The following is a 123,505-nucleotide window of genomic DNA, read 5'->3' as shown; positions in this document are numbered from 1 at the left end:
TTCTCTCTGACTGTTTGGGGGCCTATAGGACACTCCCAGCAAGGTGATTGCTCCTTTTTTGTTTTTAAGTTCTACCCCTATGGCTTCATTTGTGGAGCCTTCTCAGATGTCATCCCTCCTTCCTGCTGTAATTGATTCCTTCATCAATATTGCGATACCCCCTCTTTAACCTCCTTCCCTGTCTCGCCTGAAGACCCTATATCCTGGAATATTGAGCTGCTAATCCTGCCTCTCTCTCAACCATGTCTCTGTGACAGCAATGACATCATACTTCCATGTGTTAATTTGTGCCCTCAACTCATCTGCCTTATTCGCCCGACTGCTTGTATTAAAATACCATCCAACCTTGCCAAACTCCTTTGTGCCTTAACTGGCCTATAATTTCTATGCCTTCCAGACTCACTTGCTCTCTCTTCTAATTTTGGCTGTGCATCTGCCCCTGCTGAATCTCCACTCAGGATCCCATCCACCTGCCAAGTTAGTTTAAACCTCCCCAACAGCACTAGCAAACCTTCCTGCAAAGATATTGGGCCCTTTACGGTTCAGGTGCAACTTGTCCGCCTTGTACAGGTCCCACAGCTCCCAGCAATGGTCCCAATGTCCCAGAAATCTAAAGCCCTCCCTCCTGCACCATCTCTCCAGCCACGTGCTCATCTGGACTAACCTCCTATTTCTACATTCACTAGCATGTGGCACCAGAAGTAATCCAGCGCTTACTACCTTTTGAGGTCCTGTTTTTAATCTGCTTCCTAGCTCCCTAAATTCTGCTAGCAGGACCTCATCCCTCTTTCTACCTACCAATATGTACCATGATCTATCTGTTTGCCCTCCCCCTTTAGAATGCCCTGCAGCCGGTCAGTGACACCCTTGACCCTGGCCCTAGGGAGGCAATACACTATCCTGGAGTCACATCTACAGCTGCAGAAATGCCTGTCTGTTCCCCTTACTATCGAGTCTCCGACCACTATTGCTCTTCTCCTCTTATTTTCCTCCCCTGCTGTGCGGCTGAGCTACTCACAGTGACATGAACGTGGCTGCACTCCCCAGAGGAATAGTCACTCTGACCGTTTTCCAACACAGAAAAACGGTTCTTGAGCAAGATGCACCCTGGGGGATTTCCAGACTACCTGCCTGACACCTTTCTTCTGATTGATGGTCACCCATTCCCTCTCTGTCTGCATTTCCGTAAGCTGTGGGGTGACCACGTCTAAAAACGTGCTATCCACGAAGCTCTCAGCCTTGCGGATGCACCTCAGTACCTCCAGCTGCCACTCTAGCTCTGAAACTCGGAGCTCAAGTAGCTGCAGCTGGTGACACTTCCTGCACACGTGGTCAGTCAGAGTGCAAAGAGTGTCTAGGACTTCCCACATGTTCCAGGTGGTACATAACACAGGACTGAGCTGCCCTACTATGCCTATGGTTGAAAAAACGTTAAATACAATTTTTTTAAAAAGTTGTTATTAGAACTCTTACCTTTCCTTAGCTTAATCTATTTTAAACTGGAGAAAACTCATCTTTGTGCTGATGTCACTGTTTGAAGCTTCCCTGCACTTGCGCTGGTTCTGATCTCTCTGCTGTTCTCTCTTGTGATGTTACTCATTTTCAACAAGAACTGACTGCAGGACACTCTTCCCAGACTGCTTCACCGCGATGCTGACTGCACAACGCTCTTCCCAGACTGCTTCACTGCGATGCTGACTGCAGCACACTCTCCCCAGACTGCTTCACTGCGATGCTGACTGCACGACACTCTTCCCAGACTGCTTCACTGCGATGCTGACTGCAGGACACACTTCCCAGACTGCTTCACTGCGATGCTGACTGCAGGACACTCTTCCCAGACTGCTTCACTGCTATGCTGACTGCAGGACACTCTTCCCAGACTGCTTCACTGCGATGCTGACTGCAGGCCACTCTTCCCAGACAGCTTCACCACAATGCTGATTGCAGGATGCTCTTCCCAGCATTTGACTATTGAGTCTTAAGCTTCTAATATCACAGAATTCGTTAGAACGTGTTAATAAATTATAATTCAGTTATATTAAACACGCAGCTAGAAACTGATATTTTTTGTTGGTTTTGGTTTCATGATTGCATTTATCACAAGAAACGACTGGGAGTTGCAAATGTGATTTTAAAGATTAGTGTGTGGCTCTGGAGACTGCTCTCCTTAGGGATTGTGGATTTGGGAGGAGGTGTAGTACATTCAGCAGTTGGTACATATTTCCTGCCACTTGTGATGTGAGTGTTATTTGCTGCTGATGAAACTTGGAAGTCCAGGGCAAAGGTGCAAGTCATGAAGAGCGATCCAAGGTGGCCAGTTGGCCTGGGGTGGGATGGAGATCTGGGCTGGTGGGTGGGAAAAGAGCCTGGGGGCAGGGGAGGATTACACATCCTCTGGGAGGGTCTCTATTCCTTCTGGCCTCATCTAAACTTATCTGGAAAGGTTTTGCAATCTTCACATCTGGCTATAGCTGTTGAGTCCTTAGCTAGGCTGAGATGTTGTCCAAATGCAGCAATAAGACCTTTGCATTAAAGTCAAGATTTCTACGTTGTTAGATATTTTGCGAGGAGATTTGATAGAGCTGTCCCAAACAGTGAAAAGCCTGGGCAGAGTAGAACGGGAGAAACTTTGTTCCCATTGGTGGAATGATTGAGAAAACCAGAGGGCACAGATTTAAGGTGATTGGCAAAAGAAGCGATGGTGACATGAGCTTTTTTATGTTACAGTGTTTAGGATCTGGAATGCACTGCCTGAGGTGGGTTCAGTCATGGCTTTCAAAAGAGAATTGGATACACACCTGAAGAAAAGTTTGTAGAGCTACAGGGAAAAGGCAGGGGAGTGGCACGAGGTGAATTAACCTTAGGACTAGCAGGGGTAAGATGGGCTGAATGGCCAGCTCCTGAGCCTGGCCAGCTCTGAAGAGTCATTGGGTCTTGAAATATTAGCCTCTGTGGAGAGAGAAACAGAGTTATCAGACTTGCTCCATTTTTTCCTGGCATTTTATGTTTTTATTTCAGATTTCTAGTACCTGCAGTATTTTGTTTTATCTTTGATCTCCTGTGTTGTAACCGTTCTAACTCTGGGCCCCTAATGGGGCCTGAAATATCAGGAATGTTAAAATCAAAAACCACTCCACTTTAACTGCCTTCCTGGAAAGGATGGGGGAAGCTTAGCTTCCCAGAATCTCTCTTGCCTTTTCTTGTAGTTCAACCCTTTTGACACTAGGGATCAGTCTTGTGATTTTTTTTTTCCCTTGCCTTTCTTTCACTATCGGATGTGACCTTTATTCTGCAGCCGAAATAACTTAAAACAAAATCAAGAAAGCAAATAAAAATAGATTGGAATCCAAGGGCTGCCACTGCCTCTACTGAGGAGAGAGAAAGGGTTCTTTGCAAATCAACCGCCTGGTAATGTAACCACTCTCACAACTTCTAACATTATTAGTTATAATTCACACAGGATGGAAGAGGGGTGTGAACTCAATGCACACAGGGCAGGCACTCATTACCTCATTCTTTGTTTCCCATTCAACTAGCACCATTATTCTCTGCTTTCCTCTCTCAGCCTCTACCGCCTTCTCCTCCTTGGTGACCTTAACCTCCATCTTGACTCATTACATGCTCCCCCGAGTCCACTGTCCTTCATCCTCTTCCTCCGTGTAAGCTCCCCAACCCCCATATTGCTGGCCTTAAATAAAAACAGAAAATGCTGGAAAAACTCAGCAGGTCCGGCAGCATCTGTGGAGAGAGAAAAACAATTAACATTCTGAGTCGATATGACTCTTCAGAGTTGAAGAGAGGTAGAAATGTGATGACTTTTACGCTGTTAATGAGAGGTGGAGCAATACAGGTCAGGGATAGGTTGGAGGTCAGGAGAGAGAAAATGACAAAGATCTCGGACTCAAGACAAAGGGAGTGGTAATGATAGTGTCAAAGACTAGAACCATGTTTATGGCCGCCTCCTTGATTTTACCATCTCACATGGCCTCACTACTCTCATAGCCTCATCTGACGTTGAGCCAATCTCTGGGCACTTCCTTACATCAATCTTCACCTGGTGGGGTGGGGGGGTGTGGAAATCGCCCAAATCAATCACTTAACTACAGTTTGGAAGTCCCAATTATCTAGGCCTTGGCATTCCATTTGCAACAACACTGATGGTTTAACCATTCACTGTTTGGATCTGGCTGTACCACATGAAGCATTATCGACTCCTCTTGTCTGCCATAATTGCTCACTATTCCGGGATTCTGCCTTTTCTGTCCTGCAACCTGTGTTCTTAAAAACCGTTTTTCTGTCTTCCACCAGTAATTGCGAGGAGTCATGGACTACTAATATTAAGATCACCTAATCAGCTGAAGCTGAACCAGTCCATTTTCAACCTTAGTGTCATAATTCACTCCAAGGTCAGCTTCCCAACCAATTACACCAATAGCAAGACTATCTTTTTCCACATGTGTAACATCTCTCAACTTTGTCCTTGCCTCAGCTCATCCACTGAAACCCTTGTTCATGTCTTTTGTTTCCTCTGACTTGACTATTCCAACTTGCTCCTGGCTGGTTTCCCACATTCTGTCTTCCATAAACTTGAGGTCATTCAATGCTCTGCTGCCCTTGTCCTAACTCGAACCAAGTACTGTTCACTCATCTCCCCTCTGCTTATTGACGTTCATTTCTGGAATGCTTCATTTTAGAATTCTTATTCTCCTTTTCGAGTCACTCCATGACCACGTCCTTTCCTATTTCTGTAATCTCCTTCAGCTCTACAACTGTCTGAGGTATCTCCTTATTTCATGTGTTTATGGCCCCTAGTTTGGATTACTCCACAAGTGGAACCTTTCTATCTAGCTAAGTACCTAATGGAAAATTGCACACGTATCTAGTGTTTGAGTGCTTGCTGCACCAACTGGGGTCCACTTCCAAACCACTTCTGGTGTGATTCCTGCTGAGTTGGTTAGGTTGGGGGTGCGCAGGTAAGGCCTGTCTGGTCAGCACCACCTGTGTTGCAGTGGAGGCTCAAACAGATGCCCCAAACTCTGCTCTGCTCCCCCCCCCCGCACCCCCCCCGCCAGGTGCAGCAGGCTCATCAAGGCAATGTTTTTCAAGGTGATTTTTCTACAGCCAGTTGCCCACAGTTGAGCTGGGGACTCCGGTATTTGGCTTCACCCCCCCCCTCCCCCACCCCCCCACCTCCTTCCTCCTCCTTCCTCTCCATTGATCCTGTCCTGATTCTCCATATGCACAAGCTTTCAATAACACCGGCTGTGTAAAGTCAGGCAGCAGTGTAGATCGCTGGCCAGGCGCTTTGCTAACCCCAATGCCATTCTTTAAGAAATCTGTATTAGTAAGGAAATGGGCAGACAGACTGACATCCTTCCTTAAATAAGGACGATGATTGCAGGCGGTTCAGAGGAGATTTCCTAGGTTGATACCTGGAATGAGTGGGTTGCCTTATGAGGATAGTCTGGGCTTGTTTCACTGGAGTTTAGAAGAGTTAGGGGTGACTTGATTGAAGTGTATAAGATCCTGAATAGCCTTGACAAGGTGGATGTGGAAAGGATGTTTCCTCTTGTGGGTGACTCCAGAACTAGGGGGCACTGTTTTAAAATTAGGGGTCACCCTTTACAGGACAGGAGGTGAGAATCTTTTTCTGAGGGTTGTGTGACTTTGGAAGGCAGTGGAAGTGGGGTCACTGAATATTTTTCAGACAGAGGTGGATATATTCTTGTTAGGCAAGGGAATCAAAGGTTATCGGGGGTAGATGGGAATGTAGAACTCAACACCAACAGATCAGCCACAATCTTATTGAATGGTGGAGCAGGCTTGAGGGGCCGAATGGCCTAATTTCCCTATTTCATATGTCCGTACGTATGTATGAGCTGGAAGGGAAGACTACAGCAAAACCAGGATTGGCAGCGCAGGCATACCGAGAGTGCACCAGTATTGGGGTTCCAGTCCCAGGCAGCCATGACCTCTGCCACATCCATCCCTATTGTGTACACATGGAGATTCTCTGTATGTTGTCAATGATGTTGTCTGTAATTTCCTACTGTGCAAGAAAAAGAATGGTTCAATGGGCATGCATGCACCCACCACGAATGGATTTTCATTTTGGAAATGGGCCTTTCTTCCAACCTGTGAAATGTGTACTTAGCACTAATGTTTAATCTGCAGCATTGGAAAGGTGTAAGCCGGCAGGCACCCCCTTCTGACAAAACGAACTGATGATCAATCAGGGCCCTGTAAGCAATGCCGAGCAACCACAACAACAACCCTCACGCAATGCTGAAAGTTGCAGCAGGCTTGGCTTCAGCCAGCCAGTCCCCAGTTCACAGGTTAATTGTTCCCAGTAAATTACAGCCGAAGCCAACTGATTTCTGGTTGGCTGTTCCAGTTTTATGTATATGTGTATATATATATATACATATATATAGTTGCAGTTTTCAACTGGTTTCAACTGGCTTTTCCCCATGGGATCCAAAACTCTGTTTCCTGTATCCTAACTCATGCCAAGTCCTGTTCACATATCAACCTGTGCCCACTGCCCTGTTTATGATTGTTAAATTGTCAAATTTAAAATTGGTTTCAGCCACTAGAAACAGTTTCTCTTTATTTACTCTGTCAAAGTTCTTCATAATTTTATTGACTTCTATTAAATCTCCTCTTAACAATATCTGCCCTGAGGAGAGCAGTCCCATCTGCTTCTGTCCCTCCCCTTCCCTCAAACTTTACTCTAAATTAATTCGAGCTAGAATTAAGAACGTGACAGTAGCAATGGTTTGTGCTGCCATTGTTCAGCTCTAGTGCTCGGTGAATGAGGGAGAGTTAATCAAACCCTTGCGCTCTCTCTCTCTCTCTCTCTCTCTCTCGGTCTCTCTATGACACATCATTGACTCGAATCATCAGCTCTTGAAATAATTTTGCAAACAGTGGAGTGATTGCAGGCAGCAACTTGCAGGAATGTTGGGGGCACTGAATGGTTATGTGCTGAGATGGAATCTCTGGGGGCAGCGAGCATGTCAGTACCAGAACAGTGAGACTGCACCACCATCAGCAAGTGACCCTAGGCGCAGCAGAGCGGCAAATACAATGGCAACTGGGGGAGGTGGTCAGTGTCCGGAGTGGCAGTAAGCTATTTTTTCTGGATGAAAAAAGTTCTCCCCCTCCACCCTATTAACTTCTTTAATCACGTTAGACACTTAAATTAAAGCACCCCTTAATCCTTTAAACCTGAGGGAACTCAAGCCCAGCCTATGAAACTGTCCTTGTAATTTAACTTTCAGACCCACTGACTGTTAATGTCTTTGAGTTGTCAGGTGGGAACTTGGGGGGGGAGAAAGTAATGAAGCAAGCTGAATTCGCGAGAATGGAAATACTTGGTGGGTTCTGAGAAAAATACAAGTGAGGCACTTCTGAGGTTTGAGAGTTATTGTGCTAGGATATCCCTCCTGCCCATTCCACTGTTTTGTGGGTCAGAGTGTCTTGGTTTTGAGGGGATGGTCCTGACACATGCAATCCCTCTGCAATGTAACCTCTATATTCTAATACATATGCATCTCTGTTATCAAACTGGCCATGTATCCTTATGTTTGGAAAGTGGGATTGATTCTTGGAATGTTCCAGGAATTACAAAACAGGCCATTTGGCCCAACCAGCCCATGCCAGCATTTTATGCTCCACTCTAGTCCCCTTCTATCTTTCCTCATCTAATTTATCAACATAGCCCTCAATCCCCTTCTCCCTCATATGCTTATCTAGCTTCCCCTTAAATAACCTATACTAATCACTTCAACCACTCCCTGTGGTAACGAGTTCCACATTCTCACCACTCTCTGGGTGAAGAAATTTCTTCTGTATTCCCAATTGGATTTCTTGGTGACTTGATGGCCTCTAGTTATTCTCATCCTACAAGTGGAAATATTCTCTCTGTATCAAAATCTTTCACCATTTTAAAGACCTCAATTTGGGTTGCCCTTCAGCCTTTTTTCTTTGAGAGAAAAGAGACCCAGCCTGTGTGCTTTCTTCTCACTGAGCAGCTGCAGAGCACTCTGAGGAGGGAGGGTGAACAGCCAGAGGTCATAGTCCATGTCAATACCAATGACACCGATGGAAAGAGGAATGAGGCCCTGTAGCCAGAGTTTTGGGAACTAGAAAATAAATTAATTAGCAGGGCCTCAAAAGATGGTATTCTCTGGATTATTTCCGTTGCCACACACCTGGTGATTAGGGAAATAGGAAGATAGTGTAGATGAATGTGTAGCAGTTGAGATAGTGCAGGAGGGAGGGCTTTAGATTCCTGGGCCTTTGGGACTGGTTCTGCGAGAGATGATACCTGTACAAGCCAGACGGGTTGCACCTGAACAGAGCCAAGACCAGTATCGCCAATGGGAAAGGCACAGATTATTCAAGGGCAGTCAGCATGATTCTTTTGAATGGAATTAAGGTTGACTAACTTGATTGAATTTTTTGAGGAGGTACCGAGGAAGGTCCATGAGGTTTGTGTGTTTGATATAGTCTACATGGATTTTAGCAAGGCTTTTGACCAGGTCTCACGTGACAGATTGATCAGAAAAGTAAAAGCCTATGGGATCCAAGGGACAATTGGATCCAACGTTGGCTCAAAGACAGGAATCAAAGAATATTGATTGGCGGGTGTTTTTTTTGACAGGAAGGCTGTTTCTAGTGGCGTTCTGCAGGGCTCAGTATTGACCCGTTTTGTGGTATGTATCAGTGTTTTAGATTGAAATGGAGGGCATGATGATATAAAAATTGGCCATGTGGTTGTTAATGGAGATATCAATAGACTGGTCAGGTGGGCAGGAAAATGGTAAATGGAATTGAATCCAGAGAAGTGTGAGGTGATGGATTTAGGGAGGCCAAACAAGATAATGGAAAAGACAACAAATGGTCAGATACTGAGAAGTGAAAAGGAACAGAGGGGTCTTGGAATGCATGTTCACAGATTCCTGAAGGTAGCAGCGCAGGTAAGTAAGGTGGCCAAGAAGGCACACAGGATAGCTTCCTTCATTGGCCAAGATCTGGAAAATAAGAGCAGGGAGATGATGCTAGAGTTGTAAAGAACATATGCCACAGTACTGAATATTGTTCTAGTCACCATATTACTGAAAGGATGTGATTGCAGTCGAGTGGCTACAGAGGAGATTTGCGAGGATGTTGCTAGGACTGGAAAATATAAGCCCTGAGGAAAGATTGAATAGGCTGAGGTTGTTTTCTTTGAAACAGAAGAGGCTGAGGGGAGGTTGATGAGGGGCTGAGATAGAGTGGCTGGAAGGACCTATTTCCCTGAGCAGAGAGGTCAATAACCAGGGGGCATAGATTTAAAATAATTGATAGAAAGATCAGAGAATTCAAGAGAATTTTTTTCATTGAGTGGGGGCTGGAACTCACTACCTAAAAGGGTGGTAGGGGCAGAAATCCTCATCACAGTAAAAAAGTGCCATAATCTACAGGGGTTCATACCAGGTGCTGGAAAGTGGGATTAGGCTGTATAGAGCACTTTCCTGGCCAACACAGGTACATTAGGTGAAATATCTTCCTCCTGTGCCATAAACTTCCGTGATTCTATCCTATGGTTCAATAAACTTTCAGTTCTGGCATCATCCTTGTGAAATATTTTCTTGGATTCTCTGAAGTGCCTCTCTACCCTTTTTATAATATGGCAACCAGAAGTGTTCATAGTCCTCCAAGTGTGGCCTAACCAAGGTTCTATATAAGTTTACCATAACTGCTCTGCTTTGCAATTTTCTCTCTGTCCGATCCCGACCCTGAGCGGTTTGCGCTCAGAGCAGTAGCTATGTGTTATTTTGGGTAAATTGTTTGAGAGCAATCAGCTCTCAGCCTGAAAGAGTTAAATTATTGCAACAAGTCGACAGGCAGTGAGCAGAGTGCGAGCTGAGCTCGAGCTGGTGACCCAGAGGATAGTTTCAGACTCCTGGGCTCAAAATCTTGTTCTCTCGATTGTTGCCCTCGGACAAGCAGCTTTTCCACCAGTAATGCTGGGCTGGGTTTTGGGAATCCTGGATAATGGGAGTCAATATAACAGGAAGATGTGTGACTATCTTCAGGGCCTCTGTGCAGTCCGCATTACAGCTCACCTTGGTGGGAGCCTCATTGCACAACCAGCTTCATCAGAAGCTGGTATCTAGACATAGGTACAGCTAACAGCAAGAAACACAAAAACAGCCCATAAAAACTTCAATCAAATGTAAAAAGGAAAAGATTAGCAAAGACAAATGTGGGCCCATTGCAGGCAGAGACAGGGGAATTTATGATGGAGAATAAAGAAATGGCAGAGAAACTAAACAAATACTTTGTCTGTCTTCATGGAGGAAGATACAAATAACCTCCCAGAAATGAAGCAAGGGGATAGCAAAAATGAGGAACTGAAATAAATTAGCATTAATAAAAAGTAGTACTGGAAAATTAATGGGACTGAAAGTTGATAAGTCCCCTGGACCTGATGATCTACGTCCCAGAGTGTTGAAAGTGATGGCTGAGGAGATAGTGGATGCAAGCTAGTCTCAGTAATGATGTCCATGAGATTATCATCGATTGTTGTAAAATCCCACCTGGTTCACCAATGCCATTCAGGGAAGGAAATCTGCCAACCTTATCTGATCTGGCCTACATGTGACTCCAGCTGCACAACAATGTGGTTGACTCTTAACTGCCCTCTGAAATGGCCCAGCAAGCCACTCAGTTCAAGGGCAATGAGGAATGAATAGCAAATGCTGGCCTTGCTAATGATGCTCATGTGCCATGAAAGAATAAAAAGAAACTGTGTGGTGGAGAATTGATGTTGTTAAGAGGTTGGAATGTGATGAGATGAGCGCTAAAGCTCTTCCCGTTTCGTCAGTCTTGTGTATTTGTTGCATTCAGTTCAGGAGAGTTTCTGATACTGATAAATGGATCATTTCCCATGAATGTATAAATGACTGCTAGCCTGAGAGTGGTGAAGGGAGATTTACTCTGTATCTAAGCCCGTGCGGTACCTGTCCTGGGAGTGTTTGATGGGGACAGTGTAGAGGGAGCTTTACTCTGTATCTAACCTCGTGCTGTACCTGTCCTGGGAGTGTTTGATGGGGACAGTGTAGAGGGAGCTTTACTCTGTATCTAACCCCGTGCTGTACCTGTCCTGGGAGTGTTTGATGGGGACAGTGTAGAGGGACCTTTACTCTGTATCTAACCCCGTGCTGTACCTGTCCTGGGAGTGTTTAATGGGGACAGTGTAGAGGGAGCTTTACTCTGTATCCAACCCTGTGCTGTATCTGCCCTGGGAGTGTTTGATGGGGACAGTGTGGGGGGAGATTTACTCTAAATCTAACCCCATGCTGTACCTGTCCTGGGAGTGTTTAATGGGGACAGTTTGAAGGGAGTTTTACTCTGTATCTAACCTGTGTCATACCTGCCCTGGGAGTGTTTGATGGGACAGTGTGGAGTTCCTATTGAAGCATTACTAATGTTAGTGGATAGATAGCTGTAGCACTGTGACTGACTTTGCGTCTTCACAGAGAGCAGGTCACTAGCTAGGATTAGAATGCATATGACATACATTACCTCCTGAAGCCCTCAGCCTCTCTGGAGGGGTATGTCATGTGGTAAACAGTGGGAGGGGGATTTGATGTAGTAGAACCCTTACCAGCTCCTGACGGGACTATGCATCATGGAGCACCTTGAGTTGATCAGACAGAGCTCAAACGTCAGACCCACCAACGTCATGCAGTGAAACATTCCTCTTCTCTGGGCATGTGGACTTCTGTAAGGAAAGGTGACTTCCATTTAACTTAGCACCTTTCACAACCTCAGGACATCCCAAAGCAGTTTACAGCCAGTGAATTACTTATGAAGAATGATCACTGTTATAATGTAGGAATCGCAGCAGTCAATTTGTATACAGCAAGTCCCCACAGTAATAAAATAACAACCAGCTAATCTGCTTTAATGAGGTTTTACAGAGAAATATTGTCCTGGACGCTGAGGAGAACTGCCTTGCTGTTCTTCAAATAGTGCTATGGGATCTGCTACCTGAGAGGGCATGTCTCATTCAAAAGGCAGCACCTGTGACAGTGCGGCAGTCCCTCAGTACTGCACTGCAGTTTCATCCTAGCTTATGCGCTCAAGGCTTTGGAGTGGGACTTGAACACACAACCTGAGGTGCCAGTGCTACCAATGAACCACAGCTGTTTCCATGTTAAGGGACTAGTTTCCTATTGTCCACCTACATGTAGGATCTTTCCGTTTCCGTTATTCCCTGCACTCAGGTCTCTTCAACTGAGATTAAATTCGGTGCAGCACTAGGAGAGCATTTGCATCATTTTGGGCATCTTCAGGAGCAAATGTCTTGAGTCTTGCCCAACCTCATTACCATGAGGAGTGTTGGCAGGTCACTGGAGAATGCAGAGCTCCAACAGGTTCTATCAGAAACTAACAGAATCAACGGTTGTGTGCCAGCTGGTTTTAAAGCATATATAAGCATTACATTGAGCACACAGCAAAATAAAGGATTGAGAATGATCACCTCAGAACAGCAAATTTGAGAGAGGGGTTGTATGGCACAGGGGTGGGGGGAATCCTTGGAGCCCATTCGAGTCAGCCGTACAGAAGAGGGAACTTGTTTAAAATTTGGCCTGCTTTTAATAAACACCTCAGCAACAATCCACATCTGTACTGTGGCTGAAACACAACTCGCAGTCTCTTCTGCCATAATAAGTGACTTAACATACCACCAAATATGTCACATTTTTCCAATGGAAATAGAAACCCAAAATGGAGAAGGTTGTAAACTCTTCTTTCTCAGGAATTTTCTGGTAATGAAAGTCATCTAAATATTTATGGCATGCAGCTAGCAATTCTTCAGCAATGACCAGGCAGAATTAAACAAAACCCGCTTTGGCTGGTACCGTAGGCTTATATAACATGAGCGAGACCTTCAGTTAGAAACACTGCTCTCAGTCTCTGTCCGAGAATGCTGAAAATTCACTCTCAACACATTTTCATTCAAAGGTCAATCCTTCTTTTACTGTAGAATGTAGCAGACCTCAGCACCGCTCTCAGGGTTAACTACGCTGCTGTATTTCACTACCATTGCAACATTGTAAATAGAAATGAATCCAGGCACGTCATAGGTAGGAAAGTAAGGAAGTAGAAAAATTGTAAACAGAAAGATAGGAATATTGTAAATACGTATATATAAGAGCTTAGAAATATTGTATTTGAGGAATGGTAGAGCACAGGAATATTGTAAATAGGAACGTAGGAGTACCATATATAAGAACATGCGGACATTGTGAGTATGAACATCGTAAATAGGAACATAGGAGTCTCTTAAGTAAGAACATAGGAGTATCGTGAATGGAACCATTGTAAATGGGAATATAATAATACTGAAACATCGTGCATAGGAACATTGGTTCTGAACTCGCTCCTCTGTTACAAAAGACTTAACAATATTGGGACTCCACTAAAAGGACCAAATGCCTTACTGGGATCTGCCAATCCTGTCCTTGTTCTGAAGCTTCCAATGGCCAGTTCAGGGTGCCAGTCCTCTACCTGTCCTAAACTAGGCTACTGCAGAGTGGCTGGGGTCATGAGTAGAGACATCTGTGGTTGAGAGATCCCCCTGCCTTGGTCTCAATGGGATGCAGAATGAGAGGGGAGGAACCAATCTCCAGCAGGGTACAGTGCACTTCACCGGCAAGGGGGCCCAGGCCTTGGTTAGGATATGGAGTCTTCAAAGTCACAGGTGACTATAAGGTGCACAAACTACTGGTTTATGGGGAGCGGAGGAACCTGACAGTTTTCCCCTTGCCCAGGCTGGACTTCTAGTGTGTCCAGAGTCTTCAATGGAGGATGACTCACTGCAGGTATAAAAGGCTGACTGTCCCAGACTATGCAGAATCCTGTTCAATCCAGAACTGAACTCCAAACCTGACATGCTATAAGTTCACTGCAGCACTTCCTTCAACTCCTGCACTGACATCAATCTGTAAACTACTGAAACTCCAATCTGTGCTCTTCTTCATCAGATTCGATTTCTTAATGCCTTCTTTTCCAGCCCCACCAGCCTCCACTCTCTGATAACTTACTGAAGCTCGGCTGCCCATATTGTGTCCCACACTGTGTCCGCTTGCCCATTGCCCCGTCCTTCCTGACCTGCATTTGCTTCCAGTTCCCCCAGTACATCAAGTTTAAGGAATGAAAGACTTGCATTTATATAGCGCCTCTCACAACCTCAAGCCATCCATAAGCGCTTTACAGCCAATGAAATACTTTTGAAGTGTAGTCACTGTTGTAATGTAGGAATCATGGTAGTCAGCACAATTGGTTTTGATGGGGCCATATCTGGAATGCCGTGCACAGTTTTGGTCTCCATATTGAAGAAAGGATAGACTTGCCTTGGTGGCTATGCAACAAATGTTCACTAGGTTGACCCCTGGGAGGAGGGGTTTGTCTTGTGATGAGAAGATGAGTAGTCTGGGAATCGAGAAGAATAAGAGGTGATCTCATTGAAACATACAGGATCCTGAAGGTGTTGGGCAGGGTAGATACTGAGAGGTTGTTTCCCCTGGCTGGGGAATCTAGAACACAGGGGGCTCAGTATAAGGGACAATCATTTAGAACGGAGATGAGGAAAAGCTTCTTCACTCAAGAGTTCTTACTACAGAGCGTTGTGGATGATCCATCATTGAATATATTTAAGGCTGGGATAGACAGATTTTTGATCTCTTCGGGAACCAAGGAATATGGGGAAAGTGGAATTGAGACAGAAGATCGGCCATGATCGTATTGAGTGGCGGAGCAGGTTTGAGGGGCCATGTGCTCTACTCCTGCTCCTATTTCTTATGTCATTAATCTCCCACAAGCAGCAATATGATCATGACCAGATAATCTAATGTTAGCAATGTTGGCTGTGGGATAAATATTGGTCAGGTCTCCGCTCTTGTTTGAAATAGAGCCATTGGGTGGAATTTTACGCTGTCACATTTTACTGCCCCACCCTCACCACGATGGGGCCATGAAGTTCCGCCCATGAGGTCTTTAATGTCCACAAGTGCCAGGGGATGACCATCTCTAACATGAGAGAATCTAATCATCCCCCCTTGATATTCAGTGGCATTACCATCGCGGAATCCCCCTCTATCAACATCCTGGGGGTTACCATTGACCAGAAACTGAACTGGACCAGAGCCATATAAATACTGTGGGTACAAGAGCAGGTCAGAGGCTTGGAATTCTGTGGAGAGCAACTCACCTCCTGACTCCCCAAAGCCTGTCCACCATCTACAAGGCACAGGTCAGGAGTGTAATGGAATACTCTCCACCTGCCTGGGTGACTGCAGCTTCAAAGGCACTCAAGAAGCTCAACATCACCCAGGGCAAAGCAGCCCACTTGATTGGCACCCCATCCATCACCTTCAACGTTCACTCCCTCCACCACTGACGCATGGAAGCAGCAGTGTGTACCATCTACAAGATGCACTGCAGCAACTCACCAAGGCTCCTTTGACAGCACCTTCCAAACCGGCAGCCTCTACCACCTAGAAGGACAAGGGCAGTGGACACATGGGAACAGAACAACCTGCAAGTTCCCCTCCAAGTCACTCACCATCCTGACTTGGAAATATATCGCCGTTCCTTCACTGTCGCTGGTTCAAAATCCTGGAACTCCCTCCCTAACAGCACAGTGGGTGTACCTACACCACATGGACTAAAGCGGTTCATCAAGATGCCTCACCACCACCTTCTCAAGGGCAATTAGGGATGGGCAATAAATGCTGGCCTAGCCAGCGACGCCCACATATCATGAAAGATTTTTAAAAAATCTGAGGGCAGACAGCACCTTGGTTTAGAATTTCATCCAAAAGGTGGCACCTGTGGCACTCCCTCAATGCTGTACTAGAATGTCAGTCTAGAAAATGAACTCAAGATTCATGGAGTGGGGTGTGAGTCCCATAAACTCCATGACATCAGAGGCAACAGTTTGACCCCCTGAGCTCTGACACCTTGACCTCCACCCATACATTCCCTTGTCATTTGCTGTCCTGATACTATCTCTGGTATCTTTCCCCCTCAGAGGGCACCAGCCAGCTCCGCCCTGCTTTCTGCCTCTCCACTTCCTTCTCCACCTTAGCAGAAGCTTTCTCAGATCTTGTTGGCCAAGATTTTCTTGCCCTGCCCAATCTACGACCCACTGCCAATCCACTTTAGTGCCTGTGCGCTACCTCGGAAGTCTCTCTTTTCGAAAAGTTCCTGCAAAGTCACTGCTGATTTGGTGTTGAAAGAGTTAACGTGCTGGGGAACCATCTGATCTATTTTTAATAAAATTGAGCAGCTTGCTAGTTTCCTTCAAGGTGGGAGGGGGAATCATCAAATTCCCTTGGGCGTGAGTTTTCGAAATAGTTAAAATAACTGCAACAGGGTAAATTCTGTCTCCTGGAGTGGCTGGAACAGCACAGGCAGTCAGCACTCTTAAACTGACTGAGCTTCCAGTAAAGATTGACATCTCGTGCAGCCCCCATCAGCTTGATGTCAGAATGTTCTGAACCAATAGTCGGAGGGGAGCCACCTCCTGGGACTGTGCCAGCCTTGCCTCCTCACTCACACAGGGGCTTGCGCTGTCTGTCTGGCTCTCTGTTCGACACAGAGTGCAGGGCGTTACAGAGGGCTGCAGCTTCAGCTTGCTCTCCTGGCAGTCTCCACTATCAGACAGGGCTCCTGAGGAAGTGATAAAGCACAGAAGGTAAATTGACTCTTTCAGTTTTCCATGACTGTAACTTTTCAAGTTGCTTTCCTTTACAACCTAAAAGAAAAGATTAACCCTGAGAAAGTTCAAATTTCCCGAGGAGTTGTCTTGAGTCCTGATGCTGAACTATGGAGCCGCTTTAAATCTCTGGACATAAAGAACCTTCCCCCGCAGTATTTTTTATTTTACAAAGGAAAAAGTTTTAATTATATTGCATCTTAGTTCCATTGCAGGTTTGACATTTTGCTTTAAAGTCGTGTGTTGAGTTTGCTATTCTTCCTGTCATCATTTGTCATTTACACTGCAAAATTCATTGTCCATTCATCCAGTTACTATTCACTGTCACGACTAGGATGCTAAATTCTGAAGCTAATTCTACCTAACTGATCATAGTAAGATGGGTGTTGGGACCCTCGGAGTGCCTGATTGTTATAAGTGACCTCCTCCTGGAAGGTGTGTGTGCCTGTGTGTGGGGCCTTTGGGGGAAGACAGGATGGGGCTCCGATAATGCACTTCATGGCTGAATATCTGGTCCACACACACTTGGACTTGAGGATTAACCACTTAGGCAAGCTAGAGAGCTACCAACATATGTGGAACCCATACCCCATTGAGAGTCAGTGTGTGTGAGACCCCTACCCCAGTGAGAATTGGTGTCTGAGGAACCCATTCCCCAGTGAGAGTCGGCTGTGTAGAACTCGTACCCCAGTGAGAAGCAGTGTGTGTGGAACCTGTACCCCAGTGAGAGTCAGTGTGTGTGGAACCTGTACCCCAGTGAGAGTCAGTGTGTGTAGAACTCGTACCCCAGTGAGAGTCAGTGTGTGTGGATGCTGTACCCCAGTGAGAGTCAGTGTGTGTAGAACTCGTACCCCAGTGAGAAGCAGTGTGTGTGGAACCCGTACCCCAGTGAGAGTCAGTGTGTGTGGAACCTGTACCCCAGAGAGAGTCAGTGTGTGTGGAACCTGTACCCCAGTGAGAGTCAGTGTGTGTGGAACCTGTACCCCAGTGAGAGTCAGTGAGTGTGGAACCTGTACCCCAGTGAGAATCAGTGTGTGTGGAACCTGTACCCCAGTGAGAGTCAGTGTGTGTGGAACCTGTACCCCAGTGAGAGTCAGTGTGTGTGGAACCTGTACCCCAGTGAGAGTCAGTGTGTGTGGAACCTGTACCCCAGTGAGAAGCAGTGCGTGTGGAACCTGTACCCCAGTGAGAGTCAGTGAGTGTGGAACCAGTACCCCAGTGAGAGTCAGTGTGTGTGGAACCCATACCCTCATGAGAGTCGGTTGTATAGAACTCATACCCCAGTGAGAGTCAGTGTGTGTGGATCCTGTACATCAATGAGAGTCAGTGTGTGTGGAACCCATACCCCAGTGAGAGTCATTGTGTGTGGAACCCATATCCCACTGAGAGTCAGTGAGTGTGGAACCCCTACCCCAGTGAGAGTCAGTGTGTTTGGAACCTGTACCCCAGTGAGAGTCAGTGAGCGTGGAACCTGTACCCCAGTGAGAGTCAGTGAGCTTGGAACCTGTACCTCAGTGAGAGTCAGTGAGCTTGGAACCTGTACCCCAGTGAGATTGAAAGGCTGTAGATCAGTGCAGAATGAAAAGCCATTGGTGGGGATTTCAAGCCCAACACACTTGTAGGAAAGGAGGGTTTATATTTATATCAATTAATCTCTATGTCTAATTTACTGATGCAGCAATTGGTGAAGCCTTGGGAGGAGGGAATCAGACTGGATGTCAGTATGAGTTACAAGACACCTGCGGTGCTGGTTGTGGGGTAGTGTAGACTCACCCATTGTGCGCTCTGTGATTTGATAGCTGAGTTATCATGTTTCCTTTGATTTGTGAAAAATGAAGATTGTGTGAAATATGGCATTAACATACCAAATAGAAAAAAAGTACCTAACCTACACATTATAAAACCAAAATAAAAACAGAAAATGCTGGAAATACTCAGCAGGTTGGGCAGCATCTTTAGAGGGAGAAACAGAGTTAACGTTTCAAGTTGATGACTTTTCATCAGAACGGGAAACATTTCAAGATGTTTGACATTTTAAGCAACTATGGACGTGGGAGTGAGGAGTAGGTAGAACAAACGGGAAGGTCCGTAGAGGCAGGAGAGGATCAATAACAAGAGAGATGACGGTGCAAGGCAAACAGGGATGGTAATGGGATAAGTGAAGAAAGAAATGTGTTTCTAGAAGAGGTGTAATTTGGAATAGCAGCATCATAGATAACAAGCAACCAATTCTGATAAAAGGTCATTGAACTGAAATATTAACTATTTTCTCTCTCCACAGATACTCTCAGGCATACTGAGTATTTCTGGCATTTTCAGTTTTTATCCAGACTTGTACACACACAGTCAGTGCCGGGGCACTCAGTCCTGCTAAACACACACAGTCAGTGCTGGTTCAGTCCTGTTATACACACGCAGTGAGAGTGGGGAAACTTAGTCCTGTTATACACACACAGTCAGTGCTGGGACACTGAGTCCTGTTATACGCACACAGTCAGTGCTGTGACGCTCCGTCCTGTTACACACACACATTCAGTGCTGGGACACTGAGTCCTGTTATATGCACACAGTCAGTGCTGGGACACTCAGTCCTGTTATACACACATTCAGTGCTGGGACACTGAGTCCTGTTATATGCACATAGTCAGGACTGGGACACTCTTCCTGTTACACACACACAGTCAGTGCTGGGACACTCAGCCCTTTTATCCACATACAGTCAATGCTGGTTAAGTCATTATACACACACAGTGAGTGTTGGCACGCTCAGTTCTGTTACACACACATAGTCAGTACTGGGACACTAAGTCCTGTTACACACACACATTCAGTGCTGGGACGCTCCGACCTGTTACACACACACAGTCAGTGCTGGGACACTCAGTCCTGTAAAACGCACACAGTCAGTGCTAGGACACTCAGTCCTGTTACAAACACACAGTCAGTGCTGGGACACTCAGTCCTGTTAGACACACACAGTCAGTGCTGGGATACTCAGTCCTGTAAAACGCATACAGTCAGTGCTGGGACACTCAGTCCTGTTACACACACACAGTCAGTGCTGGGACACTCAGTCCTGTTACACACACAGTCAGTGCTGGGACACTCAGTCCTGTTACACACATAATCAGTGGTGGGACACTCAGTCCTGTTACGCACACATGGTCAGTGCTGACACTCTCAGACCTGTTACACACATAATCAGTGGTGGGACACTCAGTCCTGTTACGCACACATGGTCGGTGCTGAGACTCTCAGTCCTGTTGCACACACACAGTCAGTCCAGGATCAGTCCTGTTATGCACATACAATCAGTGCTGGGACGCTCAGTCCTGTTATACACACACAGGCAGTGCTGGTGCAGTCCTGTTATACACACAATGAGCACTAGCACACTCAGTCCTGTTACACAAAGAGTTAGTATTGGGACATTCAGTCCAGTTACATATTTAGTGCTGAGACACTCAGTCCTTTTATACACACAGTCAGTGCTGGGACACTCAGTCCTGTTACACATACACAGTCAGTGCTGGGACACTCAGTCCTGTTACACACACACAGTTAGTGCTGGGGCACTCAGTCCTTTTACACACACACAGACAGTGCTGGGACACTCCTTCCTGTTACACACACATAGTCAGTGCTGGTACACTCAGTCCTGTTACACACACATAATCAGTGCTGGGACACTCCATCCTGTTATATGAACACAGTCAGTGCTGGGACACTTAGCGTTGTTACACACACAGTCAATACTGGGATGCTCAGTCCTTTTATACACATACAATCAGTGCTGGGACACCCAGTCGTGTTATACACATATTGTTAGTGCTGGGACACTCCGTCCTGTTACACACACACAGTCAATGCTGGGACACACAGTCCTGTTATACACACAGTCAGTGCTGGGATACTCAGCCCTTTTATCTATATACAGTCAGTGCTGGTTAAGTCGTTATACACACACACTGAGAGTTGGCACGCTCAGTCCAGTTGCACACACATAGTCAGTCCTGGATCAGTTCTGTTATGCACATACAGGCAGTCCTGGTTCAGTCCCGTCATACACACAATGAGCGCTAGCACACTCAGTCCTTATATACACACACAGTCAGTGCTGGGACACTCAGTCCTGTTATACACACACAGTCAGTGCTGGGACACTCAGTCCTTATATACACACACAGTCAGTGCTGGGACACTCAGTCCTTATATACACACACAGTCAGTGCTGGGACACTCAGTCCTTATATACACACACAGTCAGTGCTGGTTCAGTCCTGTTATACACACAATGAGTGCTATCACTCACTCCTGTTACACACACAGAGTTAGTGTTGAGACATTCAGTCCAGTTATATAGTCAGTGTTGGAGCACTCAGTCCTGTTACACACACACTCTCAGTGCTGGGACACTCAGTCCTGTTACACACACACGGTCAGTGCTGGGACACTCAGTCCTGTTAGACACACACAGTCAGTGCTGGGATACTCAGTCCTGCTACACACACTCAGTCTGTGCTGGGACACTTAGTCCTGATACACACACACAGTCAGTGCTGGGACACTCAGTCCTGTTACACACACAGTGAATGCTGGGACACTCAGTCCTGTTACACACACACACGGTCAGTACTGGAGCACTCAGTCCTATTACACACACACAGTCAGTGCTGGGACACTCAGTCCTGTTATACACACATAATCTGTGCTGGGACACTCAGTCCTGTGACACAGACAGGCTGTGCTGGGACACTCAGTCCTGTTATACAGGCAGGCTGTGCTGGGACACTCAGTCCTGTTACACAGACAGACTGTGCTGGGACACTCAGTCCTGTGACACAGACAGACTGTGCTGGGACACTCAGTCCTGTTATACAGGCAGGCTGTGCTGGGACACTCAGTCCTGTGACACAGACAGGTTGTGCTGGGACACTCAGTCCTGTGACACAGACAGGCTGTGCTGGGACACTCAGTCCTGTGACACAGACAGGCTGTGCTGGGACACTCAGTCCTGTGACACAGACAGGCTGTGCTGGGACACTCAGTCCTGTTACACAGACAGGCTGTGCTGGGACACTCAGTCCTGTTATACAGACAGGCTGTGCTGGGACACTCAGTCCTGTGACACAGACAGGCTGTGCTGGGACACTCAGTCCTGTTACACAGACAGGCTGTGCTGGGACACTCAGTCCTGTGACACAGACAGGCTGTGCTGGGACACTCAGTCCTGTGACACAGACAGGTTGTGCTGGGACACTCAGTCCTGTGACACAGACAGGTTGTGCTGGGACACTCAGTCCTGTGACACAGACAGGCTGTGCTGGGACACTCAGTCCTGTGACACAGACAGGCTGTGCTGGGACACTCAGTCCTGTTACACAGACAGGCTGTGCTGGGACACTCAGTCCTGTTATACAGGCAGACTGTGCTGGGACACTCAGTCCTGTGACACAGACAGGTTGTGCTGGGACACTCAGTCCTGTTATACAGGCAGACTGTGCTGGGACACTCAGTCCTGTGACACAGACAGGCTGTGCTGGGACACTCAGTCCTGTGACACAGACAGGCTGTGCTGGGACACTCAGTCCTGTTATACAGGCAGACTGTGCTGGGACACTCAGTCCTGTGACACAGACAGGTTGTGCTGGGACACTCAGTCCTGTTATACAGGCAGACTGTGCTGGGACACTCAGTCCTGTTACACAGACAGGCTGTGCTGGGACACTCAGTCCTGTGACACAGACAGGCTGTGCTGGGACACTCAGTCCTGTTACACAGACAGGCTGTGCTGGGACACTCAGTCCTGTTACACAGACAGGCTGTGCTGGGACACTCAGTCCTGTTACACAGACAGGCTGTGCTGGGACACTCAGTCCTGTTACACAGACAGGCTGTGCTGGGACACTCAGTCCTGTGACACAGACAGGCTGTGCTGGGACACTCAGTCCTGTGACACAGACAGGTTGTGCTGGGACACTCAGTCCTGTTATACAGGCAGGCTGTGCTGGGACACTCAGTCCTGTGACACAGACAGGCTGTGCTGGGACACTCAGTCCTGTTACACAGACAGGCTGTGCTGGGACACTCAGTCCTGTTACACAGACAGGCTGTGCTGGGACACTCAGTCCTGTTACACAGACAGGCTGTGCTGGGACACTCAGTCCTGTTACACAGACAGGCTGTGCTGGGACACTCAGTCCTGTTACACAGACAGGCTGTGCTGGGACACTCAGTCCTGTTACACAGACAGGCTGTGCTGGGACACTCAGTCCTGTTACACAGACAGGCTGTGCTGGGACACTCAGTCCTGTTACACAGACAGGCTGTGCTGGGACACTCAGTCCTGTGACACAGACAGGCTGTGCTGGGACACTCAGTCCTGTTACACAGACAGGCTGTGCTGGGACACTCAGTCCTGTTACACAGACAGGCTGTGCTGGGACACTCAGTCCTGTGACACAGACAGGCTGTGCTGGGACACTCAGTCCTGTGACACAGACAGGTTGTGCTGGGACACTCAGTCCTGTTATACAGGCAGGCTGTGCTGGGACACTCAGTCCTGTGACACAGACAGGCTGTGCTGGGACACTCAGTCCTGTGACACAGACAGGCTGTGCTGGGACACTCAGTCCTGTGACACAGACAGGCTGTGCTGGGACACTCAGTCCTGTGACACAGACAGGCTGTGCTGGGACACTCAGTCCTGTGACACAGACAGGCTGTGCTGGGACACTCAGTCCTGTTACACAGACAGGCTGTGCTGGGACACTCAGTCCTGTTATACAGGCAGACTGTGCTGGGACACTCAGTCCTGTGACACAGACAGGTTGTGCTGGGACACTCAGTCCTGTTATACAGGCAGACTGTGCTGGGACACTCAGTCCTGTGACACAGACAGGCTGTGCTGGGACACTCAGTCCTGTTACACAGACAGGCTGTGCTGGGACACTCAGTCCTGTGACACAGACAGGCTGTGCTGGGACACTCAGTCCTGTTACACAGACAGGCTGTGCTGGGACACTCAGTCCTGTTACACAGACAGGCTGTGCTGGGACACTCAGTCCTGTTACACAGACAGGCTGTGCTGGGACACTCAGTCCTGTGACACAGACAGGCTGTGCTGGGACACTCAGTCCTGTTACACAGACAGGCTGTGCTGGGACACTCAGTCCTGTTATACAGGCAGACTGTGCTGGGACACTCAGTCCTGTGACACAGACAGGTTGTGCTGGGACACTCAGTCCTGTTATACAGGCAGACTGTGCTGGGACACTCAGTCCTGTGACACAGACAGGCTGTGCTGGGACACTCAGTCCTGTTACACAGACAGGCTGTGCTGGGACACTCAGTCCTGTGACACAGACAGGCTGTGCTGGGACACTCAGTCCTGTTACACAGACAGGCTGTGCTGGGACACTCAGTCCTGTTACACAGACAGGCTGTGCTGGGACACTCAGTCCTGTTACACAGACAGGCTGTGCTGGGACACTCAGTCCTGTGACACAGACAGGCTGTGCTGGGACACTCAGTCCTGTGACACAGACAGGTTGTGCTGGGACACTCAGTCCTGTTATACAGGCAGGCTGTGCTGGGACACTCAGTCCTGTGACACAGACAGGCTGTGCTGGGACACTCAGTCCTGTTACACAGACAGGCTGTGCTGGGACACTCAGTCCTGTTACACAGACAGGCTGTGCTGGGACACTCAGTCCTGTTACACAGACAGGCTGTGCTGGGACACTCAGTCCTGTGACACAGACAGGCTGTGCTGGGACACTCAGTCCTGTTACACAGACAGGCTGTGCTGGGACACTCAGTCCTGTTACACAGACAGGCTGTGCTGGGACACTCAGTCCTGTTACGCACACACAGTCCGTCATTGGATGCATGACACAGACTGAATATTAATGCCTCATCAATCATCAGGCCCTCGATCTGGCCCTTTTGGCTGACCCCTGTCTTGAAGTCTGTTATGGCAGTGAGTGTGTGTCACGAGCTGTGCACAAACAATAGAGAGTAAGAATCCGGAGATATTTGGGAGAATTCCACAGCCCTCTGAGTAAGTGCTGCCTAAAAGAGAAGGCGCATTTAAATCTGGAATGTGGTTAGAAGCCAAGCATGCCTGATTGACTGTCAGGACTGATCCCATCCCTGGTGCAACCATCCTGTGTTCTTACAGAATGAGAGTCCCCTTGCTCTTTAATCCATCATTGCCAGTTTCCCAGTTGGATTTGCCCAGGCCCTGCCATAGTGAAGAATTCCCTAAAAATTACTGCCACTAATTCCCAAGCTTCCCTTTATAGTCTTGATTTTCTCCCTTCTTCAGGGGCACTGCCCGCATTTGGTCCCGTTGTTGCCTCTGGCTGGTCCCCCACCCGGGATGTCATTGGTCATGAATGACCCTGAACAGTGAGAAAGCTGTTCGACCATGGAAGAGTCACAACCACACCCAATCCTCTCTTCTCCCGTCTCCAGAACTTAGAGCCAGTAATTGTCACTAAAGCCCCAGGCTTACTGGCATCTTTCTGTGTTAAGGGAGGAGAGGGAGGTGGTGAGATGGTGCGAGCTGGAGAGGAAATTCTAGAGCATGGGTCCCAGGTCACAGATAGCATAGCCACCCAGAGTGGGACAAGGATAAAGGATATGCTTTGGTGAGAGGTTAGAGTGATGGAGAGTTCAGAGAACAATGTTAGAGTTAAGGAGGGTAAAGGACACAGGCAGTCTGGTGACATGGAGATGGAATTTTTGTTTTATTACTGGCATGTCTGTGCAATTGTTACCCATCCCTAATTGCCCTTGAACTGAGTGACTCGCTGGGCCATTCTCAGAAGGCAGTTAAGAGTCAACCACATTGCTGGGGGCCCGGAGTCACATGTAGGTCAGACGCAGATAAAGATGGCAGATTTCCCTCCTGAAAGGGGATTAGTGAACTGGGTGGGTTTTTATAACAATCAATAGTTTACCAGTCACTATTACTGAGACAATTCCAGATTTATTAATTGAATTTCACCAGCTGCTATGGTGGGATTTGAGCTTGTATCCCCAGAGCATTAGCCTGGGCTTCTAGATTATAAATCCTGTGACATTTCCACTACTCCAACATCACCCTCTATGCAACAAACTCTCCTTAAAGCAGAGGGGTGTGAAATAATACATTTTTTAAGAATCATTGAGGAACGGTAACATTAATCAACTTGTACAATTTTATAAGGGTGTGTATGCAGAGAGATCTTGGGGTGTACATACTGAAATCTTTGAAGGTGACCGGATGGGTTGATAAGGTGGTTTAAAAAACACTGGATCCTCAACTTTATAAACAGAGGCTTAGAGCAGAAAAGCAACAAAAGCTTTGCAATACCTTTATAAAACACTGGTTAGGCTTCAACTGAAGTATTGAGTCCAATTCTGGGCACCACACTTTAGGAAGGATGCCAAGGCTTTGGAGAGGGTGTGGAAGAGATTTAGGAACATAGGACTTAGAAGTAGGCCATTTGGCCTTTCGAGCCTACTCTGCCATTCAATATGATCATGGCTGATCTGACTGTAGTCTCAATTCCACTTTCCTTTCTGCCCCTCATAACCCTTGACTCCCTTGTCAATAAAAATCTAGCTAACTCTGCCTTGAATAAATTTAAAGACCCAGCCTCCACTGCTTTCTGGAAAAGAGAATTCCAGATACTAACAAACCTTTGAGAGAAAAAATTTCTCATCGTCTCTGTCTTCAGTGGTAGACCCCTTATTCTTAACCTGTGTTCCCTGGTTTTAGTCTCGCCCATAAGATAAAACATCCTCCAGGTAGCCACCCTGTCAAGTCTCCTCAAGATCTTATATGTCTCAATAAGATCACCTCTCATTTTTCTAAACTTCAATGAGTATAGGCCCAATCTGTACAACTTTTGTTCATAGGATAATCCCTTCATCTGAGGAATGAATGAAGTGAGCCTTCTCTGAACTGCTTCTCAAGCAGTTATATCTTTTTTCAAATAATGAGACCAAAAACTGTACACAATATTCCAGATGTGGTCTCACCAAGGCCCTGTACAGCTGCAGTAAATCTTCCCTACTTTTATATTCCATTCCTCTTGCAATAAGTGCCAATATTCCATTTGCCTTCCTAATCACTTGCTATACCTGCATACTAACTTTGTGATTCACGTACCAGGACACCCAGGTCCTTCTGTGCCACCGAGTTCTGCAATCTCTCTCCATTTAAATAATATGCTGCTTTTCTATTCTTCCTGCCAAAGTGAAGAAGTTCACATTTATCCACATTATACTCCATCTGCCAGTTTTTTTGCCCATCCACTTAACCCTATATCCCTTTGCAGACTCTCCACCTCAATTTGACAACTTACTTTTCTACCTACCTTGGTGTCAACAGCAAATTTGACTACCATACGTTCAGTCCCTTCATTTAGGTCATTGAGGACCCAGCACTGATCCCTGTGGCACTCTACTAATTAAAGCTTGCCAGTCTGAAAAAAACCCATTTGTCCCTACTCTCTGCGTCCTGTTAGCTGACCAATCTTTTATCCATGCTAATATGTTACGTCCTACACCATCTGCTCTTATCTTGTGTAGAAACCTTTGGTGTGGTGCCTTATCAAATGCCTTTTGGAAATCCAAGTGCACCACATCTACCGATTCCCCTTTATCCACCATGAATATTTACCAGAATGGTGCCAGGGATGAGGAACTTCAGTTACGTGGAGAGACTGGAGAAGCTGGGATTATTCTCCTTAGGTTAACGGGAGATTAAAAAGCAATGTGCAAAATCATGAATGTTTTTGATAGATATAGGGAAACTGTTTTCAGTGGCAGGAGGATCAGTAACCAGAGGACAAGAGACAAGATAATTGGCAAAAGAAACAGAGGGTTGTGGTTGGGGGCGTGGGTGAGGGTTTTTTCCTTTTACACAGTGAGTTATTGTGATCAGGAATGTGCTGCCTGAAAGGGTAGTGGAAGCAAAATCAATCCAGTAAACTTGTGTGACCTGGCACTGTTACCAACCGGAATTCTCTAGTCACTGGAATTTTTGACAGCGCAACTTTCTTTTTTAAAAGCTTTCATTGTTCAGATAACTCATCCTTTAAAAAAAAGCTAATAATAACGTCAGTATATTGTAAATCTGTGAAAAGTTGATCTTGGGTTTTACATTGAAATGATTAAATTATTGGGTCAGTTTTGGTTCTTGTGTCCACTCAGAGCAACTGTCAGCAAAACTAACAGTTCGATATTTTTTTCGAAAGCTGATCCAATGGTCCTGGTGTCAGTTGTGGTGTAAGTTTGATCTTCAGCTGTGGCACTTTTACTGTGATGCCCTGCTGCGTTGGGGCTCTTGACTGTCCGGCTTCTTCCCCTCTCCCCACAGCCTCTCAAAGACAGAGCAGCACCTTGTCTTGTGTCCAGAGTAGTGTAACTCCCGGATTGACCGGCACCACCCTATCCCGGAGCATGCCAGGTAATAAGGTTTTTACTGTAGTAATTTTCAAAATACAATTGGATGGATATGTAAAAAGGAGAAATTTGCAGGGCTTTGGTTTGCTCTTTGTTCACCTGGAGGAAGGGGAGATGGTGGCATAGTGGTCATGTCACTGGGCTAGCAATTCAGAGCCAAGGCTAATCCTTTGGGGACATGGGTTCAAATCCTGCCATGTCTGCTGGTGAAATTTCAATTCAATTAACAAAGTCTGGAATTGAAAGCTAATGTGTTGTTGTAAAAATCCATCTGGTTCACTAATCCCCTTTAGGGAAAGAAATCTGCTGTCCTTATATGGTCTGGCCTACATCTGACTCCAGACCCACAGCAATGTGGTTGACTTAACTGTCCTCTGAAATGGTTGAGTAAGCCATTCAGTTCAAGGGCAATAAATGCTGGCCTTTCCAGCGACCCCCACATCCCATGAAAGAATAACAGAAAGTTAATGTTTCTGAGGGACAAGATATAAAATAGGAAGAAGGTGGATTCTTGAAGGAGTTTTCATTATGTCTGTATGGGAGAAGAGGAGAAGCCATTAGTGGACATGTTCTACCTATGATCTAACAAGTAGAACCAGGCAAGGGCATCAAAGCACAACAAAGAGGAGACATTGGAAGAGGGTGGTGAGTGCGATCGTGTCAGATAGGAATGAGGATCGATCATTTACAATTTTCACAGTCAGAAAGAAATCTGTACTTGATTTTAAACAGGGCCAATGTGGAGCTGATTGGAAAGAGTCAAAGAATGAGTAACGTGGAGACAGGCGCAGGTCTGGAAGGAGAGACACATTCAGGGGCTTTGGAGGTTAAAAGGATTTTGGAGATGGGACAGTTGTAACTGAGGACAGAGCAGGAAGAAGATGATAGCCGTTTTGAAAGGGAGGGGGACAATATCTGAAGAGAGGGAGCCATTTATAACATCAACTCACACAGGGGAGGGTCAGGGATGGAAATCAGCTGGTCAGGATGTAGTGGTAATGGGGTCAAGGGAGGGGACAGTGGGTCTCATGGTCTAGATGAACTTGGAAAGGGTATAGTGGGGATGGAGGATAAAATAGAGGGACACAGAGAGTGAGCACTGAGTTAGCAGAGGTCAGATGGGTAGGATTAGCTTTTTGGCATGGAGAATTGGTTGAAGAGAACTAGAAGACCATTTCATTCTGCTCTAAGAGTCACGCTTCACATAAAAGATTGAGCACAGAAATAACCATTGAGCCCATCAAGTCTGTGCTAGCATCTTTCTCCACCTTAGCCATTTGGTGTAATCCTACTGTCTTGCTTGTTCCTCCTGCGTTGATATTCTTCATCAAACAACTCATACCCTTGTTAACAAAAGTTATGGACTCTGCCTAACAGTAGCTTGTGGCAGAGAAACCCACATTCTAACCGCCTGCTAGACAAGGAATCTTCTCTAACTTCCCCTATGATGCTGTCAAGTAATTATCATAAATTTGTGACCCCTCAGATTACCTTTTAATCTTTTCCGCTCTAGTGAAAACTGCTTAACTTTGCTTCCTAACTATAAGTCCTGATCTGTGATAAACATAGGGCACAAGCCATAGAGGGCTTGGCAAACAGTGAGAGGGCATGTAACAGGCTTTAGGAGCAGACAGTATTTGGAAATGAGCAGACAGGGGACAAATGCAGTTCGATATGGAGTAGTGTGAGGTAATACATTTAAGAAGAAAATGGAATGGAAACTCAAAGGGAAGATGCTGAAGGGTATGCGGATGAATAGAGAGACACAGATGTTGTGTCTTCATAATGAAATAAAGGCACAATCGCTCATAAGGGATTGTGCATGCTCATTGTGGGTTCATTTATTGTGACTAGCCACGTCAAAACATAGAAAATAGGAGCAGGAGTAGGTCATTCGGCCCTTTGAGCCTGCTCCACCAATCAATATAATCATGAATGATACTCTATCTCAATGCCATAGTCCCATGCTCTCCCCATACCCCTTTTATGTCTTTAGGTCCAGAAATCTATCTGGATCTTCGTAATGGGAACATTTATACAGAGGCATAAAACTTGAAGACATCAGAGCTGCAGAGCTGTGTGTGTATGCTCTGCTGAAAAGCAAAAGTGAAACTAAAACTGGATCGTTTGACATATTTTCTTTTTAGTGATGTCATGCTGCACTCCCTTAAAGACATATTGCAACATCCCCCTTTTTTAAAAGATATTTTCCCCCTTTTCCAAAGAAGTATAACTACTTACAATGCATGTTCATGTTTAGTTACCATTGCATAAGTGTATAGGACTAGCGAATCAATGAGTCTCTAAAGCTTAAAATTAACCTGCTGGTGCGCCAAGATCTTGTAATGGTATTCGTGTCTGGAGGTCTCTTCAATTGTTCACAGTGATCTGTGGAATTGTCATGCTTGGATGTTGCTCCTGATTGCATTGGTATCTTGTCCTAGATATAACAGGGCGGCAAGGTGGTTGAGCAGCTGGAATGGATCTGATTTGTCCTCAGTTATGCCTCTCCGTTGCGCCTTTATGTGTAGTAATTTCTTAGGATCTTGATTCCAGACAAATCCTTGTCACCTCAGCTGGTTGCGACTTACCTTCTGTAAGACCCTGGATGTGAACTTGCCCCAACTGTAAATGTGGCAATTCTGTCCCTGCATTTTTATCGTGTATGTTGGTCACCTTCTCTTGCAGTTTTCAAAGTTGCTGTCTAGTTTCTGAGAGAGTGGAATGGGTAAGCGTCAGTAAATTGGTATGCACCGATCTGCCAAACATAAGCTCTGCTGGTGATAGAATAGTTGCATTTAAAGATGTCACTCTCCGATGTAACATTGCAATGTGTAGATCTTGCTTGCTCTGTCTACATTTGAGAATAAGGGATTTCACAGTGTGAATCACTTGTTCAGCTAGGCTGTTAGCTCTAGGGTAATGAGGAGAAGTAGTGTGATTGATGTTCCACTTCTCACATATATCCTGAAATGGCTTAGCGATAAACTACAGATGGTTATCTCAAGACACACCAAATAAACTGACAATAGCACTTAGAGTGTGCCCGACAGTTGTGCTTGATGTATTGTGCAATTGTCGAATAATGGGGTACTTGATAAAGTAGTCGACGATGATGATAAAGTCAGTGCCATGACCATGAAAGAAGTCGGATGAGATTTTGGACCAAGGATGGGTAGGAACTGCATGCGAAATCAGTGGCTCTGTGTGCTGACTTGGCATATGCTCTTGACATGCCTCGCACTTTTTGACGACAACTTCAATGTCAATGTTGATACCCTGCCAATAGACTGTCTCTCTTATGAGGCTTCTCGTCCAATCTATGCCTATGTATGAGTGATGAAGTTGATGCAAAATATCAGGTCGCAAAGATTCCAGTTTGATGACCTGCCTGCCTTTAAAAATGACTCCCGGGAGATGCCTAGCTTGTCCCACTAAGGCTAAAATGGTATCACGTCTTCATGGACCATGCTGAATTGAATCAGTTCATACTTCAGTGATGGTTTTCCACAGTTTCTGTAGCATGGAATCTTTTGCCATTTCTTCATGTAGCTGCTGGTATTTATGTTGAGCAAAATGTACCAGATCAATTGACAACCTTGCATTCTCCTGCAGGTGTAATATTGCAGCTCCCTTGAAACGGCCAATTTTATCAAAACATACTGGATATTTCGATGTTAGGTTGTGAACTGAGGTGATAGGAGTAGCTCCTGAGGTTGATCAGCCATGTCAGGCCTGACTGATTCCATGGATTATCACTAGTGCAATGTCATGGCATGCTGGTAGACCAGCGATCAGTGGGCTTTTAGTCTCCACTATGTAGAACATCTTTGACACCCAGGAGGATGGATTGTATTTGCACTCCAGGTCCATGGAACCTGCACACGGAATTAGTGAACCATTGTATGCTGAAAGCTTCACAGCAGTAGATTTTGCCATGGCCTTCCATGTCTATGGATACACGTCTTTTAGAATTTGCAGGAGTAGTATGTTGGCACCTGCCCCTGTGTCAACCTTGGCCAATAATGAGTAGTTAACAACTTTCTTAGGGCAGGTAATTCAAATCTTAGCAAACACTTTGGACAGCGCGATGGCATCTATGTTTACCATGAGATTGATGGTGTGAAACATGTGTCCTTGCCTTGTCGTGCACAGCATTATCATTTTCTGGTTTGTCTATCACCCCTTGTACGTGTTTCTTACAGGATACCAGAGGGTAGCTCTTATTGCTTAAAGGCACCTGTTGTGTATGGTCTGTTTGGATCAGTGCACGGTTCTTTGTAGCTGCATCAACCTTTCCTCTAGTGCACTGTTGCTGCCAATGGCCCTTTCTATCACATACCTTGCAGAATTACTGGAAAGCTGGGCATTTCCTTAGTGCTTGCAAAAGGCCACACCTTCCTCATGGCTAGGTTTACGTGGTTTAATGAGTGCGTCAGCTATTGGGATTGGACATAGGACCTGTAAGCTTCGTCGACCTGTGAGGATCGCTTCGTACCTACGTCCATTCTTGAGTAGTTCTTTGATGCTATAGGATTTGGGCTTCTGTAGCAGATCTTTCTGGAATTCTTCCATGGGAATTGACGCGATCGCCAACTCAACAATTTCGAAAAAGTCACAATGCATACCCTTTTCTCTGCGTCTGCTGACAAAGTGGTCTATGGATTCTGTAGGCTGTTGTCAAAATGACATGAACTCTAGTCAATGAAAAGGGAAGTTTAACTGATTCTGAACCGGTCTTCAAATGTAGTCCATGTCACTTGGGGATCCTTTAGCTCTTCTGCTGTTAACCCTGACATGTTCACCTTCATTCCCAATTGCTAGGCAAATTCTTATGGCTTGCTTGTCTGGTTCAGCTACACCTGAATTAAGAAACCATAGCTCTGTTCGCTGTTTAAACATCCTGAATTCAGTTAGTAGGTCAACTGCTTCCCAATTCAGACTGTGAGTTTTGTGAACATTTTGACAAAATCCTATATGGCCTTCCTTCTCCTGTAGTACGCAGGATTAGTGTCGCTATAGCTGCTTTCATGCGCTTTTCCAAAACTCTGCCCATTATAATCGCTTCTCTGTCCTGATTTTTATGAGTTTTTAGAATTATTTTGTTTTATTTTTGACTCTTCCTCACTCACCAATGATCCCGCTCACATCCTAGTCACTTGCATTTCCCGACTGATCTAACCCGGCGATGGTCCCCTCAAGGCGCTGTTCCACTCACTGAACTGACAGACCATGCATTGCAATTTTACCGTGAAAGATCCATCTGCTTACCACTTCTCTATTTGACCACTATCCTGTGCAGTCACCACGCTGCATTCTCAACACTCTCCAACACTTGACTCTGTTGCAGTCTGACCAAAACATCGAGAGTCATCTCATGCCATGTAGTATGATCTAAGACTGTTCACTATGTTGTACTTGTACTGAATCTTGCTGCCAGCCTAAGCATCATGTTGTTTAGAAGGAAGCACACCATGTTGTGTTTTTATAATGATATAAAGGCACCAATCACTCAGAAGGGATTGTGTAATCACGTTGTGGGTTTATTTATTGAGACTAGCCACATGGGAATATTTATACAGAGGCATAAAGCTTGAAGACATCAGGGCTGCAGGGTTGTGTGCGTGTGCTCTGTTGAAAAGCAAAAAGCAAAACTAAAACTGGATTGCATGACACACTTCCTTTCTAGTGATGTCACACTGCAGTCTCTTAAAGGCAATATGCAACAAAAGGGGCACAAATACTAAATTCCTCCTAATTGTGAGTGCAGGTAGGTAAAGCCTGAAAAAGATCAATGGCATTTTTGGTTTTATAAATACCGGTAGGGACAGAGAGTGCGAGAGGAAAGAAGTTATGATAAATTTGTACAAGTCAGTGCGTAGACCACAGTTAGGATCTGGTGAAACTGCTTACTTTTTGCACCCCAAGTAGATTCCCTGTCCCTGTGCATTTTTCAATAATTAAAATCTCCCACAATTAGAACTCCAATAGATTTAAGCAGGTTCAATACTTAAACATGAGTCTATCTGGTATTTTCTGTTTAAGGAGGTGTTTCTGTCAAAGAGGGTCAGCAAGAAAGAACAGCAAAAAGCCAGGCAGCTGAAGAAATGCAGAACCAAAACTCAGTAACACTGACCTTTTATGTAACATCTTTAATGCAGCCTAATTTAAAGCATTTCACAGGAATGATTATCAAACAAAATTGAACACTGAGCCAGATCAGGAGATATTAGAGCAGATGGTCAAAAGCTTGGTTGGAGAAGAAGCCTTTAGGAGTGCCTTAAAGCAGGAGATGAGAGGTACAGGGAGGGAATTCTAGAGCCAATCTGAAAAATTGGAGTGATGGAAATTGGGGGTGTGCAGGAAACCAGAATTGGAGGAGTGCAGAGATCTCGGAGGATTGCGGGTCTGGAGGAGAATGCAGAGATCGGAGGCAGTGAGGCCATGGAGGTATTTGCAAACAAGGGTGAAAATTTTTAAATTGAGGACTTGCTTGAATGAGAGTCAATGTAGGATCAGTGAGCACAAGGGTGATAGGGGAACGGGATTTGGTGTGAGTTAGGACACAGCCAGCCTGTCCCCTGGGCATGGCACCATCCAATTTCAAATTCAGATAAATGAGATTCAGGCCATCTGGACAATCTGAAAACCGTGTGTACACACTGGGGCAGAGAATGCATGAGCCAATGACTAAATGAGTGAATGCATATATATTTTTTCTTTCATGGGATGTGTGCGTTGGTGGTGAAGGGATTGAATGTTGGACTTGGTGGTTGGGGCACCAGTCAAGCGGGCTGCCTTGTCCTGGATGGGATTGAGCTTCTTGAGTACTGTTGGAGCTGCACTGATCCAGGCAAGTGGGGAGTAGTCCATCACACTCCTGGCTTGTGCCTTATAGATAGTGGACAGGCTTTGAGGAGTCAGGAGGTAAGTTGCTCATTGCAGAATTCCCAGCCTCTGACCTGCTGTTATAGCCACAGTATTTATGTGGCTGGTCCAGTTCGGTTTCTGGTCAATGGTAACCCCCAGGATGTTGATATATTGAATTTGATATCTAAAGAGTGAATGATTTAGGGTATTGCATATGGAATCTAGAGACTGAGTCAGTCAGTGTGTACATATGTATTCACAGAATCTTAACAGCACAGAAGGGGGCTATTCAGCCCATCGTGTCTGCACCAGCTCTCCAAATGAGCATTATGGCCTAGTGCCATTGCTCTGCCTTTTCCCCATACTCCTGCACATTGTTTCTATTCAAATAATCATCTAATGCCCTCTTGAATGCCTCGATTGAACCTGCCTCCACCACACTTCCAGGCAGTGCATTCCAGACCCGAACCACTCATTGTGTGAAACAGTTTATTCTCACATCACATTTGCTTCTCGTTCTTGATCCTTTTACGAGCGGGAACAGCTTCCCCTTATCTACCCTACCCAGCCCCCTCTGATTTTGAACATCTCTATTAAATCTCCTCTTAGCCTTCTTCTCTCCAAGGAGAACAGTCCCTAACTCTCCAATCTATCCTCAAAGCTGAAGTTTCTCATCCCTGGAACCATTCTTGTAAGCCTCTTCTGCACTTCCTCCAATGTGTTCACATCCTTCCTATAATGGGGGACCCAGAACTGTACACAATACTCCAGCTGAGGTCTAAGGAGTGTCTTATATAAATTCGGCATAACCTCCCTGCTCATGTACTCTATTCCCCTATTAATAAAGCCCAGGATACCTATGCTTTATTAACTGCTCTCTCCACCTGTCCAACCACCTTCAATGATATATGCACATATACACCCAGGTCTTTCTGCTCCTGCACTCCCTTCAAAATTTCACCCTTTATTTTATATTGTCTGTCCATATTCTTCCTACCAAAATGCATCACCTCACACTTCTCCAGCATTGAACTTCATCTGCCACCTATCTGCCAACTTGTCTATGTCCTCTTGAAGTTCCACACCATCCTCCTTGCAGTTCACAACACTCCCAAGCATTGTATCATCCGCAAACTGTGAAATTGTCCCCTGCACACCAAGATCCAGATCATTAATATATATCAGGAAAAGCAAGTGTCCCAATACCGACCCCTGGGAAACTCCACTACAAACCTTCCTCCAGCCCGAAAAATATCCATTTACCAATACTCTCTTGTTTCTTATTTTTCAGCCAATTTTGTTCCCATGTTGCTACTGTCCCTTTTATTCCATAAGCAATAACTTTTCTCACAAATCTGTTGTGTGGCACTGTATCAAATACCTTCTGAAAGTCCATGTACACCACATCAACAGCATCACCCTCATCGACCTTCTCTGTTACCTCTTCAAAAAACTCCAGCAAGTTAGTTAAACATAATTTCCCCTTTAGAAATCCATGCTGGCTCTTCCTTATCAACCCATATTTTCCCCATGTGATTGCTAATTATATCCTGAATAGTTGTTTCTAGAATCTCGTCCACCACTGAAGTTAAACTGAGAGGTCTGTAATTGCTGGGCTTATCCTTACAACCTCTGGGCATGTAATCCATTTCTTCCAATTTGTTTTGTCCTATGATCACTGATTCTAGCTTCCTCTTCCTCTTTTTCCGCTTCCATTAGCCTCGGCCTGCAACGTCCCTGCTCCAGGCTCGAGTGGTTGTCTGTGTAAATTGGTGGAGTCCGGTTCCTGATTGTACAACAAAGAAGTTTTTTTTCCAATTAACAAGGACTAGGTTGACATTGAAGGATGAAAGGTTACAAGTGCCCTCATTTTATACAATGGACATAGAAGGAGAGAGTTCCCCGGGTTTTTGTCAGACCAGCGGTGCTAATGAAAGTATAACAATGACAAAGAGACAGAAACTTTACCGTGAGACAGTGGCTTCTTTGTAAGATCTTCTGAAGTAATTCTTACTCCTGGATTTGTCTCCTGATGGGCTTCAGTCTGTATTTAAGAACATGGTAACTGGGATCTAATTCACAAAGGGCCATGAGTGAGAAAAGGCAATGCAGACCACTTTGCAACTGGTGACATTTCACCGTGAGAAACTTGACATGAGCAATAAGGTCCCATTCCCTATCTTGGTGACTGTTGTTGGATATGTTGGATTTCAATATGTAGATCTGCCACATATTGTAAGGGAGGCAGCCATTAAAAGCTTGTATGTATTACTTCATATCCAATTACATCATGAAGGCTTTCCTATGGGTCATCAAGATAAGTAAGTGGAATACCTGAAAACCATCAAAAATCAGGTTAAATGAACTAATCAATCAGGCCCTCTTTCAAACATGCACTAATATTGATAATGTTTAATCAAAGTGAATAGCTACTGATTAGTTGGACACTCTACTCTTCACAACATTTAATGTGCCCCCATGATCTAGATTACCTAGCCAGGGGAAGGAGCCTTTTCTTTTTATTCCTCCACGGGATGTGGGCTTCATTGGCTGGGCTGGCGTTTATTGCCCATCCCTAACTGCCCCTTGAGAAGATGGTGTTGAGCTGCCTTCTTGAACCGCTGCAGCCCATGTGGTGTAGGTACACCCACAGTGCTGTTAGGGAGGGAGCACCAGGATTTTGACCAATGACATTGAAGGAACAGCGATATATTTCCTAGTCAGTATGGTGAGTGGCTTGGAAGGGATCTTGCAGGCAATGGTGTTCCCATGTGACTACTGCTCTTGCCCTTCTAGACAGCAGAGGTCAAGGGTTTGGAAGGTGCTGTCAAATGAGCCTTGGTGAGTTGCTGCAGTGCATCTTATAGATGGTGGACATTGCTGCCATTGCGTCAGTAGTGGAGGGACTGAACGTTGAAGGTGGCGGAAGGGGTGCCAATGAAGTGAGCTGCTTTGTCCTGGATAATGTCATATTTCTTAAGTGTTGTTGGAGCTGCACTCATCCAGGCAAATGGAGAATATTCCATCACACTGGGGAGTCAGGAAGTGAGTTACTCTCTGCAGAATTCCCAGCCTCTGACCTGCTCTTGTAGACATAGTGTTTATATAGTTGGCCCAGTTCAGTTTCTGGTCAATGGTAACCACCACAATGTTGGGATTCAGCGATGGTAATGCCATTAAAGTTGAAGGGGAGATGGTTGGAGTCTCTCTTGTTGTAGATGGTCATTGCCTGCCACTTGTGTGGCGTGAATGTTACTTGCCACTTGTCAGCCCAAACCCGAATGTTGTCCAGGTCTTGTCTCTCAATGTCTATCCTATCAAGCCCCTTCAGAGTCTTGTATTTTTCAGTGCGATCTCTTCTCACTGTTGGCAGGCACATTGATCATCTCTGCTGCCCCTCTGATCAGCATTGCGGGACAACTCACTCCTTTCCTTGTCACCATAAGCGAGAGCTGGAGAATCACAGCAGCTTGAAGGAGAATCATTCTCTCTTATGCTAAATTTGCTGTTTGATCGAAGCTTCTGTAAGCTTACCTTATCTTCAATAAGCTCCTCTTATTGCCTGGCGGTTGATTGTGAAAGATGCCACAAATGGAGTTAGAAGCTGTTGGCGGCACTGGTTATGGTAATTGTTGAGAAGTTTAAAACCCTTGCAGTGAACTCTCAATGGTTAAGGCAACGTCAATCAAACCCAAGATCCCAAATGAGCTGAAGGATGTTGACACAAACCCCATTCTTACTGAAGTGGCAATGGGGCCTCTCTCTGAAAATCAACAGGACAAAATGTGAGCTTCAGCTTCCACTGTGTTTGGGAGGCTGAGCAGATTTGGAAACGTGTACCTGAACCCTGGATTTATAGACCAGCAACAACTTGGATTTATATGTAGCGTACTTACTGCAGTAAACATCCCAGGGTATTTCACAGGAACGTTACAAAACAAAACATGACACTGGACCACGTAAGGAGGTATTAGGGCAGATGACCTAAAGCTTAAACAAAGAGATAGATTTTGAGGGAGCATCATAAAGGAGGAGGGAGAGGTAGTGAGATTTAGGGATATAATTCCTAGGCTTAGGCAACTGAAAGCACCTACACCAATGGTGAAGTGATGAAAATCAAGGAGGGGCAAATTGAAGGATTGTGAAGTTCCTGTAGGGTTGGAGGAGGTTACAGAGATGGGGTGGGTTGAGGCCGTGGAGGGATTTGAAAACAGGGAAGATAATTTTAAAATCAAAGCATTGCTGGACTGGGAGCCAATGTAGGTCAATGAACACAGGGCCGATGGGCAAAAGAGATGGTATGAATTAGGATAAGGCAGCTGGGTCTTTGGATGAGCTCAAATTTCTTTTGGGAGATTAGGTGGGAAACCAACCAGGAGATTTTGGAATAGTCAGGTTTAGAGGTGAAAGGACATGGGCGAGGTTTTCAGCAGCAGATGGGCTGAGGAGGGAGCAGAAATGGGCGATGTTGTGAACGTGGAGGCCGGGGTGATCTCTGCAAAATGGTAAGTGTATGTGAGTGTTACGGGTGACTGGCGGCTGTACGTGGAAAACTGGGGCATTTTCCCATGGGCTTTGGAACACCCCACTTTTCAGGACCAAATGGGGGTTCAAACTCTTACCTACCAGCAGCGAGAGCATCTGAATTGGACTTGCTGTCTGCTCAGGATGGTGGGCGAACCTCTGAGGCTGGAAGCCCAGACAGAGGGCCTGAAGCTCTGGAGACACCGAGAGAGGTGGTCATTGCTGAAGCAGATCAGGAACCACAACGGCCCCTCAACATGAAGGACTCCTCGCTCACAAACACAGTAGACCTGCACTGAAAACTCCCGAAGGTAGGGGCATCTTGATGGAGGAGAAACCTCTCCGCAGGATCTAGACGAAGGCACTATTGTTCTGTCAGTGGAGCGTGGGGAGCCTCTGGCATTGATGGCCACCTGGCTTTCCACGGGGAGGCTGCCTCCAATGAGCTGGCGGTCACTGGACTCGGCAGGGGGCAGCTCTGCCAGCGAGAAAGTCCTGGCAATGCTGCAAAATCGCTCCGAACTAGGGCCTTAACCAACCTTGGCGGAGCAGGCAGCCAATCCTTTTGCTGTACCGGCCCTGAGAAAGTTTCCTAATGGCGGGTTGGCATCGGGGAGCCTCTCAAAGTGGTTCCCCTTATTTCCTGCCTCCTCTCAACGCGCCCGCAACCCCATCTGCACGGGGAGGGGCAGATCCAGCCCACCCTGTGCAACCTCCCATACTCCCAACCGGGACAGTGATTCAGGGAGCATCAAGCTGCCGCTGAGTACAAAGAAGCGGATGTGTCATTTAATGCCTGACACCGGGCAGCACACACCTTTCCTGCTTACTGCTGTCCTCAGGAAGGAGGTGGATGGGGGAAAGAGGGTGCGGGGAAGGCACCTCCCTCTGAAAAAGATTTGGAGGCTGCGTCATTGACAGGAAGTAGCCCTGGGAATGGGAAAGTGGCTGCTAACCTCTTAGGAATCTCCTGTAATTTAATTTATCATTCACATCAGAGGAGTGAGCTATTCTTCTGAGCCTGATTCATGACGGGATTAATTCAATCAAAACTAGCTCTCAGACTCATAGAATTAAAATAAAGTCTTACGGCACCAAAGAGGGCTATTCAACCCATCATGCCTGTGCTAGCTCTTTGGAAGAGCTGTCCAATCAGTTCCACTCCCTTACTTATGCCCTATAAATCTGCTGATTTTCTCCTCTTCCAATATTTATCCAATTCCTTTTTGAAAATTCCTATTCAATCTGTTTCTACTGCTCTTCCAGGCAGCTCAGTCCCGATCATAACAACTTGCTGTGTAAAATAATTTCTCCCCATTTCCTGGTTGTTTATTAATTACCTTAAATCGAAGGTAAATGCAAAAGAAACATGGCGACATGAGGTAAAACCTTTTCAAACAGCGTGTGGTTAAGGCCTGGAATGCACTGCCTGAGGTTGCAGTGGAGGCAGGTTCAATTGAGGCATTGAAAATGGGATTAGACTGATACCTGAAAAGGAAGGATGTGCAGGCTTACGGGGAGAAGGTGGGGAATGGCACTCGGTGAATTATACCCATGAAGAACCGGTACAGACAAAACAGTCCAAATTGCCTCCTGTTCTGTAACAATCTGTATCCTGGTGAGAGACTGTGTCTGTAGAATCCATACCCCAGTGAGAGTCAGTGTGTGTGGAACCCATACCCCAGTGAGAGTCAGTGTGTGTGGGACCCGTACCCCAATGAGAATCAGTGTATGTAGAACCCATTCCCCAGTGAGAGTCAGTGTGTGTGGAACCTATACCCCAGTGAGAATTAATGTATGTGGAACTCGTACCCCAGTGAGAGTCAGTGTGTGTGGAACCTGTACCCCAGTGAGAGTCAGTGTGTGTGGGACCCGTACCCCAGTGAGAGTCCAGTGTGTGTGGAACCCGTACCCCAGTGAGAATCAGTGTGTGTGGAACCCATACCCTAGTGAGAGTCAGTGTGTGTGGAACCCATACCCTAGTGAGAGTCAGTGTGTGTGGAACCCGTACCCCAGTGAGAGTTAGTGTGAGTGCGATTCTATACCCTGGCGAGACTCAGTACCTTCAGGAGAGGAGGGAGCAAGACAGTTGTATAATTCTCACATTGCACTTGAATTGAGGCACAGGGCCTGGCTGAGAGTTAGGTTATTTAGTGGAGTAGCTGCACTATTTCTGCTGATCTATCTGACTAAGTAATATCAGCTCCTAGACTTGGCGCTTTGATGTTTAACTGACACAGGTCTTACAGTACTGAAGTGAATCACTCTCTTTTACCAGGTCTGCACTGTACGTGTATAGGAGTTGACATAGACAATACAGTACCAGTTGGAAGTTAATATCTCCTCCTTGGTTCCGGTGATCTTTGCTAGCAAATGTGTATTTGTGATTGTTGGGATCAGAACCCCCCCCAGCCCCCTCTGGTGTTAAACAATATTCATTCTCTGTGCTCACGCTCAAAAGCTGGTCCATCGAGTGAGTTTGCACCTCGAGGGGGAGACTTACTGTTGGGGAAAATAAACTGGGAATGGGATCAGTCCTCGGGAAAAGCTGGGAAGCAGGCATACAAATAGTGTCTGGAGTCTTGCAAAGATCATCAGGTAATTGGGACTTTCTAGGCATGACACAACTCTTGTCCATGTTGGATTGGCAGGCAGGAAACTAGCGCATGATTTCAGGAGGTTGGCCTAATTCCGCAAGCAAGGCTTTTCCATGGAATGCTATTCCCATGCTCTTGGGAATGCCCCCTCCCCCATCCCATGGAACTCCAGGATATAAACAGGAGCAGCGAGCGATAAATGGTGTGGTTCCACACTGATTGGATGCTCCAGAGGGTCAGAGAAAGGGTCACTGCAGAGGTCACAGGAGAGGTCGCTGGCATTTCCACAGCATTTGAAAGACAGATTCAGTGCAGTTATTATATGGGGCGAAGGTGGAGGTGGCACTAGGTGAATTTCTCCTTCAGAGAGCCAGCACAGGCCAGACTGAATGGCCTCCTTCTGTGCTGTAACCATTCTGTGAATCTGTGGATAGTGAAATATAACATCTTTGACCTGAATAATAGGGAAAGCTAAAATATGACAATCACTCTGGTCACAACTAACTATAAATCCAATGTTTGCTGGCAACTTTTACACTGGATCTTGGCATGGAATCCATTGAGGGATTGGCTCAGTGTTGCCATAGTGATCTCGCTGCTGTGCCTACCCAATTAGGGATTGGCTTGGTGTTGCCATATCGACCCTGCTGCTGTGCATGTCCAGTGAGAGATTGGCTCAGTGTTGCCATAGTGATCCCGCTGCTGTGCCTGTCCAATTAGGGATTGGTTTGGTGTTGCTGTAGTGATCAAATGTGCCTGTCCAGTGAGAGATTGGCTCAGTGTTGCCATAACGATCCCAGAGTGGGACTGAGGAGAGCTTGAGTAAGGAGAGGGAGTGCCAGTGATAGACAGATAGACATAATTATAGACAAATCATTGAAACTATAAAATGTTAAAAGAATTGCACAATTATGAACATTTCAGTATTCAAACATTTACAATATATTGTAAGATGCAGGTCTCTATTTTACAGAATGAAAAGGAAACATCGACTGTGTTCTACATTTTGTATTAGTCCATAGATCATTTGTTGTCAGATTGAGTTCATTAAATTATCAGTTATTTACACACTATTTATGAGTTTTATAAAGTAGGCGATTGGGATTGATCTGCCAGACAGACCATCAAACATGGAAACAAAATTTGTGAAGATCCAGCCAATTGTTGACCCTTTCCTTCTGCTTCCTGTCACAACTATGTCAAAAGGAGGAAGTGATATTAATGGCTGCTCAATGCAACCAAGAGTTTCTTAAAACTTTTCTTTTCATTGAATTTCAAGGGGCGATGGTTAGATTCTCTCTTGTTGGAGAAGACCATTGCCTGGCATTTGTGTGGAATGAGTGTAACTTGCCACTTGTCATCCCAAGCCTGAATGTTGCCCAGGTCTTGCTGCATTTGGACATGGACTGCTTCAGTATCTGAGGAGTCGCGAATGGTGCTGAATATTGTGCAATCATCAGCGAACATCCCCACTTCTGACCTTATAATGGAAGGAAGGTCATTGATAAAGCAGCTGAAGATGGTTGGGCTGACTACACTACCCTGAAGAACTCATGCAATGATGTCCTGGAGCCAAAATGATTGACTTCCAATAACCACAACAATCTTCCTTTGTGCCAGGTAGGACTTCAATTAGCGGAGAGTTTTCCCCCTGATTCCCATTGACTCCAGTTTTGCTAGGGCTCCTCGGTGTCACACTTGGTCAAATGCTGCCTTGATGTCAAGGGCAGTCACTCTCACCTCACCTTGGGGGTTCAACTCTTTTGTCCATGTTTGAACCAAGGCTGTAATGAGGTCAGGAGCTGAGTGGCCCTGGTGGGACGCAATTTGAGCATCACTGAGTAGGTTATTGCTAAACAAGTGCCGCTTGATAGCACTGTTGATGACCCCTTACATCACTTTACTGATGACCAGCGTAGACTGATGGGGCAGTAATTGGCCAATTTGAATTTGTCCTGCTTTTTGTGTACAGAATAAACCGGGGCAATTTTCCACATAGCTGGGTAGATGCCAGTGTTGTATCTGTACTGGAACAGCCTGGCTAGGGGCCAGGCAAGTTCTGGAGCACAGGTCTTCAGTACTATTGCTGGAATATTATCAGGCCCCACAGCCTTTGCACTATTCCGTGCCTTCAGTCGTTTCTTGATGTCACGTGGAGTGAATTGAATTGGCTGAAGACTGACATTTGTGATGCTAGGGACATCTGGAGGAGGCCGAGATGGATCATCCACTCGGCATTTAAGGCTGAAGATTGTAGCAATTGCTTCAGCCTTATCTTAGCACTGATGCGCAGGGCTCCTCCATCATTGAGGATGGGGATATTTGTGGAGCTTCCTCCTCCAGTGAGTTGTTTAATTGTCCATCACCATTCACAGCTGGATGTGGCAGGACTGCAGAGCTTAGATCTGATCCATTGGTTGTGGAATCACTTAGCTCTTATCACTTGCTGCTTACGTTATTTGGAATGCAAGTAGTCCTGTGTTGTAGCTTCACCAGGTTGACACCTCATTTTTAGGTATGCCTGGTGCTGTTCCTGACATGCCCTCCTGCACTCCTCACTGAACCAGGGTTGATCCCCTGGCTTGGTGATAATGGTAGAGTGGGGGATATGCCAGGCCATGAGATTAAAGATTGCAGTTGAGCACAATTCTGCTGCTGCTGATGGCCCACAGCGCCTCATAGTTGACCAGTCTTGAGTTGCTAGATCTGTTCAAAATCTAACCCATTTAGCCTGGTGGTAGTGCCACAAAACACGATGGAGGGTATCCTCAATGTGAAGATGGGAATTCGTCTCCACAATGACTGTGCGGTGGTCGCTCCTGCCGATACTGTCATGGACAGATGCATCTGCAGCAGGCAGGTTGATGAGGATGAGGTCAAGTATGTTTTTCCCTCTTGTTGGCTCCCTCACCACCTGCTGCAGACCCAGTCTAGCAGCTGTGTCATTTAGGATTTTGCGTGGTCGACAGGGCTGAGTTTGCAGTTGTCGTTTCCAGTGCCTGGATTGATGCTAGAAGATCTGTCCGGTTTCATTCCTTTGAGACTTCTCAGTGGTTTGATACAACTGAGAGGCTAACTGGGCCATTTCAGAGGGAGTTTAGGAGTCAACTGTGCCCAAGAAAGACCACAGCCTATCAAGCCCAGCTTCAAACTGCTGACCCCCCCACTGACCAATGTCAGGTGTGACTGTGGTCCAGATCTGTATCCATACTGCAGAATGCCACTGGAATAGAATCTGGAGGCCATTCAGCCCCTTGAACCTGTTCCACTACCATTCAGTTAGATCATGACTGATCTGGATCTTAAGTTCATTTACTCACCTTTGTTCCAAATTCTTCAATATCCTTGCCTAACAAAGCTCATTTTTGATATTTTCAGTTGACCTCCAACCTCAACAGCTTTTTGGAAGATTTCCCAATACCTAGTTCTGGTATGTTTCTAGTGAATCTTTTTTGCAACTTCTCCTGTGCAGAAGTAGAGTGTTTGAACCCTCGAGCCTGCTCCGCCATTTAACTAGATCATGGCTCATCAGTGCTGTTTCCCCGCTCTATCCCCGCATCCCTTAATGTCATTGGTATCTAAGAATCTATCAACCTCTGCTTTGAACATGCTCATTGACTGAGCATCCATAGCCCTCTGGGATAGAGAATTCTAAAGATTTACCACCCTCTGAATGAAGAAATTCATCCTCATCTCAATCCTAAATGGCCCAGCTCTTATTCTGACACTGATTGGTTCTAGCGCCCCCAATCAGGGAAAACATCCTTCCTGCATCCACCCTGTCGAGCCATGTAAGAACCTTATACTCTTCATTGAGATCATTTCTCATTCTTCCAAATTCTAGAGGATACAGGTCCAGTCTCCTCAATCTTTCCTCATAGGACAATCCCGTCACCCCAGGATTAGTCTTGTTGCATTCCCTCTATGGCAAGTACATTATTCCTTAGATAAGGAGGCCAAAACTGCACACAACACTGCAGGTGTGGTCTCACCAACTGCAGCAAGATTTCTTTATTCCTGTACTCAACTCCCCTTGCAGTAAAGGCTAACATAACATTTGCCTTCTTAATTACTTGTTGCACTTGCATGTTAGCTTTTAGTGACTTATGAACAAGGAGACCCAGGCCTCTTTGGACATCAACATTTACCAATCTCACTCCATTTAAGAAATACTCTGCATTTTTGTTTTTCCGACCACATTTTTCCTCCATCCCATTTCGACCCTCATTTTCAAAGGCGTATGTGACCTCCTGTTCTTCTGACCAAAATGTACCACCTCACATTTGTCTATTTTGAAGTTAATTTACCAATTACACCTATTATTTGTCCCTGTTCTCCTCAATATTAACTGTACCCCCACCCTCTAATTTAGGATGAATGGCAAATTTTGCATCTGGGACCCAAGTCCAAATCATTTCTGTGAACAGCAGTGGTCTCAGCACCAATCCTTGTGGAACACCTCTTTGCACCATTTGCTAATCTGAGCAACTACCCTTAATCCCTACTCTCTGGTTTCTGTTTAACAGTCAGGCTGCTATCCATTCTGTTACTTGTGTCCTGATTGCTCATATTCTGAGGTTTGATACAAGTCAGCTACAGTATTTGAGATAAAGGCAAAATACTGCGGATGCTGGAAATCTGAAACAAAAACAAAAAAATGCTGGAAAAGCTCAGCAGGTCTGACAGCGTCTGTGGAGGGAAAGACAGAGTTAACGTATGACTGTTCTTCAGAGCGGACTCTTCTACAGTATTTGAGACCTTACCAAATTTATCAAGGTCTTGGACTGACTTGTCACTAGTCATTAAAACAAATGCAGAATGCTGCAAAATTGGACCTTTACTGTTCTTTGCCTTCATATAAGCCCTTACTTTTTAGTTTTATTCTATCTCTCATTGTTGACCAAGATTATTTAATAACATAAGTGGAACACTTGCAAAAAAAATAGTTAGGTACAGGTTTTGTGTTCTACCAAAAACATTTTTGAACAGCTCCTACTAATTAACTGCTATTAACTGTACCCATACTCCAGGTGTGGCCATACCATACAAACTTGTGAACGTATGAATTGGGAGCAGGAGTAGGCCAATCGGCCCCTCGAGCCTGGTCTGTCATTCAATATGATCATGGTTGATTTGATTGTGGCCTCAACTTCACATTCCCACCTACCCCCTATACCCTTGACTCCCTTGTCAATCAATAATCTATCTAACTCAGCCTTAAAAATATTCAATGATCCTGCCTCCAACGCTCCACAGGGAAGAGAGTTCCAAACACTCTTGACGCTCTGAGAGAAAAAATTTTTCCTCACCTTCGTATTAAACGAGAGACCCCTTATTTTTAAACCATGTCCCTTAGTTCTAGCCTCTCCCTCAAGGGAAACATCCTTTCAGCATTCACCCTGTCATCTACCCAGGACCCAGAGCTGTACCGTCCTCCAGGTGTGGCTGAAACAGGAGCCAGATCTGTACCCATATTCCAGGTGTGGCAGTACCAGCACCCAGAGCTGTACCCGTACTTCAGGTGTGGCTGTACCAGGACCCAGACCCGTACCCGTACTCCAGGTGTGGCTGTACCAGGACCCAGATCCGTACCCACATTCCAGGTGTGGCTGCACTGCAGAGTAACTGTCCCGTTCTGGTATTTTCACTTTCAGAATTCTGTATGTGGAATTTCTGAGCCGGCTGCTGTGACACATTCCACAGATGGACAGGAATGTCAGCAGCAGTACTCACTCTTATTGTCCGAGAAAAATAAAGTCCAGAATAACAATGGTTGACCTTTACTGAGGAGGGAATGTGGGTTTCGAATGCTGGAGTGTGGGAAAGGAGTGAATAATTCACTCAGCACACAACCCTGGGAGTTGAATAAAGCCCCTTCTTTCAGCTGATTGGCACACTGAGTGGAATTAAATTCCTCATGTTTTTGAGTGGGAGAGTGCAGCTCAGCCAAAGTGGTCTGTAAATTCTTTAACTGTTTTAATTATAAACATTAAAGTGAACGGGGAGTGAACAGGAGAATGAGATAAACCCAGATGTTGGAGCTAAAGTAAAACATGGGCCTGTTGAATCCTAACACACGGCAGGTCCTGTTTACCCACCACTCCTATACTCGCTAACCTACATTGGCTCCTGGTCACGTCACATGATTACAAAATTCTCCTCCTTGTTTGCAAATCTCTTCATGGTCTCTCCCCCTCCCTCTTATCTCTGTAATCACCTCCAGCCCCACAACCCTCCGAGATATCTGTCCTTTAATTTTAACATCTTGAGCATCCCTGATATTAGCCACTGCATCATTGGCGGCCTGGGCCCTAAGCTCTGGAATCCCCTCGCTGAACCTCTCCACCTCGCTACCGCTCTCTCTTTTCCTTTAAGACGCTCCGCAATACTTACCTCGTTGACCAAGGTTTTGGTCATCTGCCCTGATATCAACTTATATGGCTCGGTGGTGTTTTTGCACTGGAACATTCCATGATTCACTGTGCGCTGTAAATGAGGAGACACCGCGTCTCAGAGAGATGCCATTTTGCCCAATTCAGTTTGTGAAACTTTTTGACTTTGACCCACTTTGGAAAGCTTCCTGCTGCCGTGATGTTGGAGGACGCTCAGCAGAAATCCAAGTGCCAACTTGATTGAAGGCGCTGTCGGTTGCTGGGGCACCGACCATCACTTTGTAGCCCACCCAATTGTCGATGTCTTTTGTGTAATGCATCATGGATGCAACTGTGTGACAATAAGGAGAGGGTAACTTCTCTGCTTTAAATTCCGACCCTCTAGAAACAAACCCCAGTTGGCTTTATTTAATGGCTTCGTTAACCTAGTGATTTAGTGATTGCGAGTGATCTATATATGTATAGACCCAGATTGCTTTGCTCCTCTGCCTCACTTGGACACACGGGCAGAATTTCCTCAACCCGGTAGAAGAGGATTCTATTACGTGTGGGAAAACCCCAGAAACTGATGTTGGGTCGGGACCTTGGCATCGTCCTGCCCTCTCCCGGCTTCCCCTGAGCTGAGTGAAGCGGGGAAACACCATTGGGCGGAATTTTATGGCCCTGACGCGGCGGGGATGGTGCTGTCAAATGTGGCGAGCCAATCAAGAGTCCACTGACTTCGGCGGGACGGTAAGATCCTGCCGGCGTAAAATGCCGCCCCATGTGTCACGGGGGAAAGCAACTGAAGTCGGAGCCTTTTGGAGTGTGGAACCTTTCTATACCAACAGCGCACGGGTTCCTCGCTGTATCTGCAACTCGCTAGGCTGGGAAAAGGCGAGTGCAAAGTGGGAACTCAGCACGGAGTGCAACTGGATCCAACCCGAGCAATATAAAGAGTGAAACCAGCAAGACTGTGGCCGTCCACCATGAAAGGCTGGTGCTGACAAGCTCCTTCACCCTGAAATCACTGATCTTACTGGAGTCAGCAACTTTGTGCATTGTCTGTCAATTCCTCTGATGGTGAGCTCACCTTATTGCCTGTGAGACTCCCCTGTGACGTGGGCCAGGATTTTATGGCCCCGCCATGGCGTGTCTCCCCCCAGCGATGCGGCGAGCCATTTAAATGCCCATTCAGTTCGGCAGGACCGTAATATCCCGCCGGGTGGGAGGGGGCTGTAAAATCCTGGCCGTAGGGTATACGTGTTCTGCAGTTAATTGGACTTCTGAGGAGAAAGTGCAGCGTCTTCCAGCTCAGCAGCCAAAGCGACAGAGGTAGCAATTCTGACAGCAGCAGCAGCCGTCTCCACGCTGTTGCACTTTGAAGGGGTCAATACCTCCATCACAGGCTCGACAGGCCAGGGGTCAGGTTCCTTAACTCCTGAACAGCAGTGCCTCCCAAGGCTCAAGCTCTTGTGGCAAGTGATCGGAGACATATGCAAGTTCTTAGAAGAAGACCTCCCCAGAAGAGGAGTAAGTAGCCACCCATTACCCATGGCTATCCAAGATGACCAAATTTCTTCATGTCAGGTTCCTTCCAAGGATGAACTGGGATATAAATAGGATCTCACCTTCAACATTCACTCCCTCCACCACCGACGCTCACTGGCAGCAGTGTGTACCATCTACAAGATGCACTGCAGGAACTTGCAAAGGCTCCTTAGACAGCACCTTCCATACTTGCGAACTTTACCACCTGGAAGGACAAAAGCAACAGACACATGGTAACCTCACCATGTGCAAGTTCCTCTCCAAGTCACTCACCATCCTGACTTGGAGTTGGGTCAAAATCCTGGAACTCGCTCCCTAACAGTGCTGTGGGTGTACCGACATCACATGGACTGCAGAAGCTTGCGAGGACTTCCAACTACATGAACTTTGAGGCCAATGCGAGTGCTTTTTTTATTAAAGATCTGCTTAACAATCGAGGTATCTCGCGAGAGACCACATCAGTACAGATGAACAGACTGATCCCAGCTATCTTGCAAGGGAGGACCACCCTTTGGGAAGTCGTTAGCGCGCTATCATCTCCAAACTTGAAGCAGGTGTAGCTTCCATATTCCTTAACCTTCTGCCGATGCTGCTTCATCAAGACACTCCTGGTAGCAGTCAAGCCAATACACCTCCACACTGGAAGTACAACCGCTATCTAAAACTGCACAGTTGAATGAATCAGCCATCAAAATACTTATCACCAGATTCAAACTCCCAGTGACCAGCACAATTCCTTCATGACAGTCACCATCATTTTCAGCATCGGAATTATCTGCTTCATGCATTATTTCAAAAAGCATGATTCTTTCGCTGTGGACAAATCATTGCATAATGATATTTAGAATCATTCCGATATCACTACTTAGCTATTCCCCATGCATTTCTCGGGTTCAAGCACCTATCGTTGCCGTCCCAGACCCGCTTTCTGTCTCAGCCCTCAGATTGGCTAAAAGTACGACCATCTTCAGACCACCCATCAGCAACCCTGTCTTTTTACTGGAATCTACATTTAATATTTTGTCAATCTCAAAATTTGGCCACCATGGAATCCTCCATCCATTGCTTTCCCGCTGAATAGCCTGTATTTGATGGGAAAGCAGCTGGAAATGACTGCTTTCCCAGAGTTTTTTTTTTAGGGCAGCAGACATTTGGTCCAGGAGAGGGTCTTTCCCATGGAATTGAACCCCCGTCAATGCCAAAAATCTATCAACATGAGAAATGCGTGCACAATCAAGTAACTTAAATGCCAACTCCGACTCTGGGATTTCCAGGTTAAACATTTTCAGTCTCTTATACCACTTATCAAAGTCCATCATATATTCCTCCAAGGACTGATCAGCTGTTTTCTTAACTCTATTAAAGGTTGACCATGCTTCATATGCTTCCAACAACTCATCCTTTTTGTAAAGCTTATCCAAAAAAACTGTAATAGAAGGGCCAATCCCTCTTCGGTGTCCAAGTCATCCACATTCAATTCTGAAAATACTTCACTCCTAATCTTGCTTTTTGTTGGTAATGACAAAGCCAAGGCCATACCTTGCTTCTTTCAGGGTAACGAAGTAACCCATGTCCACATCTCAACTTCATTTTCCCATTGCTGATATGGGTGTGCCTCCGAAAAAAATCGGTGGGTAGTCAAAGCCTGAGATTTTGCTTCGTCCTTCCACCATTTGGTAACTGAGTTTGTCAGCAGCAGTAAGCTTCTTTTCCTCCCAGAGGATAAACAAAAAACATCTTATTCAGCAACCAGTCACCAAAGCTTAATGTTCATCCCCTGCTACCACGTTAACTCCAATAATTGTATGTTGAGGTAGAGTCTTGAGCTGGCTTGTAACTTAAGACAGCAAATTTTAAGTCACAGTCTCTCCCAGTTCCTCCTAGACACCCAGAGTGAACTGGCTTCTATACTCCTGCAATGATTACCTAACCCATACCCAACTGGGGACTGTTATGCTTAATTACTATTTTAAAGCATGTATTCTATTGCAGCACAATTGCAACATTAACACAGACATGTGACAGAAATTAATGTCGAGAAATGTGAGGTGATGCATTTTGGAAGGAAGAATGATGAGATGCAATATATACTAAATGGTGCCATTTTAATGGGGGTGCAGGGACCAAGAGGCTTGAGGATTCACATACACCAAACATTGATGGCAGGACAAGTTGAGAAGGCTGTTTGAAAAGACTAGGATATCCTTGGCTTTAAAATAAAGGCATGGAGTACAAGAGCTGTGCTAAACCGTTGTAAATTACAATATAGATCTCAACTGAGGTTATGTGTTCAGTTCTGGTCATCTCTCTTTAGGAAAGATGTCAAGACCTTGGCGAGAGTGGAGAGGAGATTTACCAGAATTGTACCAGGGACGACGGTCATCTATATTTGGAGAGGTAATGAGAAGCTGGGGTTGTCCTGTTTATTGCAGAGAAGTTTAAGGAGCAGCTTAATAGAGGTGTTCAAATTTGAAGGATTTTGAATGAGTAAATATGGAGAAGTTGTTCCGATGCCTGGAGGGCCAATAAGCAGACGACACGGAATTAAGAAAGATCAAAGAAGGGATGAGGAGGATTTTGTTTATGAGCTAGTCATTCTGGAATTTGTTGAAACAGATTTAATAGTAACTTTCAAAAGGGAGATAGGAATATCGGAACAGGTGGATCCTAACCAGCCCCTCAAGCCTGTTCCAACATTCAATTAGATCACGGCTGTATCTTAACTCCATTTATCCACATTACTTACTTAATCCTAATCCCTTTAACCAACACAGGCCTGTTATCCTCAACTTTGAAATTTTCAATTGACCCCCCCAGCCTCAACAGTGTTTCTGAGGGCGAGGGTTCCAGATTTCCACCCCCTTTAGTGTGCAGAAGTGCTTCCTGACAGTAGCCCTGACTGGTCTGGCTCTATTTAAATGTTATGCCCCTGTTTGGACTCACCCTTGAGTCTCTCTCTATCTACCCTATTAAATCCTTTAATAACTTTAAGCACCTCACTTACTGTTTATATGCAAGGGAATATGTGCCTAGTCTGTGCATATTTTAACTCACTAAGCCTCGGTATAATTCTGGTAAATCTGTACTACACCCACTCTAAGGCCAATGTATCCATCCTGAGGTGTAATGTTCAGAACTGACCACAGTATTCTAAATAGTTATAATCAGAGCTTTGGATAGCTGTAACATAACTTTCACCTATTTGTATTCCAATCTCCTTATGATAAAGGCCACCATACCACCAGCTTTAGAAATTATTTTTGTACCTGCCCACCAGTTTTGAGTGATTTCTGCACATGGATTACTAAACCTCTCTGCTCCTTTACAGATCCCAACTTTACACCATTTGGAAAATCTGTCTCTCTTCAGGTCCAATGGGGATGACTACCCACTTTCCCACCCTGAACTCCACCTGCCACAGTTTCTTGCAATGCACTTCATCTATCAGTGTCTGGTTGCAATTTTCTGTTCCCATCCACATTACTGTGCCACCCAACTTAATCTTATCAGCAAACATGGATACACAGTGTTCTCTTCCTTTACTTTTACATAGAATGAGATAGATTCCTTCAGGCTAGAAACAAGCTGCTCAGCCAATGAGTCTGGGGGCAGCAGCAGCATCATGGTGATATTATTGGATTCCTAATCCAGAGGCCTGGAACAATGCTGCAGAGATATGGGTTCAAATCCCACCAGGAACAAAATACTAGTTACATTAATAATCATCACGAAACTACTAGATTGTCATTAAAAACCCATCTGGTTCACTGGGGAGGAAATCTGCTGTCCTTACCTACATTGGACTCTAGATCCACAACAGTGTGGTTAACTATTAACTATCCTCTGAAATGGTGTAGCAAGTGGGACTGCTACAGAAACAATGACAAGGGCAATTAGAGTGGGAGAAGAAATGCTGGCTTTGCCAGTGTTGCTCATAACCCAAGAATGAGTTAAAAAAAAGCAGTGAGGGTGTCCTTGTGAAGTAGTGAGGACATCTCTGTGTAACAGTGAGGACATCTCTGTGTAACAGTGAGGGTGTCTCTGTGTAACATTGAGGGTGTCTCTGTGTAACAGTGAGGACGTCTCTGTGTAACAGTGAGGGCGTCTCTGTGTAACAGTGAGGGCATCTCTGTGTAACATTAAGGGTGTCTCTGTGTAACATTGAGGGTGTCTGTCTAACAGTGAGGGCGTCTCAGTGTAACATTGAGGGTTTCTGTGTAACATTGAGGGTGTCTCTGTGTAACATTGAGGGTGCCTCTGTGTAACAGTGAGGGTGTCTTTGTGTAATAGTGAGGGTGTCTCTGTGTAACAGTGAGGGTGTAGCTGTGCAACAGTGAGGGTGTCTGTGTAACAGTGAGGGTGTCTCTGTGTAACATTGAGGGTGTCTCTGTGTAACAGTGAGGGTGTCTCTGTGTAACATTGAGGGTGTCTCTGTGTAACAGTGAGGGTGTCTCTGTGTAACATTGAGGGCGTCTCTGTGCAACAGTGAGGGTGTCTCTGTGTAACAGTGAGGGCGTCTCTGTGTAACAGTGAGGGTGTCTCTGTGTAACATTGAGGGCGTCTCTGTGTAACAGTGAGGGTGTCTCTGTGCAACAGTGAGGGTGTCTCTGTATAACATTGAGGGTGTCTGTGTAACAGTGAGGGCGTCTCTGTGCGACAGTGAGGGTGTCTCTGTTTAACATTGAGGGTGTCTGTGTAACAGTGAGGGCGTCTCTGTGTAACAGTGAGGGCGTCTCTGTGTAACAGTGAGGGCGTCTCTGTGTGACAGTAAGGGTGTCTCTGTGTAACAGTGAGGACGTCTCTGTAACAGTGAGGGCGTCTGTGTGTAACAGTGAGGACATCTCTGTGTAATAGTGAGGGTGTCTCTGTGTAACATTGAGGGTGTCTCTGTGTAACAGTGAGGACGTCTCTGTGTAACAGTGAGGGCGTCTCTGTGTAACAGTGAGGGCATCTCTGTGTAACATTAAGGGTGTCTCTGTGTAACATTGAGGGTGTCTGTCTAACAGTGAGGGCGTCTCAGTGTAACATTGAGGGTGTCTGTGTAACATTGAGGGTGTCTCTGTGTAACATTGAGGGTGTCTCTGTGTAACAGTGAGGGTGTCTTTGTGTAATAGTGAGGGTGTCTCTGTGTAACAGTGAGGGTGTAGCTGTGCAACAGTGAGGGTGTCTGTGTAACAGTGAGGGTGTCTCTGTGTAACATTGAGGGTGTCTCTGTGTAACAGTGAGGGTGTCTCTGTGTAACATTGAGGGTGTCTCTGTGTAACAGTGAGGGTGTCTCTGTGTAACATTGAGGGCGTCTCTGTGCAACAGTGAGGGTGTCTCTGTGTAACAGTGAGGGCGTCTCTGTGTAACAGTGAGGGTGTCTCTGTGTAACATTGAGGGCGTCTCTGTGTAACAGTGAGGGCGTCTCTGTGCAACAGTGAGGGTGTCTCTGTATAACATTGAGGGTGTCTGTGTAACAGTGAGGGCGTCTCTGTGCGACAGTGAGGGTGTCTCTGTTTAACATTGAGGGTGTCTGTGTAACAGTGAGGGCGTCTCTGTGTAACAGTGAGGGCGTCTCTGTGTAACAGTGAGGGCGTCTCTGTGTGACAGTGAGGGTGTCTCTGTGTAACAGTGAGGACGTCTCTGTAACAGTGAGGGCGTCTGTGTGTAACAGTGAGGACATCTCTGTGTAATAGTGAGGGTGTCTCTGTGTAACATTGAGGGTGTCTCTGTGTAACATTGAGGGCATCTCTGTGTAACAGTGAGGGCGTCTCAGTGTAACATTGAGGGTGTCTGTGTAACATTGAGGGTGTCTCTGTGTAACATTGAGGGTGCCTCTGTGTAACAGTGAGGGTGTCTTTGTGTAATAGTGAGGGTGTCTCTGTGTAACAGTGAGGGTGTAGCTGTGCAACAGTGAGGGTGTCTGTGTAACAGTGAGGGTGTCTCTGTGTAACATTGAGGGTGTCTCTGTGTAACAGTGAGGGTGTCTCTGTGTAACATTGAGGGTGTCTCTGTGTAACAGTGAGGGTGTCTCTGTGTAACATTGAGGGCGTCTCTGTGCAACAGTGAGGGTGTCTCTGTGTAACAGTGAGGGCGTCTCTGTGTAACAGTGAGGGTGTCTCTGTGTAACATTGAGGGCGTCTCTGTGTAACAGTGAGGGTGTCTCTGTGCAACAGTGAGGGTGTCTCTGTATAACATTGAGGGTGTCTGTGTAACAGTGAGGGCGTCTCTGTGCGACAGTGAGGGTGTCTCTGTTTAACATTGAGGGTGTCTGTGTAACAGTGAGGGCGTCTCTGTGTAACAGTGAGGGCGTCTCTGTGTAACAGTGAGGGCGTCTCTGTGTGACAGTGAGGGTGTCTCTGTGTAACAGTGAGGACGTCTCTGTAACAGTGAGGGCGTCTGTGTGTAACAGTGAGGACATCTCTGTGTAATAGTGAGGGTGTCTCTGTGTAACATTGAGGGTGTCTCTGTGTAACAGTGAGGACGTCTCTGTGTAACAGTGAGGGCGTCTCTGTGTAACAGTGAGGGCATCTCTGTGTAACATTAAGGGTGTCTCTGTGTAACATTGAGGGTGTCTGTCTAACAGTGAGGGCGTCTCAGTGTAACATTGAGGGTGTCTGTGTAACATTGAGGGTGTCTCTGTGTAACATTGAGGGTGTCTCTGTGTAACAGTGAGGGTGTCTTTGTGTAATAGTGAGGGTGTCTCTGTGTAACAGTGAGGGTGTAGCTGTGCAACAGTGAGGGTGTCTGCGTAACAGTGAGGGTGTCTCTGTGTAACATTGAGGGTGTCTCTGTGTAACAGTGTGGGTGTCTCTGTGTAACATTGAGGGTGTCTCTGTGTAACAGTGAGGGTGTCTCTGTGTAACATTGAGGGCGTCTCTGTGCAACAGTGAGGGTGTCTCTGTGTAACAGTGAGGGCGTCTCTGTGTAACAGTGAGGGTGTCTCTGTGTAACATTGAGGGCGTCTCTGTGTAACAGTGAGGGCGTCTCTGTGCAACAGTGAGGGTGTCTCTGTATAACATTGAGGGTGTCTGTGTAACAGTGAGGGCGTCTCTGTGCGACAGTGAGGGTGTCTCTGTTTAACATTGAGGGTGTCTGTGTAACAGTGAGGGCGTCTCTGTGTAACAGTGAGGGCGTCTCTGTGTAACAGTGAGGGCGTCTCTGTGTGACAGTGAGGGTGTCTCTGTGTAACAGTGAGGACGTCTCTGTAACAGTGAGGGCGTCTGTGTGTAACAGTGAGGACATCTCTGTGTAATAGTGAGGGTGTCTCTGTGTAACATTGAGGGTGTCTCTGTGTAACATTGAGGGCATCTCTGTGTAACAGTGAGGGCGTCTCTGTGTAACAGTGAGGGTGTCTCTGTGCAACATTGAGGGCGTCTCTGTGTAACAGTGAGGTTGTCTCTGTGTAACATTGAGGGCGTCTCTGTGTAACAGTGAGGGTGTCTCTGGGTAACATTGAGGGCGTCTCTGTGCAACAGTGAGGGTGTCTCTGTATAACATTGAGGGTGTCTGTGTAACAGTGAGGGCGTCTCTGTGCGACAGTGAGGGTGTCTGTGTTTAACATTGAGGGTGTCTGTGTAACAGTGAGGGCGTCTCTGTGTAACAGTGAGGGCGTCTCTGTGTGACAGTGAGGGTGTCTGAGTGTAACAGTGAGGGCGTCCCTGTGTAACAGTGAGGGTGTCTCTGTGTAACATTGAGGGTGTCTGTGTAACAGTGAAGGCGTCTCTGCGTAACATTGAGGGTGTCTGTGTAACAGTGAGGACATCTCTGTGTAACATTGAGGGTGTCTCTGCGTAACATTGAGGGTGTCTGTGTAACAGTGAGGACATCTCTGTGTAACATTGAGGGTGTCTCTGTGTAACATTGAGGGTGTCTGTGTAACAGTGAGGGCATCTCTGTGTATCAGTGAGGGCGTCTCTGTGTAACATTGAGGACATCTCTGTGTAACATTGAGGGTGTCTCTGTGTAACAGTGAGGGTGTCTCTGTGTAACAGTGTGGGTGTCTCTGTGTAACATTGAGTGTGTCTCTGTGTAACAGTGAGGGCGTCTCTGTGTAACATTGAGGGTGTCTGTGTAACAGTGAGGGTGTCTCTGTGTAACATTGAGGATGTCTGTGTAACAGTGAGGGTGTCTCTGTGTAACAGTGAGGACGTCGCTGTGCAACAGTAAGGGTGTCTGTGTAACAGTGAGGGTGTCTCTGTGTAACGTTGAGGGTGTCTCTGTGTAACAGTGAGGGTGTCTCTGTGTAACATTGAGGGCGTCTCTGTGCAACAGTGAGGGTGTCTCTGTGTAACAGTGAGGGCGTCTCTGTAACAGTGAGGGTGTCTCTGTGTAACATTGAGGGCGTCTCTGTGCAACAGTGAGGGTGTCTCTGTATAACATTGAGGGTGTCTGTGTAACAGTGAGGGCGTCTCTGTGTAACATTGAGGGCGTCTCTGTGCAACAGTGAGGGTGTCTGTGTAACAGTGAGGGTGTCTGTGTAACAGTGAGGGTGTCTCTGTGTAACAGTGAGGGCGTCTCTGTGTAACAGTGAGAGCGTCTCTGTGTAACAGTGAGTGCGTCTCTGTGTGACAGTGAGGGTGTCTCTGTGTGACAGTGAGGACGTCTCTGTGTAACAGTGAGGGCGTCTGTGTGTAACAGTGAGGGTGTCTCTTTGTAACAGTGAGGACGTCTCTGTGTAACAGTGAGGACGTCTCTGTGTAACAGCAAGGGTGTCTCTGTGTAACATTGAGGGCACCTCGGTGTAACAGTGAGGGCGTCTCTGTGTAAAAGTGAGGGCGTCTCTGTGTAACAGTGAAGGCGTCCCTGTGTAACAGTGAGGGTGTCTCTGTGTAACATTGAGGGTGTCTGTGTAACAGTGAAGGCGTCTCTGTGTAACAGTGAGGGTGTCTCTGTGTAACAGTGAGGGTGTCTCTGTGTAACAGTAAGGGTGTCTCTGTGTAACATTGAGGGTGTCTCTGTGTGACAGTGAGGACGTCTCTGTGTAACAGTGAGGGTGTCTCTGTGTGTAACAGTGAGGGTGTCTCTGTGTAACAGTGAGGACGTCTCTGTGTAACAGTGAGGGCGTCTCTGTGTAACAGTGAGGGCGTCTCTGTGTAACAGTGAAGGCGTCCCTGTGTAACAGTGAGGGTGTCTCTGTGTAACATTGAGGGTGTCTGTGTAACAGTGAAGGCGTCTCTGTGTAACAGTGAGGGCGTCTCTGTGTAACAGTAAGAGTGTCTCTGTGTAACATTGAGAGCGTCTCTGTGTAACAGTGAGGGTGTCTGTGTAACAGTGAGGGTGTCTCTGTGTAACATTGAGGGTGTCTCTTTGTAACATTGGGGGCGTCTCTGTGTAACAGTGAGAGCGTCTCTGTGTAACATTGGGGGTGTCTCTGTGTAACATTGAGGGTGTCTCTGTGTAACAGTGAGGGTGTCTGTGTAACATTGAGGGTGTCTCTTTGTAACATTGGGGGCGTCTCTGTGTAACAGTGAGAGTGTCTCTGTGTAATATTGGGGGTGTCTCTGTGTAACATTGAGGGTGTCTCTGTGTAACAGTGAGGGTGTCTGTGTAACATTGAGGGTGTCTCTGTGTAACATTGAGGGTGTCTCTGTGTAACATTGGGGGTGTCTCTGTGTAACATAGAGGGTGTCTGTGTAACAGTGAGGGTGTCTCTGTGTAACATTGATGGCGTCTCTGTGTAACAGTGAGAGTGTCTCTGTGTAACATTGAAGGGTGTCTCTGTGTAACAGTGCGAGTGTCTCTGTGTAACAGTGAGGGTGTCTCTGTGTAACAGTGAGGGTGTCTGTGTAACAGTGAGGGTGTCTCTGTGTAACAGTGAGAGTGTCTCTGTGTAACATTGAGGGTGTCTGTGTAACAGTGAGGGTGTCTCTGTGTAACAGTGAGGGTGTCTCTGTGTAACAGTGAGGGCGTCTCTGTGTAACAGTGAGAGTGTCACTGTGTAACAGTGATGGTGTCTCTGTGTAACATTGAGGGTGTCTCTGTGTAACATTGAGGGCGTCTCTGTGTAACAGTGAGGGCGTCTCTGTGTAACAGTGAGGGTGTCTCTGTGTAACAGTGAGGGCGTCTCTGTGTAACAGTGAGGGCTTCTCTGTGTAACATTGAGGGCGTCTCTGTGCAACAGTGAGGGTGTCTCTGTATAACATTGAGGGTGTCTGTGTAACAGTGAGGGTGTCTGTGTAACAGTGAGGGTGTCTCTGTGTAACAGCGAGGGCGCCTCTGTGTAACAGTGAGGGCGTCTCTGTGTGACAGTGAGGGTGTCTCTGTGTAACAGTGAGGACGTCTCTGTGTAACAGTGAGGGCTTCTGTGTGTAACAGTGAGGACGTCTCTGTGTAACAGTGAGGACGTCTCTGTGTAACAGTAAGGGTGTCTCTGTGTAACATTGAGGGCGTCTCTGTGTAACAGTGAGGGCGTCTCTGTGTAACAGTGAGGGTGTCTCTGTGTAACATTGAGGGCGTCTCTGTGTAACAGTGAGGGCGTCTCTGTGTAATATTGAGGGTGTCTGTGTAACAGTGAGGGCGTCCCTGTGTAACAGTGAGGGTGTCTCTGTGTAACAGTGAGGACGTCTCTGTGTAACAGTGAGGACGTCTCTGTGTAACAGTAAGGGCGTCTCTGTGTGACAGTGAGGACGTCTCTGTGTAACAGTGAGGGCGTCTGTGTGTAACAGTGAGGGTGTCTCTGTGTAACAGTGAGGACGTCTCTGTGTAACAGTCAGGACGTCTCTGTGTAACAGTAAGGGTGTCTGTGTAACATTGAGGGCGTCTCTGTGTAACAGTGAGGGCGTCTCTGTGTAACAGTGAGGGCGTCTCTGTGTAACAATGAAGGCGTCCCTGTGTAACAGTGAGGGCGTCTCTGTGTAACAGTGAGGGCGTCTTTGTGTAACAGTGAGAGCGTCTCTGTGTAACAGTGAGGGCGTCTCTGTGTGACAGTGAGGGTGTCTCTGTGTGACAGTGAGGACGTCTCTGTGTAACAGTGATGGCGTCTGTGTGTAACAGTGAGGGTGTCTCTGTGTAACAGTGAGGACGTCTCTGTGTAACAGTGAGGACGTCTCTGTGTAACAGTAAGGGTGTCTCTATGTAACATTGAGGGCGTCTCTGTGTAACAGTGAGGGCGTCTCTGTGTAACAGTGAAGGCGTCCCTGTGTAACAGTGAGGGTGTCTCTGTGTAACAGTGAGGGTGAGTCTGTGTAACAGTGAGGGTGTCTCTGTGTAACATTGAGGGTGTCTGTGTAACAGTGAGGGCGCCTTTGTGTAACATTGAGGGTGTCTGTGTAACAGTGAGGGCGTCTGTGTGTAACTGTGAGGGCATCTCTGTGTGACAGTGAGGACGTCTCTGTGTAACAGTGAGGGCGTCTGTGTGTAACAGTGAGGGTGTCTCTGCGTAACAGTGAGGGTGTCTCTGTGTAACAGTGAGGACGTCTCTGTGTAACAGTAAGGGTGTCTCTGTGTAACATTGAGGGCGTCTCTGTGTAACAGTGAGGGTGTCTCTGTGTAACAGTGAGGGTGTCTGTGTAACAGTGAGGGTGTCTCTGTGTAACATTGAGGGTGTCTCTTTGTAACATTGGGGCCGTCTCTGTGTAACAGTGAGGGCGTCTCTGTGTGACATTGAGGGCGTCTGTGTGTAACAGTGAGAGTGTCTCTGTAATATTGGGGGTGTCTCTGTGTAACATTGAGGGTGTCTCTGTGTAACAGTGAGGGTGTCTGTGTAATGTTGAGGGTGTCTCTGTGTAACATTGAGGATGTCTGTGTAACAGTGAGGGTGTCTCTGTGTAACAGTGAGGGTGTCTCTGTGTAACAGTGAGGGCGTCTCTGTGTAACAGTGAGAGTGTCACTGTGTAACAGTGAAGGTGTCTCTGTGTAACATTGAGGGTGTCTGTGTAACAGTGAAGGCGTCTCTGTGTAACAGTGAGGGCGTCTCTGTGTAACAGTAAGAGTGTCTCTGTGTAACATTGAGAGCGTCTCTGTGTAACAGTGAGGGTGTCTCTGTGTAACAGTGAGGGTGTCTGTGTAACAGTGAGGGTGTCTGTGTAACATTGAGGGTGTCTCTTTGTAACATTGGGGGCGTCTCTGTGTAACAGTGAGGGCGTCTCTGTGTAACATTGGGGCTGTCTCTGTGTAACATTCAGGGTGTCTCTGTGTAACAGTGAGGGTGTCTGTGTAACATTGAGGGTGTCTCTGTGTAACATTGAAGGTGTCTCTGTGTAACATTGAGGGTGTCTCTGTGTAACAGTGAGGGTGTCTGTGTAACAGTGAGGGTGTCTCTGTGTAACATTGAGGGTGTCTCTTTGTAACATTGGGGGCGTCTCTGTGTAACAGTGAGAGTGTCTCTGTGTAATATTGGGGGTGTCTCTGTGTAACATTGAGGGTGTCTCTGTGTAACAGTGAGGGTGTCTGTGTAACATTGAGGGTGTCTCTGTGTAACAGTGAGGACGTCTCTGTGTAACAGTGAGGGCTTCTGTGTGTAACAGTGAGGACGTCTCTGTGTAACAGTGAGGACGTCTCTGTGTAACAGTAAGGGTGTCTCTGTGTAACATTGAGGGCGTCTCTGTGTAACAGTGAGGGCGTCTCTGTGTAACAGTGAGGGTGTCTCTGTGTAACATTGAGGGCGTCTCTGTGTAACAGTGAGGGCGTCTCTGTGTAACATTGAGGGTGTCTGTGTAACAGTGAGGGCGTCCCTGTGTAACAGTGAGGGTGTCTCTGTGTAACAGTGAGGACGTCTCTGTGTAACAGTGAGGACGTCTCTGTGTAACAGTAAGGGCGTCTCTGTGTGACAGTGAGGACGTCTCTGTGTAACAGTGAGGGCGTCTGTGTGTAACAGTGAGGGTGTCTCTGTGTAACAGTGAGGACGTCTCTGTGTAACAGTGAGGACGTCTCTGTGTAACAGTAAGGGTGTCTGTGTAACATTGAGGGCGTCTCTGTGTAACAGTGAGGGCGTCTCTGTGTAACAGTGAGGGCGTCTCTGTGTAACAATGAAGGCGTCCCTGTGTAACAGTGAGGGCGTCTCTGTGTAACAGTGAGGGCGTCTTTGTGTAACAGTGAGAGCGTCTCTGTGTAACAGTGAGGGCGTCTCTGTGTGACAGTGAGGGTGTCTCTGTGTGACAGTGAGGACGTCTCTGTGTAACAGTGATGGCGTCTGTGTGTAACAGTGAGGGTGTCTCTGTGTAACAGTGAGGACGTCTCTGTGTAACAGTGAGGACGTCTCTGTGTAACAGTAAGGGTGTCTCTGTGTAACATTGAGGGCGTCTCTGTGTAACAGTGAGGGCGTCTCTGTGTAACAGTGAAGGCGTCCCTGTGTAACAGTGAGGGTGTCTCTGTGTAACAGTGAGGGTGAGTCTGTGTAACAGTGAGGGTGTCTCTGTGTAACATTGAGGGTGTCTCTGTGAAAGAGTGAGGGTGTCTGCGTAACAGTGAGGGTGTCTCTGTGTAACATTGAGGGTGTCTGTGTAACAGTGAGGGCGCCTTTGTGTAACATTGAGGGTGTCTGTGTAACAGTGAGGGCGTCTGTGTGTAACTGTGAGGGCATCTCTGTGTGACAGTGAGGACGTCTCTGTGTAACAGTGAGGGCGTCTGTGTGTAACAGTGAGGGTGTCTCTGCGTAACAGTGAGGGTGTCTCTGTGTAACAGTGAGGACGTCTCTGTGTAACAGTGAGGGTGTCTCTGTGTAACATTGAGGGCGTCTCTGTGTAACAGTGAGGGTGTCTCTGTGTAACAGTGAGGGTGTCTGTAACAGTGAGGGTGTCTCTGTGTAACATTGAGGGTGTCTCTTTGTAACATTGGGGGCGTCTCTGTGTAACAGTGAGGGCGTCTCTGTGTGACATTGAGGGCGTCTGTGTGTAACAGTGAGAGTGTCTCTGTGTAATATTGGGGGTGTCTCTGTGTAACATTGAGGGTGTCTCTGTGTAACAGTGAGGGTGTCTGTGTAATGTTGAGGGTGTCTCTGTGTAACATTGAGGATGTCTGTGTAACAGTGAGGGTGTCTCTGTGTAACAGTGAGGGCGTCTGTGTGTAACAGTGAGGGCGTCTCTGTGTAATATTGGGGTGTCTCTGTGTAACAGTGAAGGTGTCTCTGTGTAACATTGAGGGCGTCTCTGTGTAACATTGAGGGTGTCTCTGTGTAATATTGGGGGTGTCTCTGTGTAACAGTGAGGGTGTCTCTGTGTAACAGTGAGGGCGTCTCTGTGTAACATTGAGGGTGTCTGTGTAACGGTGAGAGTGTCTCTGTGTAACAGTGAGGGTGTCTCTGTGTAACATTGAGGGTGTCTGTGTAACAGTGAGGGTGTCTCTGTGTAACAGTGAGGGTGTCTCTGTGTAACAGTGAGGGCGTCTCTGTGTAACAGTGAGAGTGTCACTGTGTAACAGTGAGGGTGTCTCTGTGTAACTTTGAGGGTGTCTGTGTAACAGTGAGGGTGTCTCTGTGTAACAGTGAGGACGTCTCTGTGTAACAGTAAGGGCGTCTCTGTGTAACATTGAGGGCGTCTCTGTGTAACAATGAGGGCGTCTCTGTGTAACAGTGAAGGCGTCCCTGTGTAACAGTGAGGGTGTCTCTGTGTAACATTGAGGGTGTCTGTGTAACAGTGAAGGCGTCTCTGTGTAACAGTGAGGGCGTCTCTGTGTAACAGTAAGAGTGTCTCTGTGTAACATTGAGAGCGTCTCTGTGTAACAGTGAGGGTGTCTCTGTGTAACAGTGAGGGTGTCTGTGTAACAGTGAGGGTGTCTCTGTGTAACATTGAGGGTGTCTCTTTGTAACATTGGGGGCGTCTCTGTGTAACAGTGAGGGCGTCTCTGTGTAACATTGGGGCTGTCTCTGTGTAACATTGAGGGTGTCTCTGTGTAACAGTGAGGGTGTCTGTGTAACATTGAGGGTGTCTCTGTGTAACATTGGGGGCGTCTCTGTGTAACAGTGAGAGTGTCTCTGTGTAATATTGGGGGTGTCTCTGTGTAACATTGAGGGTGTCTCTGTGTAACAGTGAGGGTGTCTGTGTAACATTGAGGGTGTCTCTGTGTAACATTGAGGGTGTCTCTGTGTAACATTGATGGCGTCTCTGTGCAACAGTGAGAGTGTCTCTGTGTAACATTGAAGGGTGTCTCTGTGTAACAGTGCGAGTGTCTCTGTGTAACAGTGAGGGTGTCTCTGTGTAACAGTGAGGGTGTCTGTGTAACAGTGAGGGTGTCTCTGTGTAACAGTGAGAGTGTCTCTGTGTAACATTGAGGGTGTCTGTGTAACAGTGAGGGTGTCTCTGTGTAACAGTGAGGGTGTCTCTGTGTAACAGTGAGGGCGTCTCTGTGTAACAGTGAGAGTGTCACTGTGTAACAGTGATGGTGTCTCTGTGTAACATTGAGGGTGTCTCTGTGTAACATTGAGGGCGTCTCTGTGTAACAGTGAGGGCGTCTCTGTGTAACAGTGAGGGTGTCTCTGTGTAACAGTGAGGGCGTCTCTGTGTAACAGTGAGGGCTTCTCTGTGTAACATTGAGGGCGTCTCTGTGCAACAGTGAGGGTGTCTCTGTATAACATTGAGGGTGTCTGTGTAACAGCGAGGGCGTATCTGTGCGACAGTGAGGGTGTCTCTGTTTAACATTGAGGGTGTCTGTGTAACAGTGAGGGCGCCTCTGTGTAACAGTGAGGGCGTCTCTGTGTGACAGTGAGGGTGTCTCTGTGTAACAGTGAGGACGTCTCTGTGTAACAGTGAGGACGTCTGTGTGTAACAGTGAGGACGTCTCTGTGTAACAGTGAGGACGTCTCTGTGTAACAGTGAGGACGTCTCTGTGTAACATTGAGGGCGTCTCTGTGTAACAGTGAGGGCGTCTCTGTGTAACAGTGAGGGTGTCTCTGTGTAACATTGAGGGCGTCTCTGTGTAACAGTGAGGGCGTCTCTGTGTAATATTGAGGGTGTCTGTGTAACAGTGAGGGCGTCCCTGTGTAACAGTGAGGGTGTCTCTGTGTAACAGTGAGGACGTCTCTGTGTAACAGTGAGGACGTCTCTGTGTAACAGTGAGGGTGTCTCTGTGTAACATTGAGGGTGTCTGTGTAACAGTGAGGGCGTCTCTGTGTATCAGTGAGGGCGTCTCTGTGTAACATTGAGGACATCTCTGTGTAACATTGAGGGTGTCTCTGTGTAACAGTGAGGGTGTCTCTGTGTAACATTGAGGGTGTCTCTGTGTAACAGTGAGGGCGTCTCTGTGTAACATTGAGGGTGTCTGTGTAACAGTGAGGGTGTCTCTGTGTAACATTGAGGATGTCTCTGTGTAACAGTGAGGGCGTCGCTATGCAACAGTAAGGGTGTCTGTGTAACAGTGAGGGTGTTTCTGTGTAACGTTGAGGACATCTCTGTGTAACATTGAGGGTGTCTCTGTGTAACATTGAGGGTGTCTCTGTGTAACATTGAGGGTGTCTCTGTGTAACAGTGAGGGTGTCTCTGTGTAACATTGAGGACGTCTCTGTGCAACAATGAGGGTGTCTCTGTATAACAGTGAGGGCATCTCTGTAACAGTGAGGGTGTCTCTGTGTAACGTTGAGGGCGTCTCTGTGCAACAGTGAGGGTGTCTCTGTGTAACATTGAGGGTGTCTGTGTAACAGTGAGGGCGTCTCTGTGTAACAGTGAGGGCGTCTCTGTGCAACAGTGAGGGGGTCTCTGTGTAACAGTGAGGTCGTCTCTGTGTAACAGTGAGGACGTCTCTGTGTAACAGTAAGGGCGTCTCTGTGTGACAGTGAGGACGTCTCTGTGTAACAGTGAGGGCGTCTGTGTGTAACAGTGAGGGTGTCTCTGTGTAACAGTGAGGACGTCTCTGTGTAACAGTGAGGACGTCTCTGTGTAACAGTAAGGGTGTCTGTGTAACATTGAGGGCGTCTCTGTGTAACAGTGAGGGCGTCTCTGTGTAACAGTGAGGGCGTCTCTGTGTAACAATGAAGGCGTCCCTGTGTAACAGTGAGGGCGTCTCTGTGTAACAGTGAGGGCGTCTTTGTGTAACAGTGAGAGCGTCTCTGTGTAACAGTGATGGCATCTGTGTGTAACAGTGAGGGTGTCTCTGTGTAACAGTGAGGACGTCTCTGTGTAACAGTGAGGACGTCTCTGTGTAACAGTAAGGGTGTCTCTGTGTAACATTGAGGGCGTCTCTGTGTAACAGTGAGGGCGTCTCTGTGTAACAGTGAGGGCGTCTCTGTGTAACAGTGAAGGCGTCCCTGTGTAACAGTGAGGGTGTCTCTGTGTAACAGTGAGGGTGAGTCTGTGTAACAGTGAGGGTGTCTCTGTGTAACATTGAGGGTGTCTCTGTGAAAGAGTGAGGGTGTCTGCGTAACAGTGAGGGTGTCTCTGTGTAACATTGAGGGTGTCTGTGTAACAGTGAGGGCGCCTTTGTGTAACATTGAGGGTGTCTGTGTAACAGTGAGGGCGTCTCTGTGTAACTGTGAGGGCATCTCTGTGTGACTGTGAGGACGTCTCTGTGTAACAGTGAGGGCGTCTGTGTGTAACAGTGAGGGTGTCTCTGCGTAACAGTGAGGGTGTCTCTGTGTAACAGTGAGGACGTCTCTGTGTAACAGTAAGGGCGTCTCTGTGTAACAGTGAGGGTGTCTCTGTGTAACAGTGAGGGTGTCTGTGTAACAGTGAGGGTGTCTCTGTGTAACATTGAGGGTGTCTCTTTGTAACATTGGGGGCGTCTCTGTGTAACAGTGAGGGCGTCTCTGTGTGACATTGAGGGCGTCTGTGTGTAACAGTGAGAGTGTCTCTGTGTAATATTGGGGGTGTCTCTGTGTAACATTGAGGGTGTCTCTGTGTAACAGTGAGGGTGTCTGTGTAATGTTGAGGGTGTCTCTGTGTAACATTGAGGATGTCTGTGTAACAGTGAGGGTGTCTCTGTGTAACAGTGAGGGTGTCACTGTGTAACAGTGATGGTGTCTCTGTGTAACATTGAGGGTGTCTGTGTAACAGTGATGGTGTCTCTGTGTAACATTGAGGGTGTCACTGTGTAACAGTGAGGGCGTCTCTGTGTAATATTGGGGTGTCTCTGTGTAACAGTGAGGGTGTCTCTGTGTAACATTGAGGGCGTCCTGGTGTAACATTGAGGGTGTCTCTGTGTAATATTGGGGGTGTCTCTGTGTAACAGTGAGGGTGTCTCTGTGTAACAGTGAGGACGTCTCTGTGTAACATTGAGGGTGTCTGTGTAACAGTGAGAGTGTCTCTGTGTAACAGTGAGGGTGTCTCTGTGTAACATTGAGGGTGTCTGTGTAACAGTGAGGGTGTCTCTGTGTAACAGTGAGGGTGTCTCTGTGTAACAGTGAGGGCGTCTCTGTGTAACAGTGAGAGTGTCACTGTGTAACAGTGATGGTGTCTCTGTGTAACATTGAGGGTGTCTGTATAACATTGAGGGTGTCTGTGTAACATTGAGGGCGTCTCTGTGTAACTGTGAGGGCATCTCTGTGTGACAGTGAGGACGTCTCTGTGTAACAGTGAGGGCGTCTGTGTGTAACAGTGAGGGTGTCTCTGTGTAACAGTGAGGGTGTCTCTGTGTAACAGTGAGGGTGTCTGTGTAACAGTGACGGTGTCTCTGTGTAACATTGAGGGTGTCTCTGTGTAACAGTGAGGACGTCTCTGTGTAATATTGGGGGTGTCTCTGTGTAACAGTGAGGGTGTCTCTGTGTAACATTGAGGGTGGTCTCTGTGTAATATTGGGGGTGGCTCTGTGTAACAGTGAGGGTGTCTCTGTGTAACACAGGGGGTGTCTCTGTGTAACATTGGGGGTGTCTCTGTGTAACAGTGAGGGTGTCTCTGTGTAACAGTGAGGGCGTCTCTGTGTAACATTGAGGGTGTCTGTGTAACAGTGAGGGTGTCTCTGTGTAACAGTGAGAGTGTCTCTGTGTAACATTGAGGGTGTCTCTGTGTAACATTGAGGGTGTCTGTGTAACAGTGAGGGCGTCTCTGTGTAACAGTGAGAGTGTCACTGTGTAACAGTGAGGGTGTCTCTGTGTAACATTGAGGGCGTCTCTGTGTAACAGTGAGGGTGTCTCTGTGTAATATTGAGGGTGTCTCTGTGTAACAGTGAGGGTGTCTCTGTGTAACATTGAGGGCGTCTCTGTGTAACATTGAGGGTGTCTCTGTGTAATATTGGTGGTGTCTCTCTGTAACAGTGAGGGTGTCTCTGTGTAACATAGGGGGTGTCTCTGTGTAACATTGGGGGTGTCTGTGTAACAGTGAGGGTGTGTCTGTGAAACAGAGGTTGTCTCTGTGTAACATTGGGTTTCTCTCTGTGTAACATTGAGGGTGTCTCTGTGTATCATTGAGGGCGCCTCTGTGTAACAGTAGGGCGTCTCTGTGTAACATTGAGGGTGTCTCTGTGTAACAGTGACGGTGTCTCTGTAACATTGAGGGTGTCTCTGTGTAACAGTGAGGGTGTCTCTGTGTAATATTGGGGGTGTCTTTGTGTAAAAGTGAGGGTGTCTCTGTGTAACAGTGAGTGTGTCTCTGTGTAATATTGTGGGTGTCTCTGTGTAACAGTGAGGGTGTCTCTGTGTAACATTGAGGGTGTCTGTGTAACAGTGACGGTGTCTCTGTGTAACATTGAGGGTGTCTCTGTGTAACAGTGAGGGCGTCTCTGTGCAATATTGGGGGTGTCTCTGTGTAACAGTGAGGGTGTCTCTGTGTAACATTGAGGGCGTCTCTGTGTAACATTGGGGGTGTCTCTGTGTAACAGTGAGGGTGTCTCTGTGTAACATTGAGGGCGTCTCTGTGTAACATTGAGGGTGTCTGTGTAACAGTGAGGGTGTCTCTGTGTAACAGTGAGAGTGTCTCTGTGTAACAGTGAGGGTGTCACTGTGTAACATTGAGGGTGTCTGTGTAACAGTGAGGGTGTCTCTGTGTAACAGTGAGGGTGTCTCTGTGTAACAGTGTGTGCGTCTCTGTGTAACAGTGAGGGCGTCGCTGTGCAACAGTGAGGGTGTCTGTGTAACAGTGAGGGTGTCTCTGTGTAACGTTGAGGACATCTCTGTGTAACATTGAGGGTGTCTGTGTGTAACATTGAGGGTGTCTCTGTGTAACAGTGAGGGTGTCTCTGCGTAACATTGAGGGCGTCTCTGTGCAACAGTGAGGGTGTCTGTGTAACAGTGAGGGTGTCTCTGTGTAACATTGAGGATGTCTCTGTGTAACAGTGAGGGCGTCGCTGTGCAACAGCGTGTCTGTGTAACAGACCTGTGTAACACCCTGTGTAACAGGGTGTCTGTGTAACAGTGAGGGTGTCTCTGTGTAACGTTGAGGACATCTCTGTGTAACATTGAGGGTGTCTCTGTGTAACATTGAGGGTGTCTCTGTGTAACATTGAGGGTGTCTCTGTGTAACAGTGAGGGTGTCTCTGTGTAACATTGAGGGCGTCTGTGCAACAATGAGGGTGTCTCTGTATAACATTGAGGGTGTCTGTGTAACAGTGAGGGCGTCTCTGTGTAACAGTGAGGGCGTCTCTGTGCAACAGTGAGGGTGTCTCTGTGTAACAGTGAGGACGTCTCTGTGTAACAGTGAGGACGTCTCTGTGTAACAGTAAGGGCGTCTCTGTGTGACAGTGAGGACGTCTCTGTGTAACAGTGAGGGCGTCTGTGTGTAACAGTGAGGGTGTCTCTGTGTAACAGTGAGGACGTCTCTGTGTAACAGTGAGGACGTCTCTGTGTAACAGTAAGGGTGTCTGTGTAACATTGAGGGCGTCTCTGTGTAACAGTGAGGGCGTCTCTGTGTAACAGTGAGGGCGTCTCTGTGTAACAATGAAGGCGTCCCTGTGTAACAGTGAGGGCGTCTCTGTGTAACAGTGAGGGCGTCTTTGTGTAACAGTGAGAGCGTCTCTGTGTAACAGTGAGGGCGTCTCTGTGTGACAGTGAGGGTGTCTCTGTGTGACAGTGAGGACGTCTCTGTGTAACAGTGATGGCGTCTGTGTGTAACAGTGAGGGTGTCTCTGTGTAACAGTGAGGACGTCTCTGTGTAACAGTGAGGACGTCTCTGTGTAACAGTAAGGGTGTCTCTGTGTAACATTGAGGGCGTCTCTGTGTAACAGTGAGGGCGTCTCTGTGTAACAGTGAGGGCGTCTCTGTGTAACAGTGAGGACGTCTCTGTGTAACAGTGATGGCGTCCCTGTGTAACAGTGAGGGTGTCTCTGTGTAACATTGAGGGTGTCTGTGTAACAGTGAAGGCGTCTCTGTGTAACAGTGAGGGTGAGTCTGTGTAACAGTGAGGGTGTCTCTGTGTAACATTGAGGGTGTCTCTGTGAAAGAGTGAGGGTGTCTGCGTAACAGTGAGGGTGTCTCTGTGTAACATTGAGGGTGTCTGTGTAACAGTGAGGGCGTCTTTGTGTAACATTGAGGGTGTCTGTGTAACAGTGAGGACGTCTCTGTGTAACAGTGAGGGCGTCTGTGTGTAACAGTGAGGGTGTCTCTGCGTAACAGTGAGGGTGTCTCTGTGTAACAGTGAGGACGTCTCTGTGTAACAGTAAGGGTGTCTCTGTGTAACATTGAGGGCGTCTCTGTGTAACAGTGAGGGTGTCTCTGTGTAACAGTGAGGGTGTCTGTGTAACAGTGAGGGTGTCTCTGTGTAACATTGAGGGTGTCTCTTTGTAACATTGGGGGCGTCTCTGTGTAACAGTGAGGGCGTCTCTGTGTGACATTGAGGGCGTCTGTGTGTAACAGTGAGAGTGTCTCTGTGTAATATTGGGGGTGTCTCTGTGTAACATTGAGGGTGTCTCTGTGTAACAGTGAGGATGTCTGTGTAACAGTGAGGATGTCTCTGTGTAACAGTGAGGGTGTCTCTGTGTAACAGTGAGGGCGTCTCTGTGTAACAGTGAGAGTGTCACTGTGTAACAGTGATGGTGTCTCTGTGTAACATTGAGGGTGTCTGTGTAACAGTGATGGTGTCTCTGTGTAACATTGAGGGTGTCACTGTGTAACAGTGAGGGCGTCTCTGTGTAATAGTGGGGTGTCTCTGTGTAACAGTGAGGGTGTCTCTGTGTAACATTGAGGGCGTCTCTGTGTAACATTGAGGGTGTCTCTGTGTAATATTGGGGGTGTCTCTGTGTAACAGTGAGGGTGTCTCTGTGTAACAGTGAGGGTGTCTCTGTGTAACAGTGAGAGTGTCTCTGTGTAACAGTGAGGGTGTCTCTGTGTAACATTGAGGGTGTCTGTGTAACAGTGAGGGTGTCTCTGTGTAACAGTGAGGGTGTCTCTGTGTAACAGTGAGGGCGTCTCTGTGTAACAGTGAGAGTGTCACTGTGTAACAGTGAGGGTGTCTCTGTGTAACTTTGAGGGTGTCTGTGTAACATTGAGGGTGTCTGTGTAACAGTGAGGGCGTCTCTGTGTAACTGTGAGGGCATCTGTGTGTAACAGTGAGGGTGTCTCTGTGTAACAGTGAGGGTGTCTCTGTGTAACAGTGAGGGTGTCTGTGTAACAGTGACGGTGTCTCTGTGTAACATTGAGGGTGTCTCTGTGTAACAGTGAGGACGTCTCTGTGTAATATTGGGGGTGTCTCTGTGTAACAGTGAGGGTGTCTCTGTGTAACATTGAGGGCGTCTCTGTGTAACATTGAGGGTGGTCTCTGTGTAATATTGGGGGTGTCTCTGTGTAACAGTGAGGGTGTCTCTGTGTAACATTGGGGGCGTCTCTGTGTAACAGTGAGAGTGTCTCTGTGTAACAGTGAGGGCGTCTCTGTGTAACATTGAGTGTGTCTGTGTAACAGTGAGGGTGTCTCTGTGTAACAGTGAGAGTGTCTCTGTGTAACATTGAGGGTGTCTCTGTGTAACATTGAGGGTGTCTCTGTAACAGTGAGGGTGTCTCTGTGTAACAGTGAGGGCGTCTCTGTGTAACAGTGAGAGTGTCACTGTGGAACAGTGAGGGTGTCTCTGTGTAACATTGAGGGCGTCTCTGTGTAACAGTGAGGGTGTCTCTGTGTAACATTGAGGGCGTCTCTGTGTAACATTGAGGGTGTCTCTGTGTAATATTGGCGGTGTCTCTCTGTAACAGTGAGGGTGTCTCTGTGTAACATAGGGGGTGTCTCTGTGTAACATTGGGGGTGTCACTGTGTAACAGTGAGGGTGTGTCTGTGAAACAGAGGTTGTCTCTGTGTAACATTGGGTTTCTCTCTGTGTAACATTGAGGGTGTCTCTGTGTATCATTGAGGGCCCCTCTGTGTAACAGTAGGGCGTCTCTGTGTAACATTGAGGGTGTCTCTGTGTAACAGTGACGGTGTCTCTGTAACATTGAGGGTGTCTCTGTGTAACAGTGAGGGTGTCTCTGTGTAATATTGGGGGTGTCTTTGTGTAAAAGTGAGGGTGTCTCTGTGTAACAGTGAGTGTGTCTCTGTGTAATATTGTGGGTGTCTCTGTGTAACAGTGAGGGTGTCTCTGTGTAACATTGAGGGTGTCTGTGTAACAGTGACGGTGTCTCTGTGTAACATTGAGGGTGTCTCTGTGTAACAGTGAGGGCGTCTCTGTGCAATATTGGGGGTGTCTCTGTGTAACAGTGAGGGTGTCTCTGTGTAACATTGAGGGCGTCTCTGTGTAACAGTGAGGGTGTCTCTGTGTAACAGTGAGGGTGTCTCTGTGTAACATTGAGGGCGTCTCTGTGTAACATTGAGGGTGTCTCTGTGTAACATTGAGGGCATCTGTGTAACATTGAGGGTGTCTCTGTGTAACATTGAGGGCATCTCTGTGTAACAGTGAGGGTGTCTCTGTGTAACATTGAGGGTGTCTGTGTAACAGCGAGGGTGTCTCTGTGTAACACTGAGGTTGTCTCTGTGTAACATTGAGGGCACCTCTGTGTAACAGTGAGGGTGTCTCTGTGTAACATTGAGGGCGTCTGTGTAACATTGAGCGTCTCTCTGTGTAACATTGAGGGCATCTCTGTGTAACAGTGAGGGTGTCTCTGTGTAACATTGAGGGCATCTCTGTGTAACAGTGAGCGTGTCTCTATGTAACAGTGAGGGCGTCTCTGTCACATTGAGGGCATCTTTATCCATTCACGGGATGTGGGGCTTTGCTGGCTGGGCCAGCATTTATTCCCCATCCCTAACTGCCCTTGAGAAGGTGGTGGTGAGCTGCCTGCCTGAATTGTTGCAGTCCATGTGGTATAGGTGCACCCACTGTGCTGTTAGGAAGAGAGTTCCAGGATTTTGACTCTGCAACAGTGAAGGAATGGTGATATATTACCAAGTCAGGATGGTGAGTGGTTTGAAGGGGAACTTCCAGGTGGTGGCGTAATCATGCATCTGCTGCCCTTGTCCTTCTGGATGGTTGTGGTCTTGGGTTTTGAAGGTGCTGTCTAAGGCCCCTTGGTAAGTTTCTGTAGTGCATCTTGTAGATGGTGCAAACTGCTGCCACTGTGCGTCGGTGGTGGAGGAGTGACTGTTTATGGATGGGGTGCTAATCAAGCGGGCTGCTTTGTCCTGGATTGTGTCCAGCTTCTTGAGTTTTGTTGCAGCCTGCACTCATTTAATTATACAATTAGCCCCAATACCCTCCTCTTCCCCCATAACCTTTCAAATTTTTCCACTTTAAATTTTTATCCATTTCATTTTTGAAAGCTACAATTGAATCTGCTTCAGCAACTTGCTGCATAAATCTTTATTTCCCCATGATGCCGGCGGTAAGCTCTGTTTACCAACTCTTCTGCTAGCGGAAACAGTTAAACAATGAGAAAACACACGGCAAAGAAGGAAGCCATTCAGGCCACAGCGTCTGTGCTGCCAAAAGGAGAGTTATCTAGCCTAGTCCTACTTTCTAGCTCTTGGACTGTGGATGTATAGGTTACAGCTCCTCAATTGTACTTTATAAGTAGTTTTTAAATGCATTGAGGGGTTTTGCCTCAACCACCCTTTCAGGCAATGAGTTCCTGAGCCTTGACCTCTCATTGAAAAACATGCTCCTCAACTCCTGCCTAATCCCTGTACCAATTACTTTAACTCTCTGCCCCCTGGTTATTGACCTCTCTGCTAAAAGGCTAGGCCTCTTATAATTTTAAACACCTCAATTTAATCTCCCCCAAGTCTCCTTGTTCCAAAGGGCAGCAGACACATGGGAACACCACCACCTGGAAGTTCTCCTCCAAGTCACGCACCACCCTGACTTGGAAATATGTCGCCATTTCTTCATTGTTGCTGGGTCAAAATCCTGGAACTCCCTGTCTAACAGTAGTGTGAAGACACCACATGGCTTGCAGTGGTTCAAGAAGATAGCTCACCACCATCTTCTCAAGAGGTAATCAGGGATGGGCAACAAATGATGGCCTTGTCAGAGATGCCCACATCCCATGGAAGAATAAACAAAAGACAATAACCCCAGTCTGTCCAATGTTTCCTTATTAATTTCACAGCTGCTCTTTCTATACTCTAGGCTGTCTGCAGCATTGAGCTCTCAGTATCTGACATATGCTTCCCTCTTTTGCCTTATCCTATTCTCTTTGCCCATTGATACCCAGGAGCTCTAGATTCGGGAGTCCCACCCTCTTAGTGGGAACATATTTGTTCTGAACTTTCACTATCTCCTCCTTGAATACCTCCCACTGCTCTGACACTGAGTTATCTTCAAGTAGCTGTTTCCAGCCCACGTTTGCTAAATCACAGCTCAGTTTAGTAAAATTGACCTGTCGCCAATTTGAAACTTTTACTCTTGGATTATCTTTATCCTTTTCCATAGCTACTCTAAATTTTATTTTATGTTAGAGTAAATTTATTTACTCTAAATAAGTTATGATCCACTGTCATCAAAATTCTCCCCATGGATACCCCTGCCACCAGCCCAACGTTATTCCCTAAAACTAAATACAGAATTGCCCCTTCTCTTGTTGGTCTTGCTAAGTACTGGCTAAAAATGTCCTCCTGAATGCATTTTAAAAACTCTACATCCTTCTACACTGATTTGATTCTAGTTAGTATTAGGCTAGTTGAAATCCCCTACTAGCACTGGCCTACTGTTTCTGTACTTCTTGGTAATTTTCCAGCTTCTCCTTATTTGCTCCATCAAAACTCTTTGTGATTTTGAACACAGTGTCAATTTGTGTATCACTGATAAAAGAGACATGCTTTCGAAGCTTTTCATCTTGTACTCATCAGGTCAGTTTGAAGAATAACAATAGTAAAGGAAACAACGATTTATACTGCATGAGAAGAGAGTGCTGATTGGTTGGTAAGTGGACTCTGATTGGTAGAGATGTTACCATGTAGAATGCACCAGGGAACAGTTAACTGCCAAGCTTTTGTTCAAATTCAAACCCCATAGGTTGACTCCGATTAGACGAAGCATTGCCAAGGGGAATGAACCAGGGAATAGCTGTCCCCCAAGCTTTTGCTCTGTTGAAAAAAGTGCAAAGCGTGGACATGCTCCTTCTGCCTGCAAAGGATAGGGTCTTGTGTGTGAATATATGTAGCTTCTAGCATGCATAAGTGAGCCACACTGCAAGCCCAGCTGACAATCTTTAATTGGTTTTCAGTGTAATTCTTAGCGCAATCAGGATTATTTAGTAAGTGTTGCGCAGTCACGGTATCACATCTAATGTTGAACACTAGGTTTTGAGTTTTGCAAGTATGGGCTGGTTGGGTATGGTCTGTACTTTGCCTGTTGCGAACAGCCGAGGGTTGTGCTGTTTGATATGATCTGCCAGTCACTGGGACACATGGCCTATATACCTGGCATCACACCGGCACTGAAACTCTTATACAATGTCAACTCTCCTCTTACTATGTGCAGTTTTGTTTTCAATATTTGAGGAAGGATATACTTTCATTGGAAGCAGTACAGCGAAGGTTCACTAGATTAGACTGAGATGAGAGGGTTGTCTGAGAGGCTGGGTATACTGTCTGGAGTTTAGAAGGATAACGGGTGATTTCATTGAAACATACAAGATTCTGAAGGGGCTTGACAGGGTAGACACTGAGAGGCTGTCTCCACTGGCTGGGGAATCTAGAACATGGGGACACAGTTTGAGAATAAGGAGATTTAGGACTGAGATGAGGGCCAGAATATAACGCTTGTTGGGCGGGCACGTGCCCGACCTGACCGAGCGTAAAATGACTTGCGATGACATTGGGCAAGCGTCCCGACATCGCGTACTTGCGCGTTATTTTGTTGGGTGGGCGCGCGCGGGAGTGGGCAGTGTGCTCCCGACAATGGAAAGGCCTATTATGGCCATTAAAGTTCTAACTGAAAGAAATTTTTCACTGCCCGTCCCACCTTACGGTTGGTGGACAGGTGAAAAGGCATAAGCGGCCTTTGAGTTTTTTAGGAAACCCCATCCCCACGGGCAGGATGAGGTTTCCAACAGCCAATAAAAATAAAATAAAAATGTTAACATTTCATTAATAACATTTCCTTGCTCGTGTCACAGAGTCACATGAGGGGGCCATGTTTTGTAACGTTTTAAAATCTTTATTCTTAGTGTTCTAAACTCTTTATCTCCCTGAGACAGCTCTGTGCCTCAGGGAGCTTTTCCAGCGTGCATGCGCAAATTTGCACTCTCGCCTTCCTCCCCTCCACACAGTCAGCGCTGAGCAATGCTGCCCCCTTTTTTGTGCTGGGCAGGCCTTGATTGACATGCTAGTGTGAAATCACGGCCCACCCCCCCCCCCCCCGATCGCGGGTGGTGGGCAGCTTCCCCCTCGCCCCTGCCGAGCCCGTCCGACAAGGGGAAAAATACCCCTCTCCGCGGAGGAATCTCTTCACCCAGAGGGTTGCGAACCTTTGGAATTCTCTACCTCAGAGGGCCACGGTTGCCCCATTGTTGAGTATATTTAAGGCTGGGATAACCAGATTTTTGGCCTCTCAGGGAAACATGGGATATGGGGAGCGGGTGGGAAAGTGGTGTTGAAGCCCAAGGCCAGCATTTATTGTATTGATTGGTGGAGCAGGCTCGATGGATTGGATGGTTTACTCCTGCTCCTATTTGTTTTGTTCTTCTATTCTTAACCTTCTGTGCTCTGAGGAGAACAACTCCATCTCTCTTAGTCTCTCCAAACACCCTCTATGCCCTCTCAGGAACCTTGACGTCCTTTCTAAAGTGTGCTGCCCACAGAATTGAATAGAACATTGCAGCTGAGGCATAACCGGTGATGTGTAAAACATAACTTCCTTGCTTTTGTATTCTGTGCTTCTCTTCATAAACTGAGAACCCCCATCTTCCTCAACAGCCTCGCAACCCATCCTACAATGGTAATACCATTGGACCAGTAATTCTGAGGCCCAGACTGGTGTTCTGGGGACACTGGGTTCAAATCCCACCATGGCAGCTGGTGGAGTTTAAACCCAGTTAATAACCTAGAACTGAAAGCTAATTATTGACTGGTGGATTGTCGTAAAAACCCATCTGCTTCACAAATGTCCTGTGATGACAGAGATTTGCCACCCTTACCTGGTTTGGCCTATACGTGACTCTAGATCCATAGCAATATGGTTGACTTCTAACTGCCCTCTGAAATGGTCCAACAAGCCAGTCAGTTCAATGGCAATTAGGGATGGGTAAGAAATGCTGGCCTTGCCAGTGAATATCCACATCCCACGAAAGAATAAATCAAAAAGTAAAAAAGACCATTAATGCGTATCAAAATGAGCAGTGGCCTCGATACCAACCCCTGCAGGTGGTGGTGTTCCATGTATCTGCTGCCCTTGTCCTTCTGTACATTTCCCTATGAAAAACAGCCATCCACAACAACTCTGCTTTCTGTCCCTTATCCACACTGCCATTACCCTTTAATCAAATTCACTTCAATTTTGCTAACTGTGCATGGCCGTGTGGTGATGTTGTATTAGTCCCTGTGTTTGAGATGTGCATGTCCGTATGGTAGAGGTGTTACATGTCCTTGCAGTGGAAGTGTACGTGTGCCTGTGGTGAAGATTTTTTTAAATTCACTTACTGGATATGGGCATCGCTGGTTGTGGCAGCATTTATTGCCCATCCCTAACTGCCCTTGAGAAGGTGGTGGTGAGCTGCCTTCTTGAACCGCTGCAGTCCATGTGGTGTAGGTACACCCACAGTGTGGTTAGGGAGGGAGTTCCAGGATTTTGAACTAGCGACAGTGAAAGACCGGCTGATATATTTCCAAGTCAGGATGGTGAGTAGCTAGGAGGGAAGCTTGCAGGTGGTGGTGTTCCATGTATCTGCTGCCCTTGTCCTTCTAGGTGGTAGCAGTTGTGGGTTTGAAAGGTGCTGCGTAAGGAGCCTTGGTGAGTTTCTGCCATGCATCTTGCAGATGGTACACACTGCTGCGACTGTTCATTGGTGGTGGAGGGTGTGACTGTTTGTAGAAGGGGTGCCAATCAAGCGGGCTGCTTTGTCCTGGATGTTGTCGAGCTTCTTGAGTGTTGTTGGAACTGCACTCATCCAGGCAAGTGGGGAGTACTCCATCACACTCCTGACTTGTGCCTTGTAGATTGTGGACAGGCTTTGGGGAGTCAGGAGGTGAGTTATGGGCTGCAGGATTCCCAGCCTCTGACCTGCTCTTGTAGCCAGAGTGTTTATATGGCTAGTCCAGTTCAGTTTCTGGTCAGTGGTAACCCGCAGGATATTGATAGTGAGGGATTCAGCGATGGTAATGCCATTGAACATCAAGGCGCAATGGTTAGATTCTCTCTTGTTGGAGATGGTCATTGCCTGGTACTTGTGTGGTGCGAATGTTACTTCCCAATTGTCAGCCCAAGCCTTGACGTTGTCCAGGTCTTGCTGCATTTGGATATGGACTGCGTCAGTATCTGAGGAGTCGCGAATGGTGCTGAACTTTGTGCAATCATCAGCGAACATCCCCACTACTGACCTTATGATGGAGGGAAGGTCATTGATGAAGCAGCTGAAGATGGTTGGGCCTAAGGCACTACCCTGAGGTACATGTTCCTGCGGTGAACGTATGCATGTCCCTGTGGTAGAGGTGTACATGTCCTTGTGGTGAAAATGTACATGTCCCTGTGATGGAGGGGTACATCTCCTTGTGTGGGGGCTTACATGTCCTAGTGTGGAGGTGTACAGGTCTCTTTACATGGCAAAGATGTAGATGTCCTTGTAACAGAGATGTAGCGAGTCCTGCGTCAGAGGTGTAGAGAGTCCTGTGGTGGAGGTGTAGAGAGTCCTGCGGTGGAGGTGTAGCGAGCCCTGCGGCGGAGGTGTAGAGAGTCCTGTGGTGGAGGTGTAGAGAGTCCTGTGGTGGAGGTGTAGAGAGTCCTGTGGTGGAGGTGTAGAGAGTCCTGTGGTGGAGGTGTAGAGAGTCCTGTGATGGAGGTGTAGAGAGCCCTGCGGCAGAGTTGTAGAGAGTTCTGTGGTGGAGGTGTAGAGAGTCCTGTGGTGGAGGTGTATACAGTCCTGTGGTGGAGGTGTATGGAGTCCTGTGGTGGAGGTGTAGAGAGTCCTGTGGTGGAGGTGTAGAGAGTCCTGTGGTGGAAGTGTAGAGAGTCCTGTGGTGGAGGTGTAGAGAGTCCTGTGGTGGAGGTGTAGAGAGTCCTGTGGTGGAGGTGTAGAGAGTCCTGTGGTGGAGGTGTAGAGAGTCCTGTGGTGGAGGTGTAGAGAGTCCTGTGGTGGAGGTGTAGAGAGTCCTGTGATGGAGGTGTAGAGAGCCCTGCGGCAGAGTTGTAGAGAGTTCTGTGGTGGAGGTGTAGAGAGCCCTGCGGCAGAGTTGTAGAGAGTTCTGTGGTGGAGGTGTAGAGAGTCCTGTGGTGGAGGTGTAGAGAGTCCTGTGGTGGAGGTGTATACAGTCCTGTAGTGGAGGTGTATGGAGTCCTGTGGTGGAGGTGTAGAGAGTCCTGTGGTGGAGGTGTAGAGAGTCCTGTGGTGGAGGTGTAGAGAGTCCTGTGGTGGAGGTGTAGGGAGCCCTGCGGCAGAGTTGTAGAGAGTCCTGTGGTAGAGGTGTAGAGTGTCCTGTGGTGGAGGTGTAGGGAGTCCTGTGGTAGAGGTGTAGAGAGTCCTGCGGTGGAGGTGTAGAGAGTCCTGCGGTGGAGGTGTAGAGAGTCCTGCGGTGGAGGTGTAGAGAGTCCTGCGGTGGAGGTGTAGAGAGTCCTGCGGTGGAGGTGTAGAGAGTCCTGCGGTGGAGTTGTAGAGAGTCCTGTGGTGGAGGTGTAGAGAGTCCTGCAGTGGAGGTGTAGAGAGTCCTGCGGTGGAGGTGTAGAGAGTCCTGCGGTGGAGGTGTAGAGAGTCCTGCGGTGGAGGTGTAGAGAGTCCTGCGGTGGAGGTGTAGAGAGTCCTTTGGTGGAGGTGTAGCGAGTCCTGTGGCAGAGTTGTAGAGAGTCCTGTGGTGGAGGTGTAGGGAGTCCTGCGGTGGAGGTTTAGGGAGCCCTGCGGTGGAGGTGTAGGGAGCCCTGCGGTGGAGGTGTAGGGAGCCCTGCGGTGGAGGTGTAGAGAGTCCTGTGGTGGAGGTGTAGAGAGTCCTGTGGTGGAGGTGTTGAGGGTCCTGAGGCGGAGGTGTTGAGGGTCCTGTGTTGGAGGTGTTGAGGGTCCAGTGATGGAGGTGTTGAGGGTCCTGAGGCAGAGGTGTTGAGGGTCCTGAGGCGGAGGTGCTGAGGGTCCTGAGGCGGAGGTGTTGAGGGTCCAGTGGTGGAGATATTGAGGGTCCTGAGGCGGTGGTGTTGAGGCTCCTGTGGTGGAGGCGTTGAGGGTCCTGAGGCGAAGGCGTTGAGGGTACTGTGATGGAGGCCTAGAGAGCCCAGCGGCAGAGGTGTAGGGGATCCTGCGGTGGAGTTGCAGAACGCTGTGGCAGAGGTGTGGGTAGCCCTGTGGTGGAGGTGTAGAGAGCTTTGCGGCCGAGGTGTGGAGGATCCCCTGGCAGAGTTGCTTTGATTGATTGTAGAGGTGCACAGGTCCTGTGGTGGAGTCACGCAGCACCGCTGGAGGTGTCAGTGACATCTTTGCATCACTGCAATTGAAGAATCGAGACTCCATTATGGAAAAAATAAAGAACCAAGGCTCTAGTTTGGTCGAGGGACAGTCAGCAGCTCAATGCTGGGCTGTGGGCAGCTCTCAGCAGACAATCCAAGAAACTCAAAAAATATCAAATATTTGTGAGTGGGTAGCAAAGCTTGCTGAGTGAATTGCGGCTTTGTGTTCGAATCTTTCTGTTGGAGTGTGAGTTTTAAATAGCAAGAGATTTATGAAGAGTTGAATCTGTACTTGTTACTCATTCAGGTGCAGAAGCCTCTTGGGCTAACTCAGCCACTCTGGGACTTGGTGGGGCAGATTGGAAGCTGCTGATGTTGGCATTGTGGAATGTGATGAGCGTTTGGTGCACCCTCGCTGTGCTATTGTTTACATACGAAAGGCAATGGATGGGGGCGTGACGTTAGAAAATAACAAATGGCTTCTGTGGGAAAGAGCTGGTTGGAGCAGCTTAGGGGACAGACAATGGCATGGGACTGAGAGTCACTGGCATGTGACTGAGAGTCACTGGCATGGGACTGAGAGTCACTGGCATGGGGCTGTGAGTCACTGGCATGGGGCTGCGAGTCACTGGCATGGGACTGAGAGTCACTGGCATGGGACTGAGAGTAACTGGCATGGGGCTGAGAGTCACTGGCATGGGACTGAGAGTCACTGGCATGGGACTGTGAGTCACTGGCATGGGGCTGCGAGTCACTGGCATGGGGCTGAGAGTCACTGGCATGGGGCTGAGAGTCACTGGCATGGGACTGCGAGACACTGGCGGCTGTGAGTCACTGGCATGGGACTGAGAGTCACTGGCATGGGACTGCGAGTCACTGGCAGCTGAGAGTTACTGGCATGGGACTTAGAGACTGGCATGGGACTGAGAGTCACTGGCATGGGGCTGCAAGTCACTGGCATGGGATTGCGAGTCACTGGCATGGGGCTGAGTGTCACTGGCATGGGACTGAGAATCACTGGCATGGGACTGAGAGTAACTGGCATGGGGCTGAGAGTCACTGGCATGGGACTGAGAGTCACTGGCATGGGACTGTGAGTCACTGGCATGGGGCTGCGAGTCACTGGCATGGGGCTGAGAGTCACTGGCATGGGGCTGCGAGTCACTGGCATGGGGCTGAGAGTCACTGGCATGGGACTGCGAGACACTGGCGGCTGTGAGTCACTGGCATGGGACTGCGAGACACTGGCGGCTGTGAGTCACTGGCATGGGGCTGAGAGTCACTGGCATGGGACTGCGAGTCACTGGCAGCTGAGAGTTACTGGCATGGGACTTAGAGACACTGGCATAGGACTGAGAATCACTGGCATGGGGCTGAGAGTCACTGGCATGGGACTGAGTGTCACTGGCATGGGGCTGAGTGTCACTGGCATGGGACTGAGAATCACTGGCATGGGGCTGAGAGTCACTGGCATGGAATGAGTGTCACTGGCATGGGACTGTCACTGGCATGGTGCTGAGAGTCACTGGCATGGGACTGTGAGTCACTGGTATGGGACTGAGAGTCACTGGCATGGGACTGAGAGTCACTGGCATGGGACTGAAAGTCACTGGCATGGGACTGAGAATCACTGGCATGGGACTGAGAATCACTGGCATGGGGCTGAGAGTCACTGGCATGGGGCTGAGAGTCACTGGCATGGGACTGTCACTGGCATGGGGCTGAGAGTCACTGGCATGGGACTGAGAGTCACTGGCATGGGACTGTCACTGGCATGGAATGAGTGTCACTGGCATGGGGCTGAGAGTCACTGGCATGGGACTGTCACTGGCATGGGGCTGAGAGTCACTGACATGGGACTGATTGTCACTGGCATGGGGCTGAGAATCACTGGCATGGGACTGAGAGTCACTGGCATGGGACTGAGAGATACTGGCATGGGACTAAGAGATACTGGCATGGGAGGGATTGGCACTGAAATGAGACAGACAGAATCAGAACATTCTGAGAAATTGGGCAATCGAATGGCTAGCCACTATTGGGAAAAAAATCAAGGAATTTGTGGCTTAAAATAGGCAGGAAAAAGAGTCAGAAAGTAAAGGGAATGTAAGGAAAAATTAAATGGAAGAAGTGGAAGAAGGGAATATTTTAACATGTCCCTCTTTCCATGGCAACTTGTTGGCCAATGAGAGTTGACTTGCCATCCAATCAGTACCCTTTTCTCCTATAGTATAAATTGTTGTGATCATTTGAAATTTGGCATTCTTGCCTTTGTCCTGATGAGTGCAAGATGAAAAGCTTCAGAAATATGTCCCTGTTTTCAGCAATATTCAAATTCTGCACTACTAAGCGACTGTTTGGAATATTTTAACTCAGTTGAGTTTGACACTTGGTGTATTGATCTTTGAGAAGTTAGTGAGTGAATGGTAAGGCATATGTGTAACAGATGTACAAAGGTTCAGTATGCGCACTCTGCTGTCCACCAGCCTCCAGTTCAGAGTGAACTCACTCAGTATTCGGTGGTTTTTTATGCGCTGACCATATGTTGACTTCCATTGGTGTCTGGAGAGAGGGGCAGGATCTAGATTACCCAGACCTCCGGTCTAACACGCACTTGGAAATGCTGATCTGAACCGATAGTTTTTACAAGTGAATGATGTGACTTGAGTGGAATTTTCCCTCTCTAATTACAAGGTGTTTTGATAGAATAAGTAAGGAGAAACTGTTTCCACTGGCAGAAGGGGCAGTAAATCTCTCAGTTTTTCCTAATTGTTTCTTAAAAGAATCCAAGGAATTCCATGGTTCTAGCTGGAAGTTACCACCAGCTGACAGCACAGAAACAGGCCAATCAGCCCAACAGGTCTAGGCTGGTAATGAATGAACACGGTCCAGCGGTCCTTCAAAATCTGCATCCTCACTTCTGCAGTAGGCGACTATATCACAGAATTCTGGAGCAAGGAAGGATTCCTGTAAAACATAGAGCCCAGGATTCAGTGGTCTGTAACATGTTGAAATAATGCCCGTTCTCTCCAAACTATGCTGACTGAGCGACTTTCTTCTCTGAACTTCCTCATCGATCTTAGCTTGAACCTTTCTGAACTGTTCTTCAGTCTTGCACCCTTTGCTTCTTAAAATCGCCCGGAGCTGGATGCAGATTGAAGGTGATGGGCAAAGGAACCAGAGGGGAGATGAGAAGAAATCTAATCACACTATGTTGTTGTGATCTGGAATGCGGCACCCGAAAGGATAGTGGAAGCTGATTCTATAGTGCCTTCTAAAAATGCGTTGAACAAATACTCGAAGGAGAGAGAATTGCAGGGGTATGGAGCAACAGCAGAGGGAAGGAGACTAAGTGGATAAGGGCTGGCACAGGTGCAGTGGCCCAAATGGCCTCCTTCTGTTCTGCATTTTATGATTCAGTTCTAATTGTTAAATTCTTGACTTTGTTCACATCCTGGCATTCGACAGCAATTCATCCCCTGACCACCAGTGACAGCCCCAAGCCCCATATTGGCCAAGCAAGCCTTGCACCTGCACACAGCATCCAGAGATATCCCAAAATGCCTTCAAGAGCAACAGTTCATCCTTAAATCCAGCAACTTTCTTTACAAACCTGAAGTCTGCAGGCTAGTCTGAGAGAGGTCTTTAAGATTATGAAGGAGCTTGATAGGGTAGATGTAGAACTTGTGGGGAGAACAAAACTAGAGGGTCATAAATATAAGATGGTCACAAATGAATCTAAGAGGGGATTCAGGAGAAACTTCTTTCCCCAGAGAGTGGTGAGAATGTGGATCTCACTTCCACGGGGAGCGATTGAGGAGAATGGCACAGCTATATTTGAGGGGAAACTAGATCAACACACCAGGGAGAAAGGAATGAAATGATATGTTGGTAAAGTTATAGGAGGAAGGGTGGGATGAAAAGGGAGATAGAAATTAAGATAAAGAAGAAAAAGTGTGCTTATAGAAACTAGGAGCAGGAATAGGCCATTTGGCCCTTTGAGCCTGCTCCGCCATTCATTATGATCTTGGCTGATCATCCAGCTCAATAGCCTGCTCCCGCTTTCTCCCCATACCCTTTGATCCCTTTCGCCCCAAGAGCCATATCTAACTCCTTCTTGAAAGCATACAATGTTTTGGTCTCAACTACTTTCTCTGCTAATGAATTCCACAGGCTCACCACTCTCTGGGTGAAGAAATTTCTCCACATCTCAATCCTATGACAGGTGTCAGGTAGAAAATACAATTGAGAACAAAGAGCAATACAGAAGGTTCAGAGGGGAGGTGAAAAAGCATATTAGGGACGTGAAGAGGGACTATGAGAAAAGACTAGCAGCCCACATGAAGGGAAATCCCTCCTTTATAGGCATATAAGTCGTAAAAGGGTGGTAAAAGGAGGAGTAGGGCCAATTAGGGACCTAAAAGGGAATTTACACATGGATGAAGGGACCATGGCTGAAGTATTAAATGAATACTTTCAATCTGTCTTTGCCAAGGAGGTAGATGCTCCCCAGGCCATGGTGACAGGTGAGGACTAGAGTCATAGAGTCATAGAGGTCTACAGCACAGAAAAAGGCCCTTCACCCATCGAGTCAGCGCTGGTCAAACAAGTATCCAACTATTCTAATCCCATTTTCCAGCACTAGGCCCATAGTCTTGTATGCCATGGCATCGCAAGTGCACATCCAAATACTTCTTAAATGTTATGAGGCTTTCTGCCTCTACCACCCTTTCAGGCACTGAGTTCCAGATTCCCACCACCCTCTGGGTGAAAGAATTCTTCCTCACATCCCCTCTAAACCTCCTGCCCCTTATCTTAAATCTATGCCCCCTGGTTATTGATTCCTCCACCAAAGGGAAAAGTTCCTTCCTGTCTACCCTATCTATGTCCCTCATAATTTTATATACCTCAATCATGTCCCCCCTCAATCTCCTCTGCTCCAGGGAACGTAACCCTAGTCTATCCAATCTCTCCTCATAAGTAAAACTCTCCAGCCCAGGCAACATCCTGGTAAATCTCCTCTGCACTCTGTCTAGTGTAATCACATCCTTCCTATAATGTGGATTCCAGAACTGCAAGCAGTACTCTAGCTGTGGCCTAACCAGCATTTTATACAGTTCCAGCATAACCTCCCTGCTCTTATAGTCTATGCCTTGGCTAATAAAGGCAAGTATCCCATATGCCTTCTTAACCACCTTATCTACCTGTTCCGGTACCTTAAGGGACCAGTGGACATGCACACCAAGGTCCCTCTGATCCCCGGTACTTCCCAGGGTCCTACCATTCATCATGTATTCCTGTGCCCTGTTTGTCCTGCCCAAGTGCATCAGTTCACACTTATCCGGATTAAAATCCATTTGCTACTGATCAGCCCATCTGATCAGCCCGTCTATACTCTCCTGTAATCTAAGGCTATCCTCCTCACTATTTACCACCCCACCAATTTTTGGAAACTCTGTCACTAGAATGGTTCAAAATTGATAAGGAGGAAGTGTTGAATAGACTGTCAATCCTTAAAGTTGACAAGGCACCGGGACCAGACGAGATGCATCCAAGGATATTGAAGGAAGTGAGAGCAGAAATTTCAGGGGCGCTGGCCATAATATTTCAGTCTTCCCTAGACTCAGGGAGTCACCAGAGGGCTGTAGAATTACAAACATTACGCCCTTGTTCAAAAAGGGTTGTAAGGATAAGCCCAGCAATTAAAGACCAGTCTCAGTTTAGCTTCAGTGGTGGGTAAGATTCTAGAAACAATTATTCAGGATATAATTGGCAATCACATGGAAAAATATCGGTTGATAAGGAAGATCCAGCATGGATTTCTAAAGGGGAAATCGTGTTTAACTAACTTGCTGGAATTTTTTGAAGAGGTAACAGAAAAGGTCGTTGAGGGCAATGCTGTTGATGTGGTGTACTTGGACTTTCAAAAGGCATTTGATATAGTGCCACACAACAGACTTGTGAGCTCATGGAATAAAAGGGATTGTAGCAAAATTGACTGAAAAATAAGAAGCAGAGAGTAATGGTCAATGGATATTTTTCGGGCTGGAGGAAGGTTTGTAGTGGAATTCCCCAGGGTTCGGTATTGGGACTCTTGCTGTTCCTGATATATATTAATGATCTAGATCTTGGTGTGCAGGGGACAATTTCAAAGTTTACTGATGATATGAAGCTTGGGAGTGTTGTGAACTGCAAAGAGGACAGTGTAGAACTTCAAAAGGACATAGACAAGTTGGTGGAGTGGGCAGATAGTAGGCAGATGAAGTTCAATTTGGAGAAGTGTGAGATGATGCATTTTGGTAGGAAGAACATGGACAGACAATATAAAATAAGGGATGAAATTTTGAAGGGGGTGCAGGAGCAGAGAGACCTGGGTGCATATGTGCATAGATCATTGAATGTGGCAGGATAGGTGGAGAGCAGTTAATAAAGCATATAGTATCCTGGGCTTTATTAATAGGGTCATAGTAGGTTACACTGAATTTATATAAGACACTTGTTAGACCTCAGCTGGAGTATTGTGTACAGTTCTGGGTGCCAAATTATAGGAAGGACGTGAACATAGTGGAGAGAGTGCAGAAGAGGTTTACAAGAATGGTTCTGGAGGACAAAATGCTATCATCTGAATCAAGTGAGATCAAGAGAGTCAGAGAACAGGCCACTCCATGCAGACCAATGTCTAGTGAGAGGGATAGAATTACCATCTGGTGACAGAAATTGTTTCCTTTTGCCAAAGATAGATTAGTTTCTAGAGTACAATATGAGACTACTGCGCACAATTCTGGTCCATTATAGAAAAAGGATATGGAGAACATGCAAGCATATGAATTAGGAACAGGAGCAGGTCACTTGGCCCTTCTAGCCTGCTCCGCCATTCAATAAGATCATCGCTGATCTGACTGTAACCTCAACTCCACATTCCCACCTACCCCTGATAACCTTTCATCCTCTTGCTTATCAAGAATCTTTATAGCTCTGCCTTATAAATATTCAAAGACTCTGCTTCTATCACTTTTTGAGGAAGAAAGTTCCAAAGACTCGTGAGAGAAAAACATTTCTCCTCATCTCTGTCTTAAATGCAAGACCCCTTATTTTTAAACAGTGACCCCCTAGACACTGGAGAAGGGGCAAAAGAGCATGATATCAGAACTGAGAGGTAATAGCTCATGAAGATTGAACAGGCTGATACCCTTTTCTCTAGAAAAGAGAAAACTGAGGGGAAAGAGGTCTTTAAAATTATGAAGGGATTTGATTGGCTAGATGCACAGGAAATGTTTTCACTTATGGGGAACTAACATTTATAAATATAAAATAGTCACCAATAACTCACATGAAAGCAAAATACTGTGAATGTTGGCAATCTGAAACAAAAACAGGAAGTGCTGGAAACACTGAGGAGACCTGGCAGCCTCAGTGCAGAGAGAAAAACAGAGTTAACGTTTTGAGTCCAAAATGACTCTTCTCTGGAACTAATCAGTAGTAATGGACCTGCATCATATGGTGAGGGAACCAACAAGAGTGAAAAAACTACTAGACCATGTCCTCAACAAGCTAGCTGTCGCAGATGCAGCTGTCCATGACAGTAAAGGTAGGAGGATACCCTTAATTATGTTTTGTGGCATTACCACTGTGCTAAATGGGATAGATTCAGAACAGATCTAACAGCTCAAAACTAAGCATCCATGAGGTGCTGTGGGCCATCATCAGCAGCAGAATTATATTCAACCACAATCTGTAACCTCATGGCCCAGCATATTCCCCATTCTACTATTACCACCAAGCCAGGCAATCAACCCTGGTTTAGTGGAGAGTGCAGAAGGGCATACCAGGAGCAGCACCAGGCAGACCTAAAAATGAGGTGTCAACCTGGTGAAGCTACAATACAGGACTACTTGCAGGCCAAACAGTGGACGCAGCAAATGATAGATAGAGCTAAGCAATCATAAAACCAACAGATCAGACCCAAGCTCTGCACATCCAGTCACATCCAGTTGTGAATGGCGATGGATAATTAAACAGCTCACTGGAGGAGGAAGCTCCACAAATATGCCCATTCCCAATGATGGGGGAGCCCAGCACATAAGTGCAAAAACCGAGGCTGAAGCATTTGCAACCACCTTGAACCAGCAGTGCCAAGTGGATGATCCATTTCAGCCTCCTCCTGAGGTCCCCTGCATCACAAATATCAGTTCAGCTAATTCAATTCACTCCACATGATACCAAGAAAAGGCTGAAGGCACTACATACTACAAAGACTACGGGACTTGACAATATTCCAGCAATAGTACTGCAGACTTGTGCTGCAGATCTTGCCGCGCCCCTAGCCAAGCTTTTCCAGTACAGTTACAACATTGGCATCTACCCAGCTATGTGGAAAATTGCCAAGGTATGTCCTGTCCATAAACAGCAGGACAAATCCAAACCTGGCCCATTACTGCCCAATCAGCCTACTCTCAATCGTCAGCAAAGTGATGGAAGGCATCATTGACAGTGCTATCAAGCAGCACTTGCTCAGCAATAACCTGCTCACTGATACTCTCTTTGGGTTCTGCCAGGGCCACTTGGCTCCTGACCTCATTACAGCCTTGGTTGAAACATAGACAAAAGAGCTGAACTCCCGAGGTGAGACGAGAGTGACTACCCTTGACATCAAGGCTGCATTTGACAGAGTGTGGCATCAAGGAGCCCCAGCAAAACTGGAGTCAATGGGAATCAGTGGGAAAACTCTCTGCTGGTTGGAGTCATACCTAGCACAAAGGAAGATGGTTGCGTTTGTTGGAGTTCAGTCATCTCAGTCCTAGATTACGCAGGAGTCCCTCAGGGTAGCGTCCAAAAGCCACCCACCTTCAGTTGCTTCATCATTGACCTTCCCTTCATCATAAGGTCAGAAGTGGGAATGTTTGCTGTGAATGTTCAGCACCTTTCACAACTCCTTAGATACTGAAGCAGTCTGTGTCTGTATGCAGCAAGTGCTGGACAGCATTCAGGCTTGGGCTAATAAGTGGCAAATGGCATTTGTGCCACCGGAGCGCCAGGCAATGACCATCTCCAACAAGAGAGAATCTAACCATCTCCCAATGATGTTCAATGGCACTACTATCACTGAATCCCCCACTATCAACATCCTGGAGGGTTACCATTGACCAGAAATTGAACTGGACCAGCCAGATAAATGCTGTGGCACAAAAGCAGGTCAGAGACTGCGATTTCTGAGGCAAGTAACCTACCTCCTGACTCCCCAGACCCTGTCCACCATCTACAAAGCACAAGTCAGGAGTGTGATGGAATACTCTCTACTTGCCTGGATGAGTGCAGCTCCAACAATAAGCTTAACACCATCCAGGACAAAGCAGTCCGCTTGATTGGCAACCTACCCGCCACCTTCAACTTTCACTGCCCCCACCACCGACGCACAGTGGCAGCAGTGTGTGTACCATCTACAAGATGCACTGCAGCAACTCACCAAGGCTCCTTCCACAGCACCTTCCAAACCCATGACCTCTACCATCTAGAAGGACAAGAGCTGGAGATAGATGGGAACACCACCACCTGGAAGATCCCCTCCAAGTCACTCACCATCCTGATTTGGAAATATATCGGCTGTTCCTTCACTGTCGCTGAGTGAAAATCCTGGAACTCTCTCCCTAACAGCACAGAGGGTGTACCTACACCACGTGGACTGCAGCGGTTCAAAAAGCAGCTCACCACCACCTTCTCAAGGGCAATTAGCAGCCCGATCAGAACTTCTGTCACCAGCTTGAAACAACTGTGGACAGCCCATTGGGAGACTCCACACAGATCCCCCACTGACCCCTGGAAAGAGCCGGAGGCATAGAAGTTGAGGGCCACTGTGACCTTCAAAGCCATGGGGTTTCCACCCACCCAGTCAGAACTGATCTCAAGCCCAATCATTTGAAAAATGGAGGTCACTGTCTCCCTAGAGAGACAGAGCCCCCTTTAGCATTTCACCTTGGACATATTGAGGTAGCTGTATCCATTCCTGTAAACTCTGGCCGCAGGATATTGGCGTCTTCTGCGGCCCCTTCCACCTTGAACTACCTGCTGGCCCTGCACTCCTTGTGCCTGCGCCTCTCCTATCACAGGTTGCTCCCCACTTCTGGCTCTCTCTTCCTCCTCAGTGGAGGTACCTTCAGCAGAAAGCACAATCCCATTCCCAGGATCACAGAAGGCTGTTTGATACCTGGAAGGGTCGACATGATCGAAATCCTCCGGGGGCCTTGGAGACACCAGTGAGTCCTGAAATGAAGCCTAGAAATGTTTAGAATGAAGCTCAGAACTGAGATGAAGCTGTCAAGTTCAAATAAGCAACGAGCAGCAAATATCTCCTAAACTCCTCATTACTCACACTGGCAATGCTGCTGACCCTTTTTATCCCGCCCTTGGGTGAGGTTTTGCAAAATGTGGGCTGCCCGCCTGCCTGTTTTGCCCATGGGATGAGCGTGAAATCACACGGGCAACGTAGGATCAGCTTCATTTGGGTTTTTAATGGTCTTAAGTGACCTCTTAATTGATGCCGGGTGCGGCTCTGACTCCCGCGTGTGCCCGCTGACCTGAAGATTGCCCACGTGTGGGATAAAGTTGGGACGCTCGCCTGGCATCTTGTGCTATTTTACGCCCCATCAGGTTGCCCGTGAGGTGTAAAATTCTGGCCGATAAATACAAGAGGGAGAAAAGAATAGAAGGTTATGTTGATGGGGTTAATTGAAGAGGAGTGGGAAGGGGCTCGTGTGGCGCATAAACACTGACATAGGCCAGTGGGACTGAATGACCTATTTTAATACAGTAAATACAGTACTGTAAATACCATGCACTGTCTCCCGAAGTGAAAATTCATTATGATTGTGAGTAGATGAAGAATGGCAAGGGCATTGTGTGAGCACATTAATAGAGGAGACTATAAAACGCCATGGTATCAGCAGCATAGTATAGACATTCATTCCCCACTAACACATTGGGTTAATGAATGAAGACTGAGTGCAGCCTTCATAGCCTAGTATGTTGCTTCACCTAAGGGATTGTGTTGGTCAAATATCAGGCAGGCATTTTTATTTTGGCTGACAGTGTTCTCACAACCCATTTTGACATCAAACAGCAACAGAAATAATGAGAGAGGCTCCCAACGGTGAGAGACGGGAGGAGAAAGGAATTGCTTTCGGCAACATGGAAACCTGCCCAAACTCAACGAGTTCATCGAGGCGGGACCTGATCCTGCTGGATTCTCTGCTGCATTGTGTGACCTTGGTGAACTGTACCCAGCAATACTGGGCACTTTGGGAAGGGAGTACATTCAAGCCCAGTCTGCAGATACATTAGGACAAAGCTAATGATAAGGAGCTTGAGTTTCCTGAATATTTGGCACCTGGTTTATAGTGCCTGTGTTTTTCGCTGAAATTTATACCATTGGAGAATCAACAGATCAAAGGGTGAATCTAGCGCAATTTTGTGTCCAAGTGATTCTAACACACTGGACTTCATCAATGAAGGTATTGAGAACAAAAGCAGGGAATTTATCCTGAAGCTTTATAAAGCCCTGGTTAGGCTGCAACTGGAGGATTATGTCCAGTTCTGGCCACCACACATTAAGAAGCATTCTGAGAGGGTGCAGGGGAGATTTACCAGAATGACTCCATGGATGCAGGATTTTAGCTACAAGCTTAGGTTGGAGAAGCTGAGGTTGTTCTCCTTGGAGCAAAGGAGATTGAGGGGAGATTTGATAGAGGTGTTCAAGATTATAACAGGTTAAGATCAGATTTAAGGTTTCGGCAAGAGATACAGGAAATGTGAGGAAGAACTTTTCAAACAACGAGTAGCAATAACCTGGAAGTCATTGTCTATTAGGATGGTGGAAGTGGAGATGATTCATAATTTCAGAAAGAAATACAATGACAACTTGATGGAAATAAACTTGAAGGGTTGCAGGGTTGGGCCGGGGGAATGGGACTGACTGGTTGCTCTACGGTGAGTCAACATGGACTTGATGGGCCAAATGGCCCTCTGTGCTGTAGTGAGCCTATGATTCCATGACCGTAGTAATTGGGAAGAGTGTCGTAAGAAAGTTACAGCTCAGCAGTGATTTCTCTTGCTTGGAGAAGAAATCAGAAGGAATTGTTCATTGCTTTTGCAATGGTCATGTTCAGCCCTAGTTCTGATGAGCTCCCTGTCAAGTGTCGTGTGCTTGAGAGCAACAATAACTTACATTTATATAGCACCTTTAATGCCCCAAGGCACTTCACAGGAGCAATCATCAAGCACAGTTTGACGCCGAGGAAATATTAAGACAGATGAACAAAAACTTGAGCTGAAGCAGATGTTAAGGAGTGTCTTATAGGAGGAGCAAGAGGTAGAGAGCTTCAGTGAGGGATCCTGGAGCTTAGGACCCAGACAGCTGAAGGCACGGCCACCAGTGTTGGTGTGATGAAATGGGGGATGGATGGGAGACCAGAATAGGAGGAGTGCAGAGATCTCGGAGGATTGTAGGGCTGTAGGAGAGGGAATGCTGAGGCCAGGAAAGGATTTGAAAACAAGGATATTAATTTAAAAATCTAGCTGTTGCTGGACTGGGAGCCAATGTAGATGAGCAGGCACAAAGGTGATGGATGAATGCGACTTAGGACATGGGCAGCATGGATGAACTACAGTTTGAATGTGGCTCTTTCCCTGCTTTACATAGGGAGACTTTGACCAAAACTGAGCACCCCTTCCCCGCCCTGAAAGACGAGTGTGGTATGAATAGGCTTCTAGGTCAACATCCTGTTTTCTGACTGATTTTCTCTTTCAGCCCCTTGGAAATCCAGTTTTGCTTTTGGCATTGCTGAGAAAAGAGACATGCAGTCAAAGCTTTTTGTCTTGCACTCATCAGGATAGATGCAAGAATACCAAATTTCAAAGGGAGCAACAATTTGCACTGCCTGAGAAAAGGTGTGCTGATCGGTTGGCAAGATGGGTCTGATTGTTGGAGACATTGCCATGGTGAAGGCACCAGGGAGCTATTGGGGTAATAGCTTCCTGGTGCATTTGCCATGGCAACGTTTTGGTAGCATCATTGATAGAGGTGGCAGCTGCCAAGGCTGCAAGGAGGACAGGAGGACGCCACCATGCTGAAGAGATAAAATATTGATGCCCAAGTGGCAGGCATGCTGGGCACAGCGATTGGAGGGGTGAATCCTCCAGCAGCAAAATTGGGGCTGGGAAGCTGCTGAGAGATCGCCTACATGTAGCAAGCGGCCTCACCCAGCAGGGAGGCCATTCCGATGCAGTCTGCTAAAATGACCATCAGTAGGCCAATTAATTGGATCAATTGGCCACCCATCTCCATTTGGCCATGCTGCCATTTCTGATCTTGGGAATAGTGCCTACATCCCCTGGCAGTGGGAACACATTGGATTTCCCTCCCAACAGCATTTTATCTCCCCCTGCCCTGGCTGCCAGCATCTCCAATGGGGCTGGTCTCATTCCAGCCTCTGTGTCTGCATGGACCTTGTGTGTTGATACTTTGACCATATGGACCCTGTGTATTGGTAATCTCCGACTGTTTGGAACCTGTGTATAGATATTCTGACCATATGGACCCTTATTGATTTCAGGCATTTTAATTGGTTTTATTTACTAAACGCATGCTTTATGGTTTAATTGCAGGTCTCCTGGGAATGTCAGAGGATGGTCAACTTTCCACTTCTTGTAGAGACTCCCTTGTGAGTATTGAATGCAAATAACTTAATATCAATCAATCTTCTAGCAGCAAATATTTCTCATTATCATCTTTTTCTCTCTGGTTAATTGTTTGTTTTGACAAATTTCCTTCCTTTCTCATGAGGGTTCACCCAGACTCTCACACACACAATAAGAGCTCAAACTCAAACACAGTGATCACACACCACATATGCACAGATGCTATATTCATGCGTGATATTCGTTCTTCGAGACGAAGATGACCATGTTCATCACGTGAGGTGTTTGTTGAGGCTCTGGTTGGTATGTAGGTGAGCGCTAAGGCTGAGCTATGCCCAGAAAGTTCTGCTGATAGGACAGGATACTGCAGACAGTTGAGTTTTGGATGAGCTGCTAAGTCAGGATTTTCTCTCCTTGCCTCTGAAGTGCACTTGCATATTTGAAGGAGGCCACATTGTTTTTTTATTTAGTTGTGCCTGGTGAAGTGATCCTGGGTGAGCTTCATGTACCTCGTGCATAGATGCTACACGCACAAACCCAACACAACTTCAGATATATTTCACACGCACACAATGATGGAAATAGGCAGTCTTAGTGCTGGCAAGAATATGAGGTCGGAAGCTCATCTTGGGATCAGACGTGACCCCAAGGATGCAAACAGACTGAATTAATCTCAGGCAGTTGCCACAGAGGAGGATGTGGTCAGTAGCTAGGGAATGGAGCTTGGAGTGGGGACTGAAAACAATGGCTTCAGTCTTCCCAATATTTAATTAATGATTTCAATCTGATAACTTAGCAACAGTGGAGGAGTGAGAGAGGTGGCAGTGAGGTCGAACTGGGTGCTGTCAGTGAACATGTGCAAACTAACACTGTACCTTCAGATGATGTTGCCAAGGGCCAGCATTTAGATGAGAAATAGGAGGGGGCCAAGGATAAATCCTTGGGGGACACCAGAGGTAACAATATGGGAGCAGAAAGAGAGGCCAAGACAAGCAATTCTCTGGCTATGATCAGATAGATAAGTATGGAACCACCCTGTTGGAAGACAGATGTTGGAGAAGGATGGTTTGGTCAACAGCGCCAAAGGTGGCAGACAGATCTAGAAGGACATGGAAAGAAAGCTTCCATGTAAATTTGTTCCTCTATTACTTTCCCAATAGTTGGTGGCCAACAGAATACACATTACAACAATGTAATGGCACCCCTATTGTTCCTTAGCTCTAACCAAATAGATTTTGTCCTTGACTCTTAAGTGCAGGATTTTCCAGCTGCCAGGCAGGTGGGCCCAGGAGCGGCCGCGAAATGGCCCGCTGCCTGTGTTTGGCCCCCCCCCCCGACCGCGATTTCACACTGGCCGCGGCCAATGAACAGCCAGCCCGTGTGAAAGGTGCACTGAGGAGCTCAGCGCTGCCGGGGTGGGGGGGGGGGGAGTCTGTGCGTGCACGGGGGGAGTGCGCACTGAGAGCTCCCTGAAGGCACACCGCTGCCTCAGTGAGTTGAAGAATTGTACAATCAAAAGGAAAGATTTTAAAAATGTTAAGAACATGCCCCAACATGGAACTCAGTAACAGTAGCAGAAACATAATAAAAATTACGTCTAAAAGTTTTTATTTTTAAAAAAAATTACTGTTGGAAACCTCATCCTGCCCGTGGATGAGGTTTCATTAAAAAAAAAATTCAATGGCTGCCTGGCAGATTTGCCCACCCCGCTAGCAGTAAAGGTCAGACCGGCAGTGAAAAATTGCTTTCAGTTACTCGATGAAGGGCCTTAATAGGCCTCTTAATTGTCGGCGGGCGCACTGCCAACTCGCAGGTGCGCCCGCCGACCGAAATATGGCGCCAGTGCGTGGCGACGTCTGGACGCTTGCCCGATGTCACCGCGCGCCACTTTACGCCCTCCTGCGGGGCGTAAAGTCCTGCCCGAGGACTCCCCTTTCTCTCCAGTGCTGCCACTCCTCCTTCCCTTCCTTCCCTATCTTTCGTGGGCACCTTTTTACCCAGGACTATTGAGTACCCTGTCTCAGCCCTTGCATCGTTTGAGCCAGCTTTCTATCATTGCCACAATATTGTAATTCTATGGAGCTATCTGCACCGGCAGCTCACCAACTCTAGACGCGCATTCATATACATGCACAGTAAACCTAACCTAGACCTTATTAAATTCCCTGTATTCCCTGCTCTAGTGCTATCTGCCTCTTTCGGTTCTCTGTGCAGCTTGGTTTTCCTCTGTAATAATACCTTCTGGTTCCCTGTCAAGTTAGTTGAAACCCTCGCCGGTAGCACCAGCAAATTGTCCTGCACGGAAGTTGGTCCCAGCTCCGTTCCGTTGAAACCCATCCGGCCTGATCAGGCCCGTGGCCTTTTTCCGAAGCCTCATCCATGGCCTAATTACTGCACTTTAAAATTTAAAGGGACAGGCACCTGGGAATTACGCACAGAACGAGGGCACAGCCTGACCATTCTGTACTGGTCAATCCAGAGGGCAGCATCTTTCCCTCGTCGGGCGGGCATGTGCCCGACCTGAACAGGAGTAAGATAATGCGCGATGACGCCGGGCGAGCATCCTGGCCAGTGTGAAATCACGGCCGGGGCCCGATCGTGGGCAGCGGGCGATTTAGTGGCTGCCCCCGGGCCCACCCACCACACCCACCCACCGGGCCCACTCACCACACCCACTCGCCACACCCACTCGCCACACCCACCTGCCACACCCACCCGCCACACCCACCACATCCGCCCACCACACCTGCCCGCCACACCCACCCGCCACACCCACCACACCCGCCACACCCACTCGCCACACCCACCCGCCACACCCACCACACCCGCCATACCCACTCGCCACACCCGCCACAGCCACTCGCCACACCCACCCGCCACACCCGCCACACCCACCCGCCACACCCACTCGCCACACCCACCTGCCACACCCACCACACCCGCCACACCCACTCGCCACACCCACCCGCCGCACCCACCCACCACACCCACCACACCACCCGCCACACCCGCCACACCCACCCGCCAAACCCACCCGCCACACCTGGCACACCCACTCGCCACACCCACCCGCCACACCCACCACACCCACCCGCCACACCCACTCGCCACACCCACCCGCCACACCCGCCACACCCACCCGCCACACCCACCCGCCACACCTGGCACACCCACTCGCCACGCCCACCCGCCACACCCACCACACCCACCCGCCACACCCACCCGCCACACCTGGCACACCCACTCGCCACACCCACCCGCCACACCCACCACACCCACCCGCCACACCCACTCGCCACACCCACCCGCCACACCCACCCACCCACCACACCCACCTGCCACACCCACCACACCCGCCACACCCACCCGCCACACCCACCCGCCACACCTGGCACACCCACTCGCCACGCCCACCCGCCACACCCACCACACCCACTCGCCACACCCGCCACACCCACTCGCCACACCCACACGCCACACCCACCCGCCACACCCACCACACCCGCCACACCCACCCGCCACTCCCACCCACCCATCACACCCACCACACCCACCCAACACACCGACCACACCCACCACACCACACCCACCACACCCACTCGCCACAGCCGCCACACCTGCCACACCCACCCACCACACCCACCCGCCACACCCACCCGCCACACCCACCCGCCACACCCACTCGCCACACCCACCCGCCACACCCACCCACCCACCACACCCACCCGCCACACCCACCCGCCACACCCACCACACCCACCACACCCACCACACCCACCCCCCGGGCCCACCCACCACACCCACCCACCACACCCACCCACCACAGCCACCACACCCGCCACACCCACCCACCACACCCACCCACCACACCCACCACACCCACCCACCACATTACCCGCCACACCCACCCGCCACACCCATTTGCCACACCCACCTGCCACACCCACCCACCCACCACACCCACCCACCACATTACCCGCCACACCCACCTGCCACACCCACCCGCCACACCCACCACACCCACCTGCCACACCCACCCGCCACACCCACCCGCCACACCCACCACACCCACCACACCCACCTGCCACACCCACCTGCCACACCCACCCGCCACACCCACCACATCCACCACATTACCCGCCACACCCACCCGCCACACCCACCCGCCACACCCACCCACCACACCCACCTGCCACACCCACCCGCCGCACCCACCACACCCACCACATTACCCGCCACACCCACCCGCCACACCCACCTGCCACACCCACCCACCACATCCGCCCACCACCCCCACCGGACGCAGTAAAAATCCTGACCCAGATCTATTCTGCACCAGAGTGGGGTTTATAACTCCCCGAGTCACTCAACATCACCAACACACCCCCCTCCCCGTATCTCAGTGCCACCAACCCACCCTCTCCCTATATCTCTCAACACCACTAACCCACCCACATCCCGTGTCACTCAACACCATGAACCCGCCTTTTTCCCAAATTCCTCAACCCCACTGACCCAGCTTCTCCCAAAAATCAGAACGCTACCTACCTTTCTCCTCATACCCCTCAACCCCACCGACTCACTTTCTCTCCATATCCCTCAATCCCACCTTCTCCCCATATCCCTCAACCCCGCTAACTCACTTTTTCCTCATATCCCTCAAACCCAGCAACTCACCTTCTCTTCATCTCCCTCAATCCCACCTTCTCCTCAACCTACCCGGCCATCTTCTTGTCATACCCCACAAAATTAGAACTGGGCCCTTCAGGGGTGATATCAGCAAGCACTGCTTCACATGAAAGGCAGTAAAATTGGATCTCTCTCCCACCAAGAGCTGTTGAGGATCAATTGAAAATGCCAAAACTTTAAAACTAAAAGCCTTGTTAGGCAAGGCTTTGGAGAGATATGAAACCACGGGAAGAAAATAGGGTTAAGGTGCAGATCAGCCATGATCTAATTGAATGGAGGAGTGGGCTTGAGGGGCTGAATGGCCTCCTCCTTTGCCTATGTTTCCTCAACTCCACCCACTCACCGTTAAGTGTTTGTCAGGCTAAGAAGAAGCGTCACTTTGGTGATGACCTGTGAGTGTCTGAAGGATGAATTCTGAGATTTTCTGATTTGCAGATTCAAAAGGAGCTACTTCACAAGGAGGTAGAAAACTTTCTATGAATCAAAGAGGATTATCACAACGATTTAGTGTCAGTCTGAAGCCAACATGGAGTCTGTAGCCCTGCGTGATGTAACCAAGGTAATGTAGCGTGTACCATCTCTTGCAAGTTACACTTTGTGTATCAGACGCCTGATGTTAAATGCACCTGGTATCCCAGGCAATGGAGGTTAAATCACCCACTTCCTTACTGGTACACCGACAAATGAAAGCATCCACATTCAGCTCAGGTGTGAGAAGATTCTGTGCCTTCATCTGTTTAGCAGTGTCTGCACCACTAGAAAATATGTTTATTAGGAACAGAGAGAGGCTTCAGCAACCACCACTACTCACTATATTCCTCACTCCCACCATATCCCTCATAGCCACCATATTTTTTTTATTCGTTCATGGAATATGGGCATCGTTGGCTAGGCCAGCATTTATTGCCCACCCCTAGGTGCCCTGGTTCAGACGGCATTTTAAGAGTCAACCACATTGCTGTGTGTCTAAAGCCACATGCAGGCCAGACCCAGGTAAGGATGACATTTTTCCTTCCTTAAAGGAAAACCAGATGGGTTTCCATGATAATTGGCAATGGTTTCGTGGTCGTCATCAGGTTTTATTTATTGAATTCAAATTTCACCATCTGGCCATGTTGATTTGAACCCATGTATCCAGAGCACTGCCCTGGGTCACTAGAATACTAGCCCATATCCCTCACTGCCATCTTCACCTTCACTCCTAGCATCTCCCTCACTCCCACATCTCCCTCAGCCCCACCAACTCCCTCAGACCCACCAACTCACTCAGACCCACCAACTCCCTCACTCCCACCATCTCCCTCACTCCCACCATCACCCTCACCCCCACCATCTTCCTCACTCGCGCCATCTCCCTCACTCCCACCACCTCCCTCACTCCCACCATCTCCCTCACTCCCACCATCTCCCTCACTCCCGCCATCTCCCTCACTCCCACCATCTCCCTCACTCCCGCCATCTCCCTCACTCCCACCATCTCCCTCACTCCCGCCATCTCCCTCACTCGCGCCATCTCCCTCACTCACGCCATCTCCCTCACTCCCGCCATCTCCCTCACTCCCACCATCTCCCTCACTCCCACCATCTCCCTCACTCCCACCATCTCCCTCACTCCCGCCATCTCCCTCACTCGCGCCATCTCCCTCACTCCCGCCATCTCCCTCACTCCCACCATCTCCCTCACTCCCACCATCTCCCTCACTCCCGCCATCTCCCTCACTCGCGCCATCTCCCTCACTCACGCCATCTCCCTCACTCCCACCAACTCCCTCACTCCCGCCATCTCCCTCACTCCCGCCATCTCCCTCACTCCCGCCATCTCCCTCACTCCCACCATCTCCCTCACTCCCACCATCTCCCTCACTCGCGCCATCTCCCTCACTCGCGCCATCTCCCTCACTCCCACCATCTCCCTCACTCCCACCATCTCCCTCACTCCCATCATCTCCCTCACTGCTACCATCTCCCTGGCTACACCATCTCACTCCCACCATCTACCTCTTTTCACCTCCCTCACCCCCACCATCTTCCTACTCCTACTGCCTCTCCCATTCCCCACCATCTCCCTCACTCCCACCATCCCCATACCCTCTACCCAGCCCTTCTCATTATACCCTTTAAACACTGACCTCATCAGAAACACATGTCCTTAATTTAAACTTTATTCTTCGGGATTTCGACATCACTGAGGAGGAGGATATTGCCCGTCGCATGTTGCTCTTGAGAAGGTGGAACCGCTGTAGCCTGTGAGATGAACGTACTCCATAATTAGGTTCGGAGTTTTGACCTAATGATGATGAAGGAAGGGTGGTGTATTTTCACTTTGAGTTGGCGTTTGACCTGGAAGTTTGTTTTTATTTGTTCATAGGATGTGGGCATCACTGGCTTTCATTGCCCATCCCTAATTGCCCTTGTTCAGAGGGCATTTTTAAGAGTCAACCACATTGCTGTGGGTCTGAAGCCACATGTAGGCCAGACCAGGTAAGGACAGATTTCCTTCCCTAAAAGACATTAGTGAACCAGATGGGTTTTTACAACCATCGACAGTGGTTTCACAGTCAACATTAGCCTTTTAATTCCAGATTTTTAATTGAATTAAAGTTCCACCATATGCCGTGGTGGGATTTGAACCTGGATGCTTAGAGCTTTGGTCTCTGGATTACCAGTTCCAGTGACAATACCACTACACCACAGGTTGTTGGAGTCCCCATAGACCTGCTTGACCCTGTTACACTATTATTTTAATGTTCATGACTCATTTAGCCTTTCGTTTATAGGTGTTTCCTGACTCCCCCTCCAACCCTTAACCCCCTCGCTTATCACAGTTTGCCCCTAGTTATTTGAACTCTTTCACTGTTCAGAGCCAATGGCCTGTTGATCAGCTTCATGAGATCTTCCAAGGTTCAATATGTTCACCCCTCCCTCCAAGAGATTGTGGGAAAGTAAGACACAGTGCTTCTTCTAGTTAGTGGTTCATCTAGTCGGTGGTTCATCTGGTTAGTGGTTCGCCTAGTTAGTGGTTTGTCTAGTTTGCCCCTCCCCAGTAGCTCCTAGATCGCCGAGAGTGGGGCATCGAACATACCCACAGCTAACCCGTGCCATCTTTCTCTCATCAGGAACTCAAGATGTCCGAGATGGTGGAATTAATTGTGGAGACGACAGCTGAGGCCGGGGCAACGGGATTTAGCGTGGCTGGTGGAGGGAAGGAAGGAATCTTTGTCAAGGAGGTGCTGAAGGAGTCAAGGGCTGCAAAAGCACTGAATCTGAAGGAGGGTAAGCTGAGCTTTAGGGCAGTCATGGAAGGCACTCCCAGACCTGCACAGAAGACACTGGCTGAAATTTAGTGCCCTCCGTCTTGGCGAGATTGGTGGTGAGGGCATTTAATCAGGAGCTTGGGGACACCCCATCTTCCCACCTACAACCTGATTAAGTCCATGGCGGGAAAGCCGAGGGACAACCTCCCTGCCCTGCCATCATTGAAGCCCTTAAGGGGCAATTAATGCCCAATTATGGGCCTTGTCTGCCTGACACTGGTAGTAACTCAGTGGTGGGCAGGGTCTTGCAATAAGGAGCATGACAAACAAACACTGCAAATTTGCCTCTAGGCAACTGGGTTTGGGGTGGCAGTGGGTAGTTAAACTCGGTCCTTTCGTACTTCGGGACAGTGCGAAAAAACTGTTCTTTCACAATCTGGGATAGTGGGTCAAACACTGTCCTTTCACAGTTTGGGATAATAGAACACACGCTGTTCTTTCACACTCTGGGACATTGAGTCACACACGGTCCTTTCACGCTCTTGGACATTGGGGCACACATTGTCTTTTCATAGCCTGGGACAGTGGGTCACACACTGTCCTTTCACACTGTGGGACAGTGGGTCACACACCGTCCTTTCACACTGTGGGACAGTGGGTCACACACTGTCCTTTCACACTGTGGGACAGTGGGTCACACACCGTCCTTTCACACTGTGGGACAGTGGGTCACACACCGTCCTTTCACACTGTGGGACAGTGGGTCACACACTGTCCTTTCACACTGTGGGACAGTGGGTCACACACTGTCCTTTCACACTGTGGGACAGTGGGTCACACACCGTCCTTTCACACTGTGGGACAGTGGGTCACACACCGTCCTTTCACACTGTGGGACAGTGGGTCACACACCGTCCTTTCACACTGTGGGACAGTGGGTCACACACTGTCCTTTCACACTGTGGGACAGTGGGTCACACACTGTCCTTTCACACTGTGGGACAGTGGGTCACACACCGTCCTTTCACACTGGGACAATGGGTCACACACTATCATTTCACACACTGTCCTTTCACACTCTGGGACATTGAGTCACACACGGTCCTTTCACGCTCTTGGACATTGGGGCACACATTGTCTTTTCATAGCCTGGGACAGTGGGTCACACACTGTCCTTTCACACTGTGGGACAGTGGGTCACACACCGTCCTATCACACTGTGGGACAGTGGGTCACACACTGTCCTTTCACACTGTGGGACAGTGGGTCACACACTGTCCTTTCACACTGTGGGACAGTGGATCACACACCGTCCTTTCACACTCTGGGACAGTGGGTCACACACAGTCCTTTCACACTCTGGGACAGTGGGTCACACACTGTCCTTTCACACTCTGGGACAGTGGGTCACACACAGTCCTTTCAAACTCTGGGACAGTGGGTCACACAGTCCTTTCACACTGTGGGACAGTGGGTCACACACTACTTTCACACTCTGGGACAGCTGGTCACACAGTCCTTTCACACTCTGGGACAGTGGGTCACACACTGTACTTTCACACTCTGGGACAGTGGGTCACACACTACTTTCACACTCTGGGACAGTGGGTCATATGGTACTTTCACACTCTGGGACAGTGAGTCACACACAGTCCTTTCACACTCTGGGACAGTGAGTCACACACAGTCCTTTCACACTCTGGGACCGTGAGTCACACACAGTCCTTTCACACTCTGGGACAGTGGGTCATAGGGTCCTTTCAGACTCTGGGACAGTGGATCACACACTGCCCTTTCATACTCTGGCATCGGGTACTGGAAATGTCAGGATCTATTGTGGATTAGTGACAGACATCACCAGGCTGACCTCAATATTTCACAAGTGATAAAGGCCTGACATTGGCATGTACAATCTGGTCATTGTTCACCATTCCTGTAACACTGTTCTAGGACTGAGTTCCCATTACAATTTGTACCCATGCTGTCCGTACCATTCACTGACAGTATCTTAAATTTTTTGTTTTCCTTACTTCTTTTATTGAGGAGTTTCTGTGTTTGTTCAGTACTCTGTTTTCATTCACCTTTAACCTCTTGCAGCCTTTACCCATTTTATCCTTTACCCTATGCTTCCTTTCCCCCTTTAACCCCCTTTGCTCAAGTGCACCTTTCACCTTCTGTATGTTTTGTCTTCTGAATCTTTTACCTTCTGCATTACCTAATGACCCCTTTATCAATGTTCCTTTTACCCACTGTTCCCTTTACCCACTGTTGCCTTTCCCAATGTTCTCTTTACTCAATGTTCCCTTTAACCACTGTACCCTTTACCCACTGTACCCTTTATCCACTTTACCTTTATCCGCTGTACCCTTTGCCCACTGTTCCATTTAACCACTGTACCCTTTACCCACTGCACCCATTACCCACTGTACCCTTTACCCACTGTTCCCTTTACCCACTGTTCCTTTTACCCACTGTACCCTTTAACCACTTTACCCTTCACCCACTGTACCCTTTACCCACTGTTCCCTTTACCCACTGTTCCCTTTACCCACTGTACCCTTTATCCACTGTTCCCTTTACCTACTGTTCCCTTTACCCACTGTTCCCTTTACCCACTGTCTCCTTTACCCACCCGTTCTTTCCCTGTTGGATGGGATCATCCCTCCTCCCCAATGCCTTATGACAGCTGGCACTCTTGCCCATTTCTTTTTCTGACGGTTGCTTGTGGCTGTGACTCGGCAGGAGATCAGCTTCTCAGTGCCAAGGTCTACTTTGACAATGCCAAGTATGAGGATGTGATGAAGATTCTCCAGAGTGCGGAGCCGTACAAAGTTGCCTTCTGCCTCAAACGGACCGTGCCCAGTGCCGATGTGGCCATTTCGTCAGAGACCGGGAACCTGGAACTGAAAGGGCCTGAAGCCAAAAAGACTAAACTGGTAAGATGTTCAAGAAAAAAAGCCCTGGCTTATTCAGGAACCTTCCCTATAAAATGACAACTTTCTAAAACCAATGGGTGATTTTTTTTTACTCTTGCAGTCGGTTGGAAAGCAGTAGCAAAACCAACAGCCGATTTGTACACCACCTTGTCTCCATTACCATGGAAACGGAAAATTAGGCTCATCTGAAATGGGCAGTCAGATCCCCCTCAGCAACCCTCCCCCCTCTTGCCCCCTGCTCCTGTGGGAGCTCACTTGTAGAATGGTCACCTCACAGAGAGAGAAAATCAAATAAAAATAGGAACAAAATGATGAGTGAAGATGGAACCTTTCTTACGTCTATAACTAGCAATGAGTCACAGGACTCATTAAACTCTCCCTTTTCCTAAAATTGGCAATGTAATTGTAAATAAGACTGTGTGATGCTGTGCAGAGGGTTTTTGGAAATGTTTTGAAAAGTCCTGCAAGGCTGGGAAGATTCTACCACCATCTGATAAACAATCCAAAGCCTATACTTTGTGAGCAACCTTTGCTTTTGGCACTGTGGTTTTGAGGCACGCTGACAGTGCAGATCCTTTCACATTTAACACACAACGAGGGTGGGGCGGGGGTGGGGGGGGGGTGGGGGGCGCGGGATCTGTAAGATAAACCTTAAGTATTGCTGAAAGAAGAGACATGCTATCAAGGCTTGTCATCTTGCACTCATCAGGACAGCTAAGCAAGACAAACCAGCAGTAAAGGGCACAACAATTTATACTGGATGAGAAGAGAGTGCTGATTGGTTGGCGACTGTATGTTAATCCTTTTCGAAGTTTTGTTGGATAAGGCTAGTAAGGCTTATCGAACCCAGGTATGGAAAATGGAGTTTAAGATATGGATCAGCAATGATCTAATTGGATGATACATATGAACATATGAATTAGGAGCAGGAGTAGGATATTCAGCGCCTCGAATCTGCTCCGCCATTTGTTAGGATCATGGCTGATCTGATTGTGGCCTCAACTCTGACTCTCTTGTTAATCGAGAATCCATCTAACTCAGCCTTTAAAATATTCAATGACACTGCCTCCACTGCTTTCTGGGGAAGAGAATTCCACAGACCCTGAAGCTATAAGGTTAAAATAGGTAGCTACGTTCCAGTCCGTCCAATGTTAGTTATGGGCAAAACCTTTAAAATCTATAAACTCTAAATTAGTAAAAACTGAGATGCATTGTGCGAATCAAAGACAGTCAGCATAGATTTATTAATTTACTTTTGAAGGTTGACTATAGTGACAGATGCAGGTAGGAACAGGAGTGAGCTAGTCAGCTCCTTGGTAAGTTCTGGGGGCTGAATGGCCCCCTCCTGATCCAAGGTTCTTGTATCAAATCCCTTATTCCAGGAAAGAATTTGGTGAGTGTAGACCACATTGGACGTTATTCAGGAACAGCAAAAATGGAGGAAGTGACTTTGAATTGACAAGCTGAATGCTATAGTTAATGAGAGTTCCCTGTTTCTTCCTGAAGACTAATGTCCGTGTCTTTTGTTTAGAGTGTCAAGAGCATCTCACCCGTCAAAAAAACGAAGAAGCTAATGAAAGGGAAGATCCTCAGCAAGGAAGAGGCAGATGTGGAACTGGATGTGCCGGTAGATGTGGAGTTTGCATTCCCTAAATTCTCCACGTTTAAGAAGCTGACCATCACTTCCCCCAAGGATGCGGCTGCTTTGAAAGGTGACACCGGGGTCACACATCCAGAGGTCGAAGCTGAACTTTCTTTGGGAGAGGGACACGTTAAAGACAAGAAGAAAAAGCTCAAGTTCCCGGGACTCCGGGCAAGAGAGTCGGGAAAGGCCAAGGTCGACATCAGCCCGAGAGCACCCGAGCAAAAAGGCAGCGTCTCAGTGAAGACGCCACAGGTCACGACGAAAGAGCTCGAAGGAACTGGGGTTGAATTGAAAACTGAAGCTAAGGTGCCTAAAGTTGATTTGTTGTCCAAAACTAAAAAAGGGAAAGTAGATGTCCCCATTTCAAAAGCTAAAACTGAACTCAAGGTTTCTGATGGAGCAGAAGTATCTGCTGTAGGAGAAGCACCTGAAGGCAAATTGATTCTTGGGCTCCCAGCGAAAACTCCTAAGGTTGAATTAGATATCGGTTTATCAAAAACTGAACCCGATGTCAAAGGCCCATCAGTTGAAGGCGACGTGAAGGCTAAAGGACCTGGCTTGAAGCTGAAAGTGCCCTCATTTGGACTAAGAGATGGCGAATCAGTAGATACAACAGGCCCAAAAGTCAAATTAGAAAGTAGAGAAGCAGAAGGTGAGGTGATAGGCCCAGAGGGCAAGCTGAAGATGCCCCAAATATCAATGCCCAGCATTGACATTTCTGTACCAAAAATGAAACAAACAGAAGAAGTAGATACCACAGCAACTGCAGCACGAGGTGTAGAAATTGTTGTCGGTAGTTATAAAGCGGAAGGCTTGGAAGGAAAAGTTAAAGAACTTGCACAGAAAATCACAACAATTGACATTTCAGCCCCCAAGGTCAAGGTGCCAGATTTTGATATCAGTCTACCTAAGGGTAAGGCTGACATTGCAGCAGCAGGGCTTGATGGTAAGAGCCCTGACCTTAGAGCTGCAAAGGTTGAGGGTGAAATCCAAAAATCCAGGATCAGTATTGAAGGACCTGAGGCCAAATTGAAGATGCCAAAAGTATCACTCCCAGAATTTAGCATCTCTACCAAGAGCAAAGAAGGCCAGGTGGATGCAGAAGTGGAAGCCGAAGGCCCAGATATGAAAGGCCCCATGTTGAAGATGCCAAAATTCGAAGTCTCTCTGCCCAAAATGAAACTAGGAGAGGCTGAGGTTGATGGATCCCCACCAACAACTGAAGCCCGGGTAAAAGCTCCTGTGTCCGAGGTGCAGGTCTCCAAAGTCAAAATGGATATCAAGGGCTCCCAGATGGAAGAACCTGAGGCAAAAATTAAACTCCCCTCGATGAAAATGCCAAGCATTGATATTGCAGTGCCCAAGGTAACAATTCCAGATGTTCAGGGGGTTGCAGCTGACCTGAAAACTTCGAAAGTCAGCATTGGTGCGCCTGAAGTGAGCTCCGAGGGATTCGATCTGAAGTTGAAAATGCCAAAAGTGTCACTGCCAAAATTTGATATCTCAGCCAGTGATAAAGGGGCTGAGGCAAAGGTAGATGCAAAACTGGAGGTAGATGGTGAAGATGGCAAGTTCAAAGGAATGAAGATACCCAAATTTGAAGTGTCTCTACCTAAAATGAAACATGCGGAAGCCGAGACAGATCTTCGTGCTGAAGCCGACGTAAGTGGCCCTGGCCTTGGTATTATGGGAAAACTGCCTTCGGTCAAAATGCCAACAATTGGCATTTCAGCACCTGAGATAAATGTTCACCTTCCGACCGGTAAGGCAGATGTCTCAGTGCCAGGTGTCGAAGGTGGCTTCAAGGCTCCGAAAGCCAGCATTGGAGTGCCAAAGATTGGCAGTCAACCATCCGAACTGAGTCCAGAGACACTTGACTTGCAGTTGAAAATGCCAAAAGTGTCACTGCCGACGTTTGGTATATCAGCCAGTGGAAAAGAAGTGGCGGAGGAAGTACACCGCCCTGGAGTTGATATTAAGGGAAAGCTGCCATCAGTTAAAATGCCAACAATTGATATTTCAGCGCCCGAGGTAAAAATACCGGAGGTGGATATTGATGTCTGCCTTCCAAAAGAAAAAGCAGAAGTTGCCGGCATTGCTGCTGGAGGGGATGGCAAGGTTCCTCATGCCAGTGTTAAATCGCCAAAGATTAGTGGAGAGAGCCAAATGCCTGGAATAACCCTGACAGGTCCTGATGCCATGTTTCAAATGCCAAAGGTGTCACTTCCAAAGTTTGATATTTCAATTAAGGGTAGAGAGGCTGGAGCAGACGTTGATGTGAAAACAGGAGAAGGGTTGGAAGTTGAAGGCCCAGATGGTAAAGGAAGAAGTCCACAGCTTAAAATGCCCAAATTTGAAGTCGCCCTTCCTAAGCTGAAACCGGGTGATGTTGATGTGTCCGGCCCAACGATTGAGGCTGACATCAAAACTGGTAAACGAGACGCAAAAGTCTCAAAGGGAAAGGCCGACGTGGAAGAGGTTGAAAGTTCAAAGGTGAAACTGAAACTGCCTTCAATGAAAATGCCAACAATTGATATTGCAGCCCTTCAGACTGAGGTCTTAGATATTGATCTCAGCCTTCCTTCAGTTAAATCGACTTCCGCTGCTGAAGGCGATTCCAAGACTGATAGAGGTAGCCATCCAACAGGGGCTAGCGTTGAAGGGCCCGATGCCAAAGTGAAAATGCCCAAACTGTCACTGCCAAAATTTGGTTCTAAGAGTAAAGTGGACATGGAGGCAGATGGCAGCATGCCAAAAGTTGAAGGAAAGGTGCCCTCTCCAGCAGCAAAGGGAAAAGTTAAAGGGAAAGCCCTTGACATCGATATCAAAGGACCATCTGTCGATGCAGATGTTGATGACATAAAACTAAAAGGCAAAGAAGGCAAACTTAAGATGCCCAAGTTCAAAATGCCAACATTTGGAACTTCCAAGAAATATGAAGAGGGTTTCGACATCTCCGTTCCTGGCGCAAGAGCCCCTGATGTAGATAAACACGTTTCGAAAGGTAAGATTGAAGTTAAAGGACCAGAGCTTGAAACCGGGAGTCCAGAGGGAAAAGTAAAAACAACCTTTATGAAAACTTCCAAATTTGGGATTTCAGCATTTAAAAGCAAATCTCTAGAAGCTGAAGCGAGTCTTCCTTCAGATACCAGTTTATCAAAGGACAAAATAGAGGTGAAGGGCCCTGGTACCAGTGTGAAAACACCAAAGATGGACATCAGCACCAAGGCTCACGATCTGACCAGTGAAGGACCTGACATCAAACTGAAGATGCCTTCTTTTACAATGCCCTCCATTGGTATATTAGGACCAAAAGTAGAAGCAGATCTAGAAGTAGGTACCAAAACCAAATCTGACACTTTAGATACTGAACTAGAAGGCTCTGGCAGCAAGTTGAAAATGCCAAACATACAGATGCCATCACTTGAAATTTCGGTGCCTCAGGTAAAGCAGGTGGACACTGAGGGCCTGTTGCCAAGGCCAGAAGTTGATGTCTCAGAAGCCGCCCTGAAAACCTTTGGGGGAGATTTGAAGATTCCGAAAGTGAAAGGTCAAATAGGAGTGCCCAGCTCGGAAGAGAAACAGAAGCTTCCTTCGGTGAAAATGCCATCGATTGACATTTCGGTGCCCAAAGTGAAGGCTCCAGATGTGGACCTCAGTTTCTCTGTTCCCAAGGTCGACGCTTCCATACGAAGGGCTGAAGGCGAGGCTACTTTACTGAGCTCTGAGCCTGAAGACGTGGATTTCAAGCTGAAGATGCCCAAGTTTGGGATGCCCAAGTTTGGTTTGTCTGGGTCAAAACAGAAAGATACTGGTGCTGATGTTTCGGCACCTGTGGATTATCATGTGGAGGATGCTGAAGGCAAAGGGATGATGTTCAAAGCAAAAATGCCTAAAGTTGACATTTCTCTACCCAAAGTTAAGCAGTCCGAAGTCGACATTGATATGGATGCCTCACTACTTGAGGCTGAGGGACCTGATACAGAAGGAAAATTTAGAATGCCTGGAGTTACTCTGCCAAAGTTCTCACCACCAAAAATGATGGCCCCAGATATCAATCTTGATGTCACCTTGTCCAAAGACAAAAAGATGGCTCGCGAGACAACAGACCCCAAAATTGACTCACAAACTGCAGGAGGTGAATTCAAAATAAAGATGCCACAGGTGTCATTGCCTGGTTTTGGCATCTCCACGGCAGAGACAGAGGACGCGGATCTGGATGCTGGTCGCCCAACAGACAAATCTAAACCAAAAGCAAAAGTAGAAATTAAAGCCCCTCAGCTGGAGGGAGGGGTAGAAATAGAAAGCCCGGAGGGCAAAATCAAAGGGGGGAAGATCAAAATGCCCAAGTTTCAAATCAGCACGTCAAAAGTCAAGGCTGAAGGTGACGCGACTGAAGTTAAAGAGGCGGCTAAATCTGACGTGGAAACAGAGGGGGGCAAATTGAAACTGAAACTACCAAAATTTGGGATTTCGCCGAAGTCCTCCGAGCTGGAAGCCGATTTGGAGTTGGAGGGCTCTGATGGAAAGGTCAAAGCATCCAAATCCAAAATGTCCATGCTTGGCATTTCGCTAGGGAAGGGTCGAAAGTGTGAAAGGGAGACCAGCTTGGGAGTTTCTGGGCAGGTCGAGGGGGACCTTGATGCAGATGGTGGCAGAAGGTCAGAAAAGTTCAAGATCAAGATGCCATCAGTCACCATCCCCACCCCAAAAGTGGACATTGATTTCGACACGGGCTCACCAAAAGGTAAGGTTGCCTCCATTGACCATGAAGCCAAAGCTGAAGTGAAAGGGAAAGCAGGAGTACAGGTAAAAGGCGAAACCCAGGCCCCGGGCGTAGTAAGCTCAGACAGTTCTGAATCCCGGTTTAAAATGCCCAAATTTACGATGCCTGATTTCAACATCTCCGGGAAGGATGGCGACGCAACGGTGGAAATGAAGGTGAGGACGCCAGAAACGGGCATCCGAAGATCGAAGGTTGCAGCAGACACTGAGGGTCCAGAGGTGGACGTGGATGGCAAGTTTCAGATGCTGAAGGCGAAGATGCCCAAAGTTGAGATTGATTTATGCAAAGATGACTCATTCGGAGGAGGAAAAGCTGACATCAAAGCAGGTGTAGATGCTCGACAGGTTGGCCAAGATGGCATGAGTTCAGAAGAAATGTCCGCAACAGGGTTCTTTAAAATGCCCACCATTGAAATTTCAACACCCAAGATCGGAGATTCATCAGTTGGGGTGGAAGGAAGTGGCACTGAAATTGGCCTGCGTCCACTGGAGGGCAGAGGGGGTCTTCGGGAGGCTGATGCTGATGTTATTCAATTGAAGATGCCCAGGATCGAGCTTCCCTCGTTTGGCTCATCTGAATCCAAGGAGCTGTCTGGAGATCGAAGCAGCACGGGGGCTACTGCGGGCAGCTCTGTGTCAAAAACTAAAATAGACATTAAAGGTCCACAAATAAGCATCAAAGGTCCGCGAGTTGAAATCGATGCGACAGGAGCAGAGCTGGATGTTTCAGAAGGCAAGCTGAGCAAACTCAAAGGGAAAATGTCAAAGTTTGGTGTGGAGCTGCCAAAAGTCACACAGCAAGAGGAGGTGAGGTTGACCACTGGTGTTGGCAAAGGTGAAGGCACGGCAAAGGGCAGAGATATCGGTTATACGTCGCTCAAGGCTGATGTTGACTTTCCAGATGCAGAACTGACAGGATCTGAGGCGAAACTAAAGACTGACAAGACCAAAAAGCAGCTATTTAGCTTTGCGAAGACATCGTCGCCCAAGGACAAAGGGCACGGCAAATCTCTAGCTGCAAAGGGGGGCGTTGGTGTAGGGACTCCACCCGAGGTCGATAGTTCAGAGGCCAAACTGAAAACGTCCAGGGTGAAGATGCCCGGCTTTGGAATCTCTTGGTCGAAAAATAAAACCACAGAGTTTAATGGGGGTTTAGAGGCAGATGCATCAAGAAGAAAGGTGGCAAGGGCTGAGGAAAGTGATGACACCGATAGCTTGGATGGAAAATCCAAAATGAAATTGAAGTTGCCAAAGGTTAGTTTCACGCCCGTTAAAATCCCCGCAGTTGACGTCACCTTAAGTGGGCCGGGTGATGCGTCGGGGCTTCATGTTAATGGGGAGAGTGAGATGGCTGGGAGCCAAGGAATGATTGGTAAAATCAAACTCCCCAAAGTGGAATTCTCCTCACCCTATCAGAAGGACAAAGACGGTGACAACGAGCAAAGTCTCCAACTGGTCAAAACAGAGATGTTGCTGTCGAAGGATGATGCTGGACCCCAGTCCAGTCCTGACCAGTCTTTCAGGACTTCATCCCCCAAAGTTAACGGAGGGGATGTGAGAGGGGCAAAAATCAAGGGGTCCAAAATAACCTTTTCAGGTTTCAAAAAGCGAAGCCACGAAAGAGCACAATCGGATGAAGATCCAGAGGCGTCCAATCTGGTGACATCGACTGCCAGGACTGAGCTGGCGCTGCTGGAGTCGGGAGGGGATGCGGGGCACACCAAGATGAGCAAGTCAAAAACTAAAGTGGGATTTACTTCAGGTAAATTCAAAGGAATGTATTCTGTTCACGGTGCTGCCTCAGCTCAGTCTGACTCGGGTAAAGAGCCCAAACACAAGGGCGCTGCAGACAGCCAAGGTGAAGAACAAGAAGAGTCGGAAGTCAAAGACAAGTCAGCTAAATTCAAACTCCCAAAATTCTCTCTTGGCTCCAAGTCTAAAGGGGTGCTGGAACTCAGCTCCACAGAGTATCAAAACAACACCATCTCGGAACTGCAGCTGGAGGATGAGGAGTCTGCAGCACGGCACTTTAAGTTCCAAATGCCCAAAATAGGGTTCACAACCATCTACCATGAGGAGCACACTTCTGAGGAGAAAATTTTTGAAGGGGAAGGTTCTGTGACTGTGTCTAAGGGGAAAAAACAGATGAAAACTGAAACTCTGACCGATAAATCAACCAGCATTTAACTGAAGGCCAGAAACAGCATGGTGCAAGGGCGCGAGGGCGAAAACTCATTGCCAGCACCAGTTCCTGAATGGACAAAGACTTTGCGTTGTACAGATCTCCCTCACATGGACCCTTCCGGCAAATTAACAGCGTTCCTGAGTTCCGGTGCAGAGGCAAAGATGACTGGAGTACAGTTTGGCATTAAACACTACTGACTGGAGCCTCCCTGGGCTAGAAATTGTGGTTGAAACTCATACTGTTTCCGATACCGTATGTTACAATACGCCAAACTGTGATCTTCTAATGGAAGGCTGTGCACAGAACGCAACTTATTTAAGACCTTCTCTGTGACTAACACTCACCAACATCTTCCATCATAGGCATTCACCCTTAATCTTCTCTTGGTTGCTTCAAAAATTCTGCTTAGATTGGCAATTTTACAAAAGTATTGTGGCTTTAATATATTAATTGTAGATTCAAAGTCAAGGGCTTGGCTAATGAGTAAAGGGTTTGTACAGCCGATTGTTTCATTTTGTCTTGATTTAGGGTATCTAAGAGGATGATGTTTAGTGACTCTGACTCTTCAGGAAGAATTATTAAATAGGAAGAATCCAACAGAGTGAATAGGGTGAATGAGTCTCAGAGTGAATCAATTCCACAGGGTTCACGAAGTGAATGAACCCCAAAGGTTGAATGGGGTGATCGAGGTGAATTAATTCCAATGGGGTGAACCAGCCTCATCCTGTTTGCTTTGCCTGTGGTCTGTGGAGGTATCCTGGTATTAGTTTAAGGGGACCTTGGTCAGTCTAATATATAGATGCTTCATTTTATTAAACATCGGCTTTGCAAAGCAGTTGTGTAAGGGTGAGATGTCAAGTGGGAAGGGATGCCTTAGACAGCTCGCTCAGTGTGTACACAGTCAGGCTCCAGCAATGTTAAAACTTAATTCATTCTTTTAGCTGTATGGAGCTACTTGTAGCAACATGCTGAAGGCAGACTATAGGAAGGTCTTGGAACTCAATGATTGCACAGTTCCATTCCTAGAACAGGGGAATTGGAGGGATTGTTAGAAATTGTCATAGAACCTGATTGAGGAAATTCAGAGCATTTATATCCCATTAACAGTTTTCATGCAGCCATTTGAAGTGCGTTTATTGCCTGCTTTTAAGGTACATTTAGCTCTTCTAGTGTGTGAAGCTTTAATTACCGCAGCAGGTAACAAACCAGATCAAAACAGCGGCTTGGCACCTTTCTACTTCTGATGTTTCTGCTCCAACTCATGAACGTTGACTAAAGGAAAGCAGCCAATGAGAACCCGCCTATAATAATGCTACTTGCACATTTCTTAAATGTTTATCTTAGTATAACTGGAGGCTGTAACAAGCAGCGAGGTCCTGTCGGACAGACCCATGAAAATTTATCGCAAAATCTTTGTGACAGGCAAACTTCTACCACACGGCAGCAGATGAGACCCGATGACTTGATTCAAATTGATAAGGCAGCTAAAAAAGTGTACGGGATACTTGGCTGTGTAAGTAGAGGCATTGAAGACAGAAACAGACAAGTCATGCCAAACCTTTATAAATCATTGGTTTGGCCTCAGCTGGAGAGTTGTGTTCAATTCTGAGCACCACACTTTAAAAAGGATCCTAGAACCTTGGAGAAACAGCGCAGAGGGTTTACCAGGGTGATACCAGGGATGAGGGTCTTCATGGAGAAGATGAGGATTGTTCTCCTGGGGGTGGAGAAGGTTAAGGGGGAGGCTTTCAAAATCATGAGGGGATTATTGGTAAAACAAGTAAAGAGAAACAGATTTCCTTTTGGCAAGTGGGTCTTTAACCAGAGGTCAGAGATTTAAAATAATTGGCCAAAGAACTGGAGTGGAAGTGAGGTGAAATTTCTTCCCACAGAGAGATGTTCTGATCTGGAATGCACTGCCTGAAAGGGTGGTGGAGACAGATTCCATGGGAACCTTCGAAAGGCAATTGAGCAAATACTTTAAGAGGACCAATTGGCAGGATTATGGGGAAAATGTGGACATGGGACTAAATTGGAAAGCTCTTTCAAAGAGCTGGCACTGGTATGACGGACATAATGGCCTTAAGGTTGGATGGTCAGGTCCTTTAATTGCTTAATTGATCCTGTCAATGGCCTCAATTGGCTTTTGATAGGTCGGTGGGCTCGCAGCTGATTTTGCTGCGCTCCAGCCTTCCTGACATATGATCTATGGTTCTATGACCCAACTCAGACTGACTTTCAATGGCAGTTTGCGTACTTCAATGAAGGAAGCTACAACTGGACAATATGAACCTTATAGATAAAGTTGAGGAGAAACGAACATATGAATTGGGAGCCAGAGGAGTCCATTTGGCCCTTTAAGCTCTGTCATTCAACAAGATCATGGCTGATCCAATTGTGGCCCAAATGCCTACCCCCGATAACTTTTGATTCTGTTGTTAGTCAAGAATCTATCTACCCCTGCCTTAAAAATATTCAGTGACTCTGCCTCCACAGCTCTCTGGGGAAGAGATTTTTAGTCTCCAAACTATAAAGAGATTCACGACCCTCTGAGAGAAACAATTTCTCCTCATCCTTGTCTTAAATGGGAGACCCCTAATTTTTAAACTGTGTCCCCTAGTTCCGGTCTCTTCCACAAGGGGAAACATCCTTTCAGCATCTACCCTGTGATATTCCCTCAGGATCCTATACGTTTCAATAAGATCACCTCTCATTCTTCTAAACTCCAGAGGATACAGGCCCAACCTGTCCTCATAAGATAACCGCCCCCTCGCCGTCCCAGGTATCAGTCAGGTGAGTCTTCTCTTGAACTGATTCTAAGGCATTTATACTCATTCTTAAATAAGGAGACCAAAACTGTACACAGTACTCTACATGTGGTCTCACCAACTGTAGCAAAACACCCCTACTTTAAGATTGTATTCCCCTTGCAATAAATGCCAATATTCCATTTGCCTTCCTAATCACTTGCTATACCTGCATACTAACTTTTCCTTGATTCGTGTACCAGGACACCCAGATCCCTCTGTACCTCAGAGTTCTGCATTAACTCTCCATTTAAATAATATGCTGCTTTTCTATTCTTCCTGCCAAAGTGGACAAGTTCACATTTTCCCACATTATACTCCATCTGCCAAATTTTTGCCCACTCACTTAATCTATCTATGTGCCTTTGCAGACTCCTTATGCCCTCTTCACAACTTACTTTCCTATCTATCTTTGTGTCATCAGCAAATTTAGCAACCGTACATCCAAATCATTGATGTAAATTGTAAATAGTTGATGCCCTAGTACTAATCCCTGTGGCATGCCACTTGTCACATCTTGCCAACCTGTAAATAGCTCATTTATATCTACGCTGTTTCCTGTTTGCTATTCAATCCTCCATCCATGTGAATATGTTACCCCATACACCATGATCTCTTATTTTGCATAGTAACCTTTGATGTGGCATCTTGTCAAATGTCTTCTGGAAATCTAAGTACAGCACATCCACAGGTTCCCTTTTATCCACGTTGCTGGTTACTTCCTTAAAGAATTCCAATAAATAGGCCAACGTGATTTCCCTTTCACAAAACAGTGTTGACTCTGCCTGATTCCATTGCGATTTTCTAACTGCCCTGCTTTAACCTCCTTAATAATAGATTCCAGCAATTTCCCAAGACAGATGTTAAGCTAAGTGGCCTGTAGTTTCCCGCATTCTGCCCCCCTTCTTCCTTGAATAGAGGAGTCACATTCGCTATCTTCCAATCTGATGGATGATGAAGTTATAAATGATAGTTTTTTTAAAAAAAAAGATAGGAATTGAGATGAATAAAATCTTCAGACGCTCAATGAAGTTGTAATGGAATTTGCAACAGTGAAAGTCAATTTCATTAAAGATTGTAGTCGGATTACGTTAGATGAGGTTGGCGAGGAGAGTCAGATTAAATAGGTCAGGATTAGTGATGAGAATCAGATTAAATTGGTCAAGACTGCTGGTGATGTCAGGTTAAATTGGTCAGGGCTGCTGGTGATGCCAGGTTAAATTGGTCAGGGCTGCTGGTGATGCCAGGTTAAATTGGCCAGGACTGGTGAAATCAGTCGGGTTAAATCAGTTGTGATTGCTGGCGGAAGCCAGATTAAATTGGTTAGGGTTGCTGGTGAGCGATAGCTACAGTTTCCTATTAGTCATGCTCCTACTTGCTTTTTACTGAACTTCATCCACACATTTTGGTTCTTCGATTCCTTTGAAAGGCTGTTTGTTGGCCACACTCACCAACTGTTTGATGTTTAGTATTAATGGACGCCGGAAAAATGAACTAAAACCATACTTACACAATCTGTCTGGAGAGAGTGGGGAAATTATTTTGGAGAATGCAGCAATTTGCAGTGTTCATACCTGTTACAGATTTATTCATTTCCTGCTTTTAATATTGTCTGTGCAAAAACTATTAAATCTTGTTTTAAATGAGAAAGTCTTGAAATCCTTTAAGTACCTTCTTGCCAGTTGCTCAAGAGATTTGTTAGTTTCCAAACTATAAAGAATTCGTAACCTGATGTGACCACACATTTCCAAATGTGACCTCACACTCTGATCATATTTTAAAATGTTAAACTTAATGGGAGTAAGGACAGCAGGAGAGGCAATATTTTCAGATTGCTGCTCACCTGAAAGTTGTATCACCTCCACCATCACTAACACCCAGCCTGTCCCACCCTCACATACCAGCTCCTCCATCACTCACACACAATCTGTCCCACCTTTAGATACCAGCTCCTCTATCACTAACACACAATCTGTCCCACCTTTAGATACCAGCTCCTCTATCACTAACACACAATCTGTCCCACCTTTAGATACCAGCTCCTCTATCACTAACACACAATCTGTCCCACCTTTAGATACCAGCTCCTCCATCACTCACACACAATCTGTCCCACCCTCAGATACCAGCTCCTCTATCACTAACACACAGCCTGTCCCACCCTCAGATACCAGCTCCTCTATCACTAACACACAGCCTGCCCCACCCTCAGATACCAGCTCCTTCATCACTAACAACACTCACCCAGCTTCATTAAGTACTGGTTTATATGGTTAATACCCATTGAGTTGGAGTTAGGCACATGAACTATTCGTGGTCCCACAATCTGGTTGGCTTGACTTCTGTTGGCCAGGTCTTTCACACAGAACCAGTGATATACATCCCACTGGCTTGATGTACAATTGTTCCCCGTGCTTTATCAGTCATGAATGTGAGTCAATCCTTAGCCACAGTGTACACTTAATCTGCAGAGTTCATTGACTACATTTCCCAGCTTTAGAGTGGGTTCAATCTACACTTTGTGAATTCACATCAAATTGATCACATATATTGTTAGATTTATCTTTTGATACTTAATAGCATAATGAGATGAGGTGTGTGTGAAACTTTGTACTTAAACTGTTCAGAAGCTACAAGACAGTAAATACAAAAATAATCAGCCAAAACTCCAGTGCTGCGGAGAGCTAGCTATCTCTTGACATGGTCTACTGATTTAATTTTTGATCTTCCTGTGATTGTAACATGGAAACGTTTAAGTTTGGAATATATTTTTAATGAATAATTTTAACCGTGTATAATAAAGATGAGGGAATGCTCACACCTAAACTGCAGCAAGTTCAGTGACATCTATTGAAAGTCATGGAGATTCCATAACTGTCTGAAGGAGTGAGCCATCCAGTGGCACCGAGATGAACTATAGAGATGAACATAAGAAAATGATGAGCAGGTAAGACAAGCCTGCCTCACATGTTTGCTTGCTGGAACATCATGGCTTGATATTTCTCACCCTCCCACCACCAAACCCCTCCTGGGCCTCATCCTACCCACAGTCGCACATTCCCCTGTGGAGAGGCAAAAAAACTGGAAATACCCAGGATCAATAAAGGATAAAATACTCTCCAACCCCACCACAACATGTCCAGTAAATCACACGGACTATGAGTTATCTGTTATGTCCCTTACCTTCCATAACAAATGTTCGGGACTGAACTGATTGACCCTGGAACAAATCTCGATATTGAAAGCACCATCAACCAACGGCGCACATTAAAGATAAACAGACATCTGGTGATCAGTCTGTTTGCAGACACTGATGGATACGGTAAACTTTGCTTAACAGGGTAGCCAACGATGTAACACTGAACAGTCTAACAAACAACCATCAATACATCATTCAGGCTAAAGTCAAGAAAACCCCTCAATGTGCTCTCCTGCAGAGGGATATGGCTTCTCCCACCCATTATAAACACCACTGATCCTAGGGAACCACAATGTGACATTAGCTCCAACCTCCCGCCACTCCCCTGATTGGCCAGGTGGTGATGTAATGACATATGAAGTGTGTTTGTTACAATTCAGCGGTTAATTTCATATCTCCAAGAGGCAACCGCATTAGCAGTGATGTATCCCAGAGGACACAAAGCTCTGTTATCATGTGTGAACTGGTAAAGTAGAAAATGATGCTATAGCAGCGAGGGACTGGCAGCATTGCAGAACTAAATAATCCAGAGTTCTGAATCACCCAAGATCAGAATAACTCAACGTGGAACCTGGGTATCAATGGGTGATGTTAAACCTATACTGAATATTTAATTGGCCACACTTGGAGCACTGAGCATTGTCCTGGTCTCCATTTCATAAAAACCACACAGATTGTAGGTAAGGTGCAAAAAAAAATTACAAGTATGATAACAACTGAGAGTGTATACCTATCAGAAAGCCTGAACAGGCTGAGGCTAATTCTTCCAGAAAAGAGAAGACTGAGGGTGACATGACAAGTTTTAAGATTATGAAAGCGTTTGATAGGGTAGATGTAGATAAGATGTTTGTAGCTGTAGATAAGATGTTTCTGTCTGTTGAGGAGTCTAAAACTAAAGACTATAAATGTATGATAGTCACTGATAAACCCAATCGGGAAGTCAGAAGAAACTTCTTTACCAAGAGAGTGGTTAGAATGGTTGAGGTGAGTAGCTAGATGTATTTAAGGGAAAACTAGATAAGTACATGAGGGTGAAAGGAATAGAGGGTTCTGTTGATAGAATTAGATGAAAACTGGTGGAGGATCTCTGGATCACCAACACAGGTACAGACCAGTGGGCTGAAAGGACTGTTTCAGTGGACTAACTACCTACCTCTGTAAAGATGTGGGACTTAGATTGTGATGGATGTTGTAGATATGAAGAAAGATCAGCTGGCTGTTGGCTTCTTCAGTTCAGGGATTAAATCTGACTTCTCTCACGAAAAAAGAACATGTTTGAGGTCATTTTGTTGTAACAACAAATTGGCTTTTTATTCTGGAACCAAGCGTTCAGAGAAGCAGTACAAGCCCATCGATTCAGCTACAAATCTCCTGTGTGACGTTTTCAAATATGGGATTGGTTGCAGACTCTTTGACCTGTGGCAGAATGTTTCTCTCGTTGGGTGGGCGTGATGAGGTCAGGCGAGTGTCCCAGTGTCATTGCGCACTCCCGTGATATTTTGCCTGGCGGGTACGTGCGAGAGGTGGTAGCACCCGCCGACAACGAAGAGGCTTATTAACGCCCTTAATCAATTAAATAAATTTTCTTCACTGCCCGTCCAGCCGCTCAGTTGAAAAGGCCAAGTGGCCTTTGGATTTTTTATGAAGCCTCATCCACGGGCGGGAAGAGGAATTGAAAATAAGATGAAATCTCATTCGTAGCATGTCCCTGCTCGTGTGACAGAGTCACAGGAGGGGGTATGCTTTTAACATTTTTCAATTCTTTATTTATGTTTTTAAAGATCTGCAGCTCGCTGAGGCAGCTCTGAGCCTTCAGGGAGCTTTCAGTGCGCGCTCCCCGCGTGTAGGCTCAAACCTACGCACTCCTCCTGCCCTCAGTCGGCAGGGCTGAGCGCCTGCAGCGGGTGACTCTCGCTGGGCTGGCTGTTAACTGGTCGTGGCCTGATCACGGGTGGCAGTCAGATTCGTGACCGCTGCTGCCCGATGAGGTGAACATCCTGCCACTGGACATTTGATCGTGCTGTGCCAATTTTTCAACATTATTTGCTTCCAATAGGGTGGGCACGAAGCTTGTTCTATGAGGTAGAATTGCGCCTCTGCGATATTGATACCAGAAAACCTGCTGGCGTCAGTAGCGTTTGTTGGAATTACGCAAAGGGCAGGAGGGAATATTTAGATTCAGGCCCTGCATTTCCAGCTGACCCTTCAGCGAGTTTCAAATCTCTCAATGCGGGACTGGTCCAGCAATGCAGGCATCTCACCAGCGACATCTAAAGGCTTCGTGCTGGAATTACACGCCAGTGGCTGGTTCGTCATTTCAGGGTTTGTTGGAGGTTCTTCGGTATGTTTCATCACTCTGGTGAATCCACTGGAGCAAATTTTGT

At 47.2% G+C, this 123,505-nt stretch overlaps 1 protein-coding gene across 3 annotated transcripts; it reads left to right on the top strand.

The window, feature by feature from the left end:
• Window positions 1-16,678: 16,678 nt before the first annotated feature.
• On the top strand, window positions 16,679-115,617 carry LOC121272599 (neuroblast differentiation-associated protein AHNAK-like). Of its 3 annotated transcripts, XM_041179256.1 has the most exons (7): window positions 16,679-16,762; window positions 76,199-76,271; window positions 95,589-95,644; window positions 100,746-100,869; window positions 103,427-103,583; window positions 106,307-106,500; window positions 108,032-115,617. In XM_041179256.1, exons 4-7 carry the CDS (start codon window positions 100,837-100,839, stop codon window positions 115,115-115,117), a joined length of 7,470 nt encoding a protein of 2,489 aa, XP_041035190.1. In that variant the 5' UTR covers window positions 16,679-16,762; window positions 76,199-76,271; window positions 95,589-95,644; window positions 100,746-100,836; the 3' UTR covers window positions 115,118-115,617. The 3 variants fall into 3 exon arrangements, with proteins under 3 accessions (XP_041035190.1, XP_041035189.1, XP_041035191.1); XM_041179255.1 differs by lacking the exon at window positions 76,199-76,271; XM_041179257.1 differs by lacking the exons at window positions 16,679-16,762; window positions 76,199-76,271 and adding an exon at window positions 89,451-89,520.
• The last annotated feature ends 7,888 nt before the right edge of the window (window positions 115,618-123,505 follow it).

Source organism: Carcharodon carcharias, chromosome 34, assembly GCF_017639515.1.
Source record: "Carcharodon carcharias isolate sCarCar2 chromosome 34, sCarCar2.pri, whole genome shotgun sequence".
Taxonomy (NCBI): domain Eukaryota; kingdom Metazoa; phylum Chordata; class Chondrichthyes; order Lamniformes; family Lamnidae; genus Carcharodon; species Carcharodon carcharias.
The sequence above is the reverse complement of the archived record's forward strand: the minus strand, read 5'-3'. Positions and strand labels throughout refer to the sequence as shown.

Bases quoted from the DNA above. Each gene is read 5' to 3' on its own strand.
- LOC121272599 (XM_041179255.1), top strand. From the start codon at position 100,837: ATGGAGTCTGTAGCCCTGCGTGATGTAACCAAG. The intron at 100,870-103,426 runs GTAATGTAGCGT...TTCTCTCATCAG, and splicing joins CCCTGCGTGATGTAACCAAG to GAACTCAAGATGTCCGAGAT. The intron at 103,584-106,306 runs GTAAGCTGAGCT...GTGACTCGGCAG, and splicing joins AGCACTGAATCTGAAGGAGG to GAGATCAGCTTCTCAGTGCC.